A 144,179-nucleotide genomic window follows, 5' to 3' on the forward strand; every position below is an offset into this window, starting at 1 on the left:
GTCAGTAAAATATCAAACTTACTATAGATCTGGTAGGTCCTATAGGTATTTTAATAAGTGTGCAAACTTCTGAAAATAAAATTGCTTGATAACAGACATGCAGGTATGAAAAATTCGCAGGGACCTTTTACTGTTTCTGTTACCACTGGGAGAAATTTAATAAGGCAGTGTTACATTTCTCCCAGCGGCACATGTAAATCCTACTTTGGTCATGATGGTTATCCAATTTCTCTCCAGGTTGTCTCATTTCTCCCCGCTGGATGTCCCATCCCCCCCCCCCCCCAATTAGGGGTTAAACAAATCATTAATTACACGAAAATGTTATTATATATATAGGGGTATCACTAAATACTCTACTATAAATTTCAGGACCTATACTACATAATTATGATTATGACCTAGTTTGACAAAATATTTTAAAAGTTACAAGGAATCTTTCATGATGATGCAAAAATGTCCAATTTCTTCCCGGTCTCCCCTACACTTTCCTGCATTTTTTTTTCTCACGGATAACCTCTGCGTTTTAATGGAAAGGACCAAACCTCCCACCCAGCCGCCAACGTCTCTAAACTATTGCGAATGAAGCATGTACAAAATTGTCCAGAATGAAAACTGTATTCCTTCACGACCAGTAGGGCCTACGTACATGTACAAAATATTTCCCTCGTTTTCCTCACTTACAGGTAGAATGCATATCGCCTCACCTGGCCTCTTTCTGGTTTATTCGAAACATTTTCATCGGGTTATGAGATGAGAGTGCATAAACCGTGACGTAAATGATGTACGTTATTATAAACATTAAAACAAAAAAAAAGTATAATACATGTGCATAATGATCACAATCGATCTTTATCAAGGCAGCACAAAAAGAAGAACTTATTCACATTCATAGACAGTGTGCGTGTTTGCATGATAAATATGGGGTTGGTTCACGCAGAAAAGAAAGTAGGCGTATACTTATATTCGCCATGCACCCGGGGGTTGAATTGTTTAACTGTTGGCTTCCTTTTCACTGTGTTATTACTACATGAAATTTAGCATGACTCCAAAGTCTTCAAAATAAAAAAAAACTCATGCACAGCACCAGATCGTAATACCCATGTTAATTCAAACTTTCACACCCTCTCGAACGAGGGAGAGGTAATTACCCCATCCAATGAAGACTTTAGACTAACATAGTGACAGCAAACTGCCTGCAAACAGGTTTTCTTACATTGTTATTTTATGTTATTTTCTGTGACCTACGTGTATCAAAGGATATCCTTTTTGTGAGAAATTTGTCTTTTGTATATATTTAAGGAGCCTTATTTTAATCAATAATGAAAAAATAGCTTTTATTCAGTTTCCATGAGTACTTCTCATGCAGCAGAAGTGTTGTAATCGATCTCATATATCAATGCAGGACAGAGCTCTGAATTTGCTACACGAGCAAACCCCGGAAATGACTATTCAAACGGAACTGCTGATAAAACAAAGACTTCTCACCAAATTGATTCTGATGTTATTTCAATGAAGAATGGATGCTCCACCCAACAAGCTAAAATACTATCGCATTTTATCCCAGCAAAGTCCTAAAAACCTGCTGTTCAAATTTTTGGGGCCACCCTGTATAGTGTAAGCTCACCGTAATATTGTTTTCGTAGCATTGTGGTCTTTCCAAGCAAGTGAAAATGGCCCTATATAATGTATAGTACAAACAAATTTAGCGACTTCCCATGAAAACGAGTAGCATTAGTTCTCACCTTTAAACTGACATGGTGCAATCTGTATAGTCACTGTAAACAGTTTTTGAATGCATACATTATAAATCAAAATCTGGAAGTCAATCACGAGCCCCAAATGTTCTTACACTTCTGTGCTACATACTACTTAACTACCTCCCCCCTCCCGAGAAAAAAAAAAATGTTTGTGAATCTAATGAAATGTTTTTAACGATCAGAATGGTAAAATCTTCGTTTGACGCCTTTGTATATCCATATTTTTGCTAAAAAATGTTAACGAATTTTGAGACTGTATATTTTTGTTACTCCCCTTTTGTAATTTCAGCTGAAAGATTCGTTTTACTTTTTAGTGAAGTTTTCTTACTGTTGTTGTATAACGAGGGAACAACGTCATTTTCGGAGGCTGAATCTACCAATCTTCACCAACACACCATGTTGATAGATTTACTACGTTAATCATAATGGAATCTGACTTTGGAGCAACAGCTAAGTTTGAAAGGCATCAAACATTTACATTTTGTTTTCGCCTGCGGATTCGTTCAACAATAATTGAAAGAAATCCCATGGCAAACTATCGGTTTTTACTCTCACTAGAACAGTCTATTGCTAATGTTCGTCTCCAGTTTTAATAGGCATAAGTTTGTAAAGTGACCACAAAGTGTTCATTAAACTTCGAGATATTTGTTTTTGCGCCATGTGATACTTGAACAATGTAATAAAATATTTTGCAAGAGCTTACTTATGTCTGCCGTTACATCTGCTGCAGTTTGTTTTTTGCGTTTTGTATGTTTGCTTCTACATTATGTCGTGATCAGGCCTTGTGAGATAAAAAGGCTCCTACGAAACCTGAACGTGAGAAAATAACATAGAACAGGTGAAAAATTAGCGGTTTGCTTCGACTATGTCTCCTTCACTTCTTTACACTAAGCAGTTCAAAAATGGAAAATAATGACAATATACTAGCCTGGACGTGAGCGGAATTCGTTTGTGTAAGAGTGTGTATGTGAGAGTATGTATATCTGCGTATAGAAGTATATGTTTATACCAAAAGTAGGTTCCTGCGTGGCGTGTGTGTGTGTGTGTGTGTGTGTGTGTACGTGTGTGATAACTTCATTGGGCGAAACAACATGGGATTATACTGTTTAAGGGGTTTCCAGCATTGTTGGAACCTCCCTTATAATGATAAATAATAGTAATAATGTATTGATAATAATAATAATAATAATAATTTTCCATAGGCCTACTAGGCTCTTAGCTGGTTTAATATTCCTCTGAAAAGACAGTTTACGCCACTACACTTGAATCAAACTCAGAATAATGAGAGTGATCTATTTAAAAAAACAAACAAACATAATTCCATAAATATTCTTCAAATCTGCAGTTTGGATTTGATAATTCGATAGATATAGTTTGCTCTGGCTAGGTTATTATTCAAAACCTCTTCATACGTTTACCTCTGACGAAATCGCTCTCATTACTTCTGGCATTTTTACCTCTGACATTATTACCTCTGACTTTTTTACCTCTGACATTATTACCTCTGACATAATTACCTCTGCCATTTTTACCTCTGCCATTTTTACCTCTGCCACTTTTACCTCTGCCACTTTTACCTCTGCCATTTTTACCTCTGCCATTTTTACCTCTGCCATTTTTACCTCTGCCATTTTTACCTCTGCCATTTTTACCTCTGCCATTTTTACCCTGCCATTTTTACCTCTGCCATCTTTACCTCTGCCATTTTTACCTCTGCCATTTTTTCCTCTGCCATTTTTACCTCTGCCATTTTTACCTCTGCCATTTTTTCCTCTGCCATTTTTACCCCTGCCATTTTTACCTATGCCATTTTTACCTCTGCCATTTTTACCTGGCACCTAATGGATCCTTCTTAGCAGATAGGTAGGGATGCTGTCATCTTTATCATGGCGTAGCTCCCTCCTCACTTAATCATTTGTGTGCCACAGTGTCATATGTGAACAAATTTCACGCACATACCTATGACAGGTAATTATAATGTGGAACACAGAGGATTAATAATTGGCCGGAAGTGAATACTCGTATATAGGAGTATCCGCCTTTATCACAAACAAGCAACGCCAAACTGTGGGTTTTCTCAGGGACAGTGTGGTAGGAGCCCTTATACTATTGTGATGAGTCACAAAACTCCGGAGCAAGATTCAAATCATTCTCGTGTGAGTTCCATCCTGTATGACGTCATGAAGTTGTCATCCCCCTGAATGGCCATCTCAACCATATCCTCTCCCGAAGACAACAATTCTTTGTAACGTCCGCAAAGCAAACTGGAAGTAGTGTTTTGATGTTAATTATTGCATGATGCTACTTTATATACGTTACAAAACTATTCGTGCATAGTCGCGTGTTTTCATGACGGTATAGCATTGTTTTGCACAGCATGTTGTTACGAGACGAAACACGAAACCTAACTAAATTAAACTAAACTAAACTAAACTAAACTAAACTAAACTAAACTAAACTAAACTAAACTAAACTAAACTAAACTTACCTTGGTCTAGCTGAAGAAAACAGTGCCCAAAACAGTGAAGGACTAGAATTTTGCTACGGCGTCAAACTTGCAAAAAATACGAAAATATCATACGGTTAGAGCATGATATGAAATACAGGTTTGCTTTCGTCATTGACTTCTTTGCATAATTCGCTTTCATATCTTTTGACTGTTTGGAGAATGTCGACATCTTTACCCCGTCGCAATATAAGTAGGATTTTCCCCTTGATTTTGTTTGCTTGTTTATCAATGGAAACGCATTGCTTGTGCTTTGCGTGGTTGTTCCCATCAAGGTATTGCAGTGTTTTCACATGTTATAGCGAAATAAAAATAAGAAACTATTCTAAATTGAAATAGTTCATACCTCATGCACTGAAGGACATTGTGACCCCCCCACACAGCCACCACCACCACCACCACTACCACCACCACCACGCCACCGCCACCACAGCCACACCCCACATCCTATACCTTGAGAAGAATACAGTACATCAACAATGTAAATGATTTTTAAAGTGGCAGCAGCTTTGTTTGAAATAATGTTGATCAATATGATGTATCATATGTTTCGAAGAATATAACTTTGATATAGAATAATAAACATTCCAATTGGGTTAGAGATACTCAAAAAAGTTCAGGTTACGTTTGTTTCTTAGTTATGTTTCTGTTTAACATGGTGTGCTCAAGACATCGCTTAACTTTCAAAAGCAGCAAGAAAGGATTTTTTTCTTGTATGTCATCACGTCATGACAGATAAATTCAGAATATTCTAAATAGCTCACTGGATAACCTATATAGAACCTTGTTAAGTTGTATTACATTGTATGACATAATTTTATATTGAGACTATATCATTATCCTACACTTTACCACATTGCATCAATCATACATATCCTACCTTTATCAAAGCTTAGTACATTGTACTATCATTAAATAATAGCTGACGACTATTTTCCTTTGACATTACCGCAAAATTAATCCGAATTAAAAAATATATCCACTACTGTAGATAACTAAAAGAATTTGCTCTACTTTGGGCAGAGTTCAACTGGAATAAAATGCAATGGTATTTGTGTTGCCATAAAGTGTTTAATGTGTGTATCTCGCTGGCCACTGTATATGAATACCACTGTAAATCAGGTCGGATCTGTAGTCACAATTGTGCAGGGTATAACAGGCATTATATCTGACCGGGGCGTTGTACAAAAGGGGTTCACTAGAGCGTGACCATCTAGCTAAAGCAGAGACCTCCGTTGTCTTCTGGACTCCCCCGCGTATTACGATGGCATCGTCGCGTTCGATACTCTTCCGTATAAGAGGGTGTGTTCTCTGGGGGTTGGTGCCAACGTGTGACGCATCGCGCAGTGGTATTTTATACACTGTACTACGAACACACCTGTGTGTCTGGCAGCTGTGTATCACACTGTCTTCTCTGTGCATGTGTTGCGCGTGTGTCGTTGGAATACGCCTTCTTTTTTACTTAAAAACGGCTAAGCTCGTTACACAAGCCGACAACAATTTCGTGTGTGAGCTTCGGATTCTGAACACAGCCGAAATCTCGTCAACATTGGCATCAACAGGTAAGCCATTTGGACTTGATTAGCTCTCGATCGACTTTAACGTAGAGGCCAACGTCTACTCATGATTATGGTCCGATGTGTTGTCGATCCGCCTCGCCGACGCCATCCCGTCGGTACAGGCTATTAAAGGCATCTTCGTATCGGGGCTGTAGAATCAGGCCTGATTGCATTTACCATGGCAACCCATGCTCAAAGGGTTGATTGGTGACAGAGAGAAAAAAAAGTAAACAGGTATGAAATGCCATGGAACCACTCATAATTGAAAGATTGATTGAAATGACCACCAATCGATCGACGAACAGGCTCAGACCTACTAGCATCGATGGATTAAAGTAAAGTAAAGTAAGTAAAGAAGTGTAGGTACAGTTAGAATACAAAAAAAAGAAAGAATATCATTCTGTGCATTGCTGTTGTTGTAGAGATGGAATAGAAGAGAGAGAGAGAGGGGGGGGGGGGGTGCGTACATGTATTGGATTGCCGTTTCCAAAAAGAAATACTACGCTGTAATTGATATATATTATGACGTGTAATCAGATACTATCAATGCGAGCAATTTACAAGGCATTGGATCTACTCATATTCACGAACAACAACTCCATGTGCAGCGTATTTTATGACACAGTGATCACGCCTAGGACGTGGGGATGATATGGCTTCGGGAGAGCTGCGTGGCCCGGTATTCTGAAGCTCGCTGTTCACAATGTGAGAAGTGTGTTTGAATGCCACCATGCCATTGAAACCCTTACAAAACATTCTCTCGCTAGCATAGAAAATTCGCTGCTGTATCATGTCGGCGTGTGGTTGATGTTGACACGCACACTCATACATTTTTCTGCATACTTAGTCCGAGTATAATATGCTAGCATGTATCTATATACAAGTACTGTAGCTCCACACCTGTCTGATTTTATCTATTAAATATCCACCCATCTGTAATGTGCACAGTGTATGTCGGTATGTTGTGTATTGTATACCATCTTTACGTGTATGTTGTATAATACACGTATACATAAACTGTATAATATATAACTGTATCCACCTATACAACTCTTGCTTGATCTATATGATATGATATCATCTTCTCTTTCTCTTCAAATCTATCATTTAACCCGTTCCATACTGAATTCTGAAATTCCCATTGACATAATACAGGCCACCAGGTTCCTGCATGGAACTGGTTAATATCATGAACAAATCTTTAATAGAAATACTGTGCTTTCGATTTATACATATGTTCATATTTCTCTCCAGGTAGCCTTAAATATAGTTTCCTCTGTCTGTGTGTGTGTGTGTGTGTGCTTTTTCTCCCTCATACATGTATTGTATCGCTATCCTTCCAAGCCACACCCCTCTTTTGCTTGCATAGCAGACGGAGGGCGACTGTAAAACAATGCAAATTAAGAGAGTGATAAAACTGGTTCAGCAAATTCTGTCCAATTAATTAGATCTGTGATATAACGGAAACAACAACGAGAACGAGATGAAAGCAAGACTGTACTCAAAATGATTCAGGAAACAATTATAAAAGAGCATCATAATGTAGGGATAAGCAAAACACATTTCTATCATGTTAACAGCTTCCATTTCATAAAAGTTGTTTTGCTCTGGAATATCATCATTATCAATTAAATGAAATTGTTATTATTGTTATAATAATAATTATTATTGTTATAATAATAATTATTATTATTATCATTATTATTATTATTATTATCATTATTGTTATCATCATCATCATCATCATCATCATCATCATTATTATCATTTACATAATAATAAACTTCGTGACGTCATCATTATTTTGCATGAATGAGACACGCCCGGTCTCATCTAGGTCTTTTCGTCCTTGTCTGGCACCAAGCCAGAGTTAATCCGATTGTTTTGGTCCCAGATACCAGCCTGGTGGTTCCTTGTCCTCTTCTTTTCTTCGCTTTTCTGCCATTTCTTTCATTCCTCTGTTTGTTAACATACAGCCGTAATGGAATGCCGAAATCATTCTACCGAGATACACACCTCTCAGCGACGATGGATGCAAATGGGGTAATGAAATCATTCCAGGGGGTTGGGGTCACGAAGCTCGTTTCTTTCCCAACGTGGTATTTTTTTTAACCAAACATACAATGTTGTGAATAAGAATAGACGAAGAACAAATTGATTAGTACTGGGCACACAGTCTAACTAGAGACATACATGTATGAATCAACCCGTTCGGTGAAGGGGTTCACAGTCATTGTATACTTCAATACTCTGAGTAATTGCGGTTACTGAGAGAACAATTAATTAGCTGTGAGCATCTAATTATTGGTTGTTGCTGCAGAAACTACAGCCTTTACAATGTATAATAAAAATTGCAAAACCTCGTTATGAGAATGTCCTCAGATAGTCAGGAAACCGATCACAACAGTGGTATCGCTCTATTCTGGTTCTTTCATGACTCAGCGAGCTACACACACGGCTGTGTTGGCCACAGATACTCGCAGGTGGAACCATGTTCGTCTGTGTCGCGATACCCAATTTGTATATCTATCGCACTTTCACTTTTTTCTATCTTTTTCTTCTTCTTCTTCTTACATCATAATCACCGTTCTTCTCTTCGATGTGTAGGTTTAGATCTTCCTCTTTTTCCTCTAACGTTTTCCCCCATATCATCCAGCAGGGCTGTACACGATTCTAAATATTTGTACAGTGTTACGTAATTAGTTCGCACACGCCTATAAACTTGACACACACGGACACGTACACTTTACAGAGGCTTCTTAGCCCTTCGTTTCCATGGAAACTGAGACAACGCATTGTGCTTGATTAGTTGTTGTGTGGACAGGATTTGTGACAGCTCCTTGACATTACAGATAAATCTGTGGTCATGGTTATCACACTGCGTCACTGCGTAAAGTTCCACGTTTAACTACGATATTTTTGACTATTAATGAATCAACAAACAAACAAAAACAAACAAACTATGGTCCATCTTGCTAAGCCTGCATGCATAAATATCTCCCGTCCAAAAATTGTAACATTTGTAGATGATTATTAATGGTTCCTCATTTCTGGCTTCTGCGCGGGAGATACTTCGATTTAATTTGTTGACATAGAGTTGGCCCAACGCCCAAGCACCTAGGCATGTGACAGGGAAGTCAAAATACACTCTTTAAAGAGAGTTGTGTCATACACACCAATCTTACACCACATTTCAGGCTGTGAGCCTGGCATTGGAGTATAGATAATTCCACGTCGTGTGCATAATAGACATATACAAGGTGTAAACATCAAATCCTCAGGTGACCTATACATGTGAGTGTGGTTTGGTTTGTTGGCATCTACTGCTCTGATTCTCCCAATCCGAACCTAATGGAGAGAACGAAAAGGCATTGAATTTGGTCTTACCTTTACGAAGGGACACAAAATGGAAAATCTTAACATCCCGTTCCCTATTCTTGATAACATATACCAACATCTGCTCTTCAACTCTGGCAACAACCGCATGAAAAATACATATATTAGAAATATCTCAAAAAGATGTGACGACAATCCAAATTTGCTTGGAATTCATGATAAAGCTAATATTTTCAAGTCAAGGTGGGTGGTGAAGATCAAGAGTATACTTGGACAAACGTGGAAAGTGTAAATATTACCCACTTATATTACCCACTAAAATTGGAATGAAGAGATTCATAGAAATCGACTCTGCACTCTTTATCGAATATCTAAGGAAGACAATATGTTTGAGGAGTATTTGATTAAACTGAAATTATACTAGACGGCGAACTTCATGCAGATTTAGATAGATTACCCATACCCAAGGGTTGCCATCTCCCTGACCGAGTGCCTCAATGCTGTACTTTGTGTAATACGGAAGATCTATATAGGTGAAGAGTTTCATTTTCTCTTTAAATGCTTTTAGCCACTAACGAAAGTTTTTCATCAGTCCATTATTACTTTTCTCTACCAAAGTTTTAAAAAAATGTTAAAACTTTTCAACTTATGAACCTTTGAAAAAAAAACTCGCTTCTACAAGATTATCATGCCTAGATTCTGTTGTTTCCGTTGGTGTAATACGCGTACATCATATACACCAGTACTGTTTCTCTCTCGTTTTCCTCTGATTTACAATGTATGCATGCAGATGCGTATATAGACCTACTTCATGTTGTGTATTTCACTACTTTAAATGTTAATTATGTTTGTATCATAACTTTACATAGAGTATTACCTTGTTTATTATCTACCCATGTCCACAGGTGGGGCTGTTCAAAAATGAAATTTGCTGTCATTGTCATTGCTATCCATTCCACATCAAAACGTACAAACTTAAACGCAAGTTATTTTGTACAGGCACAGCAGGCTACAATGCCAACTTCAAACGACGAAGACATTGGACAGATCATGGTACATTTGCATAAAAACAAAACAAAGCAAAAGAAAATCTTCCCGCCACACATGATACGGATCGTTGTGCAAAGCTGTGATGATATAGTAACAAAACAGTCATCATTGCCTTGCATTTCAAAGTCACCATGCAAGAATAAGTTGTGTCAACAAAATCAAACAGAATATCCACGGTTGGGTTAAATACAATGTTACAAAAACGTTTTATGTGGGAATTCAAACGTTTTACACTATAGAATTATACTCCAATTATGTCGCCTCGTATTGACGGATCGTTGTGCAAAGTTGCGATGATATAGTAACAAAACAGTCATCATTGCCTTGCATTTCAAAGTCACCATGCAAGAATAAGTTGTGTCAACAAAATCAAACAGAATATCCACGGTTGGGTTAAATTCAATGTTACAAAAACGTTTTATGTGGGAATTCGAACGTTTTATAATTACATGTATACTCCAATTATGTCGCCTCGTATTGATTCTCTCTCTGTCTCTCTCTCTCTCTCTCTCTCTCTCTCTCTCTCTTTATATTGTGATACAGTTATCTCTATGGTGATGCCAAATACAGCAGTGTTACTCTACTGTCTTTTTTGTCAATTGATATCCATAATTTGTGATAACTGTATGATACTTTAGGCATAGTATTTTTTTAAAGCAAACATAAACGTTTCCAAACGGAAGGTAAATTCTATGCCCTGATTTTAATTAATTTGACTCGACTAGAACTGATACATGTATGGGCGTTCGATTAGATCTTATTCAAAATTCTGCTTTAATCAACATCCTTTTCAACAAGATCACCAAGGAGAATTAGGAAGAGAAAGATGTTCTCACGGTATGTATGTTGATTTTCGCCTTACTTTATAGTAAAGCCTAAGGGCATTAATCATGGTTTTGTCATGCATCTCAAATCTATATAATAGATATATAGATAGATAGACGTTTAAATTAGCTTCTCCTCATAGATTACGGCTGACTTACGTATTCAAGCAAAGAACAGATTAAGTGCTTTACACACAGGTATGCATTGCCTGTTGATATAAACGTGGAAGTCGTGTTTTCACAGTATTCCTGGAGCACTTAATCTTGCAAATAAACGTACTGGTCAGGTAGAATACATATCATGTGTATTGATTAAAAGAAATCCAAACCCCACCTTCTGTGTAACAGATACTGCAGTGTATCGTCAACTTTAGGGTATAACCATCCATACATATACCTCCTGCGAAGATGTATTCCCCATTTTATCGCCTGTCACCCCTTGTATACCGCTTTAATGCTCAGCAGATCAGTTAGGCGACACCAATCGGACAAGGTAGCTGGGGCGTTGGCGGTGCTCGTGTTGATTCATCGCTCACTATTGGCGCACTTGTATACCGCACCAACGTGTATTATGTACGGGGAACAAAGGAGAGCTTCCATTCTTGTTATCAGCTATAATATACAATTGCACCGATTGTTCGTGTATGGAATTTCGCCACGCATGAGCGCATACACCACTGAAGCTAGGGTCATTTTCTCTGGGTACGAGCTCTGTGATGCAAGTTTGGCTCTGAAACTTTGGAGCACGCGTTTCCAGGAACCTGCGATGGTAATGAAAGTGATCTACACTCCGTGCCACGCCCACTTTCCCCCTCCTCCTCCGCACCTTCTACATATTTTGCAAATGACTCAACCACTTCTATTACAACTGCTTTCACTTCACCAACCACTAGTGCTATACCTCTACATCGACCACCGCCACAGCCACTTGTGTACTTCTGCTACTACTACTTAATTGTACTACAACTACTACTACTGCTGCTACTACTGCTACTACTACTACTACTACTTCGACTACTGCTACTACTATTACTATACTACACTTGTACTACTATCATTACTATTACTACTACTACCACTACTACTACTACTACTACTACTACTACTACTACTACTACTACTATAATACTACTATTTCTACGACGTACTACTGCCACTTTTGTTTCTACCCTTACTATACTGCTACTGCTACTACTTTTACTACTATTATGTCATTAAGTCTGCTATTGCCACGTTTTCTACATTTACTACCACAATACAATTTTCATTCCTAGACAAGTACGCCTAATGGTAATTGAAGTCTCCCATTATCATCGTAATGTTCTGACATTGTCGTTATGCATGGCTTCTTCTATTGCTTTTCAGATATCGTTTTTATTATTGCTAAGTCTTATATAGTCTCATCAGTATAAAAATCTATTTCTACTCTGCTGTTATCATTCGAATATACACACACAGCGATTGATTATTGTTCCAAAATATTTACAGATATGTACTTGCAGCACTATAATGCTGACATTGAATAGTCATACCTTTTCGTGAAAATGTATGTATGTAATACCATTATACATGCCTATAAATATACAGTTTGTATGTCCTGATAAATATATGGAGGCACATGCAGCATTTTTGTTGTCAAGATTTTTGGCCAGAAATGTATAAACTGTTCTCGTATATTTAATGATTATCATAAATGCAACTAGAAGTACAAGGGCTGAATAGAAAATAACACCTCAACATCTGGACTCTGAAATGTACATAGAACGAGATGGAAACAGACAAAATCACAAAACGATTAATTTTCTTCCCGCGCTATCATTGACTAATGGCGTCTTAAAACCTTTTCCAATACTGTTTGTACATTTTTGCTACCATTTTGTAATTCACCCTACTTTCCTAGAAGTACTTTTTTTCTCCTTTAAACATTCTACCTTGTGTATTATATTAAACAGAAGATACAAACATCTAACAGCTATTTCTCTCACATTTCAGCATTTGTTCATGTACAATTGTACTTATCATCATTCCAAATCAAAAGTAATATTTTGTTTTCTTACGAGTTGTCATCTTTTCCCTTATATTATGTCCTTTGTTTTACTTCAAACCGTGTTATTGTCGCTATCTGAGTATTAACTGCGTCATCAGATCAAGGTGTGTCATAAATTCTTCTTATATATAATTCTAAATTATAAAATTCTAAATACAATTTCTAAATTCACCCTTATGGACGATAGCGATGCCAAAAAGTGATCCGGAAGCAATTACTAATCAAGCAAAGAGGGCCTGGATCTTTTACTATAATATGCTGGCTCTTATTTCTTGAATTTCAGTGCAAATTTATTGAAAAAAAATATGACAACAAACATGTAATTAACACCAGAGATAACGATAATTGATAATCTTCTCAATTATCTTCCGCATTCCCGTCAATAGTCATTCTGACCTCTTTTTATAAATTATTAATGAACAGAGAGCAATAATGACTTAAAGCTGCGTTGTGACAGAAATGTATCCATAACTTAATTTGCAAACCGCAGTGAACTGCCAACGCGAAAGAAATTGAGGGAATATACGTATACACATTCGATTGATGTTGATATGTGGAAATCGAAACGTTGGCGATTCAGATAGCCTACTGGAGTATATTGCTTGAGTAGATAAAACTGCTGCGTCAACCGTAATGAATGCTGCAACTATTCATATTGATGACTGCTGTTGACTGGATCATATTCCTGTATCAATTTAAAGAAATGAGAATTCAAGTTATCCTGCCAAATAGCTGACACTTCATTGCTAACACAGTGCAAGCGGTGAATCCCTGCATCGGAAACAGTGAAGGCCACCTTGCGTATTTCAAGAGTGATACGAAGATTTATAATAAAGGCATTGAGGCTTAAGTAGGTAATCCTCAATCCCCAGTTAACACATTGTGAATTTCATTTTGTATAATCATGTCCTCATTTTTTATTTATTCTTTACATAGTGTGTGTGTGTGTGTGTGTGTGTGTATGTGTATCTTGGTCGGAAAGGAGTACAGGTGCCGTTAAACACTTAGAGAAAATCTTTCTCTCATTCTTAATCTATAACTCAACTCTGTGTCAATAACGAAAAGATTAGGACTGAGTTTAGGACTCCAGTTACATAACCCCCAAATCACCGGGCCCGTCCTTTCCAATAGATGCCATCGTTTCATAGGAGACCTTTGGTGTAAAGCACCTCATTCAATCCTGTTTAGAAAAGGGTTTCGGCCGACTTGTATACCCTGTGAGCACTCCACGAGAAAGGCTTGTGTATTAAAGGAAGCTTATGACAGCAACCACGGGAGCTACTATTGTTTCTCCCGTGGTTGCAATCAGAGAAGACTAGCCAAGAAGGTGAGATCTCGGATCTTCCTTTTCCCGACTCAAAAGGTCGAGAAAAGGGGCTAGATTAATCATCTCTCCCTCTCAGTGGCGCTTACAAGCTTCGCGTCGGCGACTTCGCATCGGTTATCCGTGTACCCCCATTCAAGGATCTCTTAAAAAATTGAAGAGGCAAAATTATAGGGTAGCAGGTAATAATAATGTATGCTTCTCGTTCTGCGTTGTACCAGGATAAATAGAGATTTAAGGAATGGAAGAACGACGGTTACTTGATGCGCTGTGACATCATTCAAATGGTTGTAGTTTGTTTTATGTTGAGATAATTTTGTCTGTTTTCATTTTACCAGACAAGATGGCTGGATAGCCCAGTACTATATAGCTGGTCTTCCATGCCCCCTCGATACAATCAGTAATTCACAAATTATCTTTATTCCGCATGCACAGCGACAACAGAATATCAATGAAGTATAATATTAACTATACTGGTTATCGAATGATCGGAAAAAAGCAATTTTTACTTTGCAGCATTAAATGGTGCGGTAAAACACATATCCATTGTCCAATAGGTCGTAGCAACACTTCGGCCCTACAACCCCATAGCTTCGTGTAAAAAAGACAAAACTGATGACCTCGAATTAGGAAGCAGCAACAGTCCTCACGTCACTGATGTGTTTCCATAAAAAAGCATGATTAACATTGCATTTTCGCATTTGTTCAAATCCTAAATGTAGAGGCAAAGTATGGAAGGTGCCATCAAAAGTCCAAAGTTGTTTTCTTGTGCCCGCGAACAAGTGGTATGCATGGCGGAGGGGTGCGTCAAATCTGTTGAATTAAGCAGTACTTCATCCCCGTCTGACACACAGTAAAAACCTAGCATTGTCGATTTTTTGCTTGTGAAGAGGTAGGAGGTGCTTTATATTTGCCAAATGTGCGTGAATTTAGAGTGCTGACAGGGCATGCAGGGTGTCTTTTCAAATAGTTTTGTATCGCTCCGTACGATGCGACCGAAATCTGTGAATAGGGGATGCGAATACCAACGAATTCAGGGCATACGGAGTGTAAAGATTTCACAATGCGAATCGCATACAGGTATTCAATGCATTCTCAAACATACAGGAGGTCTTGTTCCAATGAGCTGTAACGCGCAAATTGGCTGCTGGTTCACCATTTCGTCGCGGCACGCAATGGCTTAAAGGAGACCTCCCGATGATTTTTAGATTTTTACTTTTGAACAACTATAAATTAGTTATACTGATGACAGAGTTTCAGAATTTGTGATAACTGGGATGAATAATAAGAATATTTTCACAATTTAGAGCAAATTGCAATGAACAAGGATGATGGCATGGCAGAGTCACCATAAGAATGCATGAGTTGGGGCTCAAGGAAGCAGAACAAAAGAAGAAGGCATGCATAGATTATACACAGGTGAACTCGCAAGCAAGCGGTATTGTAATGAAATTACACTGCTACATTTCTGAAATATGTGAACCTCCTATGTCATCATCCTTGTTCAGTGTAATTTGTTTAAGATTTTTCGAAGTATTGTTTCTCTGCTGAAGAACCACAATAAATTCCACAAACCTATACATGGAGTTGTCGATTTATGTACTACATGATGTGAAATTATGAAAATCGTCTGGAATGCCCCTTTAAGTGCGACCCTGCAATGACTGGCTGTTATACGGATGATACCCACTTGCAGTTATAAAACCCTCAGGAGATAGAGAAACAAACCAACCGTTCAATGCCGTTTCTTTGCAATTTTGGTGTTTGTTGTTTGCTTTTCCATTGTTTCTCGGATCGTACTTTTTTTCTTTTAATCGGCTTGTGCGTAGACATATCTCAACATGAATATGAATTTAATCCGATGAAACGTTTTATGAAATCTAAAAGAAGAAAAAAGCGAATGTCGCTGCGTACTCTGTCTTTAAGGGAGACTCTCATTGCAAAACCAGTCAAACAACAAATAAAAACACAACCATCGTCAAGAAAAAAATGATAAAATCAACGTCGGCTAACCAAAAAGTGGAAAGAATCTTGCCAATTGCTGCATATCAAATATGTGCACATTGGTGCTGGAATTCTTTTTTTCTTATGTTATAGTTATCAATTTTTGTTGTGGTGGTTTACTTTTAAGCCAACACCATTCTTGTTCATATGCATAGCAGTTGACAAGCTGTTTATGAAATTCATCTGTGGTAGATCAATAATGTTTGATGATGTCATTATAGAAGGATGCCATGGTCCCGATTGTTTACGAGGTGATGTTAATTACGGCGTAGATTCCGAGAAAATGACTAATTGCTATGACATATGTTACGTGATGTTAAAAAAGAATAAATTAACACTCTTGTGACATTTATTGTGCTCCGTCTGAACTCCCATCATCTTTTGCTCATCTTCTGATCCATTCTACATCATTTTACCTCCCACCTGTTGTTGTTGTTGTAGGCGGTGGTCAATTGGCGTGTCATTCATAGATTGATACGTTGCCAGTAACTATTATACATATAATACACACACACACACACACAGTGTACGTATATTCCTTCAAAATATCGCTCGTTTTTATTTTCGTGATATTCTGTGAATTTGAATTTACCTTTTTCTAGAATCTGCATATAATTTATTTTCTTAAAATTTGGTGCGTGGTAGCTGTCGATCCGAGTAACAAGGCTGGCTGTCTTAAAAGTTTTTTCACCCTAGCGTTATCCTCCTTTTGAAAAATGCAACGCAATTACCTTGACAACAAAAAGGGTGTTATGTCCAGGCAAAATTCGTTCCACTGTTATATACCTCGTCTGTTCGAAAAGGATTATCCGCTTCAGGAAGTCGACAACATTGTTGCAGATTTAGTCTCAAATACCTGAGAGTATTTGCGTCGAGATGAAAAGAAGGCATTATACAATCTGTCCAGCCAAACGTGAACACACGTTGCGTGCATAACATAAGCCGCGATGGTGGCCATAAATAGACCAGTCTTCTACTACTTTATGCTCAAATCGTTCGCATGTACCGAATTTACAGCAGAGGTTATATCAGAAACCATACAGCTTGACTAGGGGCTTCTATATATATATATGACCACAAGTAATCTTACAAACTGATCGGAAGTATTGAATAGGTAGAGGTATGTTACTAAGAGCATGCATGAAGGACTCTCGCTACTACTTTCATAGGAGGAAAGAAGCTTCGTAAATGACCTAGAAATTAGAAAACGACAAACGCACATAATGCACCAAGGTAGTTGTACTCTCAAGAATTCATCATGGTGAAAGTGATACTGCATTTCTTGTTACTGCGTAAATCTCTTTTAACAGTACATAATTCTGTGGAAAATCTTACCTGGTAAAACTCACTCTAAATTGAAAAAAAAGAATAGATAGCACAGAGTTCTTTATTGGCCTTGACAAGAATTCGCAAATAAATGATACTCCTAGCTGGTATAAATTAATTGGTTTATTCAGGGTATTCATTCTTTTTCATTTTGTCGAACATCCACAAACGTCGCATTTCATTTCACTGCCACATGGCATTTCACTGTTAACGTATACGTCGATGCAAATTGCTCTGTTAAATTCAATACATGCACCTTCTCTGCCAATCTTGTACAAAAATGTATGCGTAAATTTTAACATGATTGATATACTAACACCACATTAGAAGTCAAACATTCCGCAAACTTTGCATAGATAAAAAGAACGACCGTATTTATCATGGTTTATATGACGTACTGAGGAATGACAAAATTTCTGTAAAATAATCACTTCCATGTGTGTGTCTTTGAACATCGTCTACAGGTGGAGAAAACCTTCATCATAGTCGTCAGTTGACTGGGACCAAATTGCGACATATCTTGCAGAGAGCGGCTCTATTATACAGACGGAACCATTCCCTTCGGGAGGAGAACCACAGCATAAGGGGAAGAGATCGGCCCATCAGCAATCATGACTGAAACGGTGTGGCAGGAACACATCAACCATCTCAACAGGCTCAACGTTCCGAGAATCGACAGGAACAGGCAGTCCGTGCCGAAAGAGGTTCGAAACACTCATTTGGTTTCGACGGTCTGGTTTCATCAATACTGGGCTAGTCATTGGACTATAGTTACTGTTACTATAGCGCTGATCTACCTTGATTCCATTAAAACATTTTAAAAGCTCGACAAATCTAAATGAAGTCAAATGTTTATAAAAAGAAATAAATGCCCTGTATCCTGTGCAAGGGTTCGATGACTCTTCTAAATAAATGAGAAATCGAATAACGTTATGTCTCAGAAGATGATGCCAACTACGTTGTTACGTTGGACATCTCTTTGAGAATTATTTCAGATATAAGATATTTCAGACAAACACAACTCGTGAATATCACTGCGTAATCCATTTGCTTTATTGATAAGAGTGAAAGATATTGAATTAAACACATCACATGTCAAGGATCATGCTGACAGAATAGATGTAGGCTTCTCATCGACTTATATTGATGCAAAGATAAAGACATACACTGTTGTATTGCTCTGTCCCTTTGATGGGCAATGGCGCAACAAAAAGATGACCCCGAAACAAAATTATGACCCTCTCTCATTTTGACATCCTACTGCCATGTAGAATTTCTCACAAAATTTGAGACTTTACTACTTATATCTGAAATATATCTGGAATATATATTTACTTATCTATATTTCTGTGTTTTTATCATAGGGAACAAAGGAATATGTTCGCATTAATCCGATAGCAGCCAAGCTTGGAAGAGATTTGAATTTCTTCGGCGACGTCCACACCCTCAACGACATATTCCAACGAGGAATGCGACTGTCAAGTAAGCTTGTCCGATCAACACACAGACAGGCAGACAGACACCATGTGTGTGTGTGTGTGTGTGTGTGTGTGTGTGTGTGTGTGTGTGTGTGTTTGTGTGTCAGGGTGTTTGTTTGTGTGTGTGTGTGTGTGTGTGTGTGTGTGTGTCAGGTGGAGATAGGAGGAGAGATTCTTTGACTTAATCAAATTACTTTTATTTATGTAATTTATGAAAATCATGAAATTGAATCGTGAAATATGACAACAAAGATCGGAGGATCCTCTCCTGCACTACATTCGAAAACACAATGTGAATCGTTATTTTGTCTTGTTTTTTTTTTTTACTTTTCACAAAGCGGAAGAGCTTTATCAGTTTTACGAAAGAATGATTTTTATACGTACATGCAGTTATATCGTTCGATCCCCCCCCCCGCTATTTATTCTTCGCTTACCTGGGACCTTACCCCTACAATAATAGCAGAAATGCAACCACAGTCTCGAGTTTCTCTGAGTAATCATTAGACACTGATGGGGCTATTGTATCGTAGCTTGAACTGAATGCTTATTCTCTTCATACGGAAAGAATCTTTGAAGATTGTTTAGTCGCATAATGTATGCATCTTTTCCTCCCCATTACACGTCTTCTGCAGATAATGGACCCTGTTACGGCTGGCGTCCGAAGCCAGACGCCCCCTACAGATGGGTAACATACCAACACGTGAGCTCATATTACTTTGTTTTCCACGCCCACACTGGAACCCCTAGTTGTTGTTTTTTATAGTACATTATGTTCCGCCTTCACGATTTAACTTCATCTCAGTGATAATTACCTAAATCAATGCTGTAGTCAGGAAACTGTTCAGCCACAACTAATAGATATAGATGATATCTCTTTGTAAGCGTTAATTAAAAAGGAGGTTGGGTGAGGCAAGATGAGTGCATAGGCAGATTCTATTGTCTCCATTCATAAATCCCGTAGCTTAAGTGCGCAAAGATGACGTCTTATAATTCAATAAATAAGTTAATAAATATTTACCTCGCATATTCTCTGAGTCTCTCATGGGTTCACCAATCAATAACATCTCTGAGATTGCCATATTAAGAATTTACCTCATTCAAAACCGATAGGCAGGGTGTAGAAATGCCATGGATAATAAGGAAAATAGTGGTAGATATAGTAACACGACCGTTCGGGCAATGAAAATAGTATTTTTTGGCAATATATTAACTGTAGTTTTAGGATAATTAATTTCAGCTCGGTACTTGAACTTAATTCTATTCTCAAAGGGTCACTTTTATCCCAAGAGGAGAGAAAAAGCAACAACACAAACCCGCAAACGAACCAAAATATCAAAACAAAACACATAACATTTTGGAGTTAACACCTTGTATATGCATTTACTAGCGGTGTTTTATTCAGCAGACTTAATCATTTGAAGAAGCATTTGCAAATCGATCTGCTTAAGAACTTTTTGAAGCTGGTTATGAAACATCTTTGAATTAACTATTTGTGTATTTCATGTAAATAGTAAACAGTTTACTTATTTGTTAATGAGTTATCGCAACAAAGTTATCCTCATGTATAGGAGGAAAAAGTTTTAAAACGTTACTCCAGAGCTGCAAACCTGCAAAGGTAAAATACCACTGAAAATGGAGATTTACTACAGTTTGATGTGAGGAATGGTAAGAAGTGTCAGAAAGTAGGAGAATCATACGTATTATGTCCTAAACTTTGCTCCTCAATTTTAATTCGAAGAATATGTATATCCCTCAAAACTTGAATTATGTATAGCAAACTTTGACCTACTTGCAGGTGTATGAAAGAGCGGCAAACTTTGGATCCGGTTTGATTCTTGACGGAGTCACTCCAGGCCAAGACACGCTCATTGGACTGTACTCACAAAATAGAATCGGGGTAAGTAGCCAAGAAGGAAACATAATACATGTATACCAAGAATCTAGTGATGTTGGAGGGAACCACCTTCCTTGAATGAAAACTAGAGAAAGCAGCTGAAAAACTTTTATTATGCAGTCAGTGCCATTGTCTCTCTGAGTTGCAGTGGCGGGAGGAGAAATACAAAAATTAGATGTTGCTTCATATCTATCTTTCCCAGTGTGACCTATTCTTTACTTATCTATTGTTGCATAGAAATATATCCGTTTAACCGGGTTAAAAAAAAACATCCAAGAAGACTTAAATTATTGTTGTTGATTCTTTTATTTGTAAAAGATGAAAATTTTAAGAAAAGGTGTAATCAATCAAAGGCTGCCATTGCTCGTTATGTTATAATTGCGTTGTGGCGTCTTGGAGATGCCGTCACACTAGTCTCCCTCGCTTGAATGCCCTCTTAAGGCTATACTACTTACTCTATGAAGCTGGGAAATTCGACACCTTTGTGCATACTGTCAAAATATGCCAGATCTAGCAGACACGTTATTGATGATTTGATAGGCCCTTCCGACTCCCCATGTTCCTCAATGTGAAATTAGATGTTTATTCTAGCCTTGTTTTGTGATGTACGAGTTTATTTTACGTTTATCCCGCATAATACGGAGAAGTAGGGTTTTGAATACCAGAGCGTGTATGATTCTGAAGGCTATAGAGAAGACTCTTATTGTATTATACTCTCAATAATATTTATGTGGGTCAAGTTTGATCACGTTTTACAAACAAGCAGATAACAGCGGAGTGTATCCATCTGTAACTCAGTTAACACTTTGCTCTGTTGTGATAACTCTTCATAGACATTTTGATCAGTTTTTCTTCTCTTTTCCATCTATCTTTCCCTTACAGTGGAGTATTACGGAACAGGCTTGTAATCGCTTCTCGTTCGTTCTCGTACCCCTCTATGACACCTTGGGTCCCGACGCCTGCAAGTTTATCATCAACCAGGGTAAGATGGTTGTTGCCACATCAATGCATAATATTCAGTCAGCGCTGTACTTGTGTAGTAAGTCGAAACCAAAAAGGTTACGTATCGGAAATAATTATTCAACCTCTTTGGTAGAAACAGTCCACGCATTACATTGTGGGATCAGATCGCGTAAAATTTATAGGCATTTCAATTTTTATCATGATCAATACAAACGGTCGATCTCATGGATTACATGAAAGTGCTTGATCGTATCAAGTGGAAAGGGAAAGGGGCTAGAGGGAATGTTTGTATGATAACCCACCATGCACTGCGAGCTCTAGGTATTTTGTGTTCACCCTTCTTATGGATATGCTCTGATATCAACGGTGTAGGCAGCGAATTCCCAACGGAACAAGAAAACAACATACGCAGTAGAGAGAAAGACGGAGGGAGAAGAGGATGGGCGGGAGAGAGATTTATATTATGTCTGTAATACAAACATGCTTGTTTATGTTCAGTCAACATTTATTACACTGAAGTACCATAATCTTTAAGATTTCGAATGATGTTTACAGTGTTGTCATGAGGCAAAACACCTCAAAACTTCGAAAGGAGGGCACCAAAACAGACACAGATACTCACTCACACACACTTTTCTTTGGAGAAATTTAACACTATTAAGAAAGAGATGATAACCGGCGTTGTCCGTGTCATCGAAAAGATGCTTCCAGGACTTCCTGTCTAACATTCCTGTTTTCAACGAACAATTCGTGTGCAGCCGACATCAATACGACCGTCTGCGACACCGAAAAGCGCGCCAAACTTCTCCTCGATCAGTCAGCCGACATGCCCGGCCTGAAGCGGATCGTTGTCATGGGAACCATCTCCGAAGAGCTGATGGCTGAGGCGACAGGGAAGAACGTGAAGCTTATGCAGTACAGAGAAGTCGAGGTAATGGCCTCGTGGTCCTTTCTCACCCGACGTCAAGGCATACGATGAAGATGGTGTTCAAGTTTGTGAAATGATTTTGTAATAATCATTTGAAACAATACAGTCTGAGTAACGGGAACGATGAACAGTAATGCTTAAACAACTGTACAAGATGATATGAGGAGTTTTAAGTTCATCAAAAGAATGTGTATCATTCATGAGTATATGAAAATATCACAATAATTGGTAGGGCGACGAAAATGTTCTCAGTTAGCATACGTGTCCCAAATACAAATTTCTTGTAAGACTTCATAAAGCCCTACCAAAGGGGTGTCAAGTCATACGATGCGTCAAACGGTTTCTTCCATGTACCTACGATTTTGTCAACGACAAACACATATTTGTGTTGTTTTCATTACGTCTATTGTTGACATTTTCATGCATTTGCCAAGAAAACATCGCTTTGTTAGCCTTTATGTTGCACTCTCTTGAATGGAGGAATGCAACGTTGCAACCTTCAAATCAGGGGAAATGGAAATTCCCCCTGTGATTTCATCGACATCACAGCGACATATCTGTGTGTGCTAGTCAGTAAATGCTCGTCACACGTATTCAAAGGAGCGATCTTAGAGGGCAAGTTGATCATGCAGAATCTTTTTTTACTTCTGTTTTCTTTGCAGAAAATGGGATCCCAGGATCGGCAACCCGACGTGGTAGGTTTTTTAAAAGCCCATGATTATTTATATTGTCTTCTACAAAAGAGAAATGGGAAAGAACAGCCAATAGAATTAGAGCCATGAAATGTAAATATCTTCAGTACAACAATTCAAATTGTATAATGCATCATAGTTATTCACTGAGTCACTAAGCTATTCACACATTGCGACTGTGAGAGCACTTTGACCTTTAATGAATGTTAAATTTACAGGTGACCCTGCAAATTGGCAAGCATAACAAAGTCTTCTCGTATTTTAGATTCAAATAATAATACTCCATCAATGATAAACCCACTAGTCATGATATGGTGATATTACTTAACAATTTCTGACTTTTGCGAAAGAAAATAATCAGCTAAAAAGAAAAGTCGTATTAGGCATAAGAAAAAAAAAGTACCCCGCAAAGTGGAGTAGATCTTATCAACTACCACCATGCGGAAATATTGCCGAAAAAAGAATGCAAACTCATATTTCTTTCTTCAAACTTCCTCGTCACAATCTTGTCTTTGTTCCTCTGTGCCCCTCCGCCACCATTCCACTTCCCCATCGCATTGTTTAGCTGCCGAAAAAGGACGACCTTTGCACTGTGTGCTACACCAGTGGAACGACCGGAAACCCCAAAGGCGCCATGTTGACCCACTGGAACGTCACCGCCAACGTTGGCGGGGTTCTTACCATGCTTCACGTAAGTACTTTGTTTAACTTTCGACTAGTGCCTAACATGTACCCGTATGAAATAGTTCTAGGGCAATTACCCCCTGGACAATAACTCCAGACCCTTCCCCTGACCCCGACCTTACTCATAATCCTGAACTTAATCCTAACCCTAACCCTAACGCAAACTCTAACCCTAAATCTAACCTAACCCTATTTTTTACTCTATAATCTTATCACTAACCAGTTTTAGCAGGGGGTAGTTGTCCTCGAGAATAATTACCCTGATACGGTATGAGATAAAATAAATTATACAGTGTACTCCCGTTATAACGAAGTTCTTGGGATCCGTGATTTTCTTTCGTTAAATAGACATCTTGATATAACTAATCAGCATAACTTATAAAGATGATTATAATTAAATGGTAATTTTCGGACCTACATTTTGATTTCGTTGTAACGAAAATGTTGTAATAACCGTGTTCGTTATAAAGGGAGTGCATTGTATCTATATATGCCACCTCTTATCATACAACATCATCGACAGCAAGTTTTGCGACTTTCTCAACTTTCAGTACGAAATCGTTATCATGATAACATTTGAAACCAAAATATGATTAACTGGCCCTGTCGGTAAGATTTTATGGCTGTACTCCCATGAAGAGGTCTCGTTTCTATAGACCCAATGGCCCGAATTCACAAAGGGGGTGCAATCTGAAACCATGGACAAACGTATGGGGCGCCAAGTGTCGCATGGCCTATTTTGATACGAAATCAGTAATTCTGTTACGAAATGTTAATATTTCGTCCACGAAATGATAATTTCGTTAACGAAATGGTCATTTAGTAGATAAAATGACTGATTTTGTAACGAAATAGGCCATGCAACACTTTGCGCCCCATACAAAACTACGGTCTTTGTCCATGGTCTAAACCATGGACAAAGATTGTACCACCTTCGTGAATTCGGGCCAGTGAGACCCCAGGTGAGTAGAGCCGTATATCGTCCCGTTGAACTCTTATGGACAAACAAGAACAGTATATGAAAAATACACATCGTACTTTGAGAGTTGGAACAAAGACGTTTGCGTTATCATGTGGTATAATTTGCGTATATAAAATATACTATGTATGATATATCGTTATATATTATTTATTAAGTATTCTATTTTATATTTCATATATTATATATTATATATTGTATATCATATATTATATATTATATATCATATGTTATATATTATATATTATATATTACATGTTATGATATCATACAATTGTGTTGATCTTGCTTTGGCCTACCTTGCAGTGTGAAAATTTGTTAGTTTATTATAAAAGATGCAGAGGGTGCTTGCCTTGCTGGTTAATCCATTTTTACATGTCTCTTCTTGTTATCTTTGCTACTTCTTCTAGCGTGATGCACCGATCCAGAGCCAGACGCATTTCTCCTACCTCCCGCTGGCCCATATTTATGAGAGATATGCTCAGGTATGTATGTGTTTGGGAAGCCCATGTCGGCGACGTCTCTGTCTTTTTACGATAGCCATCAGATTGCATAATAATAAATATGTATTGCCAGCTGACATTATTTGACATTAGTTTACTAATCACTACATTGAATTCTGTTTTTTTATATGCCAAATATTACATATTCGCCACAAGATGTAAGAACGGTACATTATCTTTGGCGTTATTTCAAAAAGCTTTGAAACATTATTATGAAATTGAAGAAATTATATATCTAAAACAAGGTAAAATCACTGTGTTTTTAGATAAATGGAGACATGTTCAACTTATTTGATCTGTCTGATGTTGTTTCGTTAATATAGTGTATTTCATGTTTCTAGATTATTCAAGGATGGGGCTGATGCAACACTTTCATTTGGTTCGTAGTCAAATATATGGAGGTATTTTCTCTCGGAAACTGGTAACATTCGATTTTGTTTGTAGAAATAATTCCATACTTGGAATCCACCTTGCATACATTTAGTTGTTGCAACGTCAGGTGGATATTGACGTGTTTACGGGTTGCCTGGAGCAACCTTTGCTGGGGAGGTATGCATGAAAATAGTTTAAAGGTCTATGTACCCGCGAGTTTCTTTTAACGTTGTTATGATGTAAGTTAATTTATGCATGCTTTCGGGCAGGGTATGTTCGTGGCAACCCGGTGGCTTTCTAGGAGCCTACCTGGGTGTGGCGTGTGTAATGTAAATGTATACACTGAACATACTTTCGGGCAGGGTGCATCCTTGGCGTTCCAATGGCTTGCCGGAAGTCCGCTGGGGGCCTGCCTGAGCGTGGGGACGGCGGGAGAATGTGGTTTGCTAATTTCTAGATTTTCTGTCCATGGGGCCTATTAGTATTTACGAATTTACTTTTATTAGCTGTACATTGCAATGTGGCTGTGCGCGGCCCTGTCGCTGTGCTCAAGTGTTACACTTGTGTACGGCGGCGGGGCTGTGTGTAGTCAATTGCAGTGGTCCTGTGGAAGTTATTCAATGTGCACTCGTCGTCGCCATTTAGGGCGGGCCTGGGCGGGCTTTCGGACTGCCAAAAGTTATTTTATCCTATTTTCGCATTCTCGCATGTACGACCCTTTATAGTTTGTTTTTTAGTAAGAAGTTATTTAAATATTTTTAAAAAAAGCATAAAAAACACAGATATGTGTTTAAATTGTTTGTATCAAAGAAATGTTTTTGTGTTGAAGTAATAACTTTGTAATTCATTTATCCTCTGTAAAATTATGTTGATTCGAGAAATCAATAAATTCTATCATTTGAAAAAAAAAAAAGTTTACTAATCTTGTTCCTCTGTAAGACTTTTCAAATTTCATAATTATTATCTCATAAAGGAGAGACCAAGTCCATAGCATGGATTTTTATTGGTTGTGGCCGCATCACACAAAGAAGAAGAAAAAAATACTATCGGAAATAGGTCAAACCTTTTCACCAGTTTCTGCACTACGCATTACCATGGACTACCTCAAAGGTTCAGCGTATGACGTTGCTCATCTTTAGCGAGCACTAAAAGTGTCAGAGTACGAGTAAATTACCGTAAACTCAATACCACTTGTGATCTTCTTTATTTTCTTCCTGGTACCTATTTACATCAAGTATTATTCTTCTTACATTTTAGACCAGTTTCTTCTGTATGACTTCAACATAATACAGCGTAAACTGTTTTTACCATTCTACCACTTTTTCTACGACACAGCAAAGTAATAATGGCTCGTAACTTATTGAAGTGGCAACGTTGTACATAAGATTGCTATCAAATACGATAGGCTGTACTGTACAGATGGAACACGTCGAAATGACGCCAAGGGCTGAAGACTTAAAAATTATCTCGAATCACTTCGTGCTCAGATATTGAAGTGCGCCATCTATTGACTAATTAAGCCCCTTTTTTACGATCATGTAGGATTCTGTGAGGTCTAACTGCCCGTTCTGTTCCTTTTTTTCCCGTCAGGCCCTTGTTCTTGCTCACGGTGGTCGCATCGGCTACTCGCAAGGCGACATCAAGCTGATATCAGACGACATAAAGGCACTCAGACCCTCCATCATGCCTCTCGTACCCCGAGTCATGAACAGGATGCACGATAGGGTGAGCCCTTGCACACACACACACACACACACACACACACACACACACACACACAATGGTAACAGTAATTAAGCGCAGATGAGATGACGAGCTATCAAAACTAACCAGTCAATAAGCTTATAGGGCGAAAAGACGAGAGGACGAGTTGCTGGCACTCAACCAGTCAGCTTGTATTGGACGAACGAAAGAGCAGACGGGTTGATAGTCTTGCCATCTCTTCCTCTTGTCGTCCCGTCACAGACACTTGCCGATCTCTTCAATTTGTACCCTCGTCCTCATGTCTTGTGTAGTCGACATGACGAGATTCCTTAACATGCCGTCTCGTCGTCTGCTTGTACTGAACTAGACAACTCCAAACTCTCCCTTTGATTATGTAGTGCAGACTAAGTCGACTTGCAGAATTCAAGCATCGCTATGTCTTCTTGTCTGCATTATAGAAGCTTCCTTGGGTCACTTCACAATTGCTACATCATCATGTCGAATAAAGTCTCATGTTTTGAATTATGAATTTGAATGATGTAATCATGTGATGCTCTGCGTGGTTGCTGATGAAGAAATGAATTAATGCTTGTAAGTAAGCAACCGCTGGATCGGCGGAATAAAATCCCCTCGGAAGGGCTAGGCAATGTATAGATAAAGTGCCTTGCTGTACGTAGCGGGGTCATCCCACGAGACCGACACCCACGACTCATACAACCCATGAGTTCGACATTGAAAAAAGGTCGATGAGTCATGCAGTCCATGATTCATACAGCCCAGGGCCCGGTTTCATAAAGCTGTTCGTAACGTTACGAACAACTTACGAGCGACTGGTGATCAGTTCTGATGTGCTATACTTATCAGAATTTCCATAATTCAGCACAAGCACTGATCACCAGTCGCTCGTAAGTTGTTCGTAACTTTACGAACAGCTTTATGAAACACCCCCCAGGAGTACGACACTAGGCAAATGAGGCCCATGAGTTCGACACTATATAGGTAAAAACAGCCCAAGAGTTCGACATTATAACTCGGTGCTTAATGTGTCGGTCTCTTGGGCCTTGTTTGCCTAGCGTCAAACTAATGGGCTGTATGACTCATGGCCTGTATGACTACCGGGCTGTATGATTCGTGGGAGTCGAACTCGTGACGTGCACCCGCTGTAGCCGGGCGACTCGAACCACTGACCTCGTAATCAACCATCGAACCACAATAGCTTCTTCTCCACTGCTAACCAGTGCGATTTTCGCTCATAAAATTATGTTGCTCCGTCGATTTATAAATCGTTTATTTGTGACTGTTTTTTTTCTTTGGTTTTTGTTTGATATACCGTGATATTATGTTTGTTCATCTTTAACATTTTGGACACTCATATTTCTGTAAACCGTTTCTAACTATCATGACTCTGTGGTAAAACAAAACAAAACAAAACAAAACTAACAAACACAAACCTATCGGGCAAGTCTATGTAACTTTAATGTAATATTCACCCGTTTCCCTCTAAACTTTCAATTTTTCCTTTCAGATTCTACTTGGAGTGAGCCAAAAGGGAAAATTGAAATCCAAAGTTTTCCACTACGCTTACAAGAAGAAATTGGCCTTGCTCATGAGGTAACTTAAGATGTTTCAGGAATTTTTACATTTACCTGTCTATTTCCTAATAAGATATATCCAACTTTGCATGATATTTTTTCAATTTCACTTTCAAATGAAATTTTATTTCCAAAAGCACATACTTGTTGACACGAGTTCAATGGAAAAAATACAATGTATACAACAACAGATGTATACCAATTTCAAATGTCTAATTTATCGATTTCATGCTGTAGATTAATATCGATTCATCATATTTCATTTTTTTTTGTGTGTGTGTTTTTATCGTACTGAAGCTTTAGCCATTCTGTTTTATCATATTGTAGCAAATAAATTATGCACTCTCATTTTTATTCAGATAGGAGGTTTAAGGACTACCACATGTCACTTGATTTTGGTATTGTTACCATTTTCTTCGTTAAAAAAAAAAGAAATGTTATAGCTGGCACACAGATCAAGAGACGATTATAACTAGGATGAAGACGATCTGACCTTGTAAACGATATTACGGTCAAATTGCGTCATCAGCCTCATGTATGCCAATTTTTAGCTTTGTAATGCAATCGATTTTATGCCCCGGGGCAATAGTATCAATATCTTGCCTAAATAGAAATAAAAATTGACCAAAAAAAAAAAAAAAAACTATTGCTGGTTGAAAGTCCATTGGATGCACAATTGACAGAACAAGGATACTTAATAAATCACTTCCTGAATTATTCTTTAGTGTTTTTCGATCTCATATTCTTGAAGAGCACTTTGAAATGTTTGAACTCGATATATAGGCCGGAATGGAAGGGCAAGCGTTAGCTCAAATGATTCCAAATTATCTAAAAATCAACCCATCAGTTACGGATTTTGGATGCTGTACATGTACAACAGTTGTGACTATGAATACAGCAGGCAACGGGCTGATTTAAATGTTTAAAGAAGCCTTTCTGTACGTAATCAGAGAGTATTTTGATACTGTTGCCTCGAGCCCCCTTTCGCAAAGTTGATATGAAGATAGATTGTTGAAGTTTTAAAAAGGAGACATTTTCAAAATGCACTCTGATCGTGACTGGCTCCAAGTCCAGTTACAGAAAGAAGAGGGAAAGAAGAAGACGGAGAAGGAAAAGGAGAAGAAGAAGAAGAATGAAAGAAAAACCACAATTGTACAGTGAAATCTTCTGCTTCAAACACATTGAGAGTGCAATGAACACAGTACTTTTCCTTTATTTTTACATGTTTTCCCTATAGGATTATGCCAAAATGATAATTTCCCCTTTTCAAAGTGGGAGGTGGTAAATTAATGACAAAGCCTAATGTCTTGAATGTTGACTGTTCCACAAATCTCCATCTTATTCAATACCAGGGGCAACACTCGAAATGACACGAAGTGGGACAAGGTCTTCCGACCTGTGCGGGTAAGTTGCTGCTGTGGCATGGTATAAGTTTCCGCTCCTTACACCCTGATGATGTTGTTGTCTTGAGGAGGGAGGGGATGCGATTCAAGAGTATCTGTTATACCAGTACAAAGTAAGTCACTAGACGTCGCTGTTGATTCTCAAGTCTTGTTATTAACGTCAGTGCATTTAAGAATTAGTGTGTAGGCCTACATATCAGAGTAGGAATGTTATTAAAACAAAAGTGAGCAAAACAATAGGATTGTTAAAGGGATAAGTGTATGTGGAGTTGGAACAATTTAGGGAACAGCATATGCGGCAGTGGTATCAATGTGTTTAGTGCTGCAATTGTAACAACACGGATTAGTAGGAAGCCGGTGAATCATACATCCATGATCCACACACAAAATTCGATTTGTGACTACCATTATCCATCTTCAGGTTTTGTTTATTTTTTTTTCTCCCCTGACTTATGTTGATGCACACAATCCACTTATGTCGGCAAGAATGGTTTCATAACATGATTGTGTCGGGCAAATTTCATAACAATCTCGTTGTATATATATGACGTGACGATGAATGTGTGTTAGGCGAGGCATTTTCGCTTACTGAATTTACTGAATGCATCCGTGTGCTCTCTTTATGTTATTTTTAGGAGATGTTCGGCGGGAACATCAGCTTCTTGACGACCGGCTCCGCGCCAACTACCGAGGAAGTCAAGAACTTCTTCCGGGTCGTTCTAGGGGCTACGGTAAGGTTTTACTGTGTCTTGTGTGTTGTTTTTCATGATTATAGGAATATATCTCACAAAGCATTACCCATATCAATTCAACGGTACTTAAAATTCATCAGTAGATCCAGCTGAGATCTAGGGCTGCGTTCATCAACTTTCCCCTGTTTGAAACGGCTTTCGAAAGCCCTTTCAAAAGCCCTTTCGAAAGCCGTTTCCAAAGCCCTTTAGAAACGGCTTCCAAAATGGTTCCGTTTATGGTATGGTGTGGTATTTATTTCCGTATAAAAGTAAAAAACCGGATGGATTGCCCATATTCAGCGTTGTCAACATGGCAACGCTGTTCTTCCATGGGGTCCTCATACAATGAGTACAATGATTATGGACACGTACAAAACGAATTATACAAACATGCAGGTGGAAACACATACAGTAAAATGAGGGAGAGAAAAAAGAACAACCGATAATAGAAAAGTCTTAAAGGCAATTAGATATAACAATGACCAAATCAGAATATGTTTAGATATAAAATGGAGTGTTTGAAGATAAAATCCTCAAACATATCTATGCAGTGAAAGAAAAAAAAAACCCAGATTGTTGTAAAATAATTGTTTTGATAAATTTAGATAAAAATACGACGTAACGAAACAAAAGTAACTGGAGACTTGTCGGAAATGTTTAGATGAATCTATGACAGTTTAAGAAAAATGAAATTCATGGCAAGTGATTTGTCAATTACGGAAAACTAAAGGTGAGGTATATAATGATTGTATCGAAATCAAAGAACAATAATTCAATGGATAAAAACAGGTACAATTTGTAAAAAGTTTTAAGAAATATTTTGAAATATGGAATAAGTTGGAAAGCTGATTCAAAATTTCAGATGTCATGAGTTGTTAGAAAAACGACAATAATAAGATATTATTAACTGATACGGATTGCATATATACTTATTTACATGGGATTAAAATCATAAGTAAATGACAAAAATTCAAAAACAAATCCAAAGAATAGATAAAAAACAATTGAAAATTAATACTGGGCATGCAATCGCAACATTACGATGAAAAGAAACAAGTTCAGAAAATACAACATCAAAACAGATTATATCACATTATATATAACTTAATGAAAGACAATTGAGTGAGATTAGAATAAGAGTACGAAAAATATATAAGAACAGTAAAAACACATCGAAATCAAAAGATAACTTCAAGAAAACAATTGACTGAAACTTGAATAACAAGTATGACATAAATTTGAAAACAATAAAAAAACACAATTAGAAAATCAAATACGAGGGTTGAATTACAATAATTGTTAGCTAGTAGGAAATATGAAGTGGTTATGGTGAAGGTTTGCACAGTAGTTGAATAGCTTGAAAATTTTACCTCTTGGGCTGACAGGATGATAACAAACAAACAAACAAACATATGAACAAATTTAAATTCAACTCTTACGGACTTAATGCTATTTTGTCAACTCTTCGCGAACACGATAACTGCACAGCTACATTGCGCAATTCGACCCGAGGAGAAGAGGTCATATAAGGCGTGCATTGTTTGAAACTGCAGTACAATACTACAAAGCCGTTTCAAAACAGCTCTGCGTTTATCAACTTCAAAAGGTTTTTGCAAACAGGTTTCTGAAAACCTGTTTAGGAAACCTGTTTGGAAAGCCACAAATTTGCGGCTTTCGAAAAGGCTTTCCGAAAGGGCTTTCAAAATAGCTTTGCGTTTATCAACTCGTAAGAATTCCTTGAAAGCTGTTTGGAAATCTGTTTCTGCCGAGAAAAAGAGTTGATAAACGCACCCTAGGTGAGGCATGCGGCTGGTTATCATTCTTAATTCTCTGCCCCGAAAAGGAATATACGCACATCAAGGGTTGAAGAATTGGTCCGCTGGGTAATTTAGCTTTTGTCTGCCTGAACCGCCATGAAGTCTGCGTGGCGAGTGATGAAGGCGTTGGCGTCCCGTGCCAGTGACCCGGGTTCGATTCCCGGCGGAGACTAATTTTCAACTCTTTTCCCAGAAAAGGATGAACAGTAATTCAGAGCTACGCACCATCTTTTCCTTCTTCATATTACATACAAATGCAACTGTATTCTTTATCTGGTATGTGTTTGTTTGTTGTTATTCATTTTCTTCTCTGTTGTCATATTCAAACATTGTGTAATATATATGGTTTTGTACTTAAGCAATATAATAGGAATGACCTTTTCTTTTGTGTGTGTGTATAGTGCGATAATTTGCCACTGCAGAAGAGAAAATCGTTGATTTAGGGAGGTGCTATTATTAAAGGGGGAAGACGGTATACTCGGCGACCCGGGGTGTTAGGCCTACTGAAGACAAATACAAACGCTCGGGCACTGGGGTGAAAAACGATCGCTCGGTGGCTTTCATTAGAATTGTTTGGCCTATTTTCTGAGGCCAGTCTGTGCAAATTAACACAGGAGTGACGTTAGAATAAAGGGGGAACAGCAGGCGCAGCGTTTGAGACGCGGCGTCTGGAAATTGCGACGAATATATCCTCCCTAACCGAAAGTCGATGATACGATTTCACTAATTTCCCAAAGACACAAATCATTTGCGTAAATGGGTCGTGTCAGAAAGAAACAGCATCATTCGTCCCCCCCCCCCCCCCGTCTCTCTCTAGCTAACCCTCTCCCTATCACACTTGTTTTCATCTTTCTTTTGGGGGATAAAATCCGATTTTCACTGGATATGCTTGCATCCTTTTGCCAAAATTTTGTTGTTGTTGCTTTTTCACTTCGTACAACCATTAGTGTGTGTCACATAATGTAAGCTTGAGAATGATGATGTTGCTCGTTCATCAAGTTTTTGTCATCTGGACTGCCTGTGGTTTTTGTTTGTTCGTTTGTTTGTTTGTTTGTTCTTTTTTGTTTTGTTTTGTTTTTGTTTTTGCTCTTAGAGCTCACCTGAGCCAAATTCTCAAGTAAGCTATTTAGATCATTCATCATCCGTCGTGATTCGTGCGTATTTCTTAAACTTTTTACATCTTCAGCTCCTTCTTGAAAACGCCATGACGGATTTTCATGAAAATTGGCAGGTAGTATCCCTCGGGTGAAAGGATCTCCATTAGTTCAAATGGGCACCATATCCCCCCCCCCCCCCCCCCCGGACGCGCCCCGGCCGAAACCTCAAAATTCTGGAATCTTTAAAAATCTTCTCTAGAACCAGAAGTTATAGAGATTAGTTTGTCCTGTGAGTTAGTATTGTTCGTAGTGGATCTTGGGGTGTCCCCTCGGGGTCGGGATCAAAATAGGGTCCAATTACTATATTTTTAGCTTCTTGAAAACTCATGACGGTTTTTCACCAAACTAGACAGCTAGCATCCCTATAGAGTGACTAAAATTCGACTTTTTAAAGTGTTCAGTATGACCCCTCTCCCCCTCGACCTAAAAGCCTCCAAATTAAAGACTAAAGACTGTCGGAATGTGTGGATGGTAATCGTGCGATACTCCGGAGAGCGCGTGACCCTCGGGTCCTTTGTTTTGTTTTGTTGTTTAGTTTTTCAAGTACGCAATGTGTGAAATATTTGTATTACCCCATCTGGCATTATTCTATTTCACTGTCCCATTCGTGCGTAAACAAAATGCAAAACGAAACTAAATAAAACAAACTTTGGGACTTAACTAAATTGACTCCTTCCAATCTCATCGCTATATTCTTGATGTATGTTGTGAGATTGTGACATTTACCGAGCGATTTTTGTTTTCTTTATATTCCGTTCTTACACGGACCGTCTTGACCAAACATGAAGCTCCTGGAGGGTTACGGTCAAACTGAAACGACGGCAGTGATTACCCTGGGCTTACCGGGAGATCTCTCCCCTGGACACGTTGGGTCCGTCATTCCCACCGTGGAGATGAAGCTTGTGGACGTTCCAGATATGAACTACTTTGCAAAGGACGGAAAGGGGGAGGTAAGAAGCCTCTCTCCCTTCCCCCCTCTCGCTCTCTATGTAGTAGCAGCAGTGGAAATAATAGTAATAGTAATAGTAGTATACTAGTAGTAATATTCAGAAGTAGTAGAAGTTAATACATTTGCGGTAGTGGTGGTAGCATAGTGGTAGTAATAGTGGTAGTAGCAGTAGTAGTGGTAGTGGTAATGATAGTGATAGTGGTTGTTGTAGTAGCTAGTAGTGGTAGAAGTGAAGTACTAGTAGTAGTAGGAGTAGTAGTGAAAGTAGTTGCAGTAGTAGTACTAGGAGTGGTAATCCTAGTAGTAGTAGTAGTAGTAGTAGTAGTAGTAGTGAAAGTACTAGAAGTAAATAGGCCTATAGTGTGGAGTGGTAATAGTAGTGGCAGTAATAGTGGTAGTAGTATTAGTGGTAGTGGTAGTAGAAGTAATAGAAGTGGTAACAGTAGTTGTAAATAAAATGTGACGTTTGTACCTGTACTTAAAAAAGAACAAAAAAAAAACACTCGATACGCCTGTCTTCCAACCATCACAGCAATTACTAAGACAGCTTCCAGTATAATACTTCCTCATTTCATGACCACCGCTTCCCTCGTACGCCTACAGCCAAGATCACCGCCTGATACTTCTTCTGCAAACACATGGGATAATTTCCACTCTCTCCACAACCACTTGGTGCTTTCACTAATCTTACATGGTCGATATTTACTCGGTCAACTGCCGCCACTCCTCTACTGAAAACTCTCCCCACTCTAGTCGTATACTCCTACCACTACAACTGTCATTTATTACTGTCATTATTTCTTCCTCCCCGCTACGGTAAATGTTTCTACTACTCTCGCTTCTCCGCTACCAAAGTCGCGATCACGTTTCACACTTATACTCTGCCTCTGCTTGCTCCTTAGATCTGTAGCCGAGGTAGCACCATCTTCATCGGCTACCTCAAGGACGAGGCGAAGACGAAGGAGACGTTCGACGAGGACGGCTGGATGCATTCTGGTGACATCGGTCAGTGGCTTCCGGTAAGGATTTCTGTGGTCCAGACGCTGCAGGCTGGCAATTCAAAATTGCAGTCTTTTAAACCAAATCAATGTTATAGTATAATCCATAGAATAGAATGAGGGCTGAAAAATAGTCATGGTAATCCGCGGACTACTTTCTTTGTTTGTTTCACTACCACGTGCCAATAAATATAACCCCGAACTTTTAGTTTGCGTACAGACTTTTCCAGCACAAAGCTGCAGAAAGCTTTTACTCTGGTGCAACTTGAAAATATTTCGATAGGCATGAGATACAAGAGTCGGGCACATTTTGAGTCGGTCTGCTTGTTTACATTTGTGTGTTCGTGTGTGTATGTGTGTGTGTGTGTGTGTGAGAGAGAGAGAGAGAGAGAGAGAGAGAGAGAGAGAAAGAAAGAGAGAGAGGGGGAGAGAAATCTTCGATTGATCGTACTTTTTACCACACACGGTCGCCCCTATACGCGCATTTTACAAAATATCTGTTTGATTCCTCGTCGATCTCCAGAATGGCCAGTTGAAGATCATTGACCGAAAGAAGCACATCTTCAAGCTGCAGCAGGGAGAGTACGTGGCCCCGGAGAAGATCGAAACCATCTACCAGAAGAGCGAGATGGTGGCTCAAATCTTTGTCCACGGCGACAGCTTACAGGTGGGTGTCAATTTGCAATCATTAGTAGGTGAACAGTTATAAAGATATTTTATCTGTAGGAAAAGAAACAAAAATGAACAAACCTCCTTGATTTTTTGCAATAACATAAACAGGTAGGGAAATGATACACATCTTATAGCGCAAAAGGTCAGTTCCGGTCAATAATATCAGTGATTAAGGATTGTCTTCACACTAAGCAGGCACGGCGATGCGGTGCAACTCGCCAATAGCGTAATGACCTCGAAGCCTCATTTGCATAAAGTAGACAGCTTGTGTACGCAAAACCGCTGGGGAAGTAGTGCAGGACAATCGCAATATTTCACCTCAGAAGCCATCAAATGATTAAAATCTATACAGCAAATTGAAGAAGAAACTATTCTCTTACTCGCAATGTTCGTTATTTTGGATTTTATTGAGGATAAACCTGTGAAAATAACGTCGAAACTTAATTTCCAAAACAGAAATTTGGTCTCAAAAGAAGTGTTATTTTGTCACATTTTCCTTCATTGCCCAAAAATGAAACTTCAGTATATGACTTATGGTAGTATATCCATATTGTGTTCCAAATATCTTTTCTATATATGGCCAGAATAATCGAGATCACTGTCACTTGTGACCCACGTAAAATCCATAGAGTAAGCAGTACGCAGTTCGATATATCGGTTTTCGTGCTGCATGAAACAGTTGAAGCACATTGTACGGTTCCTCTCTTGCCCACTCATGACCCTGTGGACCGAAAACCGAACCCTGTCTCATTGCGCCGAATCTGACACCGCTGATTGGCTAAGCGTGCACTGACCAGTAGAGAACGCATGCGCAGGAGGATGATCTAGTTGTGCATGTCTAGAATTTTCTCTGAAATTCGGTTGTCTTTTTTCTCTTATTTTCACCTAACTACTAATTGCGCAAACACGAAACTTCGCAGGTAGTGAGTCTGGTGTATATAGACTAGCAATTATGTTAATCAAATGCGTATTCATGCTGGCGTAGACTTATGTCCAGAAAAAAAATCGTAATTCTTTCCCACGGTCGACTCAAACAGAAAAACACACATATCCCAAAAGATACATCAGCATTTTTGCCCCAAAATCATATGAATGATGATATATCTATATGAGATATATATTTGAAGTTTCAAGGGATTCGGTGGTAAAATAAGGGAGATGCGAGGAGGTGAACTTTCGAGATTTTTTTTTTCCTCCCCTCCGCACAGTGCTCGATGACCGTTACGAATTCAAAAGCTTTGGCCTCTTATCAGTGATTAATTGCACTGTATCGCCGGGGCTGCAAGGAATAGGCATGATTTTCCGGTTCTTTTTATGTCATATTGTTGTGTAGGTCCTATATCTGTTTTGACGGTCAATGCGTAATATCTGGTCCCACACTAAAGATAACGTGCCTCGGTCTAACCATGAGCGCGTGATGTCACAATATCACTGTGCAGAGAAAGATCACCTCTATAGCAAGCCAAATGTACTGTAAATCGAAAATGTTAGTTTATCGGTTGATAAGCGGAGTTTTTCGATTTATGTGACATATGGCTTGCCATACACACGTCTGTCCTGTCGATCCGAATGTATGCACGAACAAAGCAACAACAGAAGGAAAACTTTGTGCCTTATGTAGTTCTTGTATTTACTGTACCTCCCACTATAACAACACCATTGTGTAATTGTGTGTAATTGCCGACTCATGGCATACAAGCAAGTGATCTTATAGTTAAGTACTAGGTGTTACAAAAAACATTTTCCACTTTTGATCCTTAATAGTTCGAAAACTATACATCAGGTCAGTAACACTGTCATTGATATGAGTAATAGCTGAATAGTGTACATTTTTTTTTTGGAGGTGATTTGGATATGAGAGCATGAGTCAGCTTTGTTAAATGATTGATTTTAAAGTTAAGTACCAGATTTTGGTCAAATTTGAACCCTCTGTACAAAACTGAACTTTCACAAGAACCATATGTGAGTGTGTGCTTACAATGACCCTGAACAATAGACATGAATACCACGAATACCACCTTATCAGAGCTCTACTGACTAGGCTTCTGGATTCATGGTGGATTGCCCTGGGCACTGTTAGTCTGAATTCATGGTAAATGGTAAAATGCAAGCACATTACAAAAATAAGCACAAGTTTTCATGTGCTTGCATACACTACATTTCAGGATGAATAAAGACTAGCTGCGATAGTGGAATTTCTCATGAATATGTAATCGGCATTCCAATCCTGGCCATTGTATCAGGACCATTGTCGGAGTATTAGCCACACACTGCCATACACACAAATTGACCCCTGTGTAAAATCAAAATTTTGTACAGAGGGTTGAAAACAAAGCAAAATCTGAAACCTGTTAAAACTTAAAAATAAATCTTGAATTTAATGAAAATGATGTACGCTATCATTTTTGAATTGCCTCCAACAAAATTGTACACTTTTCAGCTATTACTCATATCAATGTCAGTGTTATCTGATATATAGTTTTTGAACTATTAAGGATCAAAAGTTGGAAATGTTTCTAGTAACACCCAGTATTTACAAGGTTTATTCATGGGACCATAATAAATTATGCAAGAGCTAAGGCAAAATGGAAGTAAAAACGTGTGTAGATTTTAAACTCTACAGTAACAACACATTTGTTGGTCACATGAATCATACTCTTGTAATGATAGATCTTACATCGAAGTCACTGGAAGTGGTGAGATATGACATATAGAAGATTATTGGATGTAGCAATATCTCTATGCTGACATTTAAACAGACAGAACCTTGATGTGTTAGCGAAAATAACGCGTTGCTGTTTGTTTCACAGAGTTTCTGCGTGGCCATCGTTGTGCCAGACGAGGAGATGTTGTTGCGTCACGCCAAGGCGAAAGGCTTGCCACAAGATTTTGCACAGCTCTGCAAGTCATCGGTACGTTTCAAGAAGCAAAATATAAATGATTTGTTGTTGTTGTTGTTATTGTTGCTGCTGCTGTTGATGATGATGATGATTATGTTTTCTCTTGTCAACTCCAAGAATATTTTCTCTAGAGGATTCATCAAGGAAGCTTGATGAGATTCGTAAAATGAAAAACACGTTGCTGCCGAAAACACTTGAACCAAACGTTGTCCTCTACTTACGTTTCTGTTGTGTGCGAAAGAATATCAAAAAGTTGTTAACGTATTGTTGTTGCTGTTCTTTCTGAATTCTGATACCATGCGCGGAATAACAAAGCTGAGAATTGTTTTTAATCACAAAAGATAGTATATCCAAGCTCAATTTCATAAGCCCCATAACAGATAGAATGTTAGGCTTTTTCCTAGGTCATGCAAGAGTTCGGCTTGTGATACTCCTGAACTGAAGATGATGAAGTTTGACGCCTAAAAAGCGCTCCATTATATGAATGCAATTATTTAATTGTACTTCTGTTTTATTGAATGTTTTGATAGTGAGAATAATATTCGATATGGATATCACTCCCAGGATACATGGTTTCCAAGTACAGACAAGAGAGAATTGTTGAATAGTGTCCAACTATGTGTCCGTTTGCAGCATTCTTTTATGTCGTCCTGATGGACCGCTTGCAGTGTTTAAAAAAAAAAGAGAGCTATCAACAACAACAACAACAGCAAACGCATGTCACTTCATTAGAGAGTGACGAAAAAAAAAAAAAAAACTAAACCGGAAGATAGTATTCAGATTACGGGCACTAATGTTTACGCCCTCTATATCTACTCTTCTCACTTACAGGCAGTAAAAGAGATGATCCTTAATGACATTCAGCGAGTAGGAAAGACTTCCGGCCTCAACTCCTTTGAGCAGGTACTGTATCATGTGCTAACTGCGCGTTTCGATGATAACCCTTTTGTCACATCAACCATTGCAACACGTACGAGAGTATTTACTCCATCAAAATTAAACAAAGGATCTTCATCTACAACTTTTAATGGGATGGTATAGTATTGGTGGAGATAAAAATGGGGCTTTTATTCATTTATTTTTTTTTTTTGCGAGATACAAAGAAACCACTTATGAAGTAGTGCAGTGAAATATCATTCCAAGAGGAATTCAAAGTTTTTACGATAAATATCGGTTTTAGAATGGCTGAGACATCCAAAAACAAAGTAAAACAAAGTGATCGTAATAAAAGGTTGGTCCCACCTTTTAGATTGCTCTGTTTTGGATATCTCAGCCATTTCAAACCAATTTTCATCAAATTCCTCTTAGAATTACATACTCTTTCACATTTCGTGAGGTTTCTAGTAATCTCCACAAAACTGTTAGAAACCTGAAGTTAGGTCTCAAAATAAACTATATGACCCATTTAACGTTCATTACCTGCAGCAATATGCGTACATAATTCTTTTTTTTTTCAGAGTCGTATATTAGACAAGGGTTCTCTGCTTCAAATGTCTATACTGTCGAAACTTGGTAGAATGAGTTAATTTCAGACAGAGAGCAATGCAAGGAGTTTAAACTTTTTTTTTTGCTCAAGTCTAATTTGCAGCATACATCGTAATTTCACCGTCCATATGCAAGATGTGGATGCCTGTATAACGAGATACGTATACATGAATATCTGTCATATTAATCAAATGTATGTATTTATAGTACAATATCACTTTTACCCTTTTAGTTTAGAGAATAACATCCCCTCCCAAAAAAATAACTTCCATATGCTGAAGTGTAAACGCTATAGATATAATCAGTCCCCCTCCCCTACTAGTTTCTATGACGTGCGACACATGCTGAAGTTTAATGTTTGATTTGTCAGCTCGTAGTCCGTACTGAAAAGAGAAAACCAAAAGAATCACCAGAATAGAATTAATCGTTGGTTCTCATCTACTCCCTTCCAATACAGGCCAAGGACATCTTCCTATGCTCAGAGCTGTTCTCTCTCGAAAACGGCCTCCTTACACCTACCATGAAATCGAAGCGTCCTGTGCTGAAGGAGCATTTCAAGGAGCAGATTGCAGCGATGTATAACATCAAGAAGTGAGCACCGGTCTCCTGACGATATTACATCGCACGCGCGCGCGCGAACACATGGCCTTCAGATATAAGAACGTCCATTCGGTATCACAGGGACACTTCATGACACGCTTCGTGGCTTGATATTCTATTCCTAAGTTTGTACTTACATGTTTTATACATTCATATCTACTTATGATATATAAAGAAAAATTAAAATCCTTTTTGAAGTCAAAAGTCGTAAAAGAGAGGGTTCTCTGTTAACAGACAAATAGCTGCCTATCAGAACCACCATACATCCTTCATTGAAGCAATACATCCTAGAGCGCAAGGGCTCACTTGCATGAAATGTATCAATTATCTCCATTGGATATCGACTTCTTTCCGCATGGATGGCCCAGTTCGCTACTTTCTGCAGAAGGTTTCGATTTTAATGGTGAAACGGAAAGTAATCACACTCCATAATTTTCCTTCCCCGCGGCAGGAGAAGGTGTGAGATTTCGCTCTGTTTGCACACACAAGGTTGAAGACGTGCGAAGTGTAAGATTTCAGTCCGGAGTAAGTTGAGTTTGATTATTAGTAACTGAACAGTTGTGCAGTAGGTCAAATACATGTCTGTGTGATTGTCGGAGGTTTTTTTGTTTCCAGGCGCATAACGTTTCGAATAAATACAACATGTCTAGTTGTTGTTATTTTTGTTGTTGTTGATGATGATATTGTAACTTCCTCGTGTGGTGTGAATGCTACCCGACGTATTCATGAAAGTGTCAGTTGGCGTTGTTCACAAACACGCAGCGCAAAGATTCGGTGGGAGGAGCCTAAATGATTGAAACGTTCAAGTATGGTGAAGTCAATTGTATTCTCGCATTTTTTTTTCAGCAATTTGAGCCCAACAGTATGATAGGTGTGGTCTCGGATTCGATCACAGTAGGAAAACCCGCGGACTGTATTCTCACACTCTAAAAAGAAATGAAAAGGCAAATCAATATTCTATACATTATGTCACTCCTTCAATCTTTGATTAAGTGATTGATTTAACACTCATAATTTTGAACAACCATTTCAGAAACGGTAAATCCAACATTTTCGATGACAAATTTAACATTTACTAAAAGGTTGGAAGAGTGACAACTTTAAGAATGTTGCTTTGCCATTTTTTTTAGAGTGCAGTGTATAGAAAATTAATGCTGCACATTATTTCATCTACTTACGTTGAAATACTGACATTTGCTTAAGAGATATATGTTGATAATGTAGAAGCAGAATTTTGGGTTTACCCCAGCGTTCAAGTTTTATAAGTCTTTTTTTTAATGTCCTGTTTTATACCATTTTATAGGTGTGGAGTAAAATTACTATTATTTTGAATTTACATTTGTCAAGTTTTTGATATAATTATTGGTGTTGGGTCTTTAATTATCTCCTTACCCTTAATCACGTGTTGATCCGGTTTAAGTACCCTTCGTACTATCATGTAGCAATGTAGATTCATGCATAGATAGAGACACTGGCGATAGATTTGTTTTCTTAATTTTGATTTGTTCGAGCAGTCGTCGGTCTTGACAGGGCGAATAATTTGACTGGAGATGATGCACGAAAATAAAGCACGGTTTGTAAATAATGCAGTATGAAAAAGATGTTCATGTCATTTTTTTTTTAAAGTTTTGTGGATTAGAAACAAGGCGCGCCCATTTCACAAATAACATAATGTAATAAAGCTAGCAACATTTTGGTTTCTTCGTTTTATGAAAACTTCAGGGATGCCGCAATTCATTTCTTTCTCTTGTATTATCTTCATTTTGACCAGCTGTCCTCATGTAAAAAAAAAATCAACAACAAACAAACAAACACAAAATTACACCACCAAACAACCAACTTTAAAGATATCGAGATAATTGTGCCTCACCACCGTGATATCAATACAGGAGTGCATTGTCAACTCGATGCCTGATCCTTCGACGCATCGAGCACACGTCGCAAATGTCATTTGTCTCACGTTCGTCTCTCCTCGTGTGAATGAAATCGGTGATAAGATTTCAAACCACTAATTACAAGACGAGTGTTGAGGTATGATATACGTAGGCGTATGATTAAAAGAGTATTCAGCCCAAGCTGATTTTTTTTTTGTTGTTGTTGCAACTCTTACAAGTTTGTATATCATATTTGATGTTGTATTCTGATGTGATTCATCAAGTTTTTGAATGTATGAAATTATCTGGAATGAGGGGATACACCCATGAATCTTAATTCAATGAAGTCGAGATGACATGTGATTGACTTTAAAGCAAAAATACCTCTATTGGCGTCTTTCTTCGGTGAATATCGTTTCCTTTAAGTGTGTTTTATCCCATAACAAAATGTGACACGATCGGCATTTTTAACTGTGTATACAAACAAAATGTATTTCATCATTATATTGTTCATGTTTCTTCTGCAAAATAAAACGATATATTTCTGCAATCCCTAGATTGTACCAATGAATGAGTGCATTCGTTTTTGAAGCTTGGATAATAGAGTTGAGGAAAGGGTGATGTTGGTTGTCGACGGCAACTTAGAAAAGGACTAAGGCTGATTGAAAAAAAAAAAGTTACAGAACACTTAGACTAAAACAAAACAAAACAAAACAAAGCAAAAACAAAAACTCAATGACCGTCAAGCCTGTACTCCTTGCGGAGTCGTCGCATTAAATTTCGCGTTTAAATTTTTCATTCCATGCTCTTCCCACCTGTGCCCAATTAGAGTAGGAGTTTGACATTTACTCACAAGGAGGAGTTGCGGACAGCAAATAAATAATCTATGTTGCTCACGTTTTCAAGCATTCTCAGTTGAGCAAATGACCTCCTTTTATGATATTAGAATAGCTCTAAAACAGCATGTTTTTTGCCATAATTGTGATCCTGCTAGTCAGTGGAATAAATATGACGAGCCATTATACCGCGTTTGTGTAACCACGATATGTAAATGGATAACGTCCGACAGGACATGTAATTTGCAGAACAACTTCTGGCTACCCAATCTGTGTATTTCTGTGTATTTCTGTGTTTATAGCTCATATTTAAACGTCGAGCAGTATCTTTATTCCGCTGTGTGAATGAACCAAGTGTCAGTGTGTGTGTGTGTGCGTGTGTGTGTGTGTGTGTGTGTGTGTTTCATTGTTTTTTTTTTCTATACCTCTGGTTTTGACGAGATGTGAGTTGATTTAGCAGCAGGTAAATATTCATGTTTAAATGTAACTTTTATACCCTGTATAGATATAAGCATTATTTCTACGTCTGTGATTCAGCACGTCAAAGTGTGTTATCCTAAAATACTTGGATAGCGCAGACACCTTGAGCACTTCATGAGAATGAGGCAGAATTTTGAAGAGTAAGAAAAACCTCGTTAGACAAAAACTGGAAATGTATAAGAAGTCCTTATCGAGCCATGTCATCTCATTGAATTTGGGAGAGAGAGAGAGAGGGGGGGGGGGGGAGGGAGAGAGCGTGAGAGACAGAGGCAGGTAGATGGACCGAAATTAATGATTGTCTTCGTTTACATGATTGATATTTTGTCACGTTTTGTCAACACACTTTCGGGTTCACTTCCCTCGAAAGGAAAACGCCTTCGGTTTCTTGACCACTCACTGGATCGTAACACGAATGCCAAATTTTATCATCTGCAAAAATCAAAGAGGAACTCCACGTTATCTTCAATTTGACCTCCGTATTTGACCGTGCATCACAAAACCAACATAAAGTCAGACGCGGCGATTTTGCGCGAGGACTTAAGATATGTGAAATGGGTCAACAAAGTCAATTATTAGTCATTGTTTTCTTGGTATTTTCTGAAAGAAGAATTCTTCTACGTATTTCACAGTTTTGGATCATAATAAGAATAGGAAATTGTGTGTGTGTGTGTTTCTAGTTTTTTGTCTGCAACAGTTCTGTTGTATAGAATAGTGTCATTAAATATGTCTTAGAGGGCCCTTTTCATTTCTTAAAAACTCCTTTACACACTTTTCACTTTCAAACCTTACCATTCTTGGAAGGATAATGATAGTGTTTTGAAAATTGGTATTAGCCATGACTAGAATGTGCTTATAAGTTGTACAAAATTTCAACTTAATCAAATAATCTCTTCCTTGCCATGGTTGCCATAGAGTTTTACACCTTATTTTTTGCCCAATCTTTTGCAGAGAACAGCTTGGTGAAAATAGGCACGTGGATATAACAACTAAAACTTCAAAACCTCTTTTCTCAGTAAACACTTTTCCAGAGGGTGCATTTCCTTTCCATTATTCAGACAGGTTAGAAAAGTTCATTTGTATTGAGTTATACATCATTTTAAAGCTTGGAGTCTGTTCTGTCAAAAATTTGTCCCTAATCAAAGAGGAAAAAGAATTATTTCTGGCGACTGTTTGTCGTGTATAATTATATATATATATATATATATATATATATATATATATACATGTATATATATATATATGTATATATATATATATATATATATATATATATATACATCTATTTATTTATTCATTCATTTATTTATTAATTGATTTATTTATTTATTCATAATGATGATGATAATATGAATAATGATAAATGTGTGTGTGTGAATGTGTTTGACCCAGAGTCCATTATGATACATAAAGTAACACACAAACAGAACTTTTGTTCAAACTAAAAATATGGAGACTGAGGAAAGCCTCTTGAGCCAATGCCAACACTGAAGAAAAATTTGTTATTCTTTTGCAACCAACATCACGGGGGACTACTCTTCTCAAAGGGGATACAAAATTCAAATCCAGCCAAATGCTTAATCTTTCGACATGATGCTTTTACGCCACGCCGCCCATCTTTGGTCCAGTGTATAATGAGTATATACCTGACAATGCTAAGTATAGTAATAATAATGGCAGGGCATTCTGGTAGAGCATTGATAACAATAACAATGCTGCCTTGGGCAACCAAGATTACATTATATCATCAATATTTCGTCAGTTTATATATTACCTATGAAACTATAAACTCCCAGAGACTTTCTCTCTCTCTCTTTTTGTTGTTGTTGCACATTTTAATTCTTTGAATTTACTCTTAATAAAGTCAACTTCAGTATGGGAGCGCACTTTCTCTTTAAGCTTTCAACTGTCACTTTTGGAGTTTCCGCCTGGAGTAACGTGCAATCTAACAATGCCCGTGAGCATTATCTCTCGTCAGCTTTGATACTTTCGTCCCGCTCTATTGCATCAGAGAGAAGGGAGAGCTAGAATTGCTAAGTGATATTTTCCCCGGAGCATTCTTCTGTAGGGATAGGGCATAATAGAGTGTCCTAATCACATTTTTGCTTTATTTCCTTCTGTCTTTTTTTGTACTATCATTTCTGAACGGCGTCGCATCGCCTGACGCTATTATGAGGTATGTGGGTGACTGACCAATCGTTCTGCGCCTCTGTTCAAAAGCAAACAAACGAAGAAATGAAATAAAAGCTCTCCTATGCTATTTTCATCTGCTGGTTCTTGCAATTATGTTTTTTTTTTTTCGACCACTCTTGACATCGCATTGTCTGAAAAGATATGGCTGCAGTCACCTGTTGTTCCTCGGGGCTGAGAACGGGGAGATTTGTGCTTGTGTGCAATAAGCTCACCGTGATGCTCAAAAGTAATTGGATGTCGCCAGAGTAGATGCCATTATTTTTCAATCTTCCACGAACTGAGACGGACCGTGCGCATAAATTATCACAAAGAAGAGACGGCAACGCGGAAAGCGTTAGAAACACAGTATGACTCCGCGTCAAGACGGTATCATAGATCATGGATGTCTTCTCTCACAAAGCAGCAAGAGAAGTAGGACGCGACTCGCGAACTGCTTTTTTCACCTATTTTCAAATGAACTTCACTTATTCTCGGAGCAAAATAAAGTAATGTTTGACAGTATTTGATTTCATACATGTCATACGTAATCATCGATTTGGGTATTTCAGAAGAAAATCAACGATTAGGGCGTTTCAGAACATTTTTTTTTCACAGACAACTACGATATGCGTTTCAGAAACGGCATTGCGATACTGGTAATGATTTACAAGCATGCTAACCCTTACAATCAGCTCTGACATAATAGTGAAAAACAGTTTCCTGACAGTTATATGACTGTTTGTGACTCGTCGTAACAAACACCAACTGAACCTGCAAACCATTGTATCATTATTATATATATATTTTTAGAGTGGTCTCTTTCATTTTTCCGGGTTCTGAGCTTTTCAATGATACATCATTCATCGCACAAGAATTCTCCCATCGGTACGTAGGAATGATTAATTACATAGCACGAGCGTTCCCCCTGGAAATAATTCAGGAGCTAAATATTTTTCCCAGTGGCAGTGACATGATTGGTCACTCGTTCCAACACAAGAAAAGTTTAATGGGAAGGTTTTGCTTTATATATATTTTTAATGTGAAAAACAATAAGTTGAAATTGATAAATTAAGATTTATGTACAAACGAATGGCAAACTTATGAAGTTATGAAATCAAAACGTGATATATTCTGGGACAACATGAAACGAACGAGAGAAAAAAAACCCTCAATAATTGTTATTTTCCTGTCCGAATTAATTGAACTTATAAATGTTTTTGCTAATTGGTACTATTGACTTTATCAAAGTCAATTCAGATATGGAAAGGATTGTGATTTTTAGTTTCTGGAACGTTATTGGTTATCCCATACACATGATGTTCATACAGGGGCCTTATGTGCGTGCGCCTGTGTGTACGCGCACATTATGTGTGATGGACATGTACATATACATTCTTAATATTCACTGTTGTGACAGACGTGAATATGTGTAAAAATGACCGTATACATTGATACTTAACATACTTACCGGTACATTTATATACATATTATCTATATCTTACATAATAATGGTTATTTTCGTGTGTGCCTGTGTGCTTGCGCAAACGTGATTGTGTGAGCGAGCCTTCTTGTGTTTGCAATAATGTACTGCGCGTGTCCATGAAAATGAGGAAGGTAAGGTTTTGTGTAAACATCGTAGTTGCGTATTGATTTCGTTCATCAAAATGCGAATAGCCTGAGTTCCCCTCCAGCGAGAAAACTCTTGGTTTGGCAAATTGCAAGTAAATATCATCCGCAGAATGTGATACTTGAAGGACACTGGTCGCTTCTTTGACTTCACGGAGTACGTGGCAGATATCCCAGTTTCTATGGTTGATTATATCTTTCCCTACTCCTCCTTCTATCTCCATATTCCCCACTCCACTCTTTCTTTTTTCTTTGTTTTCTTTGTTGTTGTTGTGTTTTTTTTTTTTGGTGCCAAACAGAATTCTTTGTCCTTTCCACTATGTTTCGCGGGCTTTCAAGTTTCAAGTATTCACTCAGTTGCATATTTCATAATGGAAGGCTGCGCATTAACTTTGCATGAGCCGCTTCGTCCATCATTCACGTAATCCTCGACCCACACTCCTTTCTCCACCGTTTCGCCCATTAATGTCACGCGCCTCACGTTGTGAGAAATCGTGCCGACTTCTCCGAGGTGCGCAGTATCTCTCCTTGCTTGGATGGCTTCTTTCTCACGCCTTATACCTAACCATGAAGCTCCTGAGGCGCAACTCGACAATAATGCGTGTGTGGTGATATGTGGAGACTTAATCAGCAAGTTAACAATTAAACACACACTGACACAGACAGGAGAACTCACGTACACACACACACACACACACACACACACACACACACACACACACGCACACACACACACACACGACATCGTTTATGTCCCATATAAGAACTAAATTGCACACGACTTCAGAATTATTATGATTTACAAGGTGTGTGAATATATATATGTATATATATATATATATATACACGTATATATACATATATGCTATATATATACTTATATTCATATCTACAAAGGTGCAAACAACCCGTGTGTGATTCACCTGCTATGTCTGCTTGTAAAACATGTGAATTGGCTTTTGTTAATGTTGACTTTTCACTGTCCTCATATAAGGATCTAACAGTATAGATAAAAGTATTTTTTGTTGTTGATGTTACCCACCTTCTTTAGATTAATTCAAGTTTTATACGGTAAACAAAGAAACAATGTAATAGGGTCATGCTTATTTCCTACAGCAGCGGGATCTCATCATGATTGCCAGATAACTTTTGTTAGACAGACCGTTGTAAGCAGAAAACAATAAATGTTCATATAATGTCACAATGCGATGCACTACATACTGTGAGAATAATCATGTGTAGTTATAATGAACGTATCCATTACATTGCCTGTATTCCATATGGAGATTCTACCTAGGGACAAGATAACTAATGTAGATGTGGAAGGTAAAATATTTTGCAAATGAAATTATGTTAGTACATGTATTTAACAGATCTTAAATCCCACAAACAAACAAACAAACAAACAAACAATGAAATTAACAAATCACAAGAATGCTGGTAATTGAGAACACGTGCGTACTCTTTAATGGAACATAGGTATGCCTGGACGATCATCACGATAAAACATGAATGCAAATACAAAGGTAACTCATACATTGTACCAGAATATCATTTTCAAAATGCAAATTCACTGAATGTTTACCCTGATAGAATAGCAGTTTTACGTATTTTCAGCAAACACTAATCGTAGCGTTAGATTAGTGTTTTTTTTTTTTGAGGTTTTCTGATATACGACCTTAATGAAACTTTCTCCATTCTCTTTGTTAGAATTTGTACCATTCTTCAAAGTCAACGCAAGCAACACGTCTTTGACGTGACATTAGTTAAGATAGCTTACAATACTAACATTCAAATATTCCCATAAGCTCACTTTTGACTTTGTCGAAATACTGAATACGCATTCTTGGCGAGTGTCACAGACATAGCAAATCATCTTTAAAGGCAGTACAGCAACACGTCATCTTTGGAAAGTCCAGGGGCCCGTTGCATAAAAGTTACAATTATGGTAACTTTGCCATCCAATGGTAACTACCATGGCAACAATACTCAACAGCCAATCAAAATCAAGAATTCCATGGCAGTTACTATTGGATGGCAAAGTTACCATAATTGTAACTTTTATGCAACGAGCCCCTGATGACTTTAAGAAATAAGCAGAAGTAGACATTGCAATAGATATAGATAGATTATAGTATCAACAATAGATGTTATTATTCAGTTCAATTCGTTCAAGAGTTATCTGTTATCTAGTAAGTGACACAACGAATAACAAACATGAAGAAGTGGAGGAATGTGAAGGAAAATCTTTCGTGACTGTGTGTGTGTGTGTGTGTACGCTAAATGAATCCCCAGACTAACAAAACACACACACACACACACACACACACACACACCAACACTAACACATAAACTAAGCTCAGTTGCAAATCTTGATCGAAAATGAGTTCAATAAATCACAACTGTGCCATTCGCACACCGCACACACACACACACACACACACACACACGCACACACACGCCCTAACTCTCTTCCTTTCTATCTCATACACAACACACACACGCAAACACACACACATACACACACACACCCACACATTTGTATTAGTAGACACATAATTATCGTCAGCAGTGTATACAGCACAAGGATCCACAAGCCTTTGCAGGTTTGGGGATTTACACGGTTGCTTGAAACTGAAACCCAAATCTCCGTTCTCCCTTCAGGGACTCATATAATGTTGAATCATAAAACAACTTTGCTCTGTCCGTGTGAATACCAAATAAGCGCCGCACACTGCATTTTCAAGGGTTTGCGTCTTCATTATATTGGGTATCCACGACGCACATCCAGACAGCGTAAGATACCAGGATACATGCCAGCGGCAAAGTGCAAATGTCGCCTTACATTATCTACGGCCAGGTGAAATTGATACCAAAATTGGAGACACAAGCAAAGAATTATTCTCTTCTATTTTGAAATCCTCGGCGTACGTGTCGAGTGCACGAGTGCGTCGTATTCTTGATTTCCACTTTTAGCAGAAGACGTTGCTTGTTTTTTTTTTTCAACTTAAAACTCTCTCTCTCCCTCTCTGTATATCTTTCTCTCTCAGTGAAGGTGTACGAGACTGACATTCTCAGAAATCACTACAATAGGGTTGGTGATCAGAATGTCTGGCCAGACTAGTTTCATCGCATTATTCTCCAGCTGAATTTCAGCCATTTGGGCGTGTTAAAACTGGTAACAAACCTGATTATAAATGTATCTGAAAATTTTCGCAGAGTTAGATCTCCATACATTAAATTTGAATTTGCAAGTATCGTTCCAATACATTAATTACACTAAACAGTTGACGGTCATAATCTCTCCCCTTCCACCTCCCCCCCCCCAAAAAAAAAAATTGTATATATATATATATATATATATATATATATATATCGGATACCTATGATCAAGAAGAAGAATGGCTTCGAAACACACAAGGGTGTTATGATTCATGATTTTTGCACTATACATCATATCAATTGAAGAGAGAGAAATCCGTCGAGCGATTTACAAATTCCCATCAGCGTTCTTTCATCATGGCAACCGAACTCCCTTGGCACGTCTGTATTTCCATACACTGAGCAGCGTGACAACCCTGATACTGCTTTTACAAGGACAATAAGTTGAAAGTGAAACGCCACTACCTGATAAATCATGAAAAGCGAGCTTGAGAGAGCAACCTGTATTTGAAACGGTGACCATTTTATTATTCATTTTCTTCTTTTTTTCGTGTGTGTGTGTGTGTGTATGTGAAAGGTAAGTAAAGACCTGAACTTCTCTCATGCACATTTATGAGGTTGTAGTGGCCTTGGGACAAGTTAATAAAAGGGCCCTGCAGGAATAGTGATAGAAACGAAGTGAAAGTTTTCTGAAAATAGTGGACTATCTTATACACGTGAACCAAGGAAAGGAATGGATTTTGTCCAGACATCTTCGTTCCATGAATACAGTGTATATATATGGGACACTAAAAGTACCACTCTTTCAAGAGGATTTTTTTTTTCAAATACCTTGCATTACAGTGTCAAGCGGACGAAGGTAACAAAAAAAAAAGGAAATGGTCAAGTAGACTGTAGAGGGGGAAACTGTCAACCAAATTACGTAATGAGTAAGAGACATTATTTTGATTCGCCAATTAAAAATGGCCAGAAGTGTTCACATTTTAGAGTTATTTTCACGTAGAAAAATTTAGAAAGAAACTGCCATTGTCGTGCTAGAGCAATCATTAAATTGATAAATCACATAAATCTATACCTGTAAGAACAAAATGCACATTAGTGTTGGCATTGGTAAGTATAATTACCCACGCCCATACAAGATACCCTTGGAACAATTCAACACGATTGAGGCGACAGGCGCGGGAGTTTGGAGTGTTACGAATGTATGTAGGCCTACCGAGTGTGGGCAATTACTAATGCCCGAAAGAAATGATGTGCATTATTTGTTTTATAAAACGTTGAAGCGGATTCTTGCCATTATTTTGATAGATCGCCGTCATCCCAAGTAAATAAATCGATGAAATCTCGCCCGGCCACCACTGTGACGTGAAAGTGCAATAATAACAGGTCATTATACTTTTCTTATGACAGAAGCAGAACTATGTGCTAGGGAAAATAATCCCTGCATGGTCACCTGTACGCCCTCAATCAATCGTTTTACTTAGATGTGCTTAATAATTTGTATAGATACAAGGGTCTCACTTTCCCTTGTTGGTGCGCGTTTAATACGCCATGGTCAATGATGAGTTCACTGTAAAAACTATACATTACTGGCATGTAGTGCTCTAAAGGTCCCCCCCCCAAAAAAAAAAAAAAAAATCATGAAACACCACATCTCTAGAAAAGTGGATACAAAGAAGACAATCAACTTAAAGCATACTAATTGTTTTGTTTTTGTTTTTGTTTTGTTTTTTTGCAAGCAGAAGAGGCTATGTATACATTTTTGTATGTAGCAGATATAGTACAAATGGAAATGAAAAAACATTGGTACACGGTGTATTGGTAAGGAGCTTTGAAAGAAATTAAATATAAATCATGCGATATGATGCAAACTGACTGTAATATTCTAAAATACTTTGATTAAAAGAAAATAGAAAGATAGCCCCAAAACGTGACTGGATGGTTGGAAATCTATTTTCTACGGGTTTTTTTTTTCTGTTTGTGAGGAGTAAGAAAAAAGGTTGTCAGGCATGCTAGCGTGAAAAAGACCCCCGAAGCGTGACTCTCTAGTGCCTACAGTGCGTGTGATTTGGTATAGGTCTGCTACACATTGCGTAATATACTCATACACAGACTCACACACACATCATCATCATCATCATCATCATCACATTATTATACGCACGCACGTGCACAAACTATTCCGATATATGACATAATTATGAGTGTTAAGGGAGGGGACTGATTATCAAGGTTATGTCCGGACACATTTCCTGTCGCCTGGTTTTGTTTGCATATTTTCGACATACTCGGGGTTAACGTTCTTGATAGCAGGCACTCGACACAGTTTGTTTTTGTTCTACACGAATATCTCCTTCGTCTTCTCGCCGGCTCCATGAAATGACTAATGTCTCTAATGCATTAGACAGCGGATGTTAGACGCTGGGGAAATATGTTTGCTTTTCTCTCAACTTTAACGCTTACACTGTCTCGGCGAATGCATTTTCCATCTGGCGCAGACGGGCAATATACGTTGACCGTGGTTGAATTGTAAAAGAAAAGTGAGTTCTTGTTTCACTTTTGAATAATGCGTGTCTATGATACTGAGCGTGCGTGCGTGACTACGTATGTGTGTCAGTACTGTAGATGTAATGCTACGGTCGTCACCGCTTAGGCAGGACTACCGAGGAGTACTGGACCTTTATCCCGCTTAACAGCTGTCCCAATCAAAAGGAGTCAAGCAATGGATCATTCATATACGTCATACCTCACAGAGCTCAACACATTGGCCGATAAAATAGCACAGTAACTTGCACACGATTGGATATCACCATGGGTGAGGTTTTTTTCACTTAAGCTCTAAAAATCAGTCGTAAGTTTAATTCAGCTGATATCACGGACAGTTTTTGGATCAATCAGTCCTCGAAAGTAAGAAACTGTTTCACTTTGCCATTTGGAACAATATCTTGTGTCCACCTTGCAACACTCTATCTGAAGTGTTTGTGTATCCTTCCCAACTAAATCTGATTAGAATCTACCTCAACTTTGGGTTCATTGTTTAGCTCGATATAGTTCTCATGTTACTGTAACGGCACCCATTAGACTCAGACTAAATACATTTGGTACACATTATGTATCTGTCTGCATTACAGGCTTTCTCTATACAAATGTACTTTGTGAATTTTATCAGTTTATGACACACACACACACACACACACGTACATGCACACACACATACGCATTAACACACACAAACACACGCACACTCACACACACATACGCATTAACACACACACACACGCACACTCACACTCACATACGCATTAACACGCCCACACACACACACACACACACACACACACACACATACATCTCTTGCATGAACTTTTATCAGGGACTGAACTTGGAAGATAAAGAAGAATATTTTATCTTTAACCCCCCAAAAGAAGGTCTCCACTCTCCAGTCAGTTCCTCAAGAAGCGCCCTGATTACGTTTATTCGCTATGTCACTCACTTCAGTGTTCAGGTACACGAAACACTAAAAGGTGTATAGAGTCTAGGGCAATTACCCCCTGGGCAATTACCCGGACCCTTCCCCTGGTCCTAATCCTAATCCTAATCTTGAACCTAATCCAAATCCTAACCCTAACCCAAACTCTTAACCTAATACTAACCCTAACCCTAATCTTTGCTCTAACCTTACCACTAACCGGTATTTAGCCGGGGGTAATTGCCCTCTGGGGGTAGTTACCCGGATACGGGTGTACTATAATCGGCCATTGTGCTATCTGTGGAGTGAAAGCCGTTGTGTAAGAGGTTACAGCTCGTTATTCCAAAAGTTTGTTAATCCTAAGGCCCGTTATTCCGAAAGTTTGTTCATCCGAAAATGTAATAGATTTCGTTATTCCCGAGGATTCGTTAACCCGGTTCGTTATTCCAAAGGTTCGCTAGTACGCACAGTGCTTGTATTTTCGGATTAATGAACCTTATTTCATTTTCAGATTAACACATTTTCGGAACGACGAATATCACCCGTGTAAGAGGCCGAAGTTCGAGTCAAAGAGGTCCTGTCGTGCTAATAGGCCACGTGTAAATTGCTTGTTTTGGTTAAATAGTCCTTGATACATGCAGTGTCTATCTGGTGAAAAGGTGTATACTTTGATGCCCATGGCTACATCTAGTATAGCATTGACTGATGTTCTCTTCCTCCGTTGACAAGAATTTAGTACAGAGTTTGTATGTCGTATGCGATTTCATCTGATGAGAGTAGGAATATCTGAGCAGATGTCTCGTCTCGAAGTATACAACGTGCCTTGGAAATATTGCCATGATTTCGCCCCGTCTCAGCTGTATTTCTGCTTATCAGCAGAGTCCAGATCTTAGTGAAACGATGATACGTGGTGTGGTGACAAAACCAAAATTACATTACATGTATAATACTGGAAAGCGCAGAAGGGCCTTTGGTAATGTCAGCGTTAGCATCTGCAGGGACCCCTCTGTAAAACAGCCCTGTTAATACGATGGTACCACTGAGTCCTCACTCTGTGGGTTAAAGGTCTAATTTCATTTCATATCTTTGTTTGCATAACCTTTAAACGGAAACTAGATACAATACAATCTGCAAGGTATCTTGTCGCAAATGCGGTAGTATAGTTGCCAAAGCAGCAGTAAAATATGATAATGAACAGTGGTAACCGAGAGCAAGGACAGGCTTCGTTTTATTAGCAGTTGTTTACCACTTCGTAAGTACAAAAAAAAAAACAATTCTGAATATCGTATAAATACACATTTTGCATGCCGTCTCTGGTAAGAGCATGACCGGCAGTGGATGTTAATCAGGACCCCCCCCCCCCTCACACACACACAGAACATATGTACTATTAGAAGGAGCAACAGTAATAGTAGTAGTAGTAATAGTAGTAGTAGTAGTAGTAGTAATAGTAGTAGTAATAGTAGTAGTAGTAGTAGCAGTAGTAATATCAGCAGTAGGGTGATGTATAGTCATTGGTAGTAGTATAGTTGTAGTTGTACTATAGTTGTCGTATGTGATGGAATAGGAGGAGGAAGAGAAAGAAATGTAGGTATGAAAGGAGTGATGGTAGAGAACACAATAATTACTACTATGTATCTTATGTAGTCAACCAACGTGAGAAAGAATGATAGTGGTAGGGACAAGCAAAATTATCACAAATAGTGTAGGCACACAGGCGACGTATTCAAATATAGAAAATATTCCTATTAAAATGTAAGTCGTGTACTTAGTAGCTTAATGATTAGATAAAACAGCAGCAGAAGTAGTAGTGGTAGTAGTGCTGAAATAGTTAATGTGGTGGTATGCTAAAGTTTCCCTAACAATACTAGCTGCAATACTGACGTTAGATAGGTGAAAATAATGAAAATAATAAACAGGTGATACTCACGATGGTAAAATATCATATCAGTAACAATGGCCAAAAAAAAGAAGAATGACATCAAATTTATCAGATTGCTTATAACCAAATTCGAAACAGTTTGTTAGTATCTTTGCAATGGGAGAAATCGTGACTGTGAAAAGTTGTGCATCGGTGTATACCTATAGTAACAGCAGGCATGGTAGCGGCGATAGTTGCAGCAAGTAGACCAGACACAGGTTTTTTTTAAAAAAAAAAAGATGTTGGAGAAGCAATTTACTAAATCATCGCTTGTAAAAGTTTGAACAGAATTGCTATCAGAGAACAAGTATAAGCACTGAAGCAGTAATTGTAAACGTGGTAGTTGTAGTCGTTGTTGTGGTCGTAGGAGAAATTCAAGTAGATTGTAATAGCAACAGCAGAAATATTTTTATGAACACAAAGTAATAGCAATACATACGTTCATGTTAATTGCAGTCAAATAATGGTAGTACTATAAAAGGGTGGCAGTTGTCCTGCTAGTAGCAGTCGCAGAAGAAAATTGCATTGGAGCGGTAGAAATAGTAGTAGTGGTTGTAGTGAATTATCTACAGCAGTAGATCATTTTCTCTTGCAGGAATTGGCAGTCTACTGAGATTCGCCTAATCGGAGGTACATTGTGAATACGCATCGACGATAGAGCGCGACAAGGCTTCACAAAGGTACGAGAGGACACCTTCAGTAAGGTATATATAGACACGATGGAAACAAGGGCGGAGGTGAACAAATACACACTTAATCCAGGAAGCCGTTATATAACTTGATATTGTTTTCATGAAGTTATCGAGAGGATTTCATACAATGAGCAAGAGGTCGGGGCAATTTAGAGCGTTCGAAATTAATTCTTTCCGTTTGTTTGTTTGTTTGTTTGTTTGTTTTAACACTGAAGTTTTTCTCTAAAAATAGTCAATTATTTTAATTCAAGGAAATCAAAGCCAAAGTGCTTATGTACACCGACCACGACATGCAAGTTTATTGCAATTTGACCAAAGACGCACATGACAATAAAAATGGAAACAAGAATCAAGAGAAGAGGGCCATAAAGACAGTAATAATGACATGATAGTCGATAGGTAATGTTAATACGAAACACTAGTAATAGAATAAAGATAAATCTGATCAGCACAGCAAAAGGCTCAGGAGAATCTCTTCAGAGCGGCAATCATTATGTGTAAAGTCATAATAATATGAACCCTGTGATCTGTTTTATCTATACCTCTTCATCTATTTCTCTCTCCCTTTCTCTCTCTCTATCACACACACACACACACAAAGACACACAAACAGACAAGCAAGGAGTTGCACAATTTACGCAACATATTACTTGTCTTACTTGAGAGAATTTCTATGCACAGCCTATACTTGGTGTTAAAGTATGACTCCTTCCCTCTGTACAGTAGGTCAGAAAATTTTGGTTCAATTTTCGTGCGAACATACTTTTTAGAAATATTTGTGAATAAGAATTTGAATCCACGACTATTACAGGTGTGAAAAAAGTCACAATAACCAGATAACACTAAATGTTAACTTCGTCCGAAAACTGTGCATGGGCTTCCGAAATAAATTATGTGCCATAGGTTAAAAAATATATATATTACGCAGTACATACAAGCCATGTATGTGTGTGTGTATGTGGGTGGGTGTGAAAGTGTGTATTATGTTTTGCTGATGCCCGTTTAACACAAGGATTAACATAGGTATTTCCAACAATTTGGTGAAACGTATAACCACACCTTTATCCCTATGCCGTTGCAACATAGCATACAACACGATTTTTTTTAGTGTCACTTATTTCAACACATTGGAGCACTACCATTATAGTACAAGAGAGCGTGCCTACAAAAAAAGGAAAAGTTTCCATTGAATCAGAGTATTCATTGCCGTGTCAGCTCCACTCTTGAGTACCTAGGAAATACATTTTTAGATTATAAGCAATGATGCATTCTATGATAGGGAAAAAATGGGGGGGGGGGTGGGCGATGATTGAGTTAACTACTCTGACTGTCTTTAATAAGGGGTTTAATAATTGACTCTAAACCTGGTTAACCCGAACAGTTGTATTTAAAACGCGCTTCGAAAGCACCGGCTGGTGGCTGACTAGTGGCTGTAATCGAAAACAAGGCCTACACTTAGATTGCATACAATTACTTTAAAGCGTAGAGCCACACATTAGTATAGCATTAGGTGGAGCGATATATTGTTCGACGCCATCCCCCAGATTGCCAGAGGTCATCTAATCATGCATGTGTTAGGAGTCGTTTCGGGAATGAGAAAGAGAAGACAAGTCATGAAGGATATTTTCCTGCAAAGGGAGATTTGTTTTTTCTCGCTCAAAACACTTTTTCATACACATTCCATCCCCCACCACCCACCATACCCTCACAGACATCTCCCTGAGCAAGCCTATTATAGACAATGATTTTCCATCCAATACACCTAATGTATTGAAAAATCGACCCAACACCCTATGGTAAAGGTTGCAGGCCTTTTTTATTACGGAAAATGAAACAAAAAAAAAATAGAATTTCTCGAATTGTTGTATCAACTTAAAGGAACCATAAAATGCAAATGCATGCTGACTCGTGCTGATTCATGATACTCTCAATACTACCTATGTGTCCAAATAAATACCTAAATATGCGTCATATGTTTTATAATAATTTTTTTCTATTGTTTTTCTTCAGATTATATGGATACGCCGAATGTAACTTGCAAGTCTGCAATGTCCTTTAGTGACCACAGCAGTAACACAGTAGCATGCAAGTCATGCTAAGTTCATATTGAACAATTGAAAGGTGTATTTCAATGTTTTTCGTTAATCGCAATATTGCTTTACCAATGATTGACGGCATAAATGTCAATGGCGCAATCTTGGGTTGGAACGTTGATTATCATGAACGTATCAAAGTAATCTGAAGAAAAAAAAAGAAGAAAAATTTATTATGAAATAATCATTGGCACGAACTCAGACATTCATTTGACGACATTAGATATGTTCAGTTTAACTGAATTCATGTTGAGGGTATCATGAATTAGCACAGTCAACATGCATTTGCATCATACAGTTCATTTAAATAATAAACAGACTGAAACGCGCATGAAATGATGCACACTCCATAGCTGCCAATTTCAAAAATGAGCCCAAATATCCTAAAATGCATACATTATTTACATAATACCACGCGTGTCGAAATCGAAAGAGTTTTGGAATGATGAAATTCTGCCGATTTACTATTAACAGTTAAACACAAAATTGCACACTGACTTTAGATGATTATTCCGTACAGCAAGTGGAGGATAGCCACCAGACACACCATACAAAAAAAAAGAGAATTCATTCAAATGCCTGCAAGGGAGAGTGTAATTTAAAAATAGACTTTAGGGACACCGTGACGTGGCCCTCTGTAAATACTGTATGCATGGAGAAATAATGAGGCGTCTTCAAAAACACTCCACGGGTAGCCAAGTCTGTACAATGAGAAGAAATGAGTAGTCGACGCAATTCTTTTTAAGGGCTTTTCACTCAATACCCTGACGTTCCGAATTGGTACAGCCATCAGATTTGAAAAATGTACATGCGTGCTAATTAAAAAATAAAAATCCCATTCAAGGGAATGCAACGGCATCCCTCCAAGATTACAACTTCAACATTAACTGCGAGATCAAATCCCAAATGAGAATGGCGACAATACAGAATAATAGCAAGAATTGAAAACACAATGACAAGGAAAGTATCGATAAACTTTCCTCCAAGATTACGCTTAATTGATTGATGGAAAGAAGGAATACCTTGGACAAAACGTGCCCGCTTTACAGTCTTTGCAGACAGCTGCAGAAAGCCAAATAGTATTCACTTTTGTTTACTGACTTCGATGAAGTTATAGAGGGTCTCTTGCGTATAGAAACCGATAAATCTGACTAAAATAGACATCAAGCGCGGTATTCAAGTTGATTTTTATCTAATTCAGCCAAACTCGCGTTCCAAAAGTTGGAATAGTCCCTCTGCTATATCTTAATTCGTTTGGCTTATGTTTGCTAGGTTTGGTTTTCATCGGGTTGAGGTGCGCACATCCCGTTACACGGTCGTGAATACCGTGCGAAATTTAGACGATCGCTGCGGAGATTTTTTTTTCTTTTACGTCTACAGATTCCTTTCACGTCGTAGGCAGCGATGTCAAGCCGAATTTCAAGTCTCCGCTTCTCCGACCGTTCCTCGTGATCGACCACCGTCTCGAAAGCTAGGTGGTAGTCCGGGTGGTGTTCAAGCTAGACTGCAGACTAAGTCTCCCGCGATATCGCCCCTTGGGTTTTATGCTCTCCTTCCACGGTCCACACCTACGAAACACCCGCCTGACATCCGCCTGCAATGAAGACAAAGGAATAAAGAAAATTTGATGAGGATATTGTTTACTATAGCTTTGTTCTGTACCTCCTTGAATCTTCCCATCGCCTCCGGCGACACTTCGTGGCGGAGGCAAAAAAAAAATGCTATTTCGAAGGTTCCTTTGGAATAACGAACCTTATTTCATTTTCGGAACTACGAACCTTCGTAATAACGAACTTTTGGAATAACGAACTGTAGCTTCTTTGTTATGTCCTTAGCATTTATGATCCCCCCCCCCAAAAAAAAAAAAAAACAAAAAAAAACCTGCTCTTGCTGATGACAATTGCAATGAGGGGTACACTTTCATTTGCTGCTAAGTTCACGAAATAAAAAAGAAGCATGCAGTTTGTCTGCTTTTGTTTCAAAGTATAATCACATTGTTGTATAAAAAAGGCTTGTTTTGTGTGACACTTCAGCTTACTAATATCGTATGTAACATGATTGTATAGGTTATAAAGGTCAGTTATTTGATTCAACAAAGTTTCAATCGCACTTTCTTTTTCTGACTTTATGTACGGTAGCGCCTAAAACGGTAGAAGTGGAACGGAAATTTCTTTACCTCAGCCACTTTTCAGCAATTGTGTTTTTGCCTCCTAGCTATATTATTATATATAACTCGTTTAGGACAGAAGGCCTCGTTGGCTGATAGAGTATGACAGGGTCAATTTGATCTATTTTTGTCTATTTGTTCTTTTTTTTAAACTCGGATACGGCTTTTCAAGGACCTTCAGAACTTTGCTGATGGCATCTTCATGATTGACATTTTACCGCATCAGGCAAGAAGATGGCCGTTCCATGAAATAATCGCCCTTCGTTTAACTAGTAATTAATTCAGACAAGGTAACTCCTCATCTTGTTTACCTGCTAACAAATCATACTCGCTGTGTTTGTCAGATTTTGTCCCTCTCTATTTTAATTCCACGTTGTTTGCCTTGCAATTTCTCTTTTGTCCTGGATACGAATTTTTAGCTTTTCCTCCCATTCTAGTCAATACAAGGATATTTCTACCGTCACTCTGAATCTTACATCAATTTGTCCTTGCCAGATGTCAGGATAAGTTTTAATGTAGTAATTTTCCCCTGCAGTGATCTGGTCGACCTTAAGTGTGCACAATATGACATATTTAAAGCCAACAAAATCGAAAAGAAGCCTTTCTTTCAATGCCATCACGTTCTCACTTGTGTAATGCTTGACTAAAATGTAGAAATATTAAAGCGTCACCGAATCGAGATGCGATTTCAGTCATTGCTGTGACAGCTTGTTACTTTACGAACCACCTCTTACACTCTTAAAACAACCGGGTCAGAAGTGACCCGAAAAGGGTCCGTTGGGGGTTACACCCCGTTCCGGGTCAGAAATGACAAGGAATGGGGTCAGATATGACCCCATTCAGAGTCGTGAATTGGGTAAGAGTGACCCCACTCCGAGTCTTCATGACCGAATTCCAAGTCGTTTTTGACCCGGAACGGGGTGTAACCCCAAACGGACCCGGTTACGGGCCAGTTCTGACCCGGATTTTTTAAAGTGTAATGACTGAATGTCTGCAAATACCCATATTGTACTGTCTGCCTATCTAAGTGATAAAAATGATAAAGTTAATCATCACTAGTATCATCATCACAATCATCATCATCATAACCACTAGTATCGTCACCACTATTATCATCATCACCATCATCATCATCATCATTTTCATCCTCAGTGTAATAGCAATGGTAAGAACAATGAATTATTTTAATGAATAGTAACATCTGCATAGTGTAAGATGCAATGCTTTATGAGGGAATTGAAGTTTTGAAGCAAATAGTCATTTCATTTTAAAGACATACGTAGGAACGTCCTTGCACATCATGTACTATGAGACCCATGATGTAAACATGAATCAACCTATACAGCAATCTATATTTTCAAAGAATAAACTTATGTTTGGAGCTTGCAGGGTCCGTTATACTCACTCGGTCATTTGATTTTCCATTTTTATCGCTAAGCTTGTTTTTGATGAGATATCTATTTATAAGAGCGAGTATACTGTTGAAGTATTGCCTGTTATTGTTGAATGGAAACAAACAGATGTCACGAAAACAAAGTATCCATTTCTGTTCAAGACCTAAGGGTGGCCAGAGTGTAGCCTAGTTTTTTATGTTTTAAACAATTACATCTCGGTCAGTTACTATAACTGTTAAACTCTCTTTAGTTGTCTTGCGGGTAGGTGGGAGTCTTGATATCCCCGACAGTAAAAACACAAGCATATACAATCAATTTTCTCTGCAGTAGAACACAAAATACATAACCAGTCTCCTATTTCACGTTACCTGGAAACAATGTATATCTGATTTTGAAGATAACTTGATCGCGCGATGGAGATTCGATTTCACATAATATGCTTGGATAGAATGTGCGTGTGTGCGTGGGTGTATGTGTGTAAGTGTGTGTGTACGAGTGTGTGTAAAAGTGTTTATAATGCATGTCATGTCGAGCATGCATTATATTACGAAAATATTTACAAAGATTCTACACTACGTACATAATAGCAGCGAGTCTTTCTATGTTAGTTGTTACCAGAATTGTCAATCTTGTATACTTTTAACTACCATGATGTAGAGTATCCCTCTCCTTATCTTTTCCTCTCACTTTTCTTTCTTTTTCTCTCTTTCTTTCATCTTCCTATCTATGAACAAATTGAACGCGCATAATACATTTTTTTAATGATGTTTATGTACATAATATGTGTACGTTATCCATACTGGGCGTCCCAGTCAAGCTTTTCATAGCTTATGACGATCCAGACAAAATGTGTAATATGTTTCATGTACAAACTATGTGCATATTTGTGAATAATGTATGTATATGCATTTTGTGAATAAATCAAATCAAAATCAAATCAAATCAAATTCCCGCTCGATCGTCGCACATCTTTTTCTCTAGGGTTTCTTTGAAGCCCAGCATCAATAACTTGATCTTAAAACAAAGCTCAAAATGCAGAGCCCGGTACATTTTACTTCTACAGTGTAAACAAAATCATTCAGCCAAACGCATTTTTGTTCGTTTGGTTTTTTTTTTTCACTATTGCCATCAGGAGTTATAATATATTTACATATATCCCTCTGGAAACCCATTTTCTTCGCTCAAATATTTCACTATATATATATATATATATATATATATATATATACAGTGTATATATATGTTTTTGAAGAATGGGAGGGCGCAATCAAGCCTGATCCGCCTTCGCAACCTTTCAGAGACACTGCCCCATCTTTCCGGGAGTTGAAAGTAATTTTTTGGCAGGCAAGAAATGCTTCTGCTCCGGGGCAAAACGGTCTTCCATACAAAATGCACAAGAAGTGCCCACGTCTTCTTCGCGTGATGGTAGTTGTATGGCGAACAAAGAAGATCCCTATCCAATGGAGAGTAGCAGAAGGTGTGTACATTAAAAAATCGGCGATTTCAAATGAAAAGACAATCACTGACTTCCGACCGATTTCTTTGCTTAATGTGGAAACTAAGCTGTTTTTCGCAATTCAAAGCCTGGAGATTAGAACAGTATCTTCGAATGAACGACTACATGGATGTCTCCGTGCAGAAAGGAGGAATACGTGGCCATTGTGGCGTATGAGAGCCCGTTTCTACTCTGTGGGAAAGCATCAAAGATGCCAAGACCTGTCAGAGGAACCTCGCCGTAATTTGGTTTGACCTTGCGAACGCGTACGGCTCCGTTCCCCACGTGGCGATAAGTTTTGCTCTTCGCTGGTACCACGTTCCCGACACTTCTGTTGATCTTATTCAATCTTACTACACCGGATTGTACGCGCACTTTTCGGTAAGGGATTGGACCTCGCACTGGCAGAAGTTTTCAATTGGCATTTTCATGGGTTGCACCTTGTCTCCGATTCTTTTTGTTTCGACTTTCAATCTTTTGAGTGACTTCGTCAGCCAAATCTCGACGAAGCAATATCTCTTGAAGAAGAGGGGTATCCGTGTTCCTGTCTTAAAGGAATACATGGATGATATAACCATCTGCACATCTTCGGTGAACTCGGCGCAGAAGGTTTTGGACAAAGTGAATGAGTTTATGACTTGGAGCCGTATGAAGATCAAGGCAGCGAAATCGCGATCGCTCGTATTGGACCACGGGAAAGTTCTGCAAGAAGAAACCTTTGTTGTGGACGGGCAGAGGATCCCGGGATTCATGATACGCCAGTCAAATTCTTAGGACGCAAGATCAATGGAGATTTGAATGACAGGCAGGCTCGCTTATCCATTGAGAACTCCCTTAGAAATTGGATGAAACTGCTGGACAAAAGTGTGCTGTCTGGAATCATGAAATGTTGGTGCTATATTCATCTTGTTTTACCTCGGATTCAGTGGCAACTGATGCTATATGACATTGCGCTTTCTCAGGTTCAACGAATGGAGACATTAGTGTCAAAGTTGCTACGTAGGTGGCTTGGGGTCAGCTGCAGTTCATCTTCTGTCGCGCTCTATTGTAAACAGTCGACACTTTGCTTACCGTTGGACATTCTTACTGAAATTCTGAAGAGAACGGTAGTAAATAGTTTACTCCAGCTTCGCGACAGCGCTGATGAGACGGTACAGAAGATGAAGCCTACGATTCGATGTGGGAGAGAGTGGAGTCCTGAGGAAGCTGTGGAGAGAGCGGAAAGCAGATTGCATTTCGAGGACATTGCAAGGGGACAAGTTTGGTGCCAAGGGGTAGGAGCTTCAAAATCCCGCCCATCGCTGGAGAAAATGAGCAAAAAGGAGCGGCGGTGTGAAGTTGGCAAAATTGTGGCTATGGAGCATGATGACGAACATTTTGTGCGTGCAGTTCAGATGGGGGTGCAGGGGAGGTGGACTTCGTGGGAGAACGTCAAACATCGCTATCTGAAATGGAAGACTTTGTTAATATGAGTCCCAAACTTCTACAGTTCGTCATAAGCACAACTTGTGATACGGTTTCGTCCCCCAAAAACCTGCAGAGATGGGGCCTCGCTGCAAGTGATGCCTGTGTCCTGTGTGGAGAGGAGTGCACCACATCACACATCTTGGCTGGTTGCCCTTTGAGTCTACAACAGGGTCGGTATATATGGCGGCATAATCGTGTGCTGAGAGTAATCCTTCATGGTCTTCAGGAGGAAGTGAGTGCCAGGACAGAGAATCCAGTCTCTGGAAGTCTCTCCCATAACATACCGGTTTGTACGCCAGGGAGAAACGGTGACCAGGATTTCGAAAAAAAAAGCATATGGGCCGACTGGCTTCAGCAAGTAACTGGAAGGTGAAGGCAGATATGGACTCTAGACTGGTGTTTCCAGAGCAAATCGCTGTCACAGATTTGAGACCCGACATTGTTATATATTCAGACGAGAGGAAATTAGTAGCCATGGTGGAACTCACAGTATGTGATGAGGCAAACATGCAAAACGCTCACGAGCGAAAAGCAAGAAAGTATGAAGAACTCCAAGCATGCTGTGAGGACAATGGATGGTCTGCATCAGTGTGGCCGGTAGAGGTAGGGTGCAGGGGGTTTGCCTCTCATGCTCTTCTGCCTTCCCTCTATCGCCTTGGTGCTAGACGTTCTAAGGCAAAGGCTTTGGAAAAGGTAGCGTGTAGCGTTGCAGAGAAAGCCTCCTTCAATCTGTGGCTACATCGACATTCAAAGGCGTGGGGTATTCCCCAAGCCTTAGCATTGTGACGTAACTATGGGATGCGCGAATGCTCCATACCGCTTGTGTTGCCGATAGTGATACGCGATCTTTCACCATGGAGACGGTACTGTGAGTTGCGAGCATATTTCGAAGCAAACAGGTTAGTGAGAAGAGTCGTCTTGCTATTGCCGGGATCGGTCATGTTTGCAAAAGCATGCCCGATTCTGAAACGATTCTTTCATACCCTTTTTCACCTTTTGCTCCCCGGCAACTGATGAAGAGAGTGGTGTTTGGGATTAACCTGTTTCAATTTCAGTTTTTGGCTAATTCCTGACCGGGTGTCACCGTTTATTTTGGCCAATGTTTTGGTATTTCATATATATATATTATATATAATCTTTCTCACACATATAATGTATTAGGTTTAGTCTCAAACAGTCATTCTGGAGCAGCCAACATCTAAGTTTTATTTCCATGTGATTGGTTCATATCTGTGTACGATGACAATATGGCGTGGCAGGACATAGTGAAGTTTCCTCGTTGCGTAACGTGCGTAAACACGAATTTTGTGTAACTAACTTTTTATTGTGGTTAGTGCTTTCGTGTTACACTATACCGTAGATTAAAAGATATTTCTTTCTTTTTCTTCATGGACCTCAAGAAAAGTTCTTTCCTAGTTTTATGTGTTTTACATGTAACAGAGTAGCGTTCATGTTTAAACCTAAAATTACCTGGAGTTCACAGACCTGAGGCTTCTTACCCTATAGTCTTATATCCACGCTTGTTTTTTACTGAAAGAGCAGGCTTTTGTCCGCGACGCTTCGCCTTCAATCCGACAAAGCCTGTGTATTTTCGTCAGTTTCGCCGAGGAACTCGAGATGCTTTTGAAGCCCCCGAAGGTTTAAGGAAATCTCACGAGACGAGCCACTAGCTGGGGCGTGGTAACCATGACGATATGATCTTAGTCAACAATGATAACGGGTTGAATGATCGGAAATTCGATAACGTGGATAAGAAATCGTAGCTACCTATCCCCTCAAAACTTAAATGATGATGATGATCCACAGCATTTGTATGGCGCCATATATCTGTTATAGAAACATTCAAAGGCGCAGACTCCTCCAAGACAGTTAGCAATTGAATGTCTGGTGAAAAATGTGAGTTTTGAGTGAGGCTTTGAAGTGATCCAGTTTGTCAATTTCACGGAGGAAAGATGGGAGGGAGTTCCATAGGCGAGGAGCAATAGAGGAAAATGCCCGGTCTCCGTATCCCCTGAGATGTGTGATGGGCACCTGGAGAGTAAGGCCAGATGAACGAAGGCTAGGGCGAGGCTGCCGTCGCTCGATTGGGGAAGACAGGTATCCTGGGGCCAGACCATAAATGGCCTTAAAAGTGAGCAGTTAGATCTTGAAATCAATTCTGTTCTTGATGGGAAGCCAATGCAGCTCAGCCAGGACAGGGGTGATGTGATCATACTTCCTCAGCCCGGTGAGTAAGCGTTCTGCTGCATTCTGTACTTCTGAAAGTCTGTTCAAGGTTGCAGATCTAAGCTCAGCTAGAAGACTGTTACAAAAATCCAGTCTTGATGTTATGAGTGAATGAATGATGCTTTCTGCTGCCGTCCTTGTAAGCAGAGGTCTAATAGCTGCGATGCTACGAAGCTGGAAGTAAGCAGTCTGGCATACCTGCGAAACATGCCTATCCATCCTCACAGACTAGTCAAAGTAGACCCCAAGGTTACGAACGTTATCTGCAGGAGAGACAGACACATCGCCGACCTGAAAATCCATGGAGACAATCTTGTTTCTCATTTGTGGAGAAGAAGTGATGAGGCATTCAGTCTTGTCGTCATTGAGTTTCATGAAGTTCTTCACCATCCATTGTCGGATATCTGACAGGCATTCGGTCACCCTCGCAGCTGCTGCTGTTTCTTCAGCTGCCACTCTTGGATCGAATGCCACATAAAGTTGAGTGTCATCTGCATAGAAGTGGGATTCTAAACCATGTTAACGTGCTATGTTCCCAAGGGGGGAAGTGTATAGCGTAAAGAGTAAGGGTCCCAGGCCTGAACCTTGTGGGATGCCACAGGTCAGGAAGGCCTCCTCTGACAGAGTTCCATTGATGTTCACAGACTGTCTTCGGCAATGGAGATAAGATCTGAACCATTCAAGAGCAGTGGCGCCAACTTTGAAATCCTGCTGCAGCCTGTGGATGAGGACTTTGTGATTAATTGTGTCAAATGCAGCTGACAGATCCAAGAAAATTACCATGGCTGCTTTCTTGTTGTCAACTGCTCGCAAGATGTCATCAGCTATTTTCAGGAGAGCTGTCTCTACGCTGTGATGTATCTTATAAGCAGACTGCATCGGCTCATAGAGGTTGCAGACCTGGAGATGTGGCATTAGTTCTTCGGCAACTACTTTCTCGAGGACTTTGGCAAGGAACGGCAAGTTAGATAAAGGTCGGTAGCTGCTCATCTCATCCGGATCTAAGGGTGTCTTCTGGTAAGTACCGGAGTGACATGGGCCAGCTTCAGCTCATCTAGAAACATTCCTTCCTGTAAGGAAGCATTGATTATCCTGGAGTTCATTAGTTCATAACTGTCTTTAACTATTGAGGTTGGGATTTGATCCAGGGAGCATGACTTCGCACGAGAGCTGCGAATAACTCATTGTATTTCTGCCGGAGTTGTGGGCGCGAGTGTAGTAAGATGCTCATCACTTGAGGTTGTATCACTGTTTGACTCTGGCTCTACAGTAAGAGACATGTCCGACCGTAAATTGCATCTTATAGACTCAGTCTTACCAATAAAGTACCTTGAGAATTTAGAGGCTACACGACCAGGAGAGGAATGATGCCCTAGTGCCACAGCTGGTTCTGTCTTCCAGTACAGAAGCTTGTTGATGATGGCATAGAGTGCTTTTTGGTCAGATCCACAATCAACTATTAGTTTATTGTAATAGGCAGCTTTGGCACACAAGAACAACTGCTTAACTCGATTCCTCTGCTCTTTGAAGAGTTGTTTATCAGACGGGGTACGAGTTCACCTCCATCGGCTTTCAAGCTGTCGCCGCGTACCTTTTGCATTAGCGATAACCTCATTGTACCAGGGGACAGCCGGCTGTTCCACAACTACACACGTCTTTTCAGTAGCATGTTTGTCCAACAATATTCTCTCAGAACCACATTATACTGATGAACCGAGTCATTCACAGCACCACATTATACTGATGAACCGAGTCATTCACAGCACCACAGGTGTTAGAAAACAGACCGGAATGTTTCAGGTCGAACCTTAATAGTCTTCAACTTACGGTACGTGATCTTCTTCTTCACAGGCTTAGGTTTCTCGAGTTGAAGGAGACAGTGGACAGAGCTGTGATCTGATATCGAGTCTGGATACACACTGAATTTATGCCTTCCATATCAATATGGGTGATGATCTAAAATGTGACCTGACTCGTGAGTAGGTTCATCCACAATCTGCTGCAGATTATAATCTAGGAGAAGTCTCTGGAAAGCTTTGGTGTCATTGGATTGTGGGTTTTCCCATTGGACATAAAAGTCACCAAGAATGAACAATTTCCCAGTGAACAAGGAATGTCTATCTAACAAAACTGAGAGCTCATGGATGAACTCAGTAAACGTACAACAGTTCTTACGTGGTAGTGGTGGACGGTAGACCACAATTACCTTGATTCTTGCAGTACCATGTGACAGATCAGTTTCCATAAACTAAAATGAGTTAGAATGAATGTTGGTTCTTACTGCTTTTGAGCACAGACTCGATTTGTACAAGAGACCTACACCTCCATCCCTGCGATACTTGCGAGGGACATGAAGCAGTCTGTATCTAGAAGGACTTACTCTCGCCGCACTCTGGGGCTCGCCAGACTTGAACCAAATTTCAGTCAATGCTAGAACATCAATATCATGATCTATCAGATGATCCTTAATAGAATCAGATTTATTGCATGCTGATTGACAGTTAATCAGACCAAGAGTAAAGAGAGCATGCACAACTACAGCAAGAGTTGAACTCTTCATAGCTTTGGATTCACTCTCAATAATCTGCTTCTTCTTATATTACATGGATACTCGAGAAAGGACAGCAGCAACATCGTCTCTTTCTCCCCTGTATACACCATGAAAAGTGCAAAAGGTACACGTTACACCTTGAACAGCTTTAAAGGGATAGTATAGTATTGGTGGAGATGAGGATTGGGTTTGTAACTTTTTGCGAGGTATACCGAGAAAGCACTATTGAAATGATACGGAGCATACCATTGCATGGTATAAGAGGAATTCAACGTTAATTAGATGAAAATCGGTTGTTGGAATGGCTGAGACATCCAAAAATAAAGTTAAACAAAGCAATCTTAATAAAAAGTGAGTCCCACTTTTTAGTAGGATTTTCATCGAATAAATGTCGAAATTTCTATCGCATAAATGTGGAATCCGTCGTGTAATTACATGCTCTTTCATGTTTCATATTAGGTTTCTCAATATCTCACAAAAAATGTCAAAAACCTGAATTTAAAAAGTAACTTGAAATTAAAAGTAACTACTAGTATCTCTTTAAGCTCTCTTACGGTTCGAATTGCGTCGTGTCAGACTAACAAGTCAATTTCACGTTTTACTCATGATCATATGACCGTCATACGCAAAAAGAAAAAAAAACGAAAAAAAAAAACAGTTGAAAACATCCGAGAGTCTAAAAAGATTTCAAATGTACAGTTTAGACGCTTACTTCAGAGGACTCAGGGACATGGAAAAAAAAATTCCTCAGACAAATTGTGCTGTCAGAAGCGATATTATCAGAACGTATGATGGCTCATACGAACTTTGCATACACTCACGTGTGTATCAGTCACTAGAGTAACGGCATACGAGTGAAAATTTCAATATTCTATCTGACATTACCAAGCATTGATGTGAAGAAGTGATGAGGAAAAAAAGGAAATGAGATTAGAGTTTTGAGTGAGGAGTCTTTTAATGTACCAAGCTCTTCCAAGGCGTCGTGTTATTCTCTTCTTGTGTTCAGTTCTCACTCACAGTGCGTTGTGGTGTGCTCGCGCGCATGTTGGGGAGTCATTACTGTTCAGAGTGACCCCAGTGTACTTTGCAATTATATTGCGAGGAAATAAAATCTTCAAACTTGTTAACATATTAGCGGTCATAATGAACCTTCAGTTGACGAATGGATTGCGATAACACTAATGTACTTATTCAATACGCTATATTCTTTGTTGTTGTTGATTTAAGGGGGCGTCATTCGTATTTGAATATTTCATACATTATGTTCCAAGTGCATCATATTAATCTTTTAGCAAGGAAGGGCTGTGTGTGTGTGTGTGTGTGTGTGTGTGTGTTTGTTTGTTTTAGTTATGGAAAACGACGTAAGAGGTTAAAAAAGGTGAAAGTGGGAAGTGAAGAAAGACTGGTGCACATTCTTGACATAAGGGATTTCTCAAAATCAGGAATTTCCTGAGATCAGGGCTTTCTTTAGATTAGGGATTTCCTTCCCTTCGATAAACTATGAACAAAGGATAAGAGGATTTCTGCAGTCCTGCATGAACACGGGAAAAATGTGACATTTATGACTGGTACGCTCAATGAACGGAGCGGATGACAATCTGCTTCGTATCCTGCTTTCTATTCTGTTCGAGTTGTCTCTTATTACCATTTACAAACAGCCCTCCGGGGTTTTGCTTGCCTCTCACTGCGGATTGGATCTTTAATAGCGTGTGATCTCGCACAACATTACGTCTGTGTGGAATTACCATGGTCATGCATAGAGACTTATTCTTAGTGTATTGTTGTACGAAAACTTATTAAATGAAAATGAAATGAAAATCATATAGTGTTATTTCATGGACATTATCATTTCATTTCATTTATCCAGTTTCCGCAAATTACATTCCTAACATAATACACTCTTCTACAAACCAACCAATAACAACAATAAAAATGAAAATTCCATGTCTACGGAGCCATACATAATTTATAGAAGTGGAATTCAAAAATACATTAAAAGTAGTCTATACAGTATGTCATTTTGCATATCAGAATCAAAATATATAATGTGTGGGGGAACGCACAGGCAAACACGATGCTTGTTGGGTGTAGAATCAGAAGATATAACATAGGCATGTATTCGACTTTACATGGTAGATAATGTTTAACAAATACGAAATTATACATGCATATCGGCAAAATACAAAGTTATGTTTGGAGGGGAAAAAAAGAAGAAAGAACTGAGAGGTTCACTGAAAAGCATGCTTGTAAATTGTGAACCATTCAAAGGATTCTTATGAATACATTGAACTTTTTTTTTTTTACAAAGACAGGAGAGAATAAGACAGGACAGAACAAGACAGTAGAACACAACGACTTACATGACTTTACAGTAGGGTATACCATGACAGTAATAAAACACAAAAGAACAATGGAAAGAAAGGAGAGAAAGAAAAAGGAAGTGAAAGGAAAAGCCAACACGCTGAACATCGGGATCAGAAGATGGAATTGAGGTGCTGTACATCTGGATCAGAAGAGGAATGAGGTGTTTCAGCTCGATCAGCCGAACAAAGTTTATACAAATAAGATAATGTAAAAAATACACAATGATGAAATCAATGATTGACGATGAACCCTTAGGCTGTAAAGACCAGCTAGGTAATGAATCGTATATAGCTTAATATGAGTTCAACAAAAAAAAAATTAACTTACGCTTAAACGAATTCAAAGATAAAGAGTCTTTTATATCACAACTTAAAGAATTCCAAAATCTAAGGCCACTGTATATAAATGTATTTTGAGCCAATAACGTTCTCAGAAGGGGTAAATGAAACTCATTTGATCGCCTGGTGGGATAATATGAAAGATTGATTTCGTGGAAACATTGAATCAAAATGCTAGGAAGTGCATTTGTGTTATAATTAAACATAAACTGACCCAGCTGAAAGAAAAACAAATCTTTGATTTTTAAAATCTTATATCTATTAAATAATGGATCTGCATGAGAACAGGAGAAACGCCACAAATAATACGAAGTGCCTTTTTTGTAATGCCTTTTTTTGTATAACATACATTCCACAACCGCATTGTAATAAAACACCTTGGCAAGCGTGCATGCAAACACATACAAACAAAACACAAAAAGAAATAATAGAAGAGAGCATCGACAATGTAGCCACACGTACACACATACAAAAACGGACGCACACTAGTAACCGTAGCAGGGCCTGATGGGACGTTTACACATGTTTCCGGCGACTACGACAGTCACGTTCAGGCATGTGCACAAAACGGGATGGACGTGAAACAACGTGGGGGAGGGGTCGTGAGGAGCAAACGTGACAGGCCGTGATTGCCATAGATGCCTTGTCAGATTTTTAAACTGTCAAAAAATTGCCACGGCAGTCACGTTGCTGATGAGAAACCTAGCAGGCCGCGATAAAACGGGGTGAACGCAGCAAAACGTAACACGTCGTGATAGCCTTAACAAACTTGGAGATGGTCCGTAGTAGGACGCGACGAAATCAGTATGTACTCTTGCCTGACAAAACACCATGAGAACAGTGTCTGACAGCTAAAATGTTACTGGAGCGAGGACTGGAATAATACGACTATATCAAGGGAGGGGATATCTCTCCTACTACGGCGCTCTATACTTTTGGGCAAACGGGGCTGCCGTGGCGCCGCGAACCTTGTGTAAACGTAGCATAACGTGAAAATCACTTCGGATTCTGCACTATCTTGTCATAATCAAGATCTCCTAATCATATCATGCTACATCAAGCAGCACCAGACATAATGTATATTGAGGCAAAATAATACATCTCAATTGCATTAAATTCATTTCAGAAAAGGTAACTGGAGAGTGAAGATGAGTGTGTAGTGACGTCATCAATTCGTCTGATTCCATGTGGTTGTGACCACTAATCTCACGTTCGATGTTAGAATGTCTTAGTTCCCTCATCCTGCGCGCGATATCGATGTAACACTCTATCCTGTATGTTCGATCTATTCACACTTGTCGATGTTATGTAGTCACTATATCGTCGTCATTGCAGTGTGAGAGGTTGGAGGAAACAATATACATTTGTATGTTTTTTTTAAAATTCCTACCAGATTATTAATGGAGGCTTGTGCTTCCAACACACATCTGACAGATGAACAGCTGTAATAAAAAAAAAAATGAAAAAAATTCCTTTTTTCTATCCATTTGGATATTTGAGATTAAATCCGCTGAAAAGCGAGTGAAATTATTAAAACTTTATGTGACAATTCTAAGATAATTCCAATATCTTCAAGAATAATTCTTATTATGTGATGAGTGCAGTATGCTTAACCAGATTTCATTTTCCTCTATTCGATGCTGACCTTCCTTTAAAAATGTGAACATGGTGTTTATGTGTTTTTGCATTCAAACTCCTTGAAGATATGCCTCCTCGGTAAACAGTTATCCAATTCATTGACACATGTGTCTGCTAAATCATGCTATGTTTACACACATCTCTCCTGATGACTCAACACCAAAGTTATATCCAGTCAACTAATTAAAAAAAAAGAACTTGGTCTTCCATGTCGTATCAATTCATGAAATTAAAGAATCAGAAAATTTCTGAGAGTGACGCTTGACATGACACCCTATCATTTACAGGAAAGCTAGGCTCAAACAAGGACATTACGATGATTCTCAGAGAAATCTCACCCCAGAACAAACAAACAAACAAACAAACAAACAAACAAACAAACAAACAAACAAACAAGCAAGAGGAACACATTATATGAATGAAATCTGTAATTAAGTTAGTATACTGGTCTCCAAATACATACATTATATATATATATATATATATATATATATATATACATACATATATATGTATATGTATATATTATCTTTATTTACATATACATATATATATATATGATATACATTTTCTTTTTCTTTCCTCTGTGTTTTCCTTATTTCTTTTTTTTCATTATTCCTTTCATCAACATTATTTTCCTTGTTTATTCACAGTATACTGCTATTGATTTTTATATCATTATTTGTGATTATTCTTTGCATACCACACGTCTATATTCGGACAATTTTACTAACATTTGTCGCCTTTCACCTAAAGTCTTTCTTTCTGTGGATGCACAGATTTAATGAAGTTTCCTAGTCTGTCCGGGCAATCCTGTGTGTTAGCGTATAAAGAAGAGTTGTTGATATTTGAAACTGCACCTACCCGAAACCCGTCGTTAAGAAATCCGTATATGATAGGATTGAGAAAGCTGTTTGCCATGGCAACCCAGTGGATGCTGAAGTACAGCGCGAAAGTGCTCTCCGTGTTCTTCAGGAGTACGTGGCTGGCCACGCTTCCCAGCAGGTGGTAGATGTGAAGGGGTAGCCAGCAGAGAGCAAAGGTCAAGACGATGGTCACCAGCATTTTGATGACCTACATAATAATTAAAAAAAGGGGGAGGGTCAACAGACAAAAAAGGGTAAGGATGGGGGAGAGAGAAAAGAAACATGATTTTTGTTGACATTGATTTTGTAGGCAAATTTTACACTGTTAATTGCTCCTCAGTATTCTACAATGAGATATTTAGTTTCTCTCAATAGGTGCTTTCCAAGTCAATCAACATGATATTTGAATGAACAAAATATCATCCTCATGACACTTGAACCCCAATACAGGTGTACTGCATTTCCCCTGTGTGTGTGTGTGTGTGTGTGTGTGTGTGTGTGTGTGTGTGAGTGAGTGAGAAAAAAGATGTGTGTCCTCGTAAACTCGAAACATACCATAGTCTCCTCGTTCCTATGTAGCAGACGCGTTACCTATTTAAGTGATGGTGAACTATGAACGGAACAATCATAGCATAATCTATATCTAATCAGTATCATTGCGTGTAGACACTTCATCTGCACGAAGGAGGCTTTGACAAAATCAACATCTGCAGCCACGTTTTGTACTATGTGTGTGTGTGGATGATCAGTCCTTGTAAAGAAACTAGAAATGTCGCTATGGCGGCTGGTATGCCTCCGCCATTATGCATGCTTCTCCTAATAGGTCTATAACACAAAGTATTGACAATGTGTGATGACAGTTTACATGATTGGTAAAATATTAAAATGACAGCTTTGTCACAAATGTGTTGAATGTTCACTTTCCTTCAACTAAATTTACATCTGTAGGTTTGATTGGAAGAATGGCTATATTACCTAAGAGTGCAGGTATTGGGGGATTTGATGATTTTTACTTGACCTTTGACCCTTTTGTAAGTTTAAAGAAGAAGTGAAATGTAGCACTTTCACTTGATCTTTGACCTTTAAGCTTTAGGCAAAAAACTTCAAAGGGAATCTCTATTGGGTAATTATACACTACGTTTCATCGCATATAAAAGAGGGAAATAGTGAAATGTTGAGAAGTTGACCTCGACCTTTGAACCCTTGCCCTTTGTCCAATGACCCCTAAATTCCCTAGATAACCACTGTCAGTCTGTACATGTACTAAGTTTCATGTAGGTACCTTGAACCATTTGTAAGATATGGAGAAACAAAGTGAAATTTTAACATTTTCACTTGACCTTTGACCTTTGATCTTTAACCTCATGACCTCAAATGCTTTCTGAAGAATCTTCATTTGGTAGTTCATGTATACACTAAGTTTCAAGAAAATACCTTCAGGCATTGGATCGATGTGGGGAAAATAGTGATATATTGAGCATTTGACCTTGACCTTTTGACCTTTGACCTCGGTCATATGCGCCCAAAAGTTGATAGGCATAACTTCGCTCACTCGTACTTATACAAGCCAAGTTTCATTAGGAAACCTCAAATGTTTTTCTTTTAATTACGCTGTTCACAAAATTGATTACAGACGGACGGACGGACAGACGGACGAACGGACGGACAGACGGATGGACGGACGGAAGGACAGACGGACGGACGGACGGACAAGCCGAGAACATAATGCCTTCGGCGACAATTCGTGGCGGAGGCATAAAAAAGGGACTATTAGACACAGTAAAGAATAATAATCATGACCGATTGAACATTGACTGATGAGTAGCAGATCACCGACTCCACCACAGACCTTGGTGGTGAGAGTTTTGAAGGGAAAGACTTCGAATGAGAAAAAAAAAACCCGGCTAGATAACATAAGTCAATTCATCTTAACCACTTAAATATACCTAATACGTGTTTCGAGCGATAAAGTGACTATTATACGGTTCCACTGCCAAGCGCGAAATTCGGATGGTGATTAATGGAGGAACGGAATAACCCGTATGCGTCGCCGCGGAATGGATGGGGCGCAATACTGTCATGACTATGGCAGGCCGAAAGTGTCATTAACAATCACAACGTCACAACGCTTCATCAGTGCTTCATGGGATAACTTTTATCCCCCTCACAGGGCACAAAACTGCACAAGCAAGTAACTATGCAACTGTGCATCCGTAGAATGGACGTGTAGTTGCTGCTTGTGCGGGCCATAACGAACAATATTAAACATCCATGCATTCATGAACGGATGATTGTAGGGCTTTAACTAATTAGGACCGAAAAAACTCTACATTCATTCCTCCATGCGCTATACAGACAAACGGTTATATGACTTAACAATCAAAGTTTACGAAAACATACGTCCATTTTCAAACATGTACATGTATACGAACCGTTGTACGATTTTAGCCAATTATTGTCGGCCTGGCTAGTAATGCCTCGTAAAAAGGATAGCATATTATGTATTCGTTTCATAAATTTTGGATACCTTAAAGGACAAGTTCACCTTCATAAACATAAGGATTGAGAGAATGCAACAATATTAGTAGAACACATCAGTGAAAGTTTGAGGAAAATTGGACAATCGATGCAAAAGTTATGAATTTTTTAAATTTTTGTGTTGGAACCGCTGGATGAGGAGACTACTACAGCTTGTGAGTCATATGCGTACAACAGTATAAAGAAAATGTAAAAGAAAATTCAACATATTTTCACTTTTTTCGCATAATAAAAGAGCTCTTGACTTGCCTCTTTCTAAAGGCAGGGGGAATAATATTGCCCATAACATTTGTCGGTAACGAGTCAGGGGAATGTGTACTTTTTTCAAAAGATGGAATTTTGTGAAATTCTCTTTATATTTTCCTTATATTGTTTTACGCAAGTAATTCATACACTGCAGTAGTCTTCTCATCCAGCGGTTGCTGCACAAAAATTTTTAAAATTCGTAACTTTTGAACGGATTGTCTGATATTCCTCAAACTTTCAATGATGTATTCTACTAATATTGCTACATTCTCTCAATCCTTATGTTTATAAAGGTGAACTTGTCCTTTAAGCATGTTTTCATAGCCCTGGATGTTTGAGATTATCATTCCTAATTAATTAGGATTGCATGGCTTGTATACCTGATGAGAGGGATGACCTAATATTATGACAATAGTTGCTATGGATGCCGGGATGCGCAATACATATCTTAAACATGTTCTCGTGGGCCTGCATATTGAAAATGATCCTTCCTAATTAGCCAGTTCACTGGCAATTCTTCCTTGTAAGATTACTCACATAATAAGGATTTATAGTGAAATGACAAGAGGGCATAAAAAAATAATAATAACGAATATAAAAGAATTGGTAGAGCCGAGAAGGGGATGAGGAGCAGCACAGAAGTGATAGCAAATTATTCTTGCCTTTAATTCTACGGTTTAAAAAGAAACTGACTCCATGTAATCTCTCGATCTCCCAACCAGGTACTTTCAGTCAGAGAGCAGATTTAGACCACATAGACAGTCGAACACAATGATTTCACACTACTTGCAATCATTTCGATTATTGATTGCAGCATTTGAGAGAGTTTTGCGAGGGGAAATATACTTTGAGATTAAAGTGATAAGAAATCTTCTATAAAGTCACCACACACTTAATGCTGCTTGGCCCTTAGAATGAAGGCATAGTATACAAATATACTTTGCCTTGAGAGTTTCTTGTTAAAACTATGGGCAGAGGTGACTCCAAAAGAACTATTCACTGAGGGGCGCAGCCCCGAAGTGAATAGTTCTTTTTGAGGCACCGATTTTGGATAAAAAAATTAAAGAGGACCGCGCCGCGCGCGCACAATATGAATTTTGGCTCTGCGCGAGCGAGCTATCGAGTGCATTGTGTGCTGCTGGTCGATGGTAAATGGTTGACGTTGACGTACTGAGTATTTGACGTACAATTTGTATTTGACTAACCCATATAATATAACAGATGATGACTTTTGTTGTCGGGAACATGTACCAAACGTTCACCCTCAGGGTTTGAAATGCTATTTCGGAAGGCTATAAGTCCATCGACTTCGTCTCGGGACATATAACCTCCCTCATTAGCATTTCAAACCCTTCGGGTGGAACATTCGGTATGTCCCCTCCCCCGCCAGTTTTCATCTATATAATGTCAGAATTGTTTTAATGATGTCACAATTATTTTGTTAGAAATTGATACATTTCAGAGAGTGACGGTACTAGCAGTGCGCAATGTCAAAATTGCTTTGTGGCGTCACAATTGCTTTGCTAGAAATTGTTACATTTCACAGAGTGACGGTGCAAAGCTGCGCACAATTTCAGAATTGCTTTGTGACATCATTTTGCAAATAGTATACTATTTGCAAAATGTCGTCATAGAAGTGACGTCATTTTGCAAATAGTAGGCCTACTTTATGGATTGTCAACTTTCTGAAATAGCTGAAAATACCTATAATCACGTGAAGCTCTTTCAACCAATCACCACAGGATAAATTTTTGATCCAAAATATAATTCCTAATATACGTTGATAGGACTTAGAAAATACAGCACATGATTATGCAGCACAATGGAATGGATGTATTGCTTCGTGCATCCTGATTGGGGAAAACCCCACAACCATTCTTAATGTATGCCACCGGCTAAGAGAAATGAATGTATACTTTCACTAGTTGGTTTAAAAGATGAATATAATCAGTTTGATAGTCAATTCAAGGTCAATAGTTTTTCTTGTGTACATTTAAATTGTAGAAGTATAAATAGTAATTTTGATAATATGAATAATTGTATATAAATTAGTGCTCATAGGAATAAACCATGGTTTACAAAGGAATTAAAGAAGATGTGCAAAAAGAAACATGTATTGTATAGGAAATATTCACAAAACAGAACCCGGTATAGACTGCGTGTATATAAAACATACCCTAACATTGTTAATAATAAAGTAAAGATTGTTAAGAGGAATTATTAAATGAACAAATATACATCTGCTAATGGAAACATGAAAAGAATGTGGAATGTTATCAATGAATAATTACACAAAAAGGACTGTAATTGTACCTATCATACCAAGAAAATGTGGGATAATCACCGAGTGCAATCCACTGATGATATTTGCAATGTTTTTAACGATTACTTCATTGATATTGGTTTTACTCTTTCATCACAATTTGAGCATTCGAATGACTTCAAAAAATATTTAACAATGAATGATCACACTGCTTTTTTTTTCTCCCATTGTTTCAATAGAAATCATTGAGATTGTAACTTGTTTTTAAAATGGTGAAAGTTCTGGGTTTGACGAAATATAGGCTGATATGATAAAAAAGTAGTTCATGTAATTCGTTATCCACTGAGTGAAATATTCAACTTGTTTATATCTAATGGTGTTGTTCCTGACAAATAGAAATTGCCAGGTTAGTGCCTATTTAAAAGAAAAGGAAAAAAGATGATGTTTCCAATTATCGTCCCATTTCAATATTGCCTGTTTTCTCCAAAGTTTTAGAAAAATGTGTGAACAACAGATTGTCTTTTTTTAAGCGAATGTAATATAATATCGCCATATCAATATGGGTTTAGAAGTGGGCATTCCACCTCCCATGCTTTATTGGAATTCATACATAAGGTTGTTGATGTTTTGGACAGAAAATAAATAATGGTTGGCTTATTTATTGATTTAAGTAAGGCCTTTGATACGATGGACCATACCATATTGATAAGAAAATTATATCATAAATATGGAATTCGCGGGGTATTATTACAATGGTTTACAAGTTATCTAATCGACAGAAAGCAGTATGTTCAGTTAAATGATATACAATCTGAACAGAAAACCACAAGGTATGGAGTGCCCCATGGTTTTATCCTTGGACCATTATTATTCATATTATATGTAAATGATATGTGCAATATTTCAGACAAGCTTGAATTTATTCAGTTTGCTGATGACACAAGTGTGTTCCTGTACGACTGTAATTCTGATATTTTACAATATCCATTTAATCATGAGATAAGTAAACTTATGGAATGGTTGCAAGTAAATAAATTGGCATTGAATTTAAATAAAACAAATTATATGGTGTATTCAAATAAGCTCATAAATAAAGATGAAATTGTGATTTATATTAATGAAAATAGAATATTTCGTGCCTCTTATGTAAAATTTCTTGGGGTTGAAATTGATGACTGTTTGTCATGGAAGGAACACACTGGTGTCATCTGCAACAAAATATCAAAAACTATCGGCATCTTAAACAGACTACGGTCATACTCCAGATCTTTGTTATTACTTTTATATAACACCCTTATTTTACCACCTCTAAATTATTGTATTTTAGCATGGGGGAAATCTAATGAGTGTAATATGCAGAGACTGTTTAAACTGCAAAAGCGAGCTATTAGAATAGTCTCGCATTCATCGTAAAGGGCGCCTTCTTTGCCAATATTTTTTACTTTGTCTATTTTAACTGTATATGATATATATGAATTTTATTACGGAGTGCAGTATATATGTTCTTATGTTATAATGACATTTTACCTGTATCATTACGTGGTTATTTTAAACTAAACAAAGTTAATCATAATTATGGCACAAGAAATTGTAGAAAATTGTACTTGCCTCAGATACGAACATCCTCCTGCAAAAAGTCAATATTTTTTCAAGACCCTCAAATCTGGAATTTCTATCCACTCTGATGTGAAATGTAAGAAAACGGTACAAAGTTTTAAGAAAGCTTTGAAGTGTATTTTACTTGAAAGGTATTCTGGAAGTTACCAATATCATTTTCTGAATTTATAAGATATTAGCATGATAATGTCGGAATTTCGGAGCTTGGGTATTTGTTCCATGTTCATCGTGTCACTGCCGGCAACCAGGGACAGCCTGGTGGTAGTGTCGCTGCCCGGAAAGCAGTAGATGACAGGTTCGAGTCCCACTGGTTCCTGTTTTTCCGACATGTTTGTTAATTTACAGATCAGCAGTTGCGATCTTAACAAATTTAATTTGTAGAGGGAGACAAACTGAAGAAACTCACACCTGAACCTTCACCCCTCTGAATAATATCTTTTTTTCATTTATGATAGGGATGTGTTTGTGAAAATGGCATCTTGTGTATTGTTCATGTGCTGGTGTATGTTTTGTCTGTGTACATGCATGTGTGTGTATGTGTGAGTGTGTGTGTGTGTGCGTGCCAACGTTTTTCTCAGTTATAGTTTATAGAAAGAAGAGACATAACGCTGTATTTACTTTTCCGGGGTTAGTTTTAAATGAGGCCCATTGCCTTCTCACTAACCCCTTGACCTGATATCTTTGGTTGTTTGTTTGCTTTGTTTGTTTATTTGTCACATTGTCATGTTATACTTGTCATACAAATTGTCACATTTTATGTATGCATGTTTTATTAAGTGAAAATAAATGAAATGAAAAGGTGAAACTTGTCTGTATCGAAGAAGAGATCGCGTTTGTGCGCCTTGAATGGCTGGCACCACACAGCCATCCTTATGTCAAGCGCATGGAGAAATGAAGTTTATTTGATATCTGCAAATCTTTAAATTTCCTTTATTTCAATTTCCAACAGCTGCACGGTGATTGGTTAGAATAGAACAGCCACTCATTCCTTCACGCACAACGAGTAACATCTTAACATCGTATAATCACATAATTGCATAGTCCTGTGGTTGCGTAGTTTGTTGGAGTATTCAAAACTTTACATTCGTTTAGTTCGTGTCCACCAAGCTTTAGTTTTAAAGTTTACAAAGGCTCATTTGGCCTGCCATAACGCAGGTAAACAAACTCACCTTCACGTAACATCTACTGATGTCACCGTGTAATGATCTCACGGCGCCCATGGAAGAGTAATATCCTTCTTGTTATATGCATTACGACAACAATGTCCAATCAATCTATCACAAGCTGTAATCGCAGAAGGCAAAGCTGCTGCATTACGTCTATGTCAATCCATCAATTCCTAATTATTCCACCATCAATAGGAATGAAGGTATCCAACCTCCTCTCCTCCCCTCAGAAAAAAAAAAACCAAAACAAAATAATTGTTTTAGGGAAGGTTTGATAAAAGAAATGTGACTTTTTTGCTATCTGTTAATTTTTTTTTAAAGATTGTAGGCTAGGGGGAGGAGACGGAACCTATTATCATGGCAACGTTTAAGTGTTAAGCCAAGACGCTTGGAAACAGTTACTACAAAAAGTTATTTTCCTTACTTTTTGTGTAATTACACAAATCAAAGGTCATAAAATCATTGTCTCCAAGGAAGTTTAATGATACTTCACTGCGAGGAAGAGAGAAATTCCTCGACCAAGGCAGATTGGCAAAAGTTTACACGTTTTAAAAATGCTGAAAGCGCGTGAAAGTATTTGTTCCGTAATATAGGAGTAATCTTTGGAAATATTAATGAAACAGAAAGAAATGGCAGGGATGCTGGCCTTCGATCTTTTTTTTTTTGCCACACTAACATGCAGTTTGATTTAAAATCGACAGAAGACATTCAAGAGGCACGTCATGTTACAAAGCAGATTTTGGCGAAAAGTGAAAAAGTTGCTGAGAAGATCTATGGGGATTTACTGTTCGGAGATTATTTTGTATTAAAGAAACAATATTGCTTTCCAATCGAAACTACAAAATCTTAGTATATAGTATACTTATGATATATAATAATTTATGTAAAAATCTATTTATGTACATATATATATATATATATATATATATATATATACACTATATTATATATGCATGTAAATATGCATATATATATATATATATATATATAGTGTGTGTGTGTGTGTGTGTGTGTAATACGCGTAACGTTAGACGTTTTACTTTGATATTATTGTTCTTTTTCAGTTTATATAATCATAATGTTTGTGCCCTTACAATAAAAAATCTCACGAAATTATTCATTAAATTATTCAATTACAAACACTAACGTCTCTCTCTTCATCGTGTTCATGGTGCCCTTATATTACCGCGTATTTTCCGTGTTTACTTTGATGCCACATGTCGTCGTTTTTTTTTCACCTTATGTATACCTTGCAGAAAAGCTATGAGGTCGTTCCGGAAAACTCCGCATCTTGTCGCGCTTTTATCCTTCACTTCATTTTTCATGTTGAATATATACCGTATCTCGTCCCCGGGTAAAAAGGGGGATGAAGTCAGTAACAGACGTGATATTTTCCATCATCAAACTTCTCACTCCCTGAAGATTTTTTATTCCGAGCATTTATTTCCTATCACCTGCTAGTATTTATTCTCAGAAAAATAGACGCGGAAAATTGATACTCTAGAGAACGTATTATTCACAGTAGAAGACCTTGTAATTGCTCGCTCTGAGCCACTTTTATTCATGTTAGTGTTTTTAGCGATAAGTAGCTGTCAGCGGCTTACCGACTGGCCTGTGCTTTCTCCATAAGTTTGTCGAGAGGGTAAGAAATAACAACCTGCATTGCAATTTGCATTTTGTGACCCAGGATTCCCGGCTCCTTGGGCGAATGTAGCTTTTCTTTATGTGGGTACTACCATTTGTCGTACAGACAGGAGACAGATAGACGGGGAAAAAGTCATGAATAGTGATGATGATAATACTAATGATTATATATATCAAAGAGACAAGTATCAAGGAACTTGAGTGTCGCCTGCGCTAAATGAAAAATTCCGCCATCCTCTCTCTTATGGTCGCCGATGCCATATGACGATTCATCACATTATGCATATTGATACCCTCAGGGAAACTACGTAAGGCTGAACTTTATTTGGAAGTTAGATTAACTGTAATGGAGTTTGGACAAATGATTCTTATCATTAACGGTGCCTTGACCTTTAGTCATGTCAGGAGCCCGGCCGGCCGATGGATTGGGACATGTTCGTACGTGTTCCTTTTAACGTTATCGATTTTCTATCCCTTATGATAATTCTTGACGAATCTCGTCATGTTATTTACGATGGAAAATGTTGAAAGGATGACATTCGAGACTTAATTTCAAAATGAATGTATGTGCAGGGCTCGACACTAATCGTGGCCCGGTGGCTGGGTGGCCCATGGCCACTTAATATTAGTGTCAGGCCACCAAATTTGGTGGCTTGATCGGGCAACTAGGATTCTAAATGGATTGTCACTTTTGCTGTAATTTCGGGCCACTAATTTCGAGTTCGAAGATTTATATGGTCCGAACGGGCCACCCAGACAAAGAAGTTATAGTGTCGAGTCCTCATATATGAAGACCTACATACAATCAGACCTTCCTAACCACACTCCAAAGTGTTCGACCGAGTCACATTGTCATGAACAGCTTATAATGTACTTTGTTTACCGCTGAAAGTTTATCTACACATGATATGAACTTACTGTCTACTGATCTTGAGGCAAAATAATATATACGATACATAACATTATGTATATATATATATATATATATATATATATATATATATTATCACGAGTAGGCCTACTTACCTTTGACCCTGGGTATACCCTGCTCAGCAATCAGTCCTCTGTATACATAATCTACCGCTATTATCTTTAATTCCATCGATCTTTGCATTGAGAGCATTTACTCCTCGTAAAATCAACGAATATAATATAACATGGACAAATCTGAAAATGGGTCTACAGGGAAGAAGTCTCCTCAGAATGGAAATTCGAAGAAGTTATGAGAACTTCGGCAAAATAGGAAGCTTATAAACAAGAGAATAATGAGGAGAAGATTTAAAAGAACAATTTTGGAATATAAAGACAATCAAGAAATTCTCAACTTTTTACAATAGAACAGGGGTATAACAAATATTATTTGTCTTGTTTAGTTCACGACAGAGAAAAAGAATGTACGTCAAAATTTTCCAGCTATCGAAATATCTTGAAGGGATAGTGGGAAAGCATTTAGCCTCGATTCCCATGACAATATCAACTGAGCCCTTCCTTTCGCATGTATCAGATTGCAGTTTATTGGAGTAATTATTTCTTTAAATATCTCTAACGACAACAAATGAAATGATCACGTTTCGCGGTCCAAAAAAAAAAATCGTCAGTGACCCTGGATGATAAGACATGAGTTAGTCAGTCTTTAAAACTTTGTCGCCAGTAGAATAACTACTGTAGAACAATTAACTCTGCCCCCCCCCCCCCCAAAAAAAAAAACAAAACACAACAACAACAACACAACAACACCAACAATATATCTGAATATATCTGAATTTTATCAATCTCTTTTTACACATAGTGACAGGAGAAACAATTTTATAACTTTTTATATCATGGTGACATACAATATACCCTATATAGGCCTACATACAATCTATCACAATTTCATTTCAAATCATACTTTATGATATTCATTAATCATTTTAGTTTATTGAATATCATTTGATCGTAATAATTATTATCGTGTCTTGTGATGTGTCTTAGTGGTATTCAATGTCTTCATGTCTTCTTGGTAAGCTATCCAAGATTTCAAAATTGCCACATTAACTTTTCCAACCTTGCGCTTCGGAAGCTGTGGCATCGTCAGTGAAACTCTTGACTTTTAATCTGTGGTCCCAAGTGCAAATCCTGTCTAGTGCCTACAACCTTGTACTAGATGCTTTAATTTCAACATCTATCACCCAGGTGTATAAATGGGCATCTGACAACGTTGGGGTGAATATCAATCGCGGGGCCCGCTAATAGAGCAATGAAAACACTGAAGGGGTTACCCTGGCTAAAGAAGAAGAAGAAGAAGAAGAAGAAGAAGAAGAAGAAGAATGTAAAAAAAGACCATCCTATTATCCAGTGACGGATCCAGGGGGAGCGCACCGGTCGCCTCCCCCTCCCTCCATTTTTGTTAAAAAAAGAAAAGGGACGCGTGCGGTCCCTTTAATTTTCTAGAGTCGCCCCCTTTTTTTTACGGAATTCCTTGATCTGCCCCTGTTATCAATGTTAGTGTTGTCATCGTCATCATTATAGTCATTGCATATCGATTTCTATTATAAATTCAAGAGTGTTCGGTACGCGCAGGCTACAACCTTCAAATGGCAAAGGTAGTTATACAAACAGAAAGTATTCACTTTGGTGATGTCGTTGATTGATGCCTTGGCTGTTAGGCATGAATGATAAACATGTATGCATTTCCCACCTTGTTTCAAGCAATTTTATCAGTTGGTAATTAGGAAAGAGAAGACTGATGTAACCTTTCGATATGCAGCCAGGGAAGCATAATCAATATAATGATATTCTACTTCGTCATTTGATGGAGAAGCTTGCCGTTAGCAGGAACTTTCAGTGGAGCAGGTATTGATTACCTGGGAGGCCGAAAACATGGCAAACTTATCACAAACAGCTTACTATCTTCTGCTCTTTTCTAGACCACATGAGACCCTCGCTGGAAACGTTTTGCAATGAAATGGCTGCAGCAGAAGTCTACCGGGTTGTTTCGGAAGAAACCCAGTTTACATTAACTTGGAATAGTGGTAAAGCCATGCTCCTGGCAAAGGTTTATGAGTTATTACTGTGTTTGACGTAACAAACATTTGTTTTTAAGACATTGCTCCGTCATAAACAAGTCTAAATAAAGTAACGCATTCTCATCCCCAGGCCTGCTGATAGTCTCTTGTCTGTCCCTTTTGAATTGTTTTTGTTTGTTTTTTCTCCGCTGGAGCTGGAGGTGATAAATCGAAAAGACACAATCCAGTCTGGGACCGTGCCCTATAGAGAGTGGTAGGATTGCAAAGACAGAATGTAATCTTGATTGAAAAGCAGAGGGACGCATATTTGCGTTTCCTCTACTTGTTTGGTGGCATTTCGTTTCTCGATGTTGATGCCTCTTGTCAACCGGGATGCGATATTCTTTGCGGAAGTATCCTGGGGGTAAACATACGCGCAATATCGGATAACAATCGATTCGAATATCGCGCCCATTATACTCCTTACAACTCGAGCGGCGTGGTATCGGAATCGTGAGGAGGCCTGGGCGACACGATAACCAAGGGAAAATTGAGAAAGGAGGTGACACGGCAATGTGAGATGGTAAGGAAAGAAACAAAGTCGGTAGCAGGGTGGTCAAGCATTAAAAAAACAACAACAACAAGAATTCTTTATGCGTTCTCAAACTAGGAGGGACATAGCCTAACGGATAAGAATAGGGAAAGGATGATGGACAGTTAGCTTGGGCTAAAAAAAAAAAAAAATGCACAGCGAGTTCTACCTCATGCAAGTGAAAGTGCTGTGAGACTGATTCTGAGGATATACTAACCACTGCAACAGCCACTATATAATATTGGTATTGATAATCTACTGTCAAACGACAATTATTTGATTCAGTTCGATTATCTATTATTTTGCAGTTATGTGGCGCGCATTTTGACATGTAATCCATGAGGTGCAGGGAAAAAGGTCGTGTTCCATGGGACAGTGCTAGACATTTCTCCATACAGAGCTCCAATGATTAATGTAGTGTCCGTACGTATTCTAATAAAATTTGTGGCGCCTACCACATACTTCTCCATGCAGGATGTTACTGAAATAGATATGAATGCCAGTGAATGAAGATGAATGTGTGGTGAGTGAATGATCACACACTCAGTGTGGGACACCACTGTAAATTGACATTCAGTGATTCCTTTTCTCAAATGGAAAGATTGGATCAGAAACATAATACGCACATTATATTTCAGAAACACACAAAGCTTGTTCATGTGAAGGGAAACAAGCTTCACAAGCTGCAATGATTATGAGTTACAAGCGCTGAGAAAAACGACTGAAATGAGGGCTAGACCCTAGCAAAATACCTTGCTTAAGAGATCTATGATTCATATATTTGTCTGTCTCAAGTACAGAGAAAAGAAACAAGTGGTTAATTGAACAGCATTTATAAATCACTTATTTTATTTTTGCTGTTACTGCACATTTTCCCATCGTAATTCAGCGGGACAGTTTAATTGCGACTGAATATATAATCATTTGCTAGGTGCAGTGCTTTAAATGTATCCGCAGTGACGTGATGAATGTCCATCTGCAGCTCCAAGTTTGCTGTTCTTGTGAGTTATCACGAAATACCTGCGATAAACGACGATAAATACAGATCAAAATAGTAATTTTGGAAAGGATAGCATAGAAAAGAGAAAGAGGGAGAGAGGGGACAGGCACAGAAGTGGACCCAGAAACTGGCAACACATAGCCAATGATACATGCAGTAGCAGGTGCATGAATCCGGTTTGGGGCTTAACTGCACTCTGAATATTTTGGTGAAGTGATACATTTTGCTCGATGTTCAATCCAGGAAGGTGGATATTCCATCTCCCTGCTCAATCTCAGGCAGGGCGGATAGACAGAGCCAGTACAGTGACCTGTGAGGGTTTGACGCATGGCGGACAGCCGCTTTGGAGAAATTGCATCTGACTTTATTCACAATTTTGATGACCCTCCGATTTCACTCGCCAAGTTCGTGATGTTGTGCTATAAGTTTATCACGCAGGATATCATGAAGGAAGGAGTCCAGTATTTCACAACCCTTCCCAAACCTGCCAAAGATCGCCTGAGTGATATCAAAATTCTGCTATCATCGTTTGGTAACAATAAACGACGGTGATCCTTGCGCTTATTCATTGCTCTTCAGATGAATAAGGTATAAAATATGTCACCTTGAGATAAATAATGACCAGTCAATCTTAGCATAAACTGCAAAGCCGTTCTCTCGATGGGAAAAACAAATATTTTCTTACAGTTCACTGAGATTGCTGAACATTTTGATAATTTGCTGTCTTTCCTCAAACAACGGCATTGAGTACCAATGTGTAAGTTTTAAGTTCTTTTAATCTCCTGAATTCACAGTCACACTGAGTAAGTTTCACCCACAATTTCTTTATCTCCAAATCAGTAGTAATTATGAAGGACAATCCCTTTCATTCTTCATGAATCTGATATGTATCCGGATGCCTTCTGAGAGCTGAAAAGGAAAAAATTCGATAGCTGTGCCTGCCGGAGGCAGGGAGACGTGTATTTGGTTACAACCACACCCACGCTATCTTCCGTTCCCTCAAGGCTCCTGGTCTATTGGTATCAATGCGCTAATGTATTCACACTACGGGTTGTATCGATACGTTTACCAACCGCCTTGGTATTAAGAAGATCTCTTACTCGCGTTTCCTTTTTTTTTTTTTTAAATTTGAAATATACTAAAGCAATACCGCAGCCGTCACAAGTTTGTCACAACTTTACACACACTTCTATGGAGAAAATAACCAAAACCTGTCTGCATGTTTGATAAAGCTGGCACTTATGATATTGATTTTGAAAGATGCCTGTGTTGTTTTTTGTCGTTTTAAAACAATGTATTGGCGGTTCAATGACATTTGCTCCTGCGACAATTGAATATCTGCAGGTTAAGCCAAACATAAATTCTACCCACAAACATAACCAACCCTAATCCTAATCCTCACACCAAACTGAACCTAAAACACGCCCATGACAACCCTATTCCTAACCGTAAATCCTTGGAGAAAATAAGACCGGAGCAATATTGTCGCAGGAGCAAAAATGTCGTGTCACGTTTGCTTAGTGGCGACAATGCAACTTTTTGCTGTATTTTTTCTTAAGTAATGACGCAGTGCCGATGCAATAAAACAGGACCGAAAAAAAGATTAAAGTGTTTGTGCTTGTGTGTCGTGCGCGCGCCTGGTGAAAGAGAGGAAGGATTTGTTTTGCGTGAAATCTGTTACTGTATAGGGTTACCTTGCGTTTTGCTCGTTCCTGTGTCATGTCACGGGTGAAGTCGGCGTTGCCAGGCATGCTGCGGCCCCACAAACGCCGCCCCACGACAGTGTAGGTAAACGTGAGAACGGCCAGGGGTAAGACGTAGGTCAGTACCAGGTTAACCATGTCGTACATCAGCCGCAGCCGATCCTTCTGCCAGTGTTCAGAACAGCTGGTCAGGGTTTGGCCGCAGGCAGCCACCTCCTCGGTCCTGCCCATGAAAAGCTCCACAGATCCCAGGAGCGTAGACGCGACCCAACTGATGACTATCATGCTCTTGCTACGGAAGCGGTCGATGCGGGACTTCAGCGGTCGAATGACGGCGAAGTAGCGGTCAACCCCGATGGCGGTTAAGGTGCAAATACTCACGCAGACAGAGACCTGCAGGTTGAACAAAAGATGAGAAGAAAAATCTATGATTAATTTGTGCGTAATTGCTGACAGCAAAAACAAGCAACACAAGGATCGAAGCAATACACTCCTCCAGAATTTATATGAAACATTATAGTACTTCTATCGCGGCATATACATAATTTCATATATTGGTTTTCTTATATTTTAGCCTCTGTAGTTATACCAAGTATATTGTATTTTCGTCTTTCGTATCATTTATCATGCTTAATCAAAATCTCCTTAAAAAGACTTGTTTATTTGAACTTACTTGAATATAAGATATGCTTCCTATCGTGATGACAACACAAAATGATGAAAGAAAACAGGTCTGAATAATGGACAAAAGTGCTATACAGGAGTGCAAAGGTAGGTGTTGTGAACCTAAGAAAATAGAACTTACAAAAAATCAAGACTATTGTAGAAATTCTTTAGTTGTATGACTAAGTTAAGGATACTTGACAGATAAATATTGATTCTTTTGATATTTATTGAATCAAATGAGTATACGACACTAGAGAGGGGCCTACATTGTTTCGTTACTACAGCTATATTAAGTTTTTGTTATGTAGGGCCTACATTTGGTGATGCAGGGGCGGATCCAGGAATTCCGAAGAGAGGAAACGCCTTTACAAAATTAAGGGGGGGGGGCTGGGCGCACGTCCCCCCCCCCGTTTTTTCTTTTTCTTTTTTTTTTTTGTTTTAACGACAATCAAAGGGGCACGCCCGGTGCGCTTCCCCCTGGATCCGCTATTGATATGTATAGTATATCAGATCATCTTGTCATAGAATCGGTGCATGATGAGGAGTATAAAAAATCGTTTGGTTGGACATTTAGAAAAGTTTAAAGGAAACATTTCTGAAGTTCAAATTTTGAAAAAGAAATCGTTTTCTCATTTAGAGAAACCGATTCCAACTAGCGAGATAGACACGACGAATGAGAAGATCTTTAAAAAAGAATCGACCCTGTAACAAGTATAAGATGTCTAAGTTTCATTTATTACATGTAAAGCGACACAATTGCTACAAGTATGCAAAAGGTCAAAATACAAAGTTTCCTTGGCGTGAAAGCGAAGAAGCGAAAACAAAAAACGTGTCAAGTCCCCAAATCTGAAAGGAAATTTGGGACAGAACTCAATTGCGGAAGGCGTTTCGTCGAAAAGATGTGTGTGAGTGAAAGAGGAAGGAAGACAGAGACTTTTTTTTTTGGGTTCATTTTCAGAAACAAAGAGACGAGATAAGAGAAGGGATGGGGGAAAGGGATAGTGGGGGAAAAAGTCGCACATCGCCTGCGGAACAGCAGATTGATTAAACGAATTGGTTTGAAATCGGGGTCGAGTAACGAATGCGATACCAAAGGATCGTTATTTTGGAGCTGCCAATCCGGCGAGCGCTCGGTCCGTGCCAGTCCGGGAAGAGAAGGGTTAATATAAAAACACGATTACTTGCAGGGAATATAGGAACAAATCGAAGACAAGAATGGAATGAGGGACATGATGCGGGAACAGGGGGAAAGGCGCATAGAATTTGACACTAATTGGCAGGAGGAAATTGGGTTATACGTTTTACCCAGGCACAGTGGTAAAGAAAAGTAGTACTAAATGCTTCTTCTATTCCGCTCTTGAATATAAACAGGTTGACCGGAACGTTGCTCTATCCAGCTCTGCAATATAAATCGGCGTAATAGTGTATTTAAATAATGAACGTTTCAAGCAAATATGTTTGTCGAAGAACAGTTTACCCCTTTCTGTCCATTCTTTTTTTTTTACATGGTTGTCTTGTAACTTTGTCAGACTTTAAGTGAACGTCAGTAAAGTTGTGTATTCATGATTATGAACATCTTTGTAAGAGTATATTGTTAAGTGTGCCTTTCAGATAATATAAACAAAAACAAAGAAATTATACACCCCGGATGTCAAAGCTTCCGACTTTCTACAATTCCTATTAATGAGAAAACACAAAAACATGTTTCGTCTTCACTTATCAATATATCGCTCTTGAAACGTGAAGACTCGAACGTAGGGGCCTATCGGAAATGAGGCGATCACTTTACCTTCGAAGAAACCAGAAAAATCGACATATGGTGAAATTCGGAAGGAAACATTGATTGCTACTGATAGGCTATATGCTATATTCTATTCCACGGGCGACAAGGGCATTGCAGAAAACACTGTACACTCAATCAAAACGCATTCAGCACATCTATGGAGTAAAAATCGTTTTCTGCAGAAATTGTTAACTCCAGAATAACGACATTGTCGCAAATGTAGTGAAGATAATATTATAAAACCGTGATTTTGCTTTGCTTCTGTTACGTATCATAGATTCTCGGTGAAACGAACGGACAAGAAAAATAATAGAATCAAAACCATTTCATAACAACCGCCTGACTCCTCTTTTTATTTCAAGAAGTGTGATACTTTACTGGCGGGTGATTCGTCAGCTTTACGTACATCAGTGGATGCCGTAAGCCAAAATGGCAAGATTGCAGCACCATTCTACTTTATGTCAGGCAGTGAAATGTTCTCATACTCTGCGATTTGCGATAGAGATTGCATCAAAATCGCAGTAATCTCGGCAAATTTGCTCTTATTATCGTCATTAATTCCCCCGAGGCAAGAGATTCAAGAATCATGTCCAGCAGTAGCAAATGAACTCTTGATCAAACTCTTCTGTGGCATCAATTTATGGTATATATATACAAAGTAAGATCGAGTAAAAGACATCTGTAGAGCATTGAAACGACATAATAATTACTGCCTCCACCCAAACTAATCACCACCGTGAACATTATCTGTATAATCAGAAATTACCACTGAATGACTGAACATGCGTGGGCAGTAGATCATTCCATCTCAGTAAGTTAAGACAACCAATCATGGTGAGATTTCATGTAAGAGTTCAATATTTTCAAAATACACTTGTAGTGTCCAATATTGAACAATAGAAAAAGGCACTATAAGTACGAATTACATTGACATAAAATTGAATTCTCATAATTATTTTTCTTCAAGAGCTTCTTCCTGAAGGACTGACGATGATGCTTTTATGGTTTGTTGATCTGAATGAGTAAAACAGCAATGTTGCCTAGAGCGACTATGAATATCAAAGTACATACGAATACATACTAGGAATTATGTATCCATTATTAGCATCGATGATTAAAAACACAGTGTCACAAACTAGGTAATGGCAAGGTTATCAAAGCTTCACATTCTTTAAGGAAACGCCATTATTAGGTGATGACGTCATTACTTCGTAGATTCCCATTGACCCCTCTTTAAATGCGCACTATAGATTTTCCCTAGTTTTTCAGGAAATCAATAAATATATAATATTGGATGGCCTTGAGATTAATACAAGGAAATATTGGACGAGCTATGCATAAATATTGGACGAGTCGAAGACGAGTCCAATATTTTGCTTAGCGAGTCCAATATTTCCTTGTATTAATCGAAAATAGGACATTAAATATCATCATTATTATCCTACAGAGGATTTTAGCAAAGAATGTTTTCACTTAGGCCTACCCTTTCTGTCTCCGACTCCGAGTGCTGTATGGTCTCCTATACTGTGTAGTGATCCTGACATGGGGTATGGTAGGCCTATATACATGTTGATGTAGGCCTACACTCTTCAGTGCAAGTTAATCCACTTCAGTCTCTGATAAAACAGTGATCTATGTATCCAAGGTAGCCGTCATGTTACTGTTAGACCGAGATCTAGCTAATTTAGACCAGAATTAGATGTATTTGTATCCGAGATCTGAGAAACAATTCACGTCGCATCTACCGTAGATCGTGAAAGATCGAATTAGGCTGCTACCACAACTAGTACGTGACTAGTCCTACTGTGCTGTATATAACGTACTTGTACACACGTAAGTACGTACATGTACAGTATAACTGTAATATGCATATCGCGCATGCAAATGCAAGCGTAGCGGCGGCGGCCGGCTACATCGCGCGCGGGCTATCTAGCAGTAGCGCTGAGCATGCAGAGCTGCAGATCAATCGTCGCCTTGCGCCTGCATGCACAAAAAAAAAGCATCTTGTTTTCAACAAACATAAATTTAACATCCTGTTATGAAAGTGATATTTTGAAAAATTGTGTGAAAAACAATTTCAGCTAATTGATATATGAAATTTGTTTGTATAAACACAGAATTTTAGAAGAAACGATATTCTAGTTAATTCGTGATTGACCAATCACAGACGTTTTTACTTCATATTTCAGGTCATCTCGTGTATATCTCAAACAATCACGGTGCAGTTTATAAAAACTTTGGGGAATCCCCCTCTTGCCGTCCAATAGGCCTATTTTAAATATTGGTCGCCTCGGCAAAAAATATTGGTCGAGTTCAACAAACTTTTTAAGTGGGTTGGAGGTTATGAGGTGCGTCGACAAAATAACACTTGTATTTGGGCTCTAAAAATCCTCTGTATGGATAATAATGTGTAATATTGGCATCAAAATATCATACGATGACCTTATATTATATACATTGTACGCTAAAACCATAGCCTCATGTAATTTTCGTGTGTGGATGCAACCAATAACACTCTTCGGTGAAAACATCAATACAATGTACAATGTATTCCATAATATCCGATTTACGTCTCATTACTGGGGACATCGCGCTATGTGATTATGGCTGATTGATTTTCGTAAGGCTACAGATACATTTGTTTCTTCTTATTTCAACATCCGTTCTGATCCCGATGTGATCGCATGTGAAGAGTATAGTAGCTCTATTCTCTCTTTATGCGATTATTCCGGTGATTTTCGGAAGCTAGATTTGAAATGATGTAGCTTTTGAAACTTTGATTTGCTTACAGATGATACCTAACCATTTCAATGTCCAATAGTCCTGTCTTCTGTGCTCCAGCACAGAGCATACCCAGGCTGACTATGACAGGTTCTAAAGAAATTGGAGTATTTCCTGTTGTTTTTCGCTTTTCTTTTAAAACTGGTTCTTTGCTGTTTTATGAATTTACAATGCACTTACGACAAACATCACACTTGAAAATGAACGTGTGCGGACTCGCATAGTACTATATTCGGTTCGGGGCCTTCTGGCGTTCTGCCTTTGGGTAAAGCGCGCTTCTTCTTTTTTTGTGTACGGTCTGTCTAATCATGTTTCACGGATTGCCGTATTTTAAACAAGAGAAGTCGAGAGCGTGAAAATAATTCGGCGATTTGCTCCAATTTACGTCTCCCGTCATGAATGCGTCTGGGTAAGAGCACTTGACTTCGTTCTCCAAATAGTGAGTTTCTATTTCTCGTCACGAATTGCAGATTTTCTTCTTTCTTTCTCTTTTTCGTCTCTGCCAAGTCGGATTCCAGCAATCAGCACTAAAAGTAGGATATCAAAAGCGACCTGGTGATTTCAGACCGTCGTTGCTCTGTCATATCAGCAGTCGGTCACTACAACTTTTCTTCTTCCAGGCACAAAATATGGATCAAATGTAAGAGGAACCTTTGGGAAACGATGTAAAGCTTCTAGCACAAGGCACTTCAAATCATGAAATGCAAGACGTGATGAAGTGGTGAGCTTTCAACCATGTGGGTTGTGCCAGTTTCACCAAAATTAGGATTCCCTCTGAACTGAATGACCTCAAATCGTTATTACTCTATCTTTTGTATCACTTCATTCATACACCGAATTTTTCTCCTTACGGTGAGTTACTGCCTGTTATGGCTTTTATTATGACTAACAAATGGATGACTGCATTGTATGAAGTGTAAACAATTGCCTGAAAAATATAAGGGGTATGTTTATTGATAGGTTCTATGTTTTTGATTAACCCAGATGAAATCTACGATAATGTACGTGTATAGCAGTGTGTTATTGTATGATGAAATTAACGTATTCTTGTAATGTATCTATACCGTGGGTGATGTATCAATCGTGTTCCTACCATTATACCTTTTATGACCATCTTTAAAAACCACCCCTTTTAAGACCCCCTCTCACCCCTCACACACACACACACACACACACACACACACACACACACACACACACGCACACACAACCTTGTGTCGACGGAATGAACCTGACAACTTCAAGTCACCTCCCGTTCACACACACAAAAGCAAAAGCAAAAAAAAAAAAGACAGAAGTCAAATTACATCAACATCGCAATGCCGTTCGCTCTCGATCCCTGCAAGCATGTTAAGTGTTTCATTCGTAAAACCTTACAAGTCCTCCAGTCAAAGTTACAAATCGTCCCAAAACAACTCGCGTCATAGTTTGTTCAATCCTGCATTCCTTCTGCAACAGGTCATTTATAGGCAGCGACATTTAGAAGAAAGGCAACATAACAACGAGTCCCACCAGCGGAAAGGTTGAAGAGATAGTTCAATCAATTGGTACGAGGTTGGATGCTGTATGCTGAATCTTCTCTCTCGCCATCGGTCACGGCATGGTCGGGTCAAGTCACTTCAAGTTAAACGGCCGACTCCCAACGTCATCGACAACAAGTTAAACGCTCGACTCCCAACGTCATCGAGAACGAACAACTGAGTGCTGTGTGAGGTTAAGTATCTTGCACTGCGACATACCCATCCTGGCAGAGACCATCTAAGTTAACAAGTATCGTTCCCCCGTCACCTGGCTTCTATTGGGAATACATGAAATAAAAACAACCCAACGCAACAACCCAAACCACCACCACCACCACCAAAAAAAAAAACAAAAAAAAAGAAAAAGAGAAAGAATGTTTTGTTTTTCATGTGCTCCTCAGATGGATATTGATTCAGATTTCGTAGGTTCAGTTACTATGTCTAAAACGTGACATATATTTTGCATGATACATGTCATGTCATGTAATAAGGCACACGTTTGTTATTTTTGTTTTTACGTGTATTTAAATTGTTTCGTCACACACTTCCCAAAGAGTCAAGCTGAACGAAGTCTGAAGATTTCAGACAAAAGTATCTCGACAAAAAAATAGAAATCTCCTATCTTGCAATCATAATTCCCTCGTTTCTATCCCATGTGTCAACTAAGATTTTCTCTGCAATGCAGTTTTTTTTTTCAATTATCGCTTGTATTCATTCTATCTCCCGTATTTTGGGTGACGCTTCAATGCTAAGACATGTACGTATAAACAATTTGTATTGCATCATTGTGAAACAATCTCTTAATGTTTTTCATTGAATGAAGAACCTCGGAGAATATAATCTTTATCTTGTTTCCTTTAAAAACAAATTAATTGTAGATAACACATTTTGAATGATACTGTAACATACTACAAAATGGTATTTCAGCATTTTCTAATTTTTAAATTCAACGCTTTCTGGAGTGTTAGATCTAACATTTGATGTGTTACTTTTTGTGAAATATTAAATAAACTTCTTAAAGCTTGTCCCCCTCCAACCTTTGCTAAATGTTGAAATCGTTAAACATTAGATATGTTGGATTTGCCATTTCATTTTTAAGAGTGCAAGCGGACGTAGTAAGGAGCAACAGCAGATGTTGTTGGTTTTGCTACATCATTAAAGCCTTGTTTTCAACCCCAACCCCCAACTCCACCCCCAAAATACCCCTTAAAAACAAATGCACGATATAAAACAAAATAAAACAAACAAACAAACAACGCTTTCTTGACGAATCACCTTTGAGGATTCCCTCGTTAGTGTCACGAAACACACGCAACGTTCACGACAATTCAAATTATTTCAGCATCGTTATATTGTCCCTATCATCCTCACACATCCTCATTAGGACCAGTGTACGTGATAGGAGTTGGGAAGCACGTGCGCAGCTGACTGAAAACAGATCCCGACAGTCCTTGTTAAAGCTAATGACTGTTGCAATTACACCTTGAAGAATGTCCGAGGTTTTCCTGAGGCGTAATACTAGGTGTTTCAAAAAACATTTCCCACTTTTTATTCTTAATAATTCAAAACATATATATCAGATAGCACTGTCATTGATATGAGTGATAGCTGAATAGTGTACAATTTGGTTGAAGGTGGTTTAAATATGAAAGCATAAATCAATTTCATGAAATCCATGATTAATTTCACAGTTAGGTTCCAGACTTTGCTCTATTTTCAACCCTCTGTACAAAATTTCACTTTGCACAGGGGTCAATGGGTGTGTATGGGAGTGTGTGGTTAACACCCTGACAATGGTCCTGAACAATGGCCAGGGTTTGAATGCTTCATTATTTATTCATGAGAAATTCCACTATCACAACTAGTCTTTATTCAGCCTCTGGCAATATCTGTGTAAAGTCAAACGCCTGTCGATACTGTCGTTAAGTCACGAAATTACAATGAATACCTTCTGTTCTATTGTAAACGTGGTGACAGGAAGCAAAGAAAATCAATTAGAGTATACATTTGTGTATATGGAGCCTTAAATAAATCTACTGTGAAACAAATCGCCCCAATGATGAATGCTGCTGAACTCTTTACCAAAAATGATCTCTTTTTATCGAAAAAGCGAAAAATTTGTCAGACTATCTAATTAGTAGACAGTTGTATTAAAATTAGGAACTGAAGATCATTTATGCTTATTTATATCCCAAATTTAATGATAATGTGAAGCAAAATTTGAAAATGAGTGCCAGCTGGAATGAAATGTGGCGTTTGCAAGCACTTTACCGTGCATGAATTCAGACTAGCAGTGCCCAGGGCAATCCACATGAATTATTGATTAAGCATTCATGTGCCAGGCAGCTGAGACTGACGCCCAGTCAACAGGTGGTTCAGGCATGTCCATTGTTCAGGGCCATTGTCAGCACACACTCACATACACATCATTGGTTCCTGTGCGAAGTTCAATTTTTGTACAGAGGGTTAAAATTTGACCAAAATCTGAAACCTTACTTCAAAATCAATCTTAGATTTAATGAAACTGATTTATGCTTTCACATCCAAATCACCTCCAACCAAATTGTACACTATCCAGCTATTACTCATATCAATAACAGTTTTATTGAATGAATAGTTTTTGAACTATTAATGATCAAAAGTGGAAAATGTTTTTTGAAACACCTAGTATAAGAGCATGGCAACCGCGAGGTAACAAACTGACATTGTCTTTCAAGTGAGGATCATGTACTTGTTTATTTCTCTGATTTTGTCTTTTCCTTGCCTCATCAGGCCCAGTGTCCGTGATAGGAGTTGGGTAGCAGGTGCACAACTGACTGAAAACAGACCCTGACAGTCATTCCGCATGGTAGCCAGGTTGTAATAGCTCATAAATTCCAGACAAAGGACATGGTTGCCCTTTCATTTGAGAAAAGTCAGGGCCACGAAAACAAAGTTAATGAATATTGCAATTGCACCTTGAAAAATAAAAACATAACAACCGTAAGGTATCAAGCTGAAACTATTCTTAATGAATATCATTATCTTGTTTATTTTCTTTTTCTCCTTCAAGATGTACATTTTCCATTGAAAGATTTCTAAAAACGCATTCTCAGATTAAAAAAGCTCACTCAGTTCCGCAGTGTTAGGATCTAATCTGTAAAAATCATCACCATCCTTTGATTTTCTGACCTTCAGCAGCATAAACCTGGCTTTTGTCATATATGCCTTCAGTCTAGAAGGCTCGAACATGGAGGTGAGGCAGGGAGGTAACCATTCCCGCACTTTCCTGGCGATTGTTGATTAGTTGTCAAACCCTGTCATTCCACCACCAACCGGCCAACCTTGTCACGACTGATGCCGTCACTCTGGTGGAAGCACTTGGTTTGGTGGATCGGTTTTTGACCCTTAACCGGGAAGTCATAGGTTCGAATCCTCCACCAAACCAGGCACGTTCATCCTCGTAGTAAGCAACGATTGAAAAGGTATGTCTCTCGAGTCAATGATGTATGTATTGGTACATTACTAGGGCATTGATAAAGGACAGGCCTTTTGCTAGGGCCCTCCTAGTAATCATTAATAAGGCGAGCATAAGTGAATGATGTGCGTCATGCATGTTTTGATTATTACCAGTTATCGTTAACATTTTTTAATGGTTACAAATTTGATCTCAGGAAGTTTTAAAATGGGACTAGCGTGATACTTCCATTGTAACGATAACATAGATAAAGTATACCCGTTTTCAAATTCAGTCAGTTGAAAACTGTAATTGATGACCTTTGGGCGAAGAGGCATCTGAGCACTAAAGACGAACCGTTTGGACGACACCATCACGTTTGAGAACTGGCTTTCACGCGGAGTTCTTGACGAAATAGTGCCTTTCAGCGTTTACAACGATTTCGGTTTGTGTTGCACCCTTATGTGCCGCACGTCGCATCAATGTTTAGCTATCGGTGCATTTGTGGATGAGATTATTTAAGATCGAAATCACATGACGGCTTAAGTGTCTCGTTCATACAGAATGCTGCGCAGACGCGATCGCGAATTATTCAAATGGACACGTCTCCTCGACAAAAACTGGGACACTGAAAACATTTGCATAGGCCCTCCCTAAAATCAACCAATCCCATTTCACTGGAACAAAGACAACAACAAACACAAAATCAGTGGAATTTCCGGATTACTATTTGCTATTTCAGCCAGCTTGCCCTTCACTTTGTCTGTATGTTCAGGTGAAGTATTATTTCAGCCAATCTCTCTCCTTCTCTCCGTACGTATCTTCTGTCGCCCTTTTACCCCCCCCCCCCCCCCACCCCCCTTTCTCTCGTACATCTTCAGGCACGCGCCAGGACGAGTTTCGAGAGTATTGTAAACATGCTCCGAACACTTAGAGCCTCGCCATGTAATATGTGACTGGCAAACCAGTTTGTTTTCTCCGCCGATCGTGCGGGGGAAATCCGGAAGTTCCCAAAGCAGGGCATGCTGTAGACGACAAGAGAAGAAGCAACGAATGAAGACAGGATGCGTTGTACCAACGAGAATGCCGTCCATGCATGGACGCAAGATTAAAAAATGTATCATTTGGTAAACATCTCGTTACAGATATAGCGATGACAATGCAATCATTTTCAAGTCGAGGGTATAGCCTCTTCAGTCATAGCGGGCCTATATGCCCAGAGCGGTTTTTAACTGTTGGTATAAACGGGAATATTTTTTTGTTGGACATACAATGTACCTTGAAATGAAATACCGGCTATATAAATTGTTTTCTCTGCCATCTATATGTTTTCAGTAATCATGCATGCCGATCCTCCTGTGTTTATTTTTTTTTTCATTTAGTGTGTACGAGTATGTGTGAGCACACGCTCTCGTTTTAGGTATCATTGTATGAGAGGGATGTTCAAATGATATGTTATCTTTATGATATGTGGAGACCTATCTATTACCAGTACCTCTGATATGGAGACATGTCAGTTTATGAGCTTCCACGTGGAGACATATTTATATAAGCTCCCATACGGAGACAGTTAATAGCTTACTGTGCAGACCTAATTGATAATATTGTTCTTTCTTTCTTTTGAATATTAGTATTGGCTGGGGGAAATTAACTCCGATAGAGCCCCATTTCTTTCTTTTTAATTAACGACGACGACAACAACAAGTCAACAACAGAACCGGGTAAGAATCGAACGCATGATATCCGTTTAAAAGTCTAGAGCTTTATCCACTACACCACGGCTCACGGTGCTCATACTTTTTCCAGAATTTTTCTTTAATGCAATTTACAGAATACAACTATACAAAAGTTATTACTAGTATCCCTCTTTTTTCAATTTTGCATGTTGATGAAAATGAACAGCATTTATATAGAACCATGAAATTAAATCAGACATTTTGATCCGAATTCACGAAGGTGGTACAATTGAAATCATGGATTAAACCATGGACAATTTGTATGGAGCGCCAAGTGTCGCATGGCCTATTTCGTTACGAAATCAGTCATTTTGTCAACGAAATGACCATTTCGCTGACGAACTGTTGTCATGGACGAAATGACTAATTTCGTAACGAAATAGGCTATGCGACACTTGGCGCTCCATACAAATTGTCCATGGTTCAAACCACGGTTTCAATTGTGCCACCTTCGTGAATTCGGGCCTTCAGGTCCATCGTTACACAAAGCTGGATATGCAATACGTCAAGGCTTCCCCTCCCCCTCCCTAACGATCTCTTGTATCCCATATTTCCCCCTTCCCTTCTGCTGCTCAATTCCCATAATTCTCACCTCACATCAACATATGTCATACTGATAGATGAAATAATTTATGGAAGTAGAAATTTTACAGATATTGATACCAATGCCTGACATGGTGTCTTCACTCTCCATTAAAAAAAAAAAAAGAATCTCAAACTTGCTAAACTCTATACTCCTACATTGAACGATTTTCCATTTCAATGTTCACCTAATTTTCTACCTTGCATAAACTAATTTCCTCTCTTTTTCCACATACTTCAGCACAATATTTTCTTAATTTCAAATTAAAAAGATGGCAAAATACTCTCAGATTTAAACATTGACATTATGTATTTTACAGATCTGAAGGTGTGATCAAATTAATGACAAGGATGTTGCAGGAGGCCATATTTTTCGAAGCGATGTCTGTATATAGATGGGATATGATATAATAAACCAGGGTGTACTAGTATTATATGGAACACTTGGAATGGGCAGAACTGGACTACGTATATATAGTTTATATACATTTATAAATATATATGATACGAATACTTTAATATATACAATGACGTATATATATATTATATATATATAAGTGTGTGAATTTATACATATTTTCATATATACAATGGTATATACATATATATTGCATATAGTTGTCGTAATGAAGGAAAAGCGAGGGGACGTTGCAACGTTGCCGCACGTACGTACGTTCGTATACGCGACCGTTCCAACTTCAAGTTATATATATCGTATATTATATACATGTTTATAATATATCATGTATATTACATACATTGTATACGATATATATATATATATATATATATATATATATATATTATAATGAATGTGATATACATGATATATGTATATATATATGTGTATATATATATAAATATATATATACATATATATATATACATATATATATACATATATATATAATATATATATCATGATATATATATATATATATATCATGATATATATTTCTACCTTTTCCTTGCAGTTGGGGTATACCATACCTTTCATGCAGGCACTTCCAAGTGAAGTAAGCAATTTATCTGACGACGACAATTCAGACCGGAAAATGTAAAGTCGAATGACAAAAGACAGAAAGAAGAACATCTTCTCAGTCACGACCGTGAAGTGCACCGCGGCTCTATGTCTGTGAGTCGTGATAGCCAGCTCATTTGGATAGCAAGCCTACAAACATGTCATCCCCTGGGGTTGGAGTAATTCTTCTGCTTCCAATCTTCTTTTTTGTTCTTTTTTTTTTTACCCCTTCACGTCGCACTGTGCTAAGCACATCCGTTTCCTTTGAATGGAAACTACGGCTTGTGAGGCGGTTGCTATCACATTATGTGTGTGTGTGTGTGTGTGTGTGTGTGTACGCGTGTGTGAGGTGTGTATGTGTGTGTATATATATATAGAGAGAGAGTTGATATATGGAATGTAGATATATAAAGAATATTATTTTCTTTAATACGATTGATTGAAATGAAGTGTTTTAGGTGTAAGAACAAGTATAATTTACATAAAATGATACCTATACACGCAGACAAACATAATAGACAGGGAAAACGGCGCATCTGAAGCAATCAGCTAGCGGGGAATCCAATCCCTGCCTTATCCATCGCAGCGCGGAAGACAGGATCCGCCTATCGACAGAAATGAGTGTCTCAGTGACTTCATTGACGTTGTCTCCCCCTCCAGAGGACTGGGAAATTATCGCTTCTTCTCATCGACGTATACCCCGTGTTTTAACCTAAAACTAAGCCCACTACGTGTCCATTTCAATCTGTCCCGGAGATAGCTGTAAAAGAAGACAAACTGCAAAGAGGAAGAAGTACCATCTTCTAAAGGACACACTATTTCCTGTGTGTCTTGTGTCTGATTGCGGGAATTTAAGGTTGACGATGTCGATGCAAATCATATTAGTCACAATTTCGTGGAAATCATTTCTGTCTTTATGAAAAGAGATGTAATTTCATGCAAATATGGAAATGTTATCAAATCATTTATTATAAGACCACAGGTATTTACTACGAATTCATTTGTGTGATGAGTTAGTCAAAAATAACAGACACGTATTGGAAAATTAACAAAAGGGTCGTCATTTCCATCCTTCCCCATTTGAAAAAGTACACAGCTGTTTAAGTGATTAAACTACATATATTATATTTTCCATCCTTTTCTGAAAAATTGCCTTAACTGATAAAAGCCCTTATTACAAAATGTAAGACTGAGATGAGTAAAATATATCTTTAAGTTACACAAGCATGCCAAGATCGTTTTTTTTTCTTTCTTTCTTTTTTACACGATGCACTATGTCGTTTGACGATGCATGTAGGACTCTAAACGCGGAGCCAAGAAAGAATGGTTGAAACGAGTATCTATGATTATGCAGTACATCCCTTCGGGACTATCTGTAATGGGCAATCTTGCAGCGCTGGAAAAAAAAAAGGAAACCTTCAGAACCTCATAAATTTTATTACCATGGGATCTGAATGGCAAACTGGGCGCTAGAAGCATCAGGAGTGTCACGTACGAAAAAATGGTTTGGCGATGGCAGTGTAGTGATGGAAGATGATGCAATATTTGAATTGCGATGGCGAGTCTTTATTCTTCTTCGTTTAGTTTTAAATTTGATCCTATTTTGACCACAGTGAAATTACATCATAATCTGGTTATGACCACATAATTTGGTGTTTCACATGCAGTATACGAATCAGTGTAAAATGACAAGCAGACAGACATACCAAGGAAGTTATACCTCCTTTGACGGTTCCATGACATTTGCTCTTGCGACAGTTGCTGCTATGAAAAATATGCATGCTTAGCCAAACATAATTTCTCCCCATAAACATAACCCTAACCTTAATCTTAATCTACACATCAAGTTAAACCTAAAACCCTATTACAACACTAACCCTAACCCTAAGACCTTGGTGAAAATAAGACCGGAGCAATTGTCTCAGGAGCAAATGTCGTGTCATCCCCTAGACACGCCCAAACACAAGAGAGAACTTTGGATAAGAAAATTTTTGTAAATATGGAAAATGCATAATGAATCCGGTTTTCCCTATCTCAATACTCGACAAATGATTTCTTCTCACTGGTAAAAAACAAGTTGGCAATTTCTTGAGGGAAATTCAGAACAACAGACACGATCCCGCAAGGTAAAAGAAACGAATCATTACAGCTAGTCGTTAGAACTGGAGAACAATCTTGTTTGTATGGGCGACAAGTCCACGCATTTGCGACCTTCATTGGACACTGCCAGTCATATTCGAGAAGTTATATCACGAATGATTTATCTGTCCAGGTCCGTATGATTATAATCAGCATATTTTCATTTGACATCACGACACGAAAAAGATTAATGATTTCATTTTTTTTATATATTAAATCATATTATGCAACTTTTTTTTTCCCAAGGATACAATATATACAAACGAAACTACAACAGTTCTAATGTAACGATTGTGATCTAATTGATTGTCTGAGCAAAATTGAATTCTGTAACCATTTAGGTACAAGAAAGAATAGATTATTACATTTGCTCTTTCGTGACAAAGCTGAAAAAACTGATGCTTTATGAAATGACAGCCCTTGAGGCAAGAGAGGTTATACATCGTCTCATATGCGTTATATGATATTTATACTGTGTACATTAAAAGGCCTCCAGCTTGGTGCATCGAGGCGCGGGCTGCCTTAATTGGTATGAGAAAAACGAACTTAATTTCTCTTGCCTAGGGTGTCTTTCTCTCCTTACCTATGATAACACGATGCAACAGAGCCCGAAAGCATTGAACAAGAAGAAAAACAATGACAACTTCCTTACAAGACTTAGCAGCGACAAAATGACCCCCCCCCCACACAAAAAATCCCACAAAAGCAAAACAAACAAAATCACGTAAATTTCCAACAATCACGCTAATTTAAAGCCCAAAACTAATTCGGCATTGGACGATGACCTTTCGCCATTTGGCCAATTCAAATAATATAATGTGGCAAAGTAAAGAAGAGATTGGAAATCAATTAAAGCTTCAACTGCTTATCGAAATCAGATAAGTTTTGAAAAAGTTTGGCAAGTGTATGATACATAAATTCGATTCAGGCATAACTAAGAGAAAGTCGGAGAAAGTTGACACTGTTCTCTCTGTATCTGTGGTTAGCGAGACTGTTTTTTCCACTACAATTGCTTAGCGTCATATCCACAATTAGGCTGGCAAATGCGATGGCACTTGGGAGAAACGAATGGCTATATAGTAGGACCAGTAGTAGTCCATGGCGGAAAACACACTTATTTCATTTAAAGAGAATACCTATTCTCAGAAACTAACCATGAACACTGCACCATCATCTTGTATGATATTTGAATGTACACACACATTTAGGACCCTATATACACAAAGCTAGACACTAACGTCTTCTTTTTGTGGTCCGACAATGATACTTGAAAAAAATAAAAAAAATTGAAATGACTTAACAAAACAGTAAAACTACAATGTATATAATGAACTTAAAAAATTGTGAATATTGACAGTTATGACAAAGTGCGTCAAATCATATACAACGCATCGTGACTACGAATTAAGAAAGAAAAATATGAATCAATTCATTTAATAAAACATCAAAATTATAAACCTTAATGATTATCATGAACTTTGATAATTATGTGAAATTGACAGGTATGAGAAAGACATTCAAATGCCACTTACTGTAATGAGGTTCACAATATCTAATATCTAATTGAGGCATAAACATAATTTTTCATGACACTGTAAACGTATTCATGAAATTATCATAATATGATAATTATCATAATATGTTGAATATTATTCAAAATATTGGGTTTACCTACTTCTGTCATTGGAGAGATAAAAACTAGATGAGAGATTTAAAAAAAAAAAAACAGTTTGGCCGACTTTCATTGACTTTGGACGTAAGATAGACTCAATTCGGCCGCGAGGACTATCTTGCAACAGGGATCACGGCATCTGCTGAGATACGTGCAGTTATGAAGCACAGAGACGCGAGTTATTCTCCCCTTTCTTAAGTAAGAAATACACATAAAAACAATCTGTACGCTTACAAATTTTTGGTTGCCCAATCTTGGGCCACCAAAACATATCTTTTAAAAGGTGTTGTCCCGATATCTATTTCTGATGGCCTCTGGCCACTTCTAATGTCGAGTCTTGTAAATATAAGAAATATATCACATTTTCTAAGTTTGTATGATGTGGTAGCATCTTATAAGAGATATCAGTTCATTGTGTGTGTGTGTTTGTTGTGTGTGTGTGTGTGTGTGTGCTCGCATTTTTTTTTCCCCCATTTCGGTCCTGCGACGGAATTTTTCATCAAAATTCAAAACGCATGCCACGAATTGAAAGCGCATTACAGTAAGAGAAGGGAAATACGAAGAAAATACCCAGGATCAATGGAAATCTATTCGATGCGATTGAAATCGAATCGATTACGGGCAGCTGAAAGCAGATAAATGGGGGTAATCACTTGGGTGCATTGATTCAAGGCCATATTCCTTCCAGCCATCACATGCATTGAAGACTCTATGGAGCAGTTTATCTCCTTTAAAGGAGAAAAAAACAAAGTCACTCGGGCCGGCTGGACTGTCGAGCCATCTTCCCCCGAAGGCTGCGCTCTACACGGGAGCTACCTTCACGTGACACCTTACTCTCTGCGATGTTTGCTCACCAATCGATAGCAACGGTTCATGCCGGGCACGCACAAACATCCGACGAGCCTCTTCAACGATTCCACCCTCTTTCTTTCTCTCTCAGAGTTTAGATTTTTTTTTTCTCCAAGGGGGAAAAAACAGGGACCCCATCATGCAGTCCACCCTTTTATTCATATTTATTCGCATATTGGAGTGCCTGCTGTTTCTGCCGTGAATGATCACATTCATCTCTGTCATCTGAATGTTCCCACATTAGCCGCATGCATTCAAATTCACAATGGAGAACGTTTAAAAAATTCTTTATTGATTTATTACTGTGTCATGGTAGGCAATTACACCTCGACACTCACGCACACACCACACACACACACACACACACGCACACACACACACACACACACATACACGCACATATATATTTTAAGTTTGTTTGTTTGTTTGTTATCAGGGCGGACAATAACTTTTTTTTTTAAGCTAACAGTTTGGTGGCCCGAAAAAAAAAAGATATGTAGCGGCCTAAAACAAAATCAACATTTCATTTTTGATCTTAGTTGCCCGATTGGGTAACCAAAATATAAATTTGGTGACAAGACACCAATTTTCACTGGTTATATATATATATATATATATATATATATATTTGACAATGGTTTTGAACGTGGATCTCAGTAAAATTTGTGTCATCGAGTGTTTTCTTAGTTTTTGCTTCTCATCATGATCACAATCAACTTTTAGTTCCATGGCCAATCAAAGTCTAAGTAGATAATACGATAGATTTGGTGGCACGCCACCAATTCTCAGTGGCTCTTTATTTTATATATATACATACATATATATATATATATATATATATATATATATATATATATATATGATTCTCATCATGATTACGATCAATTTTAAGTTCCATTGCCGACTAAACTCTAAACAGACAATATGACCAGTAACCCCATTGTCAGTCACAGAAAATGTCAGTAAGAAAGATAATTGTTTGGAAGTTTTGCTTAGGAGCAAACGAGACTGTCGAATCTAGACTGAGTGCAAAAGAAAACGCGATATCCATTAACCAAAAACACTTATGCATCTGTTTAAATTTGTTCTCAAACGTTTTCTCTTTTATACGATTAAAATCATTCAAATCCGTTCGATTTCTCACATGGATGGTTTAAATCATTAGCCGCAGGAGTGAGGCTATAGGAAAAACTAGCAGAAACATGGAGGGGTAAATCGAGTTATTACTAACTTGATGACTACATGAGAGCGAAGAAGAAGGCCCATTTCCTGAGGGCATGGACTCCGTAATTTTTTGACTTCGAAACCGGTCAAGAGGAGTCGGTATTCGAAAAAATTATCCGAACACAATTTCCACACCTAATATACGTTTTAAAAGTCTCCTCGGGATCTTAACTCTTGACTCGCCGATAGTATATTAAAATCCGTGCGTGCGTGCTTGAGTGTGTGATCACGTATTCGTAGCTTGTGTATTTATGTGTGTTCGTCCAAGAGAGGAAGGGGACGAGAAGGGATAACGGAGAGGGGGTGGGGGAGGGGGAGGGGGCACACACAAAGAATGATACAGAATGAGACGATGGCGGAAAAACAGACAGCAAAGAGAGAGTGAAGGAGAGGAGAGAGAGAGAAAGGGAAGAGAGAAGGTAAGAGAGAAGAAAGGGGGAAGAGAAGAAAGAGATATGGAAGGAAAGAGATTAGGGAAGGAGGGAGAGAGAGATATACGGGAAGAGACAGGGTAGAGAAAAGGGAGAGAGAAGTTAAAGGGATGGTATAGTGATAGTTGAGGTGAGGATTCAGCTTTTTACTTGTGGCCAGATACTTATGAACCACTCTATGTAATGTCAGAAAGCATGCAATTCTAAAGGGAAATCAAAGTGTATTATCACTTTTTGAAGCAGGTAAAAGGCCGAGATATCCAAAAAAAAAAAGTAAAACAAAGCGATCCTGATAAAAGGTGGGTCCCACCTTTCATTAGGATCTCTTTGTTTTTGGATATCTTAGCCATTTCAAAACCAATGTTCATCAAACAAACTTTGAATTCCTCTTGGAATAATTGTATGCTCTTTCATATTTTGTAAGAGGTTTCTCATTATCTTAAAAAATAATCATCATTAAAAAGTTGGAAACCTGAAGCTACGTCTCAACCGAAATTGTACTATCCCTTTAAGGTGAGAGGAGAGGGAGAAAGGCAAGAAAGAGATAGGAATGGGAGAAAAAGACAGAGGAAAAGAACAGGATAAAAGCAAAGAATTAAAGAGATAAGAGAGAGGGGGGTGGAGGTGAAGTATAAAACGAGAGCTGGAGGGAGAGAAGTGCAGACGGGGAGGGAAATAGACAAGGAAAAGGGTGGTGTGACAGACGTCGATGGGGCAAGGGGGAATTACCTGTGAGCCCGAAACATGATGCCGAGGTGTTACCACTCCTCGGGTCGAAGACTGGCTTCGCGTAATTTGTCGACATCCGAGAACATTCGAAAGTACCCGTGTGTCGATTTTTCGCATTGTCCGCCGCGCCGAGAGGATCGGCGAGGTTTAAAACCGAACACTTGTTTATGTTTCTCATTGGACAGGACCGAATGGATATACCCTCCGTTCTTCAAGACACCTTGAGCACACTACCATTCTACGTCATCACATAATTTCCTTTGAAAAAGTTCTAATACAAAACTTGCAGAAGCTAACATGTTCTATGGTCTTCTCAAGTGAATGACAGAGAGAGAGAGGGAGAGATAGAAAACACATGGGTTTACGTATTTTCATCGCCCATGTGGGAGAGCTTTGTGTTTTCCTCGATTGAGTTATCACCAAACCCGTGTGGATTAATCAAAACCGTATAAAGTGAAATTCAATTCAATTCATCAGTGATTTTAACCGAAATCAGTTTAGCGAAAACACGTTAGACCTTAAAGCTACATAGCCTCCGTGGAATTTGGTCCGATGTTAATGACACTGTATGTTTAACTTTACACTTATCCATCAAATCAGTTTTGATATCGCCTAAGCCCATTTTGCACTTCCACAGATCACTTCATGGATCATCACAAATCTGATCCGTGGTGTTCCGGCGTGTGACATCACGATTTTCCTCTCAATGCCGGTGCGCATACGATCCCAACTTGGTGTCTAGTTTAACAGGCACGGTGTCTACACCGACAGACAAGTTAACAACGCGGACCACACAGGAAACGTATACGGAGCTAACACGGATATTAAGAAAGAGCACGGAGGCAACTGGGTCCTTCCGTGATCCTTACATGGATGCGTAGGGCCTACGTTGTCTACACGGATATCCACAAAATGTTGACAGATTTGCGAAGGACGCGAATGGCAAAATCCAACATTCCGAAAAGTTTTTCTCCGACAATTTTTGTTCCGACAATGAAACCAAAACCCGGTGGCCACGGCAGTCACGTTTCAGGCCACCGTGAACAAAACGGGATGGACGTGAGACAACGAAGTTGGACGGGATGGGCTAACGTGACAGGCTATGATTGCCGTGGATTCCGTGTCAGTTTTTTAAATTTGTATTGTTAAAAAAATCCTCCAATGCTATATGTGAGGAACTTTGAAGGCCGTATAACGGGATGAACGAAACAAAACGAGACGGCACGTAACAGGCCGTGGCAAAACTTGAAGGCGGTACTTATTGGGACGCGACGGAATACATTATGGTGTAGTCTAGCCTGACCAGACGCCATGAGAACGGCATCTGATAGCTACATGTTCACCGGAGCGAGGACTGGAACGATCAAGACTATACGGAGGGGCAAAACAGGAGAATGTCCTATCTACCCTTATTACGTTTCGGACAAACGGGAATGCCGTGGCCGCAGGCTGGGGAACATGGTGTAAACGAATCATTAGCAAGGGTTTTTGTTTTTTCACGGACATGCGTGTACGCCAAGGATCATGCCGGATGACTTCGAGGTGTCTACACGGTATTGCCGGATGCCGAAGATCCCTGGTGCGTTCCGTGAAGGTGCAAAAGGGACTTTTTCCCTTCAAAGAAGTCCTTCTATTCATTGAATTCATAGATTACCAGATAAAATCACACATGATAACAGTAGAGTTTTTTCGCTGTCGTTATAGCGCGATATATGCGTTCTACACGATGCGACAAGCGGTGTGATAGCTCGTCAACAAAACTGTCCAGAACGACCCCTCCCTGCTATAGAGTAATCAGTTTTGATAGGGTAGGATCAAGCGCTGGTGGTTGGGGATATTCGGCCAGATTATTGGGATTAAGCAATCATTTCGTGCTTATTCAAATTCATGAAATTCTTCCGTCGAGTTTTTTTTTTAAAGCAACAGTTACTGATTGACAAACTGCCCTACATCGACGCAGGGAGGTGAGTCTCACCTCCCTGATCGACGTAAATACCGAGTACGTATACCCATGATCACGATGATTTCTGTTATCATGACTACTACTAAAACACCGATCAATTTAGTGCTTTTACGTCGATGTAGGGCAATTTGTCAATTTGTCAGTTGCATTTCGTGCTTGTTGTTCCTTACACGAATAAATTAATAAACAAAGCAGTCTAAAAATAGTCCAAATATAATTCCTAAATACTAAATAGATGGTTTTGCTTTTTGTTCATACTGGCAAACGGTCTTCGTGCAGTATAGGCGAGATTTTTCTTCTTTCATGCAGTCAACTCGATATTTTGTGAACGGCGTCGAACTTCTTCCTGTCTATTACATCAGTCAGTTGTTAACATGATAGATATCAAAGTGATTATTGCCTAATATGTTAGTTTGCACTTTAAAAATGATGGTAAAGATAGTGTGTAAAAAGACAAATTGACAGTTGAGACTGTGTTAAACAAATCGAAATATCGATAACGACCGTAATAGAAAAAAAAATCCGACATGACAGATGACAGTGTTAAAAAAAAATCAAAGTTAATTCAAAACGACATGAGAGAGCTTGTATGATTTGTATAAACTACAGTGATTCTTTTTTTAAATTGTTCTTGCGCAGGTTCTCTTGTAGATTTGGAGCAGGTGCTGAATTACATTAATTACATCCCTTGCCCATTGCTAAATGCGTAAAGTCGTGTCATTCGCTCATGTCGACTGGTCTAGCTGTGGAAGTCATTACTAAGACCTCACGCCACACAGGGTTAGTAAGACTACGTAATGCTGCGCCTTTAGATCTCAGAGCGACAGGCACGGTAATGACTCTTCGCTTACAATTACATTTGATGACGTGTTACGATATCAGGTGAAGTCCACTGAGAGGTGATAGGGAGGAGGACCGTTCTTGCGGGCGGACATGAAAGGTGCGGACAGAAAGTGCCCTCTGAAGATTGCCAGCTAATTCAGGCTAAGCGCGGTAACTGCATGTATATCATATCAAGTTTCGTCCGTCATCTTTGTTTTTGTTTTGTTTTGCGTGGGAAAGAGGGCGATGAATTTTCAAGTTACAAGTTCATTACTACTCTTTCGACTTTTCATTTTTAAAAGAGGGGGAAAACTCTTGAGAAAAAAAAAAAGAGGTATTGTAAAGATTGGCATTCATATCAAAAGCTTTACGATTAAGCACTTAATTGAAACGTAGCAATGTAGAAACTCAGACACACACAGACACACGCACAGACACACAGACACACACACACACACACACACACACACACACACACATATATATATATATATATATATATATATATATATTTCATTTCACACATGCATGTTCACATACATGTTTTTTTATTTTCATTTCCAATCAAACACAGGTAATACACTTTGACATGATTACATATATTGGAACATAATAATACATATTGGTTCTTAAAAGAACTTCATGGAAATGAAAATTGAGGGGCTGCTAAAAAGCGAACTTGTAGATTGCAGTCCCCTCACTTACGTTACATTACTACAATACATTAATATTATATGACTTTATAACACAATACAACGATACATGCTGTACCGTACAAGCTAATCATTGAAAGTATACAGTTTTCATTCAATCGAATCGGATGGTTACATGAAGTACAGTGTATACGCCTAAACATGTATACACATACACATAGACATAGACATACACATACACATACACATCCACATACACACACACACATACACATACACATACACACAAGCACACACACGTACCCACATACACATTACGCACACACACGCACGTACACACACATGTATGCATCCACATACATTGTGCACACACAGAAGAGAGTAGGGAAAGAGAGGGTGGGAGGGAGAGAGGGGGAGTAGAGAGAGCGAAGGGCAGGTCAACGATCTCGATACAGGGTGAAGAAAAAAGAACAACAATTCCAAACAGTCAAACTAATCATGGGGTACATACGAGCTAATCAAATATTTCTTTAAATTACTAGAGAATGATTTCAAACTAATGGAATCTTTTATATTTTTCTCAAGGGAATTCCAAAATTTTGGGCCACTGTAGATGAACGTGGATTTTGTAGAGTTCGGGTAAGGGGCAAATGATATTCATCTGTTTGACGAGTGGGGTATTTATGAATATATATATGAGTGTGTGTGTGTGCGCGTATGCGTGTTAGGGGGTTAGGTTGGGAAGTAGTACCCTCGAAATTCATTAGTTTTCTTGGGTTTTTCAACCTTTTTCGTCTTCTTAACGAACATGATATGTGTGTGTGTTGGGGGAGGGGGGACCTATAGCCCGATAGTCCACGGTTTCGTGGCCCCTTTGTAGGCCTATACGTCTTATTGCATAAGTGTTTTTAAAAAACGTACATCTGGTCAGGGATACCTTTCACCCTGTGACAAGTGAATCATTGTATAGGCAGTGACAGCAACAGATGTATAGGTGTTAACGCCCTTGCACAACCAGTAGTCATGACATTTGTGGACAATAATAAACCACACGTAAGAGACTTTTCGGGAAATTCAACTCTTTGCCCAGACCAGTCTACACTCAAAAGATTGTAGGCAGCTAAATTTTCCATAATGCACCACCATGGCAAACTCAAATGAAGTCTATCGCGTGATAACCAATATAAGCGCCTATTACATTCGGAAGCATTTCCTGAAAATTCAATCTGGTGACTTTTGACCCAACGAATGACGAATCACAAGGGCAGCAATACCAACATTCATTGGTGCTTTTTGACTCGTACAGTACACATCAGTCGGCACTCAAAAGAAAATCTTTTGTTTTTTTCAACAACGGAGTTTATATTAGACAGACCACATCTTTAAGTTTTACCTTTTTGCCATGAAGCTCGAAACACTGAGGGCGTTTTCAACACACACAATTTGCCGCTAGACTTTCTCGTGATGTATATACCTTCAGAGCAAAATTAATGAAATCCATGGAAAAGTGCAGCGTTTGTAAACCGTACAACACACACGCACACACACACACACACACACACACACACACACACACACACACACAATGAAATCAAAGGTATCAGACGCCGCTAAATCCAGTGCATCTCAAGAGACTCTAAGATCCGGGAACTAGATATGATAAAGTTGTTGTTGTTTTAAAAGAAAGAAAGAAGAGAGAGAAAAAATGAAGCCCTATCCAAATGATTTGCCCCAGACAACACTAACATAAAACAAACATTATAAATCTTAGAGATATCAAACAAGAATATTAAATACTGTATACCATGTCTCCACGAGGGAGCTCATAATAGACGTCTCCACAAAGGAGCTCATTAAGTCTCCACGAAGGAGCTCATAATTATGATATTGATGAATACCTCATATTCTTTACGCAAACTCAAATAACAATACAATACACGCGCGAGTGTACCGTACACTAACTCACCCACGCACATACACTCAAACACACAGACACACACACACACGCACACAACTGCAACCACGCACATACACGCTAATATCAGGGGTCAACCCAAAATAATATACAGTATTTAAATAAAGCACACACACAGTGATATGAATTACAGAATAGAGAACATTACTATACCTGTATCATCATTTCGAGAGAAAGAAGAAAATGTATATATATACAGTGCATATAACACACAGCTATAAGCATCACTGATTCGGGAAAAAACCAGAGGCGTTGATACAGCAAAGTAGTTTTGCAGCAAAAAAACATGGAAGAATATTGTAAAAATATAGTGGTGGTTTCAATGATGTATGAGTATACCTGGGGGCTTCAAGCCGAAGGAGAAAGTGGAAATTTAGTGCCAGAGTCATAACAATCTTCAAAGTAAATTTAGATCACAAATGTATAAAACAAGTGCAGGCGACTCATATGAGAGAGGGATCTACAAAAGTTAGAATTGTTCTCACTACAAAAATGATGAAAATGTGTATCATTTATAAATAACTAAAGATAAGTATAACGACGAAGAAATCCCCTGTCCTTGCGAAGGGAAACGCAAGCAAGGAACGTATATATATATATATATATATATATATATATATATATATATATTGGCTTGATCTCGCCGAGAAATCTGTTGAATATTCAACAGATTGCGCTTTACATAATAAAGACCAACTGAGGGAGATGCCGGGATCTGCAGCAGCGAGGGACTCCCAAAACCTGCTTGCTGCAGATTCCAGCACCTCGGTAAGGTGGAAAGTGGAGGCCTCGACGTGAAAGCTGACCAGTCTCGGCTTGATCTCGCTGAGAAATCTGTTGAATATTCAACAGATTGCGCTAGAAGCGATAAAAGCAAAAACAAAATATTGTGAATTGATTTCCTATGACTCAAGATGGAGGATTTGTGAAATGGTAAACGAGAACTATGGCCTTTAAAGGATATTATAATTTGTGCTGTTCGCTCAAGGTATCACCTTGTAACAGCAAAGGGTAAATAGTTATTTCTCACTACAGATGTCTTCTGTAAAAGATGGCTAAACTCCGTTCCCGCTTGAATACTCTCTTGCAATAATCGGTGGAAACCCCAAAGGAGAATGGAAATGACATAATTCATAGATGTGAATTGAGTGAATGGAGAATCATGAGTAGAACGCAATCAGTGAAGTTTGAGGAGAACAAGAAAATCCGTTCAAAAGTTATGTTTATGAAGTTCCCGTGATTTCTTCTCTGGATGAGAGGATTACAACAATCATGACGTCATTGCAGGACAATGATATACAGTATGTAGAACACGTCATGACGACAATTAAAACAAATTTCATTTTTTTTTTTTGATATTACACGTTTCATCTACTTTTCACTGACATACAATATGTTAAAGGTAATATCCTTCACCCTGTTTTCTGAAAGAAGTAAGTCAAATTATATTTCACTATGCTAGAAATGAGAAATACTGCTGCTGTTTCTTGTATTGCCTTGGAGGAGGCCCCATGGACCATCATTCTTGCCAGGGTTCAGCTCAAACTCCAGAGCAGTGCTGTTCCTCCACCGTGCCAGTCGGGACCGGAAGGGCAAGAAGAAGGATGAGAATGAAGGAGGATGAGCCCTAGCAGCTTCAGCGAAGTTTGTGGAAGCTGATGAGGCAGTAGTAAAAACTAGAAAAGATGAAGATGAAGAGGATTGTTCCAACAGCGATCCGATTGGAAAACACTATTGGTTACCACCTTGTCTGGAGACATCTCCGACGTCGCCCCGGAGTCGTCTATGAGAGAGCGCGCAAGGCTTTTCCCTTCTTTTTTCTGTACTTTTTGTCTCTCGAGTCGTCGCGACTGATAAGTCGCGGCAGTCGAGGCGACGTCTCCGCCAATGAGATAGGCCCTTAAGGAGATAAAAATCACGAGAGATTATGGGCAACCGAATGTCTTAGCAGAAAAAAAAAAGAAAAGAAAAGAAAAAGAAAAGGGGGAGGGAGGGCTTGAATATTCAACAGATTGGCGCTGTCTATCCATTACCTACTTCTCACAGCTTATCTGATATTACGTGACTGTCATATTCTATGGAAGGATAATTTTGGGTAGTATCATTCTTGTCTTCTTTGTAAAAATTTGTACCTGTGACCATTTCGATATATCAACATCTACTGCAGATGTCAGGAAGTCATGGATTCCAGGAAAGCCTTGAATTTTCACTTAATAATGGCAGAAAGATGGGAAAACGCAAAACCCCTAAAAGTAAGACTTCATTTCGGCAGTTTAGTCACTGTGTTGGAAATTGAGAAGAAATATATAAATAGATTGATTGATTGATTGTGTGTGTGTGTGTGTGTGTGTGTGTGTGCGCCTAATCTATTTAATTGTGAATATAGACACTGAAACCTGAGGATTGAAAACGTGGGCGGGATGTGTATATACGAGAGTACCCGAGTATGTTTGCCTTTGATGTAACAATGGTCGACGGACAGCCATAGCATACCCTAACAAGCAAGCCTTTTATCAGACATTGTCAGATAACTTGCATGCATTCTCATCTTTATGTTTGTTTGTTTTTTTCTAGTGTAATAATCTTTCCTCTTCCAATATAACTGTCATGTCTCACAAACATCTCGATTTAATTGTCACACTTGACTACTTTGTGGTGGTTGCGTACTGTAATCGCTGTTATCAAATAAAAAAATAGGTTCATCTAATAAACTTGGGCAACACTCATCTGACGTCTGAGACACCCATTATTAGATTGTGGAAAAATGTGAATCAAGTGTATACGTTGCGATATTTACCTTGATTAGCTATATAGGAAATACTGAGAATAAGGGTTGTTTACTTGGCATAAATACGATGGCGTTCCTCATCGGGTATATTATCATGAAGTTGTTTATCTTTTGCTCTGCTTTACACACTTTTTGGACACAATTTCTTATCGATGTTTGCATATTTTTAGCTTTTTGATAAGATGTGTGTATCTGTGCATGTGGTGTGCTTGCGTGCATCTCTGTGTGTGTATGTGTGTGTGTATGTACGAGAGTGTGTTTGCCGTTGATGAGACTGTAAACAAGCAAGCCTTACATCAGATAACGCGTATTCTCATCTCTGTTTTTGTTGTTTCTGTAAAATAATAATTCCTCTTCCAATATCATGACTGTCATATCTGACAAACATCTCGATTTAATTCTCTCACTTGACTTTATCATGTTAGCTATCGATTGTAACTGCAGTTATCATATAAAAATTGGTTCATCTCCTGCTTCTAACACTGAGGTTGCGATATTATCAAAGAACTGTTCAGGAAGGAGACCATGTCTCTTATGAATGCTTGATCACTACTTCAGATGGTAATAACCTTAGGTAACACCCATTTCAGGCATCCATTATTTCGTAGAATAGATGTAAATCAACTGTAAGTTGCGATAGTTATCTTGATTGGCTCGAGGAATACTGAGAATCCGTTTACGTGGCATAAATGCGAGTTGCTCTAATTGTGTACCCATTGGATACGATACCTTATCAATATTTGCATATTTTGACTGTTTGAATAAGATGTGTGTACTAAAATTTTGAACATGTGGAAAGCTTGAGTGTGTATGTCTGTGTGTCTGTGTGGTTTTCGGGGGAGGGGGTTGACGGTAAATCTCTGAATGTCATAACGCGCGACAATAATCGATTGTACAAATTTCACTATTTCCAGATTTGAAGAAACAAAAAATAAACAAAATGTATGGCTATTTCTTGCTAAACGTCATTTCCAGTTAACACATCAAGATCTAGAGTCTTCATATTCACAGACTCTGCATAGACGTAATCCTAACTTGACTTGCAGAATAACTTAGCATAGACAAATTCAAATCATGTTTTAATCTTTGTATGGGTGATTATATTTTCCTGTCAGTGAAAAGTTCCTTTCCAAAATGTGTTAAATCCACTTTTAATGGTAAGGAAAAAAATTGGAACTTTATTTCAAATGCTTCCAAGTGTTTTATGTAATAAAATATGCTTAAGAAAATCCACACGTCGACACTGATTTTTTAATAATTGATATCTTGGGGGATTTTGTGGATGCATTATCTCTTGGAACAAAACTATTAGTATGGTGTACCGACATAATATCACGTAAAAGTTGTTTCACCTATATAGCGACAAGTTTCTCTAACTTTGTCTGCTTTTCTATGGATGATTTGTTGCCTCTTCACATTCTCCTCCTGCTTTCTTCATCTCTCCAAAGAATTGCACAGAAATGAGCATTTCACAACTTATCATCAAGCAATATGTAGGTACAAGACCAGGTACTAGTAATCTGGAAAGCTAAATTACACCGCTAGGAAAACGAGTAAGCCTAGCATTAGTAATACTCTGGGGATACTCAAAGCGCAGTCAAGCATGTACTCTGGTTTCTGATTGGACCCCACTGGATTTAGGACCGTTTGGAACGAAATCGAAATGTATTTAGCACCCCCTTCTCTCTTTTCTCTCCCACTTTAAGGGAAATTTTAATATACTGCGTATATCTTATCCGATTCTTGGACAGTGCCATTTTACGTGCATATTTTCGTGAAGTGTCCTCAGACAGAGATATTCAAGGCACCCTCCTCCCAACTCAGAAATTGAATATCTACTTCTGATTGGAGAGTCTGCGTCTCTCGTGCACACCGGTGCGTTTGGAAAACTCGAAGAGGAAGCGGCCACGCACGTGGAAAAACGAGACAGACTATACGTGCAAGGCCATTGATCTCGAGAATGGATGCCTGTCGAGTCACCATGGCAAAGAGTCCTTCATAATCAGCGTCGGATTGGAAAGCAGTGTGTCGCATCGACGATTTCAAGGTACACTCATCATGTTTCCCATTGGTGAGAAGCCCCATTCAGTAACGGAGGAAACGAAACGAAGTGAGATGAGAAGGCTCTCTTTTTTTAATGGCATGATCAGGCATGATTCAAATTGGAGATTGAGTAACCTTGCTCAGCATCATCCGAAGAAAGAAAGTTCGGACGTTGACTTTCACCATCCTGCGCTACTCGTTATCAAGCAGACGTTTGAATGGACATAGTCTGTTCTTGGAATATGAATTGTGGAATAGAACAGAAAAAGCAGCATGTTAAACGATTTTATTCATGGGCCGATGAAGAAACATATGCATTATTGCAGTCTTTTTTCACTCCTGAAGCATCATTAATTTTTCATAATCTTGTTCTTTTATACGGGCACTTACTCAAAATAATGGAAAAAGTATCATACGTAATGTTTTTAGAGTTGCAGTGAAAGTGTTTCCGTTCAAAGAAAAAAACAATAATAACGAGTCTGTGTAGAGCCCCTACCACATGAATGTTAAAGGAACAATGCAATGTAAATGCATAATGCCTTTTGCCGGATCATGCATGATACCCAAAACATCACTTATGTGACCAAATGGATATCTAAACAAATGCCATTATATTTCATCGCAAATTTTCTATTCGTTTGATTATTTCGATACCCCTATACAAAAAATAACCAAACAAACAACAACTTTCGAAATCAAGATTTTTGCCTGTGACATCATCTGTCAATCACTGGTGAAGTACTTATATGAAAAAACCTTCCTCTAGACAAAGCATAACTCGCGCGTCTCCCTGCGATGCTTTTTGTTTAATAATCTATTAGTAACAGTGAAACATGCAAGTTATATGGTCAGTCTCAATGGGAAAGGTGCATTGAAGTATCATTTTGTAAATCGTATTAGTACATTAGCAGTATCTTGGTGCAGAAAATAATGTTGATCCAAGTAATCTGAAGAAAACTAGTAGAAATATCATGATGAAACATATGATATATTTTCATATATATATATATATACATATATATATATATATATATATATATATATATATATATATATATATTGGGTCACATAAGTGATGATCAGGGTATTATGACTCCAAAATGTAAGTCAACATGCGGCTGAATTGCATAGATCCTTTATGGCGCAATAAAGATTTTTTTTTGCTTGTACTTCCACCCATCGAATCTCATTCATTAATGCTCATCACGCAATTCACACTTGAGAGGGAGCGACACACTCTTTCTTTATTCACTCGCTGTTTTAACATGTCTCGCATCCCTCGATACCGGAAAGAGTTTCAATTTCACGAACGGGGATAATCTGCCCGGTAAATTGAATGCGGAATGCCATGATCAAGGAATTTTAAACATTGCTGACCCGGTTAACGCTGCTCTCCTATTGTGGCCTCTCGTGAAGGACATCACATTTACACATCATTAACAAAGGGTATACGTAGCGCGGTCGACAACATCGTATCTAAACGACGTCAGAATATCAAAGGATATCGGACAAAACTCGATTAAGGCATTACTACTCTCAAAGTGAGAAAGCAGCTGGCTAACATTGTGCAGGTTTGGCCATTCAACGATAACCTGCTCAACCACAGACTCTTGTGGCGCGTAAGAGATGAACCCTATAGTAAGACCTAAAGGTAGCATATTCAGCAATAAATTCAAATATCATCAGGTGCAAAACACAATTAAGAACTCCATCGGAATAAACATTTACTTCATTTACCCCCCTATTAGAAAAGATATTTGTTTTTCACACAGATGTAATGACGCCCTGCATGGACCGAAAGCAGCGTATCAGTGTTGGGGCGGCTTGGGGCATACTTGTGTCAGATATGACCATACTACATGGTGGACATTAATATCAAGTATATGGGGGTGGGGGTCATTTGCGAGACATGAGCATGTTATGCATTATATTTCCCTTGTGGGGGTGGGGGGGGGGAAGAACAAATTCAATATTGGGGAAACGCGCAAGGGAAATAATCCTGCCAACTATATTCATAAGCGTCGCATGATTTCTTATTTACTGATCAGATTCTTTGAAAATCTAATATCTGAGCGCAGCAGCAAAGCAGCGGGTGTGGTGATAGTGGGAGGGGTTATTTACCTTCCCACACAAGAGAGCTTTTGCAGTTTTTAGAACTAAAAGTCCCCCATCTATAATTAAATTTAAAAAAGTAAGAAAAAATATTCAAGCATAATGTGAATGCTTAAGCCGTGGCATCTGGATAGCTCTTGATCCGCGTGTGCATTTTCACTATGTGCTGTAATTCTATGGAGGTGTTATTGTGTCCACCTTCAATTACTCGTGAAAATAAGGAGGAGTGAATGGAAGGGTCACAGATTTGATTAGTGTGCCATGGGTATTCTGGTACTATAGGATAACAAGAACTGTAATTAGCTAACACATTAATTATACAGAATACAACCTAAAGTTTGTTATTGTTGCGTGATTTGCACATCACATTGTTTGGAATGGTATATATTAATACATAAATCTAAAGAGAAATGGGGAGGGGTTGAAAATTCTACAACTGCTAGATTTTCACCAAAATGATAGATACTTTTACAGATTAGAATATTGATACATTGCATGATGAACACATGCAATGTATGGTCAGCTACAGTCGACAGTGTAATACACGTACACACTTGATATGACAAAACTAAATTTTGGCGGGAGAAAGGCAAAGTCCAAGCGGGGGACACAATGTTAGAAGAAGTTAGAAAAGTTGGAATTAAAATTCAAGCGGGAAAGCGGGCGAATTTGGGGAAGTGGCCTCAAGGCGAGAGATCTCTCGTCTTCAAAAAAGTACTGTAGTTGAGAGTCTAAGTTGGAGTGTCTGAATTAATTTTAAAGAGCTATGAGCAAGATAGTGACAGCTGCTTTCACGTCGATGGATAAAGATGATGAATCTGTGGAGTTTAAAACCAGCACGCTCGTGATGCCCAGGCGAGACCGAACTTAATGCATCATTCAGAGCAGCTAGTCACATCTATCTATGTGACGACGCTGTCAGCTCTCCGATCGCACCATTTTAACAGATTAAATTTTTTTTTCTTAACGTTTAGCACTTTATACCACATATTAATTTTCTTCAATTCGACTGTCATGTAGAATACATCCCATCATCAATTTAGTGGTACATGCAGCATAGGGAGAAGTATTCAACTCATAGGAAGCAGGGCATTAGGAGCAGACTTTTCGTCAGGTAACATTCGCCGTATTTATACCACCACCTTTCCTGTCGCAGTCAATTTCTGCTGTTAGTTATGCTTTTTATCTCTTTTTTGAAATTTTTGTTTAAAAAATGTAAGAATTTGTGGATCTACTTTCTTTTCTTCACTGTTAAAAACTATATAACATAATGTGATTTCATTATCAACTATATTTCCATTGTTCAATATGGATTTCTGTTCATGTGCAATGACCAACGTTAACTCTTTGAATATAGCATCACAGCGAGACATTTTGTGTTTGCGTCTGTTTGTGTTGATATTTGAAGGCACCCAGGAAATACGAATCGAAATTGATGTCCTCAGAAAAGTTTCCTAGCAAACATTTCTGATATAAACATTTTATGCTCTTTTGAATCACTTCGTTCACTCCGGAATCGATATTTACGCAAGATAGTATCGATATTTACTAAAGTATCGATCCATGTTTTTGGGAGGGGACAAAAAGCGGTGAAACGTACATCTTAAAATCACATACCTGTTAGTTCCTCTGAACATGAACAGGTCATAAGACTCAAATACAGCTTCAAAGTTTTCAAAGCAGAAGCTTGAACAAGACGAAAGAAAAGCGGACAGTGTTTATTCGAGTACACTTCAGAAATTGGCGGACGACTTTATAAGTACATGTACTGAATAATTTTGTTCGAAATGTACAGTCAACCATTTGTATTTATTTTCTAACGTGTTTGTCTCTACCTGCTGCCTTGTTTATTTTTTCTCCTTGTTCTTCCTACCGTGACTGAAGGAAATTGGCCCATAGTTGGATATACATGTATCACATTCCAGCAGCCATGTGTTCTATTATTTATTATCATGTATTTGTTGACTGTCGTATTATGAACATGCAGTTTTCATGCTACCAATGTCTTGAAAGTGCACAATGACATGAGTGACCACTAAATTATCAAGGTCTCTGAGACCCGCTGCCAAAATCGTGACGAAACGATCAATTACATCACTGTTCAAATATTCCACATCACCATCTGCTGATTATGCATCCCTTACGAATCAGGATACGTTTTTCTTAAACCTGTCCTCGAAGAGGTTTGCTGTTTTGTCTTTTTGCTTTAGCCTGTTCGCTTGTGTTACTGATTTTTTTTTTTTTTTTTGTCCTAGCAGGTTTCTCTCATTTCGCTGTAATCAATTTCGTACCGCAAACTTTGCGGTCATATGTGCTTCTTACCTAGTTAAGAAATTGATTTGTGGATAGTCTGGGACCGGAGCATATTCATTGCATAAAAGAAAACGAAACTGCCTCTGGCACTGATCAGGAAGTATGGAGGCATAAAATTTAGGCATGCAGAATTGAAAATACATTGTACGCTGCATTCTCAGATACCCGTTGTGCAAGGAAGTAACCCCCCCCCCAAAAAAAAAAAAAAAAATTATAGCAACAACAACAACAACAAGATCGGTGCGATATGACTTATAAGTTTTGTTACTGGTGAGATCTGTCACAGAGCTAAGATCATAGTAATAGTAAAAAAAAAAAATTAATCATGCACACAAAAATATACAAGCATAATGACAGTTTCATATTTCTACCACTGGTCTATTTAAAAATTGGCACTGAGAAAATATTTCGATGTTGGCAAGTTTTAAAGTAATGAGCCATGCACACTACTGTGCTGAGGAGATATTGGTCACGATAGAAATTCAGCGTATACCGTGTATCAAAACTTTATGTGATTGAATGTGAAGGGAGAATTATCAATAAGATCACGCACTAACCACTATCAAGTGATCACTTCATGTAAGATGAAACATTGATGTTACACATTTAGGCCTCCCGGGTTCAGCAGATTTTGTCAATTCAGGTTGAATAAACAAATATATAAGGACCAGCTTTCTTACATTATCAATGTTTGGGGGATGAAACTGAAATTTCTCTTGTTGAAGCAAATGGCAAATATAAAGTGATGTGAGTTGTGGCAACTAATTCGTCTCGAGTCAAGTAAGGAATCACATCAAACAGGAAATGAATGTTTATGAACATCCAAGTGTCTCTCTATGTTTGTCAAATTGATTGATGTCTGTGTAACTGGTTGGTGAGTGCACGATTGTCTTTATAGGTTTTTTACTCATAATTTTTAGAGCAAAGTGGCTCTTTTTTATCTTGATGTCGATGACGATTGATGCTTGCTGATAATGCTGATGACCAAAGATGATGGTGATTTTAAATGCTATGGTGCGAATGATGGCAACACTAATAATGAACACTGTTCCACATATCCAGCTTCCGCAAACTCCTGCAAACTGCTCTTGGTAGCTGCTACAGAGAGTATGAGTATCACAGACACAGTGCATCGTCTTCCAAGAGCATTTCCCTCTTTTTTTTCCCCTCCGGGCACTTTATTCAGCATTTGACGTAAAGTGACGTCAGGTTACAATACCCACAGCGTCAACTAACAACATGTTTAAGCCTATTAAAGTGCTGTGGCTACATGGAATCCAAGCTGTAGAATTGTATGTCACCAGGGACCTGGGTATTGACATGTAACTGTAATGTTACACCATTCGTTCCCAGATTCATCCGAGCTGGAATCAGGAAGAGAAGACGATTGAGTAAATGGCGATGTGTGAATGTTGAAGCGAGGATTTCTGATTTAAAGAAGGTAGAAAACTGAATGTTAAGCATGCATGCTCAAACCGGAACACGCAATTTCAGATCTCCGTATGGAAGCGCAAGGGGAGACACCGCGTTCTCCTTAAAAAACGCCAAGATACAAGAAATGGCGCCCATTCTCACGGCAATCATACCAAATGGTCTGCCTTGAATACCGACCACTGGCTGAAGAGTGGCCATTATTATATTCGATACTGCGCATTTCCCGGTACCGCCTTCAATTACGCCGCTCGTGCCATCCACCGAAGGATTTCGGCAAACATGCTGCTGCCGTGGAGAAGTGAGAGTAAATGTCGAATATATCGGCTGATAATTAATTGTTTGAATTTCGCCCAGAGGCGACTGGTACACCCTTGCTTTCCCATTATTTTTAGGGGTGGGGGAAGAACTGGAGTCGTGAAATTTTATTGGTCAAGGCTTTGAAGCGAAAATCAACATCACGGCCATATTGACTTATCCGACTTAAGATCTATCACCCGAAACTCGATGTTGATGACAAGAATGGGCACGGAGAACAAGATTCATACAATTTTAATACTCCACATGTTTTCGGACTATATTGTTATCGATGGATGCGACATATGCGAATTAGGCTATGATGTCATCACCTAATGTTCCTCCCACTAGTTGTTTTTTACGAAGGTTTAATGCTTAGATAAGTAGGTCTGGGTTCTACTGGTCTAGCTTGATCCCTTCGAAGTCAACTTACCTAATTCATTTGGTATCCTCTGCAATAATATAAATGGCTTCATTTGTGTTTGCTGTCGAAAACTAAATTAAAATCTAGTCAAGATGTGCATGGAGGTCAATGATATGAGACTAAAACGTGACTACATACATATACCACATTTATTTATGACATCGGGCTGATGTGAAAACGCCTACTCATTAGGCGTTTTCACATCAGCCCGATCTTTCGAAATAGCGCGCTATTTTCTGACTTGGGAAATTAACCCGATCACGAAATAGCGCGCTATTTGATAATATACACACAAATTAGCGGGCTAATTGTATCGCTCTGATCGAGAAAATTTCTCGAGTCCAAATCGAGAAATTTCTGAAACACTGTTTGCGCATCCTCGGCTGTCGAATTAACTCAAAAAACTTTCGGGCTAATTCTCTTCGGGCTGATGTGAATAGGAAATGAATTAGCGCGCTAATTTGCGATCGCGAAAAATATCTCAAGCTTGAATTTTTATCGGGCTGATATGAAAACGCCTACTCTGGAATGTGGTGTATGCAAGCACATGGAAACATGTGCTTACTTTTTTTCATGTGCATGCATTTCACCCTTTGCTAGGAACTCAGAATAGCAGTGCCCAGGGCAAATCCATCATGAATAAAGCATCCATGTGCCTCGGAGCAGAGCTCTGAACAGGTGGTATCCAGGTCAATTGTTCAGGGTCATTCTATAAGTACACACTCACATACACATCATTAGTTCCTCTGTAAAATTCAGGTTTTGTACAGAGGGTTAAAATTTGACCAAAATCTGGAACCTAATTTTGAGATTAATCATGGATTTCATGAAAATGATATAGGTTTTCATACTCAATAATGTGAAACCTTTATCATTTTCATGAAATCCATGATTAATTTCAAAATTAGGTTTTAGCTGGAGGTAATTTAATCACCTCCAACTAAATTGTACACTATTCAGCTATTACTCATATCAATGACAGTTTTATTTGATTTATAGTTTCTCAAGCTATTAGCATCAAAAGTGGGAAATGTTTTTTTTTTTGTAACAGCTAGTGTATATTATTATATAATAAATATACATATTATACATATATATTTATATACTGAGTATGTAAATATTTGTAGATGTGTCTCTTTGAGCATTGAGAGTAGAATGATTCACGCGTACTCTATGACAGGAGGTATTATGTTTTGAATATAAATTTTGTTTATTGAAACATTCAAGCCGAATGTACAGCAACAAAAGATATCGAAATAAAACCCCCAATAAAAATTGAGGAAGAAAAAAGTATATGTAGGGTGAAAGATTCCCTTTATTATAGTCTGTGAAGGGTGATTTTCAAAAAACAATGAATACAAGAGGAATTCGAGTGTTAAAGTTAAAAGTTAAGGAGAACAAGCAACAGCCAATAGGAAAAACTCACACATAGACAAAAAGAATTGCCTATTTTGTATGCATTATTTTACCGAAGATTCAAATCTCCAACAGCTATTTTTTTCCTGAAGTTGGCTACTGAACAACTGTAAGAAATGCATGATAATTTCCTTATATTAAGCCATGTTCATGTTGATGGACAAATACGCAAATTATCGACCTTATAGGGAAATGTATACATAGATTCGCTGATTTCAGAAATTGTGAAACACCCAATGAACATTTAAGCAAAATAAAAATATCGCTGCAAAATTAACGTAAAAAAGATTTTTTTTTTTTGTCCCTTCCGCTCGCCACACCTATACATTAAAATTATTTGGTTTTTTTTTTTAATGACATAATATAAGTGGAATTTTTTTGCGAAAACAGAAATTGATAGTTCCGCAAACTCAAATTTGTATCATGTGCCTTGAACGAAGAGCAATATTAGTCTTTTAAGTCATTTCTGCATAGTGGCAAAGTATCGACATAGCAGTCTACTTTATGGTCAGGCAGTCGTCAATCATAACACGTCTTCGAAAGTTATCTGTCTCAATATGAAATAAGTGTATGATTCACCTACCAGGCGCGGGAAAAACAGAAACCGAGGATAAATTCGATAATGATTCCAACTGTTTGTTTGTTTCTTTGTTTGTTTTTGCCCCAAACTACTCCAGCTTTTCGCGAGATTCCTTCATAGGATAATAACCTTTTCTTGATATTCTCCTTTTTTTTGTAAAATCGTGAGGCATAAAAAATTAACAATCTAGTCTTTGTGTTTCCCTTTTAAAAAAAAATCGACTTTAGCTGTTGTGATGATGGATTTTGTCACTTTGTTAAAACAGTTCTTTTAAAAAGAACCAAAAACTGAAAGTGTCTCGACAGCTTCCCATGAGCACCTGACGAGAATATGAATTTAGATTTTGATTCTATAACCAAAATACAGATACATAGTACATAACTTATACTCTAAAGGCCCCGTAACATCAAATTTTGGCTCTGTGTCTATGATGAGGTCTGCTCATATTAATAGGTCTTCAGATGACAAATTCAGAGAGTGTTTGATCAAAATACGAACCAGTGTTTCCTTTCTATACGATGTCATTAACAGCAACAGGTATAATAAAGTAAGATGAACAATTTCGCAATATTATGATAATCATGCAGTTTGCCATTCTATAGAAGATAGATCCAAATTACAAATTACATTGGTGTTCATTATCATAACAGTACCGCAATCAGTATGAATCCATGTTACGAGTTCATGTTATATTTATGAATACAGTTACCATAAATCTACTCTTTTGACAAGTCATGTATATCCATTCAAATTTGTACTAGCATAACATGCTAACACAAATCTCGTGAATCTGCCCTTCACATGTGAATGTGGTAGCGGTATTGAAACAAAGTACAGGTACTTGTTTTTTATTAATTGCATTCAGAGATGTGAACAATATGCATATGCGAAGTTAACAAGCTCAAAACAGCAAAACAGGTTTCACTACATCCAACACCTTTTGTTGCTTATACGTTCTATCCGGGAACATCTTGCACATTTATAGCATATCATCATCACACTGTCGTACCATCTGTGAGACCTGTCTTGCTGTTGTCAGATTGTGCGTTAGTCCAGGAAGTTGCATTACATTAGGCATGATAACGCGTATTTCAGCTGACTTTACTACGGATGACATCATAAACAGCAAAAAGTTTCTGTTTGTTAGTTGTTGGATTTTTTTTTTTATTTGTTGGGTTTTTTTTAGGAGGGAGATTTAGAAGGGCGCGTGAAAGAAACATCTGCAATAATTTTATATGTTTGAAACATGATTATACATGAAATATAAATATAATTTGCTCACATATTCACCCCAGCAGGAGGTCAACATGTAAACGGTACCATCAACAGGGGACCTTTGAGGATGTATTACTGAATTTGCTGAAACGCATCTTTTCTCTTATGTTAAACGGAAGCATACGCATCGCCCTACTCTCTCCGCAATCAAAACTATGTACGGCTATACCTTAGCCTAAAACAAATAACTGTTAGAGCTCATTCTCATACAGAGCTGCAGCAGCTTAAAAATAATATATCTCATGATTTACATATAACTTTCCCTTTTTTCCGCTATTAAGTTCAATTAGAAAAGAACCGAAATCCCTTCCACATGATATTTTTTGTTACGCCTTACCATGACATGCTCCAAACTAATGACCAATTTGATGCATGTTTATAATCACATACCCCCATTGTAATATATTGTACAGTTCATGACTTGATTGTGTTGTATTTAAAAATATCACTCCCTGTATACTACGTGTGAAAATTACTCTTTTTTTTTGTAAAAACAGGGGCCTCATGGAAGACTAGAAGTGACAATCATTGTCACTACTGAAAATAGGCTACTCTCCGTATATATTTTAATGGTCTTTTATGTGAAAAAACATTAATCTTACTGTAAGGTTGTTTTATGTTAATTCTTAGTATAAAACGAACAAATAAACAAACAATAAGCATCAACAAACATATACCTAACCTTCTACAAATAATTCTTCTCCCAGAGAGGACTTACAGAATATAATGGCTCTAATTATGCAATGATTTGGTACGATAAAATTTCAACATACTTTACAAAACAGGTGGAGGCGTTGTGCTTTATGTGTTTTATGCATTTGAATCTGTTGTTCGAGATGAGATGAATACAAAGAACGCTACAATAATGTCGTTGTGGAACGTTATCATAAAGATTCAGTTGCTGCCGTTGTTTATACACCCCGCATTCTTACACTGAAGATTTTTGAAGTTGCACGCTTGGTGACCCTGCTGAAAAAGACACAGCGTCCCACAGTGTGTTCACAGTATATTAACATTATTTTTATCATGATTATTTATTCGGCATTTCAGTCATGTGTACATAGACAATTACAAAACAAATTTGATTCAGCAAAACAAATAAGATAAATTATAACACAGCGACGAAACACAAATGGAAAAACAGACAAGATTCTGACAAAGGAAACAGGGCTGCCAGGGGCAAAAATGGTAAACTTAATTACCATGACCCAAAGGTCTTCTACCCCATACTCCATCAACTATGTTAAAATCTGTACATAAAATAGCACTTAACAGTCAAATTGAATTAAACCATGCAGTCGCACCATAATTGTGAAAACGCTCAAATTTCACAGTGTGAAGATGATTTCACTCTGTGGTGTTGTTTTTTACAGGAAGTTTACACAGTAATGTTTTGTTTCACACTGTGATTGATGATTCTCAATGTGTTCACACTGTCTTTCACATTGGTTTCACACTGTGGGACACTGTGTTCTTTCCATGCAGGAGAGTTGTGTTTCTCACTGTGTTAACATAGTCGGCTATTACGCTCAAATTAACCAGTGTGAAGATAATTCAACCATGATTTCACACTGTGGTGTGGTTTTTGTTTTCACAGAGTGTTCACATATAGTAATTTTCTGCTTCACACTGTGAATTGATGATTCGCAATATGTTCATAATGTGTTCACACTGTATTTTATATTTTGTTTCACACTGTGGTACACTGTGTTCTTTCCAGCAGGGGAAAGTCTCTCTGTGTAAACAAAACTCCCTTTATGATAGGAGATATAGGCTGCGTTTATCAACTTTCCCCGGTCTAAACGGCTTTCAAAAGCCGTTTCCAAAGCCCTTTCCAAAGCCTTTTCCAAAGCCCTTTAGAAACGGCTTCCAAAATAGTTGCGTTTATCAACTCTTCGCGAACACGATAACTGGCCTGTCACTGCACAGCTGCATTGCGCAATTCGACCCGAGGAGAGAAGTCATATAAGGCGTGCATTGTTCGTAACTGCAGTACAATACTACAAAGCCGTTTCAAAACAGCTTTGGGTTTATCAACTTCAAAAGGCTTTTACAAACAGGTTTCTGAAAACCTGTTTAGGAAACCTGTTTGGAAAGCCACAAATTTGCGGCTTTCGAAAAGGCTTTCCGAAAGGGCTTTCAAAACAACTTTGCGTTTATCAACTCGTAAAATTCCTTGAAGGCTGTTTGGAAAACCTGTTTCTGTCGAGAAAAAGAGTTGATAAACGCACATATCTCGCTTCAAAAGGATTCTAGAAACAGGTTTCTGGAAACCTGTTTAGGAAACCTGTTTTGGAAAGCACAAATTTGCGGCTTTCGAAAAGGCTTTCCGAAAGGGCTTTCAAAACAGCTTTGTGTTTATCAACTCGTAAAAATTCCCTGAAAGCTGCTTGGAAAACCTGTTTCTGCCGAGAAAAATAGTTGATAAACGCACCTAAGATATTGGCCTACTTTAAAACATTCTCCACACAAAAATTGAAGAAATGTGCTTATCGGTCGCTTTTATTCAACTGATCTTCAAAAGAGAACTTCTGGTGATTTTCAGACTGTTACATTTGAACAACTATAAATTGGATGTACTCGGTACAGAGTTTCAGAATTCACAATGATTTGGATAAGGAATAAAAATGTTTCCAAAATGTATAAGAAATCACAAGGATCAAGGGTGATGATATAGCATCATTTTAGGCGTTTTCACATCAGCCCGATGTTTCGAAATAGCGCGCTATTTTTCTGACTTGGAACATTAAAAAATATCTCGAGCTTGGATTTTTTATCGGGCTGATGTGAAAACGCCTATTGTATGAGTGGGGGTTCAAGGAAGCAGAACAAGAGAAGAAAGCATGCATAATTTGTACACAGGTGACCTTGTTGAGCAAGTGGTATTGTAATGGAATGACATTGCTACATTTCTGGAATATGTGAGCCTCCTACTCCACTCATGCATTTTTATGGTGAGCCCCCATTCATGCAATCTTATGGTGAAGCTGTAATGTCATCATCCACGTTCAATGTAATTTGCTTTGGGTTTTTGAGAGTACTGGTTTCTCCACTCAAGGACCACAAATAATTCCACAAAATTAATCTAAAAATGGAGCTATCGATTCATGTACTACATGATGTGAAAAAAATATGAAAATCGCCTGGACTTACCCTTTAAAGCCACCCATATATTCAAGTCATTCATTTGCTTTACTTGATGGTATTTTTGTAACAACCTGCTAATTCCACATCTTTAATTGATTTTATGTGATAGAACCAATCGCTTTTAAATGATATCACATTCTAATCTTGGTTGATGATCATGAGGGTTTGTGTGTGTGTGTGTGTGTGTGTGTGTGTATCTGTCTGTCTGTCGGAATATCTGTTGCCTTAATCCACAGGTTCTTTGTTCCGAATGTTCGTTATTCCGAATCTGCTTTCTTCCAAAAGTTTTTTTTTTTCGAAAATGGAAAAGAGAATGTTTGCTTATCTTAAAATGAAATAGGATTCTACAAGCAGAAACGAACATTGTGCCGTAGGCCTAAGTTCGATAAATGAACCACTAGAATTGAGATCTATACTGCTCAATTTTGATGCTCATCACTTTGGTGTTTGGTGTTGGTTCATATAGATGAATCCGACTTCAGAGCACTGTAACTTATGTCGGCCATAAGTGGGGGGCTTCGAAAAAAGAAAAAAAAAAGGCACTTTCCATCATGGGCTATGAAATGAGCCAGTGCTTGGTGCCCCCCCCCCCCCCCCACACAAACACACTTTACATGGATCGAATGCCCCACTCTTTTGCATGAAATATAAAGTGGGAGTCAAGTGGCAGCAAAAATATGAAGTCTTTTTGTTCTTGTTTCTGTTTGTTTTTTGCTTGTCAGCCGACTTTCGGCGGAAAATCACATCTTAAAAGTATGAAGACTTTTTTGTTGTTGTTTCTCTTATCTTTTGATTTTCTTTCTTCTTGACTGGCAGGCGATTTTGATCCCCCCACCCTTTCAAAAACTTGGCGAAGCCCTGAATAATGCCCAAATAAATTCAATGAAATGGTAACATTCCTTTTATGTAATGAAATTATGTAATAATTAGAATAGATATTTTCCTGCAGCTATATTTTTCAATTTTCTTGATTTAAGTCAATAAAGCAATCATCCCACCGGCATCGTTCCGTTTTAATGATGGTGGGTGGGGGGAGGGACTTGGAGTTGGGATATGTGTGCGACGAAGCGGAGCGACCGAGCGGAGGGGGGGGGGTGTGGAAACAAAAAGCCAGCAGTAATGATGTAAAATAGTTCTAAAATGTGAGTTGGGGATAGAAACAACCACTGTAAATATCTGAAACGGTAAAATCGATGTTAAGTATTGTTAAATATCCAAAATGTGAACAACAGTTATAATAAAAATATTTCCAGAACTACACCGTCTACAGTTACGATTTATTGAGAAAAAATACAGATATCTCCTTATATTTTAGGCTTTATCGGGATAATTTTATATGATAGGATGTTTTGTGGTACAACAGACCTACACATATGCATTAAATGTCATATCTTGATTTGTTTTTAAATGACTGTTCCCACAGATAAACAGGACCTTTAAGGTAGCAGAACATTTCGATGTAGATTATTTCGGAACAATTTTGCCTATAAAATTATATGATTTAGTAAACTCCCTGTATTGATTATTACACTGAATATCATGAACGCGACCGAGCCCGAGCGAGCGGAGGGGAGGGGGTGTCCCCCTTTCATAGTGAGAACTTGTTGCATTTTGATGTTGTACATGATGCAATTATTTGATGCAAGTTCTTGCGCGTTTTGTCGACTTGAAACAGTTTCACTTATTTAAGGTAGCAATATATTTGATGTCGATTCTTATAAAACAATTTGGCTATAAAATGGTATCATTAAAACAAACTTCTTGTATTAATTTTTACACTTAATATCATGAAAGCCACCGAACCCGAGCGAGCTGAGCAAGCGAAGGAGGGGAGGATGTGGGAGGGGGATGTTCCCTTCCCACGGTGAGAATTTTTTGCATTGTGATGTTGTAAATGGTGCAATTTGATGCATGTTTTTGCTTGTTTTATCGACTTGAAACAGTCCCGCTTGCTTACGGTAGCAGAATATTTTGATGTAGATTATTATTGATCAGCCTTTTCCCTTCCAAGCACGAGAGATTTTGCATTTCATTTCATTGAAATTCAGCAATCTGGTGACACTTTGGATAAGATATCTGGACAAAACGCAAGAAAATTTTCATCATTTCGGGAATTATTGGGGGACAAAATGACATGTTTATCAGGATCGACGTCCCTGCATACGAGTGGGCTTTTGCATTCTTAGAATACTAGTACAAATACAAATGAAAAATTTTGATGGAGAATTCGGAAAGCTGTCAATCCCTAAAGTATACTAAAGTTTTTAATGGGAAACAAAGCGGGGAAAGGGTCGAATGAAAGAAGATATCCCCTCCCACCCGTGGTGGATCTTCTGTGTTCTTTTTTGTAACTGAAGTGACAGACCTGGTGCACACTTAAGATTAAACATTTGGGAATCTGTCAATCTAAAAAGGAAAAAAAAAATGGAAATTGACCGAAAGGGGGAGGGTGTATCCCCCTCCCACGCGATATATATATATATATATATATATATATATATATATACATACATACATACATACATACATATATTTGTGGGTTGTTGTTTTTTTTTTTCATTTTCAGAATTGACATTCTGCAATCTGGTGCACACTTTGGATAAGATATTTGGACAGTTTGCTATCAAAAAACGAAAGAAAATTTTCCTCATTTCGGGAATCATTGGGGATCAAAAAGATATGTTTGCCCCTCCTCCCCCCCCCCCCCCCCCGGTCCTTAAGAGTCGACACCCCTGCACACGAGGGTGCTTGTGCATTTTTAGAATTCAGATGAACATATCTCGTAAACACATTTATGATGTAATCTGGGAAAATATCAATCCCAGAAGTGTATACTATATATTCATAAATATATATATATATTTTTTTTTGGGGGGGGGGAGCCCTCTGTTCATTGAAAGTATCTATAGATATCTCCTCCCACCCACGGAACTTTTGCATTTTTTTAAACTGAAGTAACAGACCTGGTGCACACTTAAGATGAAACATTTACAATCTGTCAATCTGGAATAAAGTGTATTAAGTAGAAAGGACTGAACGGAGAGGGTATGGAATGGCTTAGACCTATCCCCTTCTTACGCGAGGGAGATTTCGTATTTTCAGAATTGAAATTCAGCCATCTTTGGGTGAAATATTTAGACAGTTCTATAAAAAAAGTAAGAACATATCCACATCTCGGGAGTTACGAGGAGGAGCAAAATGCTTTGTCCCCAACATTTCTCTGGGGGAACCACCCCCCCCCCCCCCCCATCGACGCCTCTGCATATGAGGGAGCTTTTGTCAGTGAACGATATGCTGCACACTCTTTGATAAAATATAAGGAAATACGTCGATCTCAAAAGTGTACAAAGTCTATCGAAAGGGACCCAGTAGTGGAGCTTTTGCATGTTTATGACTGCAATTATTCAACGATCCGGTGCATAGTTCTGGCGGTATTTGGACAATTTTCCATAAAGAAAGTTCGAGATTTGTCCTCATCTCGGGAATTGCTTGGGGACAAATGATTTGTCTGCCCCAACAATTCCGTAGGGGCGGGGCAAATGCCCCTTTGCCCCCCCCCCCCCCCCCCGATAGATTCGACCCCCCTGATCATCCCTGCCATGGGTATGCCCATACTCGAGATGTATCCTGACTGAGTCATCAGAGTCATCATCGTTTCAGGGATGATTCAGGAAATGGAGGGGGGGGGGGTTCAATTATAGCGGTATGGTTTTTGTTACTGTGTGTTTTCGTATATAATTTGCAGATGCTCCAGAGTTGCTCGCATCATAGCATGTTTTCATGTAGGCCTATACTATTGGCGTTGTCAACGTCTGGACCATACCTTATGTCGATATTACTTTCTTCGCGAGCGAGCGAAGCGAGCGAGCGCTTGAGAAAATTATGTATACATTATCCTACAAGATAGAATACTGTTCAGCTCTGTTACCTGTCTGAAGGCGGGTGTACGAACGTCATGCAATATGCCAAAATTGATACAATCACATTTCTGCTTCCTCCATTTTTTCTCAAATTTCAGGGGGATGATTGTACAGGCCATCCCCCCCCCCCCCCACCCTCCTCCTTTTCAGGGGGGATTTACGCCCACGGCTGATATGCTTGATCATGCTTTGCCTTCTTCTCGGTTGGGTTTTTCGAATTCGCTATTGTGTAATCTTCCAAAAAGATGTCACAAAACGTCAACGGTTGCAAAACTCTACCGCCCGGTTGTTAACTTTTACTATACTAAGTTTTTATTCCATATCACCAATCATCCGTTCCTTACATCGGCTTACTGTCGTTTCAAAAAAAAAAAATCATTTTAAAGATCTCGTTATTAGTATACCATTCGGTTTATGCCCTTTTCCCCGTATACCGACTCTGTCTGTCTGTTTCCGAATACAATCCGACACGAAGTCTACGTTCACCGTCAAATGTGTTGTTACTCCAAAAATCCAGAGGAAAACATGGATGGGGTGATTGTGCTTTCTCCGTTATAGGACCAGAATTGTGGAATCACCTACCTATTCAGATGAGGCAACTGTCATCTACAAAATATCTAAATCCAAACTTAAAACATATCTGTTCCTCTCACACTGAGGACGATAACTGCAAGCTATAATGTTCGGAACGATTGCATTCTTTATCTGGTATGTGGTTGTTTGTTGCTTGTCATTTTCTTCTCTGTTTTCATGTTTAAACATGTATGTCATTCATTTTCATTTTTTTGAAACGCCATGAGCATAAAAAAGTGGACCTGCGCCCTGTGCAAGTATAGCCACCATCATTGTTATTATGATTGTTATTATTATTATTATCATTATTATTATTATCATTATTACTATTATCATTATTATTATCATTATCATCATTATCATTTGTAAAGCAAGCAAGCTTTTCACTATTGCATTCCTAGACTGAATGCAGAAATGGGGATCTCTGAGCAGTAGCCTTTTGATGACCAGCACGGCCGCAAAGCAAGCAAGCAAAGGGACAAGAGAAAAACACAGATGGTTAATGTATTATCGGCTCGGATGCGGCTCGGGAATACCGAAATCATTAAAAAGAAACGAAGAATCAATCACTGTGATTGCTAAGACTTCGTTGATACCCGTTATTTTTCGCTGTTCACAGAATATGAGTTTTTCGACTGAAATAACAAACGATGTTGGAAAATAAAAAAGGGAGGGGTAATTTTCTTCTGGCAAAATTAATTGGCGGAGAGGTGATTGTTTAGGGCCTAATTTTAGAAAAGGGCAATTTTAAATTGAAATAATGTTCTGTGTTAGCTATAATCTATAATGGTTAATGCAAAATGATGCAGCAGGGCAATACTGAAATGAATAAACAGAAAATCGCATCGAAATTCTCCTAGACACATCGGGGGCAGTGATAAGCATTGTCAAAATAGATACAGTAATGTATTCATTAATTTATGAAATAAATGTAATATAATCATGTGGGCCTATAACTAGACATAATAATGGGATATTGCGGCTACTCCATGACCTTTCATCCCAGGCAGAACTGCCTCTGAGTAGTTGTCTTGGGTCGTGGGTTCGGGGATGCATGATGGGGAATTGTCCTGGTGAATTGGCCTGGAGGGTAAGAAGTTTGATATCCGGAGGTAGTTGTAGGCTATCAAGATTGGTGGGAGAGCTCTTTTGGGAGTAATCACCCGGTTGATGTTTATCTCGTGGGTAATTGAAATTGTCCTGGTGGTATTTATCCGGGGGGTGTTGTCGGGGAAGGGGGGAAATAGTTGCCCTATGGGGAATAGCCCTGGAGGTAAGTTGCTCGGGGCTAGCCCTGGGATTGCCCTGGAGGGTAATTGCACTGAGAAAGTTGAAGATTGCAGTGGTAATTCCCCAGGGTAATACTAATTATCGGGTAGTAGTTGTTATACCAGGGATACTAATGCGGGTAGTAGTTATCCCGATTGTAGTGCAACTTTCATTTGTGGGTGTTAGACAATGTGTTGTCACGGAAACAGTATTTTAAGAAAAAAAAAAATATCACCAGCGTTTTGCTCACTCCACTGGTCAGGTTTCTGCATTGAGATTTTGGTGAGGATAATCAATTCTAAATGAGCTGAACATATCTTTGATCATCGTTGGAAAATGTGTTGCCGTGGTACTATAATAACACATTTGTTTTTCTGGGAGAACACAAATCCATTCACCAGTTTTGCTGGATGAGCTAACACCATCAGGTCAGAGTGGGGCATATTAATATTCAGTGATTGTTTAAGTTGTATTTGTATTTGAATTCACTGCTTTTGTTGTTGTAATAATGTATTATTTGATAGCGCTATCTGGGGGTAGTCATCCGCGGGATAACTATCAAGGGGGTAGTTATCCGGAGGTGGTTATCCAGGGGGTGGGTATCCGGGGGGTAGTTATCCGGGGGTAGTTATCCAGGGTGTATAATTATCCGGGGGTAGTTATCCATGGGGTAGTTATCTGGGGGGTAGTTATCCTGGGGGTAGTTATCCAGGGGTAGTCATCCTGGGGGTGGTTATCCGTGGGGTAGTTGTCCTAAGGGGGAATCGCCCAGAGGGTGATTGCCCTAGGAGGGTAGTTGTCCGGGGGTAGTTGTCCTAGGGGGTAATTGCCCTGGAGGGTAATTGCCCTAGGGGGTAGTTGTCCGGCGGGTAGTTGCCCTAGGGGGAATTTTTCCTGGGGGGTAAATATCCCAGTGGCAGTTATCCGGAGGGTGGTTTTCCAGGGGGTAGTGTTCCTAGACCCAAATCAGAGCTGTATCATGTGAAAGTGTTTAAAACTGTATCCTCTTGGAAAGCCGGTTTTATCACTTTTCCACTTAATTCCGACAAATAGAACTGAGGTGGAATAATCTTATAAGTATAAGTCTTAATCAATAAATATATCAGCTTAGCGGCCGGGCATGGCGAGTCGAGTAATTTCATTTTTATTTCATCATTTTTTGCGCAATTTCTATTCGCGCATCCCCGTGTCTCTACCATTATGATATATCACCTATCTTTTATAAGTAGGGATGGCGAAAAGTAATTACAATCACAAAGACATAATTTAATATCTTCTTTAGAAAGTGGCTGGTGATAATGCAATTCTCAATTGTCAATTGTATTCCTATCTGCGCGGCAGATCCAGTTTGGCACATGCTTCAAATATTTTCCAGTGGCGGCATCAAACATGGGATCAAAGGAAATAAGACAGTTGTGACTCCATTCTCTTGAACCTCCTTGCTATTATACTACGTTATTCATGGCCATCCTGGTGATGAGGAGAAGTACCGCAGTATTGTCTGCTTTCCAGCTTTCAATAAGTGTACGTGTGTGATGTGTATGAATATGGTTGTGCGTGAACGTTGGGGTGAGGACAAGTACCGTACAATGTCAGGGGATGGTGTGTACATCCCCCCCCCCCCACACACACACACAAACACACATTTGAATTGCAAAGATGCAAAGATGCAAAGATTGCAAAACTTTAATCAGAATAAAATGACATAAGTTACAGTGTTATGTAAAAGACTGCATTTCATAATAAGCAAGAACCTCACACAGCCTGCACGCGACTTTCATATTCTACACT

The 144,179-nt window shown here is 38.5% G+C and overlaps 2 protein-coding genes across 2 annotated transcripts; one reads left to right on the forward strand and one right to left on the reverse strand.

Annotated features, from left to right (window-relative positions):
• The first annotated feature begins 18,344 nt into the window (after positions 1-18,344).
• On the forward strand, positions 18,345-42,383 carry LOC139720572 (long-chain-fatty-acid--CoA ligase 6-like). Its single transcript, XM_071631919.1, has 19 exons — positions 18,345-18,437; positions 19,098-19,215; positions 19,844-19,911; positions 21,007-21,108; positions 21,988-22,087; positions 22,827-22,999; positions 23,659-23,691; positions 24,254-24,379; positions 25,762-25,836; positions 27,817-27,951; positions 29,456-29,541; positions 30,875-30,926; positions 31,561-31,656; positions 35,419-35,580; positions 36,482-36,598; positions 37,101-37,244; positions 40,060-40,161; positions 40,981-41,052; positions 42,092-42,383. The coding sequence occupies exons 1-19, from the start codon at positions 18,345-18,347 to the stop codon at positions 42,227-42,229; spliced, it is 1,992 nt and encodes a 663-aa protein (XP_071488020.1). The 3' UTR covers positions 42,230-42,383.
• A 19,644-nt stretch (positions 42,384-62,027) lies between these two features.
• On the reverse strand, positions 62,028-93,103 carry LOC139720573 (tachykinin-like peptides receptor 99D). Its single transcript, XM_071631920.1, has 3 exons — positions 92,810-93,103; positions 77,061-77,270; positions 62,028-62,150 (listed from the first exon to the last, which is right to left on the reverse strand). The coding sequence occupies exons 1-3, from the start codon at positions 93,101-93,103 to the stop codon at positions 62,028-62,030; spliced, it is 627 nt and encodes a 208-aa protein (XP_071488021.1).
• Positions 93,104-144,179: the final 51,076 nt, after the last annotated feature.

The sequence above is a fragment of the Diadema antillarum genome, unplaced genomic scaffold (assembly GCF_040938485.1).
Source record: "Diadema antillarum isolate AM-2024a unplaced genomic scaffold, OU_Dant_1.0 scf00000129, whole genome shotgun sequence".
NCBI classification, from domain to species: Eukaryota; Metazoa; Echinodermata; class Echinoidea; order Diadematoida; family Diadematidae; genus Diadema; species Diadema antillarum.

What these genes read in the sequence shown, in the direction of transcription:
- LOC139720572 (XM_071631919.1), top strand. Translation starts at nt 18,345, where the DNA reads ATGACTGAAACGGTGTGGCAGGAACACATCAACCATCTCAACAGGCTC. An exon ending in TGCAGTACAGAGAAGTCGAG is followed by an intron (nt 23,000 to 23,658) that starts GTAATGGCCTCG and finishes TTTTCTTTGCAG; the next exon opens with AAAATGGGATCCCAGGATCG. An exon ending in TGAACAGGATGCACGATAGG is followed by an intron (nt 27,952 to 29,455) that starts GTGAGCCCTTGC and finishes TTTTCCTTTCAG; the next exon opens with ATTCTACTTGGAGTGAGCCA.
- LOC139720573 (XM_071631920.1), bottom strand. Translation starts at nt 93,103, where the DNA reads ATGATAGTCATCAGTTGGGTCGCGTCTACGCTCCTGGGATCTGTGGAG. An exon ending in AGGAACGAGCAAAACGCAAG is followed by an intron (nt 77,271 to 92,809) that starts GTAACCCTATAC and finishes ATTATTATGTAG; the next exon opens with GTCATCAAAATGCTGGTGAC. An exon ending in TTCTTAACGACGGGTTTCGG is followed by an intron (nt 62,151 to 77,060) that starts GTAGGTGCAGTT and finishes TCTTCATTGCAG; the next exon opens with GCGGATGTCAGGCGGGTGTT.